Raw genomic sequence first — 142,190 nt, forward strand, 5'->3', positions numbered from 1 at the left:
CGGTCGGGCGTAGTGGCGTCGTTAAGGCGGCGGTAGTCACCACACGGTCGCCACCCACCACTCGGTTTAGGGACGATGTGTAGTGGCGAGGCCCACGGGCTATCCGAGCGGCGGACGATGCCCAGACGCTCCATGTTGGCAAACTCGGACTTAGCGACTGCTAGCTTCTCGGGATCAAGCCGTCGGGCCCTCGCGTGGATCGGGGGGCCCTTGGTCTCAATGTGGTGCTCGACCCCATGTTTAGTCGTGGCAGAGGAGAAAGTGGGCCGTGTCAAGGCAGGGAACTCACCAAGGAGGAGTTGGTACTTGGTGCCGTCCGATAGCGAACTGGAGAGACCACCATAAGTCGCCTCATTGCGGACGCAGGCGACCGTGGAAAAAGTCAGTGCATCCACCAGACGGCCCCTCTTAACATCCACCAGCAGCCCGTGGGCACAAAAAAAAATCAGCGCCGAGGAGAGGGAATGAGACATCCGCAGTGACAAAGTCCCATGTGAAGCGCTGACTCCCGAAACACAAGTCCACAGTCCTCATGCCATAAGAGCGGATAGGGGAGCCATTAGCGGACAGTAGGGGTGGCCCATGAGTCCCGCCAGCGGCGTCCTCCACAGTGGCCGTCAGGACGCTCCTCTGGGCGCCGGTGTCACAAAGGAATTTGCGCCCGGAAAGGTTGTCCTTGACGAACAGCAGCCGGCTCTTCGCGCCCACGCTCACGGCCGCTGCGAAGCGTGGGCTTTGGCGTTTCTCGACGCATCGTAGTTGCAAGGGGCGCGGCACCTCTTCGCTTTCGCACCGAAACGGGCATGGAAGTAGCACAAGCCTGTGCCAGCACGGCCGTCGGTGCCGAAGGGGCCCCTGCTGGATGCCACCCCCCGCCCGAAGGTGAGTAACTGCGCGTCGCGGCCAGCGTCTCAGGGGAGAAGCGCTGGGTTGCCAGGAAGAAACGGTCGGCCTCCTCGGCCAGGGCCCGGGGCTCAGTGATAGTACTGTTCGCGAGCGCCGTCTGAACATGCGGTGGCATTTGCCTGAGAAACAGTTCCATGAAAATGAAATTGGGCTCTTCCGTGCCCAGCAGGTTTAGCATCATTTCCATGAGTTCGGAAGGTTTGCTGTCCCCCAGTTCATTAATAGCCAACAGACGTCGGGCACGTTCCGGCCGTGAAAGTTCAAAAACCTTGAGAAGGTGAGCCTTGATCCCAGCATACTTATCTCGGGCCGGGGGAGAGGTGATGAAGTTCACTGCTCTGGCCGCCGTTGAGCTCCCGAGTGCTGAGACGACGTGGTAGTAACGCGTGGAATCATCTGAGATCCCGCGGAGGGCGAACTGAGCCTCCGTCTGCGCGAACCACGCTGCCGCGGACGTCTCCCAAAACTCCGGCAATTTGAGGATGGCGGTTGCCATGTTCGTTTCAGTCTCGAAAACGCCGGGACTGACGTCGGGGTCACCAGTGTAGCGCCGGAGAAAAGGAGTCGGAGGCGGAGTGTCGGACACAGAAACAGAACTTGCTTTATTGTTCGACATCACCAAACTACTCGCATAACGGCGGGAACTCTGTTAACCTTTGCTCCGGAAGCGCAACAACAAAAACAGTCCGTGCGGAACCCCGCACCCCAACTCGAGGTCCCGCGGGTGAATTATGTAAACACCACAGGCTAATTGTTAAATTTGAATGGATGGGAGGGGAAGTCGATGTGGGAGAAAGTCCTTTTGAGTCGGAAGGCCAGTGCACCTCCCTTCTTCATTATTGGAGGAGGGTTCAGCTCAACTTTTCTAGCCCGTAGGCAGGCCAATATTTTTAATATTTGTCTTCCACATTTTGTTTTAGGATGTAACATATTGGTGTGTGCGTGTGTGTTTGTGCAGATGAGCGTGCACGTGAATTTTGACAACTGCATATTGTGGGATGTTCCCATGTGAGAAAAGTGGCCAATATGTGGTGCTGAAATCATGCTTTATTAGAACAAAAAAAAAAAATAAACACTCAAGGAGAATGAAAGAAAACCTTCCTACCACAGCACATGGACTCGCTGTAGCAAAGAAATTAACACTGACTACAGACTACAGTACACACAAACACACTAATGAGCAATCCTCCAGGAGATAGCACTGCTTCTGCACAGCTGACACTCCCAGAAATTGTTTTTTGGTTTTGTTTTGTTTTTGGTTTTTTTTTCTGGCCAGGTGAATGTATGGAAAGTCCAAGGGACCGTCCGGTACCAGAAGCAGCGCTCCTACGTCAAATATGAGAGTGCAGGCCACTCACACTCTCAGGTGGTCATCAAATAAATTGGTGATACGACGCAGTCAGTCTGAACGCAAGACCTCGTCATGCTGCTTACGTGAGGGTGATGCAAGCAGCACTCAGGGTCTTGTGTTCGCGGTAAATCATCATCGCGACACATGTCCAAAACAACAAGGCTTGTTTTTGGTGTTGAGTAAACTTCAACAGGGAGACGCTCTACCTGCTGAGGCAATCTTAAACATCAACTTAGCGTTGAGGCACATAGTATTTCTTTCTACGTTTAGCAGGGTATTCGTTCCACAAGGAACTTTCTCCTGTTCATCAACATTTTGGTTTCCTTATTTCACTTCATATAATTGTCATAAATAACAATGCATGCATTCCCCATAACCGTTAAATCCGGCTATATACATTATGTACATGTCACTGCAAAAGTATAGCGGTTGGAGACTTGACGTTGGCAATCAATTGATGTCAACTTTGGTACAAAAAAACAATAGTTCCTATGTACAAGAAAATAAATCTGTCTATTCTTGTTGCTGATTCACTTAACATTAGATTAGCAATGTGGGAAATTGGGGGCGGGTGTTTCAGAGACGTCTACATCCAAGTTTGATCAATTTTCTTATTTTTTTTCTTTTTTTACATTGATTGGATGTGAACGTTGACAGTCGCAGAGGCTGAGCCAAGTTGGTTGGAAACTCGAAGTGTGTACACTCCACCATCATTCTCCTTCACCGCGGCAATCACCAGTGTGGAAATGTCAGCCGTATTATCTACGTGGTGACGGTTGTCCCCGTCAGGAAGCATCTGGTCTGAGTGCAGCCACTGCACGGATGGTGTGGGGTCTCCAGAGAAGGTCCCTGTCACCATCAGGGATGTTCCAACTGCGACTTTGATGTTTTCTGGAAGAGCTGTGACCTGAGGTGGCGCACCTACAAAGACCAGCCAGTTTAGCAACACTTATTTCCATCACCATAACTTCTTCCTGATCCATTACATTCCATTTTGGATATCCACCTCACCTGTTTTCATCACACTCACAAGGCTCCTCTGTGAGGAGGAGGAGAAGCTGGAGGAGGAGGAAGAAGCTTCCACATGTGATCGATCACACATTTGCGTAATTTGATTGCCGGTCTCGGACATGCTCTCAATGGAGCTGAAAGTGGCAGCCTGCCTAGACGATGCCTTCATATGAGCAGAAACGGCTGAGAAAGCTTCGGCTTTTTGTTCCACCCTCATCATTGTTCGTGTTTCTTCCTCAATACCGGCTGCAAGAATGCAAAGAACACACATACTTGGTTGGCCCTTTTGAAACTATTCCTTATCCAATATTGCCAAAGTATGAATCGCTTACTGAAGACATTGAGGGAGGACGTGGCGGAGCACTGGCCGAGCTGGTTTTTGGCCTTGATGGTGTATTTACCGCTGTCTGCCAGCTTTGCTTTACATATCTCCAGAGTATATACACTGTTGATCCAGTTCATTCTCACATTGGATGTGCCTGATAACTGCAAGAGAGAAAATATTCAGGTGAAGATGGTAACACAGGGAGTTAAAGCAGAGACAACTTCAAATACTCACAGTCAGGTTGTCTTTAAACCACTCCACGTCTGGGAAAGGCTCGCCTGCTATCTCACATGTGAATTTAACACTTTGTCCCTCTTCCACATTTAACGATCGGGGTTGCGACAAGAAGTGAGGTGGTGTTCCACATTTGAGCTGTTCCAAGTCCATCCAAACTTGTTCTCAGCAATGACTCTAAACTGATAGCTGGTTCCTCCAAAAAGATTGATAACAGTGTAGCGGCTGTCACGAGATTGAGCAACTCGCTCCCACCTCTCAGCTGTGGTGGGGCATTTTTCAATAATATAACTGATAACCTTGCTGCCGCCATCATTTGCTGGGGCAACCCAGTTAAGTGTGACAGAGTCTCGAGAGATATCACTGGCTTTAAGACCACGGGGAGGAGGGTTAGGGACATCTGCCACATCCAACTCAACTGTCTGCTGATCAATTCCAAATCTGTTTTTAGCACAGACGATGTGAAATCCAGCATCCTTCTTCTCCACGCCGTGAGGGAACACCAAAGAAGTGAATGAGCGTGTGACAATGACCTGGTAGTGGCCATTGCTATCTATGAGATCTTGCCCCTTCTGCCATGTGATGACAGGATCAGGTTTGCCACCAAAAGGTATCTTAATATTGACCATTTCTCCACGCAGGGCAGGAATTGCTTCTTTGTCCTTCAGATTCTTGGGAAGGTGGATCGTTGCAGGAACTGATAAAACAGAGAAAGGTCATTCTTAAAGGGACAATATTTTTATCCGTGAGTGTGTGTGTTACATATAGAGTGGTACCTCTACTAATGAAAGATTTGGGTTATGGAAAGCCTCCTCAGAATTTTTTTTTCTCTAGTTACAAAAGAAAATCAGGATACAAAAGGAAAAAAGTGCCACCATGGAATGTAAACATCCTGTACTGTATCTTGGTTTGAAAGCGGCGCGATAGAGTTGCTCTCCGATTGGCTACCGCCGGAACATCTTCCTGGGATCACATTGGCTAGGAAGGATGTCAATCTTTAGCCATAACACACATACTGTCTCTTTCTTTGTGTGGCGCAATAAAGGAGCTCCCCGCCATTGACTAACACACAACATCTTCCTGGCATCACAATACTCGATTGACTAGGAGTGACATCAATCCTTTTTTTTTTTTTGTCGGGATGTCAATCTTTACCCGTGATAAACTTCCCGTATGTTCATCACCGAAGCCATCGTCATACACTCGCACACACTCGTACTGCACAACTTCTTTGTAGATTTATTCATCATTTTTCACTATGGGACCCAGGAAATTGATGGCCAGTGCCAGTGAAAAGAAGACGAGAGTTGTATTGTCCATCAAAACCAAAAAAAAAAAACCATCGAGATATATGAAAAAGACATGCATGAACGTGGCTTCATGCTGGTGCTGCTCGACGGGATTTTGACAGGTTCGAAGGGGAGGTTGAACCTGAAGTTGAGGAAATTGTTTCGCTGGGAAAGGGTGAGGAGATCAAAGACTTGATTCAGGAGCACAACAACAATCTTTCGACGTTCAGGAGAAATCACAATCTTTTGACGGAGAAGCAAAAGGAGGAGGCTACAATTTTCAGCATAGAGGAGGAGGCAGCCACTATTCCATCAGCCAGAATAAAAGAAGTGTTGACTAAATTCCATGACATTTCAGAATTTATTCAAAAGAATCATCCTAAAAATGTGTTAACTAGCCAGGCTATCGCTCACTTCCATGAAGTTTGCCTTGCACATTTCTGCACAATTATTAAAAGCCGTCAAAGGCAAACATCCATGGATTGGTACTTTGCGATACATTGAAAGTCAATGTTGGTTTTGAATTCATAGTCTATGGGATATATAAAACTTGTGTACTCCTCCGTCTCCCACGATGCCTTTTTCCTCACCATGCACCGTTCTCTTCAGATCCTTGCTCAACGCCAAAGGTATTATGTATACTTTGAATGCTTTTTTTTTTTTTTTTTTTTTTTTTTTTTTTTTTAGGCAAATGAACATAATTTTGGATTGCTCTTACCATTATGTACACTTTGCTTATTTTTGGCAGCAGCGGGGTTGGGGGGCTTGGAGCAAATTAGGCTATTTACATGTAAAATGTGTTTCTACTTACGAAAGTTTCAAGTTACGAAACGATTTCCGGAACAGATTAATTTCATAAGCATATATATAAATTTTCTTAGCCGCCTATCTTCATGAGGGTCACGGGAGTTCTGGAGCCTATCCCAGCTGTCAACGGGCAGGAGGCGGGGTACACCCTGAACTGGTTGCCAGCCAATCGTAGGGCACATGGAGACAAACAGCCGCAGTAACAATCACACCAAGGGGAAATTTAGAGTGTCCAATTAATGTTCCTTTATTCTGGGGTGTGGGAAGAAATCGGAGTGCCCGGAGAAAACCCACGCACGCACGTGGAGAACTAGCAAACTCCACACAGGCATGTCCAGGATCGAACCCGGGACCTTCCAGCTGAGCCACCATGCCTATATATATATATATATATATATTATATATATATATATATATATATATATATATATATATTCTTACTTTCGACATCCAGAGAGATCGTGGCACAGATGGAACCTCCTTGATTGGTGGCCCTGATCTGGTACACAGTAGAGTCTTCCTCATCAACCTCAGCGATGACGAGTTGGTGGTAACCTCCCTTGAATTCTTGAATTTTGATCTTCTTTTCATCCGCATGGATCTCTTTTCCTCGTCTGAACCATTTAATCACTGGTTTGGGCTGACCTGTGATTTTACAGACAAGTGTAGCATTGCTCTTGTATTTGACACTCATGTTCCTCAGCTCCTCCTTAAAGGCTGGTGCTTGAACATCAACAGCTGTGGCAGGAACAATGGAAGAGCTTTCCTCACTGTAGTCGCAAAGGGTTGACATGTACAAGAACTAATAGCACGTTTACAAAGGCATATCTGACATCGACGACAAAAACATACCATAGATTTCAACTTTGAATGCGGCATCTACCCTGCCAAAGTGGTTGTGCAGTCGGATCCTGTATTTTCCTCCATGGATTCTGCGCTGGACATTTTTGATAATCAGGTGCGAATAATACTCGGTGGTCTCAATACTGATGTCCTCCGATGTCTCCAGGGTCTTTGCTTCTTGGAGCCACGTAATCTTTGGTACAGGACGGCCAATGTACGGAGCATGGATTCGCAGGGTTGTTCCCAGACCAGCATAGTAGGTGTTCTTCAATGGGTAGTCTGAATGGAAGGATGGCGCAGCTTCCAGTACGAGAATGCCTGTGGTTTCTGCTTCGCCAGCATCATTGGTAGCTTTACAGGTGTATGCTCCCTCATCCTCTTGTTGGTCAGTCATGATGGAAAGGGAGTGGTTACGGCCATCGGAGTTCATCTCGTATCTGCGGGACTCCACAATCTCCCTCCCTGCGTGGTACCACCTGATCTCAGGAACAGGTCTGCCAATAATCTGGCACTTCATTACAGCAGGCTGTCCCAGTTTTTCTGTTACCTCATCAATTTCTTTTCTAAGACTTGGTTTCGTTTCAACTGTAAATATATATCAAGCAGACAAATACAAAAAAAGATGTCAATCAAGTACACGTGTTTGTTTGTTTTTTTAACTAACTGTATAAATTATACTTTTACACCAACTATCAGTATACGCACCACCCAGTTTCGTCTTGATGCAAGTGGCAGTCCGACGAGGTCTGCTTATTCCGGTCTCATTTTCAGCAAATACTCTGAACTCATACTCGGTAGCTTCAGCCAGACCAACCATGGTGAACTCTAGTTCTTTTACCCTCTGTTTGTTGCATTTCTTCCAGCTGCTTTCAGTGGACTTCCTGTATTCCACCCAATAACCCTGGACTACTTTACCACCATCACACTCTGGTGCTTGCCAGGAAATGGTGATCAACTTATTAGTTACATTTGTTGTATCAATTTCACCTGGCTGGCTCGGCTTATCTGCAAGGTGCAAAGAAGCAAAACAAAATTATGTTTTTTTTCTCTGCAAAAAAAAAGAAAAAACAAGTGAGCAGGATGAAGGATTAGAATTCTTCATACATATTAGAAGTCTTTGAAAGTATGTGGAAGACTTGCGAATCATCAAATTTACACTTATGACTTCTGTCAAAGATAATGACGTACCGAATGGATCTTTACATATGACTGGGTCAGACACAGGTCCAGCCTCACTCTCGCCAACGTCATTGACAGCAACAATTCGGAAGTGATAGTTGGCATCTGCTGTGAGTCCAGACTGAGTAAACATGGTGGACATAATCTTGGTGGGGTGACGAGACCATTGCTCAGTGGACACCTCCTTGTACTCAATAAAGTAACCTGTGATGGTGGAACCCCCATCATCTTTTGGTCTGTACCAGCCCAGTGCCACAGAGTTTTTGGTGACATCCATGATCTCCGGTGGTGCACTGGAAGGCTCTGGTGGACCTGTTTTGCAAATCAGAGTTTCCAGGCTCATCAGAGGGTGAGGGAGTCGATTTTTGTTCACGATGTAAAAACAAGAATACTTACAAAGCGGAGTCTTGGGCAACAGCGGCTGCTCTGACTTCAGCGATGGACCGATACCAAACGAGTTCTCCGCGGTTACCTTAAAGTGATATTCGGTTCCTTCGTTTAGGCCCCTGACAACCAACTGATTATCAGTCACCTTGCTGTCCACAGTGTACCAAGCATTTCTGGTAACCTCTCTTCTTTCAACAATGTAACCGAGGATCTCTGTACCGCCGTTATCGGTGGGCACCTTCCAGGATACCTTAACGGAGTTGGCCTGGATTTCTTCAAATACTAAAGGTCCTTCTGGAGCACTTGGACGGCCGATGACATTAACCTTGATTTGGACCTTCTTCTTCCCGACTTTATTTTCAAGAAGGAGCTCATACACACCAGAGTCACTCCTCTCCGCTCCTTTGATTACCAGTTCACTGGTGTCTTCAGTGTGAGCAACCATGGCCTTAGTTGACACTGTCCCGCCGTCCTTGAACCATGAACAAGTAGGTTGAGGTTTACCCTTGATAGGGAGAGAGAGAGACGGACCACTCCGCCGTGACGGAAGACATATTCATCTCCCTCAATCAGGTTCTCAAATTTGAAAGTGGGTCGGCTGACCGAGTCACAAACCGGCACCCAGCCTGGTCTGTGGGCATCTCGTTGCTCCACCACATATCCACTTATGGGAGCGCCACCATCCCTTGGAGGAGAATCCCAGCTACATGTAACTGTGGTGGCATCAATCTCATCAAATCTTATTGGTCCTTTTGGTTCATCAGGTTTGGCTAAGAGAAGATAACATTGAACCGGTGTATTAATCATTCAAACTCTGCTTTTTTGCTCTATTTGAAATGGTTAAATGTCTTCCATATTTCATTGTAGTACTTGGGTTATAGTTAAAGGGTTAAGTTAAACCATCTCAACAAATGTATAACAGCAGGTTTACTTACAGAGAATGACAACCTTGATGACCTCGGTAGTGACACCAACAGTGTTCTTCATCTCCAGGGTGTAGTTGCCAGTGTCATCAATAGTTGTGTCAGACATAGTTAGTTTGGAAAACTTGCCAGTGCTCTGGATCTTGACACGATCTGTGATTTTTATCCTATTGTCACCAAAGAACCAGAAGCAGGACGGGGGAGGCCTGCCAATTATTGGCATATCAAGCTCCAGGGTCTTACCGGCCTCAACATTAACCGCTTTCTGGGGAATGTTGGTGAAATCCACTGCAGGCATCACTGGGAAAACACATTTGTTACTAAAAGTTAGTAAACTGTAGACTAACAAAAACTTTATCCTGCTCAACAAAGACTTAATGACTATGCTGGTCACGTCTTTGTTCTTGTACAGTCACAGGTGTAACAAGCTCCTTTGCTTCACTGGCACCTCGACTGTTGATGGCTTTGATTCTGAGCAAGTACTGTTCCTTCTCATTCAGCTTCTCAATAGTGTGCTCAAAGTCGGTTAGCTTGAGCGAGGCCACCTTCATCCATTTCTCAGTACCGAACTTGCAGGCCTCAACAACGTAACCGATCAGTCGACTTCCTCCATCGTGCTCAGGCTTCTCCCAGCTCAATGAAACGGTAGTCTTGGTGATGTCAACCACCTCCAGTTTACGCGGTGGGTGAGGCACCTCGCAAACCAGGATGACATCCGCTGTCTCGCAAGGCTCGCCGACCCCATAAATGTTTTCGGGTAGGACTCTGAAGTAGTACAGCATACCCTCCATCAGTCCATCAATCTTGAAGGATGTCTTGCTACACTTGGAAGTAACAGTTTTGTAGGCTCTCATGGAGGCCTCACGCCGCTCAACAATATAATTATTGACAGGAGCGCCACCGTCCACAGTTGGGCCTTCCCATGAGATGATAGCATATTCTTTGGTCAGTTCCTTGATCTTGATTGGTCCTGTTGGTCCCGGGGTGTCTAGAATTATAAACAGTTCACAATTTAGAGCTGGCATTAGTAAATAGTAAAAATCACGACATGTGTACTTAACAGGAACTTATAGCATGGTTGTCCACTTACCATAGACTTTGACCAGAAGAGAGACTTCTTGTTTCCCAGCAGAGTTCTCAGCCACAATCGTGTATTTTCCAGCATCATATCGGTGGACCTTATCAATGATGAGTGTGGTTGACTTATGGGTGACCTCTATGAAGCCTCGGTTGTTGAGGTTGACACCTGGCTTGCTCCAAGCAATTGTTGGAGCAGGACGGCCTGTGATATTTACGAAGAGGCGGAGGCAACCGCCAGCACGCAGGCAGATGGTCTTCTTCAGGTCATCGTGGAGCTCAAAGTCAGGAGTTTCTATTGGGCGAAGGTAAGGATGAGTGAAGTAGTGGGGTTACATCATATATGTAAACAGTGTCACACAAAACATTACTTGAAGTTGAATTATTGTGCAGATTTGGAAAACTATGGTTTGGTTCTTGCTTCGTAGAAGACAAAACAATAATATGATTAAGAAGGAATGAACAACATACCAATTCTCTCCACTGGCTCTGTCTCAGTACACCGCTCACTGAAGTCTCCGGTGCCATTGATGTTGATGCCAGCCACTCTGAAGCAATACTTTTTGCCTGAACAAAGTCCAGTCACCATGTGTTCGGAAGTACGCAATGTCTTCTCATGGGCCTTTGTCCACTCCTCTTTTCCAACTTCCTGCATTTCCAGTATGTAGCCCAGCACATCAGCACCTCCATCCTCCACAGGGCGAGACCAAGCTAAGCTAATGCTGTCAGCGTGGGTGTCAGTGATACGAGGTACAGAGGGAGGTGAGGGGGTGCCTAAAATGGGATGAGAATGCAAAGGTTAAACCAGCTATTTGTAGGTCATGATTGGTTGGATGGCGTGTCAGCATCTGATTTAATTCATCGAGAGACACTTGTTTGGTGGGGGACTTGGACCAAGCTGAACTTACATGTTGGTACTCTGCAGACAACATACAGAGAAACTTCACTGGGTTCACTCTCCCCAGCCTTGTTGATGGCAGTCACCCTGAACTGGTATATGCTGCCTTCAGCCAAACCAGACACCTTCAGCATTGTGTCGAGGTGTGCCCCGCTCCTGTTCACCTTCACCCACCGGGCACTCTTCTTCTCCCGCCTCTCAACCAGATAGTGGATCAACGGACTTCCGCCATCGCTCTCGGGCTTCAGCCATTCAATGGTTGCAAAGTCCTTTCCAGACACCAGGATCTCAGGTGCACCCGGTGGAGTTGGCACAGCTGTAAGAAGATGTTCTTAAGGTTTAAAACAACAACTACAGTCGTCTGGGGTTATAATAATGCCAATTATTAGGTGACAGGTCAATGGCATAATAGAATCTAGAATTACTGTCGTAGGTGGGGTAAAAGGCTCTGAGGTTACGATCCAACAAACCTGTAATGTACCTTTCGGAAACTTTTTAGTCATAACTTCCACTGTAAATGAACTCATAAATCTCTTCTAAAGGCATTTAACAATGATTTGGACAGGGCCACTCACTGAAAGTATTTCTGGCAACCATGGCCTCTGAGAGAAGGGGTATTCCAGCGCCATACTTGTTGACTCCCCTGACTCTGAACAAGTACTCTGTGTTCTTTAACAGACCGGTGATGTTGCAGATCAGGTCTTTGCACTCGGCATGCATGAAAACCCAGTTAAGTCTGTTGGTGTCTCTTCTCTCCACGAGGTAGTGAGATACCTCATCACCACCATCCTCTAGAGGAGGTTTCCAGCTCAGAGTGCATGATTCCTCAGTTATCCTGCTGATCTCGATGCTGCCTTCACAGACTCCTGGAGTGTCTAGAAATATTAGTCATTGTGTTGTTAGCAGTGTCCTAGTCAAACGATGATTTTGATTACCAGGAGGAATCATTTCCACTTACCAAGTACTTTGACATTGACCTCGGCAGTCTTGGTTCCACTCACATTCCGAACAGTGAGAATGTACTTTCCAGTATCATCTCGGTCACAGAACTTGATGATGGCCATTGCTCGGTTGGATGTATATTGCAGGTGGTACTTGTCACATAACTCCAGTTCCCTGTTGCCCTTAGACCAGGAAGCTTTGGGGTCAGGCCTGCCACCCACCGCAGCGTCGAGAACTAGATCTGACCCAGCTCTCACCATAACAACTTCAGATAAGAGCTTGCTGTCCAACTGAGCCTTTGGAGGTTCTGCCATAATATACAGATATACAGAACACATTTACACCAGTTGCATCTGCGTGGTCAACCAGAGGATTTGAGACGTGTCACATATTTTGGTCATTTTTATATCGCAAACAATTAGCTTACCGAAGTCAATTTTGCACTGCACGGAGCCCGTGGACTCAGACGGGGTGCTGAAGACCTGGTTTGCATTCTTGGCAATGACTCTGAACTCGTAGGGTTCGCCTTCTCCCAGGGCGGTAACAGTGTAGAAATTGTCCACAACATTCGTGTAGTTACATTTCAGCCAACGGCCCTCCCCAGTCAAAGTGTATGGTTTGCGTTCAATAATGTAACCCACGATTGGACTTCCACCGTCATTCAGTGGAGTCAACCATTTGAGCGACACGGTGGTCCTAACCCTCTTGAAAGGCTAAAGCCTGAGGAGCCCCAGGAGTGTCCATTACTTTCACAGTGAAAATGATGGCCTCGCTACCACTGCTGTTCTTTAGGTTGAAAATGTATTTTCCCGAATAATTTCTTGAGCAATTTTCAATATGCAGAGTACTAATGCCCTCTGCAGTTGTGACCTCTGACATCACACTTAGTTCTCCTTCTTCTCTCAGCCAAGTCGCAACTGGGACGGGCTTCCCCCTGAATTGGACACTTAGCTTCACTGAACCGCCAGCTTTGACTGCCACCTTCATTTGCTTGAAGGTGGCATCAATATCCACCTCTGGTGGTGTGAGTCTATCAATGGCCTGAGCCGGTTCTAGAGTTGCCATGTCTTCGCCTCTTCCGACTTGATTTATGGCTGCAACGCGGAATTTGTACTCAACCCCAGTATGTAGACCAGTCACCTTATACTCTGTTTCTGGCACCAGCTCAGTATTTACTCTGTTCCAGTCTGTTTCATCGTTCTTAACCATCTCAACGATGTAGCCCAGAATATCAGAACCCCCATCATCTGCAGGCTTGGTCCATTCTAGACTAATGGAGTCACCAGTGGAGTCTGACACACAGACCACAGATGGGGCACATGGGATACCCTTAGGCTCAACAGCTTTTATGGGCAGGGAGATATTGCTGGGAGCTCCAACACCAGCCTCATTCACAGCAATAACCCGGAACTCATACTCCATATCTTCTGAGAGATTAATAACCTTGTGAGCACATTCAGTGATGGGTTTCTTTGAAAGCACCTTGTAGAATCGGACAGTCTTTTTCTCTCGTTTTTCCAGAATATAGAAATGAATGGGGTTTCCGCCATCAAATGTTGGAGGAGTTCAGGCCAAAGTTATGCTTTCTCCTGTGATCTCAGTGGCATCTGGAGTGCCTGGAGAATTCGGGGTAGCTGTGGAGAAATGTAGAGACAATACTGAAATATCTTGTAAAATGAAAGATTTTAATCTCGTCACTTACTGTATTGCAGCTGTGCAATAATAGGGCAGGATTCTAATGGTCTTCCAACACCAAATCTGTTGACAGCTGAGACCCTGAACTGGTACTCATTGATCTTAATGAGTTTGGTTGCACTAAAAGTGCACTCTCGACAGTTTTCAGACACTAATGCCCAAGAGATCTTGGATGTTTCACGTTTCTCAATGATGTAATGTGTAATTTCTGAGCAGCCATCGTTCTCTGGCGGATTCCAGGACAGAGTACATCTGCCCTCTGAGATGTTGCTAAATGTGATGGGTCCTACTGGTTCTCCAGGAGTGTCTGCATCACAAAATACAGGAAACTCAGGTGTAATAAATCACTCGTACATATATACTCCAATAGACAAAGACAACTGCACACCTTGGACTTGAACCAAGAGATCCTCCTTTTTTACGCCAGATCCATTGGTCGCTTCAACGGTGTAGAGACCACGGTGACTGCGGTCAGCATCTCTGATGAAAAGGGTGCTGCATCCAGCAATAGTGATAATATCCAGCATCCTTTTGGTGATTTCTACACCATCTCGGTACCAGAGCACCTTAGGAACAGGCCGTCCTGTAATGGCCACTTTCACCTTGATGTTGTCACCCGCTTTAACAGTCAAACCCTCAAAATACTCTGGGCCAAATTCAATGTGAGGAGCAGCTGGTTTGGGCGACACGGCAATCAGTAAAGTTCAGGATAATTGATGATCATTACCTGTATTACTCTCACTGAATTATCTTCACTTACCATTCTCGCTCCTGACCACAATCAAACCAGATGAGTTGGACGGAGGGCTGACGACACCAATGGCATTTCGAGCAATCACCCTGAACTCATAGCGCTCGTTCATTGTCAAACCAGTCACAGTGTACTGGCAGTCATGAACATCATTCAAGTTGGCCTTGAACCAACGGCCTTGTCTCTGTCGTTTCTCAATATTGTAGCCAGTAATCTTGCTACCTCCATCACGTTTGGGTGCGTCCCATTTTAGCGTGATTGAGTCACTAGTCACGTCAGTGTAGTCGGGTTGGCCAGGAGGATCTGCAAAAAAGAAGTCGAGTTTTTCATTTGCCTTGCAATGGGGTTGGAGAGAATTTATTCATTGGGGAATAAATTGTGCTCCGTACTGTGAGCATTTGGACAGAGTCAAAACTCACCAACAGGACTGACAGCCATAGTGGGCTTACTCTCATCACTCATCCGGCTGCAGCCAGCATCATTCTGTGCATAGACTCTGAACGAGTACTCGAGGCCTTCAATGAGATCCGAGATCCTGTACTCAGTTTCTCTGATGAGCGCCATGTTCACCTTCTGCCACATAAAGCTGTTCTTTTCCCTCTTCTCCACATGGAATCCCTGGATGGGGGTACCACCGTCATAGATGGGCTTCTCCCACTGGATAGTCATGCCATCGTTAGTGATGTTGTACACAACAGGCTTGCCTGGCGGACCTGGGGGCCTGAACTGGTGCTTGGCAATTACCGTTTGTGAGACGAGGGGTTCACTGACACCATACCTGTTCTCAGCACACACTCTGAACTGATATTGGACACCCTTGATAAGGTTAGGCACTTTGAATTGAGTTCCTTCCACACTGGAACAAGCCATCTTCCAGTCAGGCTGAGAAGTGTCGCGCTTCTCTACACTGTAGCAGTTGATTTCTCCACCTCCGTCAACCTGGGGCTCATCCCAGGAGATCGTGACGCTTTCTGCTCTTACGTCATCAAGGCGGATGGGTCCAAGGGGCTTTGATGGGGGTCCGAGGGTAATGACGTGGATATGGAAAGACTTTCTGTTGATTTTGTTGTCAAGAGTGAGTGTGAATTTACCCTCATTCTCTTTCTTCACATTCTTTATCATGAGTGTGGCTTTGTTCTCTGTCTTCTTGAAGCGTATTTCATTGCTTTCCTTCAAGGGAAGGTTATCCTTCAGCCAAAAGACCGTTGGTTTGGGTTTACCTTTGTATGGCAGCTCAATGTGGACATTATGACCTAAGCGAACACAAATTCTTCCGTCTGGATAGTCTGCAAGGCTTGCTTCAGGCGTAATTACGTAGTCGATTACTTTGATTGGCCCTATCTTCACAAAATCCCCCTGGCCCTTCTCATTTCGAGCAGCTACTCTGAAGAACATATCAGAGTGCTCCTTTAGTTTTTTTACCTCAAATTCACAGTATCGGCTCGTTCCTCCCAGTGTCCATTCCTCATCTGAAGTTTTCTTTTCAATGATGTAGTCGGAGATGATACTTCCGCCATCATAATCAGGCTTTAGCCACTGCAGACTAACAGAAGACTTAGAGGAATCCTTCATCGAAACGTCTTTGACTGGTCCAGGGGTCTGTGTAGCCTTCACTGGTTCGAGTGTTTCGCATGGTTCACCAACACCATTCTCATTCTCTGCTAGAAGACGGAAGAAGTAGGATGTCTTTTCAGAGAGATCTTCAATTGTGTAGATTGTGTCAGTGCATTTGCTTGTTACTGTAGAGTACGATCTCTTTGAAGAGTCTCTCTTCTCAATAATGTAGTTGGTGATTTCAGCGCCACCATCGAGGAGTGGGCTCTCCCAGCAAAGAGTTACTTTCCCGCTGGTTACTTCTTTCAATGTCAGGTTCCTGCACTGAGATGGAGAGTCCTGGACCTTTACCGACAAGGTTAATGTCTTGGGCTCTCCCACACCGTTCTCAATCTTGACTGTATATTTTCCAGTGTCAAGCTTGGTTACTTCACGCATAATGAGGACTGTGGTTGTATCTGAATGGTGGAACTCAAAAGAGGGGTTGTTGTCAATGCATACATCTCCTTTGCTCCAGGAAGCACAGGGAGATGGTCGACCCTTCAGCGGAACAGAGAGCTCCACGTCCTTGCCGGCTTTCACAATATAATGAGTTCTTGTGGCCACATCGGAGTCAATCTGTGCTTCCTCTGTGAAAATTATGTTTTTGTAATTTATCAACAAAAGATGAAAACAACAAGTTGTGTTTCTAAAGTCCTCAAAGTCACTTACCTAGGATATCTTTAGCCTGTACGGGTTCAGTCATCTGCAAGGGTTCACCAAGGCCTACGCAGTTGACAGCAGAAACTCGAAAGAAGTAGTTCACGTCTGGCTTTAAGTCATGTACAGTGTACTCTGTCAACTTGACCTCTCCCTTTGAAGTAACCATTGCCCAATCTTCCTCTCCCTCGTTGAGTTTCTCCACCATGTAGCTGGTCACCTCACTGCCTCCATCCCATTCTGGCTTGGACCATCCCAATGTGATAGAGGTCTTTGTGGAATCCATCACCTTCAGCTTGCAAGGCTCATCTGGTGGATCTGTAAATGAAATTAATTTATAGGCACATGAGGTCCCTGGTTTACATTTTTTTTTTTTTGAAGGAGTGGCTTTTACCACTTACCAATTGGATCAGCAGCCTTATAGAAGTCAGATACATCTGAGAAGGGTCCTTCCCCGGCCTTGTTAATGGCACAGACACGATACTGGTAATCATTTCCTTCAGTTAGGTGGTAGACAGTCTGTTTGTTGTCAGGAATAGGATCCTTGCAAACTCGGATCCAGCGCAAACTCTTCTTGTCACGTCTCTCCAGGTAGTAGCCAGTAACTGTGCTACCCCCATCTATACCCGGACCTTCCCATTCTACCACCATAGTAGTCTTGGTGATGGTGTTCACCTCAGGAGTATGTGGCTGCCCCGGAGTTACTAATGGAAACGGACAAAGAATTTGATTTGTTTCTGATAGTTGTAGACAGAAGAACCCCCAAGAGTTAAATGCTTGATTATAAAACCTTACATCACAACGGACAGCTTACCAAAAGCATTCTTTGCAACAACAGCCTCTGACTCCAGTGGCACACCAATGCCATACTTGTTAACAGCCATCACGCGGAACACATATTCATTTCCTCGCACCAGTTTTCCGACAGAGATGTATGTCTGTTCATGGCTCTCTGAGATAGTGGACCAAACCACTCTGCTGGTTTCACGCCTCTCGACAATGTAGTGTGTCACCTGTGAACCTCCGAGGTCAGCCTCACTCACAGGTTCCCAGCGGAAGGTGATTCTGTCTGCTGTAATGAGGGTAAAATTTATGCTACCAGCTGGGGGTCCAGGTTTGTCTATGGTGGGATGGAAAGGACCACACATAAATAAAAAGAATTGAGGAATGACAGGAAATGTTTCAAATCTGGGATAATGAACAACGCTGTCAAAATACCAAGGATTTCAACTGCGATCGTGGCAGTTGCAGAGCCCAGGATATTCTTGATCTTGACCTGATACGAGCCAGTGTGCTTGCGGGTCGCATCCTTGATCACGACGGCCGACGAGTCGGTTGTGCTTTCCACGCACAAGGAAGAAGAAGCCACAAGCTCCTTTCCATTCTTCAGCCACTCTATGCTTGGCTGAGGTTTTGCGATGATTCTGACTCTGATTTTAACGGAAGTTCCGGCTTTGTACTGAACCACATCCAAATACTCTGGAGGGACGTCAAGGGCTGGAGCACCTGCACATTAAAATGTTGGATTTTTTTTTTTTTTAATGCATTGTGTTATTCTTAGTATCCCAAATAACATCAATAGATGCGAAAAATGAAAATGAGTACTAACCACATGCATCAATACAAGTTACTGGGCCGGCAATAAGAGAAGGGTTACTGACAGAGCCAAGAGCATTCTTTGCATACACCCTGAATTCATAAGATTCATTCTGGTTCAGGCCAGACACTGTGAAGTCCATCTCAGGGATATTTGAGAAATTAGCCTTCACCCATCTGCCACTGGCTGCTTCCCTTCTCTCCACACTGTAGCCAGTGATCTTACTGCCACCATCATATGGTGGCCTCTGCCAGGACAGGCTGACTGAGTTCTTTGTGACTTCAGTGACATGGACATTAGCGGGAGGCTCTGTAGTAGAGAAGGTTGCCGAATTAAATTGGAGTAAAAGAAAGTGCCGAGTATCTGAACGAGGTGTACTACTTACCACACGCGTCAATAGCCAGCACCTCTTCAGATATCTTGCTCATCTTTCCAATACCGGCAGCATTTTCAGCCGCCACCTTGAACTCGTAGATGAGACCCGGGCAGATGTTGGTGACCCGTAACTGGTTTCCTGGTACTGCCATTTTATTAATCTTTTGCCAGAGAATACTGCTCCTTTCCTTCATCTGCAGATGATATCCAATCACGGGATTCCCACCGTCGTTGACCGGTTCGTTCCAGCAGACTGTTAGGTTATCTCTACATACGAAACTAACCCAAGGTGTGGATGGAGGCCCAGGGAAGGCTGGAATTAAAATAACAGCATATGTGACTAAATGGTGCATATGGGGGGAAAAAGTTAGTTGTTCAATGTACAACTATAAATCCAAAATGACCTACTGAATGGAAGCTTGATCATGACTGGCTTGCTGTCAATGTGGTCACTGACACCATAGCGATTCTGAGCCTTAATTCTGAACTGATATTCCTCCCCCTTGGTCAGCTTTGTTGCCTTGAATTCACTTCTGGCAATGTTACTTGACATCTCTGTCCAAGTAGGTGTGCTAGTTTCCCGTCTCAGGACGAGATAATTGGTAACGGGACTTCCACCATCGTATTCTGGAGGGGCCCATTTCAGGTATGCTGTGGTCTCTCCAACCTCTCCTATCTCCACAGCGCCAACAGGGGGTCCAGGTTAATCTAGTACAATGACCTTCATGAAGATCTTGGTGGCACCACCAAGGTTCGAGGCAGTTACTTCATATTTTCCAGCATCACTTGTCATGCTTTCATTCAGGGTGAATGTTAAGCTGTCAGGAGTGACTTCAGTCAATAGTCTTTTGGATCCCTTGATGACGACATTGTTCTTAGACAAAGTCACGTTAGGCATTGGCTTCCCAGTCATTGGAATGTCAAAGGTAAGGTTGGCTCCAGCTCTTACATAAACAGTATTCTTGGGGTAATTTTTCAGATCAAACTCTGGAGCCTCTGTTGAAATTCAAACAAAATTGTAAACGCAATGTCAAGCAAACTTGAAGAAGAAAAAAAAACATTGAAAGCAAAAATATGCTCCTTTTACAGTATTTTTTCTAGTTGGGAATCTCTGGCAATAGGCTGACACGATACATACAAATACACAGGTAGCGATAGGTTTCAAAATATCAAATTTAACCCTAACCCTTACCCCCTATGTCTCCAGTCATTGGAGCCACTTTCGTATGCCAATAAACAATGTACAGAGAATACTTTTGTGACATAAAGACACCGAGAAAAACAGTAATTAAGCAATAAAAGGTTGCTAGTAATCTGGTAAGGACAGCAGTGTTTCTTTTGTTTTTTGTTTTTGGACAATGAGTCTTAGAGCAATAGTCGGTTGTAATGACCATTGTGTAAAGGGGGTCGAGACTTCAAGAAACGTATACAGGTCAAAGTGACCAGTAGTGTGATAATCACAATCCGCTTTAATGGCAAGGTATGCAACAACACACAAGGCATTTGTCTACGGAAGTTGGTGCCGCCATAGAACGACATCCATGTTGAGTATGAAGAAAAGAACAAATGAACAAACATCAGTGAAGGACAATAGGCAGTCAATTGACAAGGAACATTTTGTTTTCCTTAGAAGAACTCACAGTTGTGCAAGAAGCATTTAGAACTATTCGAGTGCTCTCAGGATTCTTGGCAAATTTTGTGCCACTAAAAGAGTCTCTTACCGATACAGTTATATCTCTCTTCTTTATGAATGGATATTCGCTCGCATCCCGCAACCTCGCATTCCCAACCATAATATCTACGATATGCCTTGGCGATTTAAAGTGTTTAGATCCTCTTACGGTTTTCACTCTTTATTGTATTGCAGCCATTTGCGAAAATCATTTATGCTCATTTATTTCCCTCAATAAGCAAACACGACACCCCATATTGAGAGAATTATTGAAATTTCTGCATATTTATTTAAAAAAAAAAACTTGAAATATCACACAGCAATAAGTATTCATTCGTTTGTTGTGACACCCATCTATTTCACTCGGGTGGTGTCCACGTCTTTTGATCATCCATGAGATGATTCTACACCTTTATTGGAGTCCAGGTGTGTTTGATTATACCTATTTTACTTATTCAGGAAAGCCACATACCTGTCCATATCAGACCTTACAGCTCACGATGCATGACAGATCAAAGGAGAATCATGAGGTCAAAGGAATTGCCTGAAGAGCTGAGGGAGAAAATTGAACAGATCTGGCCAAGGTTGCCAAAACAGTTCTGCTTGAGAGCATAGTGGTATCTGGAAACCTTAAATAGAACATGTTTGAGATGACCAGAATCCTTCCCAGAGCTCGTCGTCCGGCCAAACTGAGCAATCGGGGTGGGGTTTGGGTCAGAGAGGTGAAGAAGAACCCAAAGATCACTGTGGCTGAGCTCCAGAGAAGCGATCGGGATATGGGAGAAACTTTTAAAAAGTTAACCATCACTACAGCCCTCTACCAGTCAGGGCTTTAGGACAGAATGATCCTGACAGAAGCCTCTCCTCAGGGCAAGACAGATGAAAACCCACATGGAGCTTGCTGAAATACACCTGAAGTACTCCAAGGTGGTGAGAAATAAGATTATCTGGTTTGATGAGACAAAGATATCGAAGATGGAGAAAACCAGACACTGCTCATCACCTGTCCAAGACAGTTCCAACAGCGAAGCATGGGTGGCAGCATCATGCGAAGGAAAGATGAATACAGCCAAGTATAGGGATATCCCGAATGAAAACCTTCTCCACAGTACTCGGGACCTCAGATTGGGGCAAAGGGCCACTGACCCAAAGCGTAGCTAAAATAACGCAGGAGTGGCTTCAATACAACGTTAATAGAACAAATGTGTTTGGCAAATGGCTGCGATAAAAAAAAGTGTGAAGAATTGAAGGGATCTGAATACTTTCTGCACCCACTGTATATTTATAATAACGTGCATTGACAACTGCATCTTGAGCTACTGCAGATAACAAAATATATCAAAGATTTGCAGAAATGTAAAATAGATTACCTTGAAGTTCCTTGACGACAACTGGTACAATCATCTCTTTTGGTTCACTTAGTCCAGCATAGTTCTCAGCTCGCACTCTGAAGAAGTACTCTGTGCCTTCCCTCAGGCTTTTTATGGTATGGCTCATGGCCCTCACTGTGGCACACTTGACCCAATTTGTCTGTCCCTTCTCCAGAGCATCAACGAGGTAACCCTTCACTCTACTCCCACCGTCGTACTCGGGTCGGGTCCAGCAAATTGTAACGCTGTCTTTGGTGACATTTGCAACTCCCAGTTTCATGGGGACACTTGGCACCTCTATGAAACAAAAAGGGTACCGTTGAATGAGTTCGTTTTGCAAACTTGATGCAATGAAAAGGGATCGATTTGAAGTTTAGCTGTAATCTTGGTGCCAGCCTTAGCCTCTTGTGGTACGCCCACGCCATATTCGTTCTCTCCGATAACTCTGAAGTAGTAGATGGCTCCTTCAAGCAGGGCTTCTACTTTATACATCAATGCGTGGCAGTTACTTGTCACAGAAACCCAGGCCTTTTTACTGGCCTCGCGCTTTTCAACATGATGAGCCTTCACTGCATCTCCACCATCATTCTCCGGGGCTTCCCAAGTGAGGGTTGCTGACTCCCTGGTTACTGCTGAAACTTTGACATTGACTGGGAGTCCGGGAGAGTCGAGCACATTGACAACGATGGGTAATGTTGCTTTTCCTAGTGATGATTCAATACTGACACAGTATTCTCCAGAATCATTTCTCGTTGACTTTTCAACGGTCAGCGAAGTGCTGGAGTTTGTTGAATCAATTGTTCCTCTCGCCTTGAGATCGCTGCCTTCTTTGGCCCATTCCACTGAGGGAACAGGTTTTCCTTTGAATGAAACATTGAGGGTAAACGCTGTGCCGTTCTGAACCACAAGGACTCGGTGTCCACATTGAATGCTGCCTCGACAGTTCTTTCCACTGCCGCAGCTGCATCGGAATAGCGGCTGCGCTCACTGCTTCCAACTTTGTTTACCGCTTTGACGCAGAATTCATAGACCATATCAGGTTTTAGTCCAGTAATTGTGAACTCCAAGCTTTTGGTCAGTGCAATGGCCTGCACCCATCTCTGCAGTTCTTCATCCTCTAACCCTAACCCATCATCAACAGATGTCTTGACATGACAATGACTTCAATGTACTGTCAATCACAAAAATAGATTTATACATCAAAGTTGATACATTTCTTAATTTGCTTCTACTTCCTCTCAATTTCATGAATGTGAAATTACTCAGTGCTACGACATTAGAAAAGCGTTTTGTTTTCTTTTTTCATTCTCAAGAGGGTTAGTGTAAACAATCTTTTTTTACATTCATTATCAGGTACTGTTCAACTCCAAATTCAACAAGGTACAGTGATCTGATAGTGCCGGGATCATCTGTAAAAATTGTCTCGCAAACAATCTGTTGATAAGGATTTTCTGCTTCTTCTAACATCCATCCATCCCTCCAGCCATTTTTTTAGCCGCACGGGAGCGCTGGAGCTCATCCCTGCCACCATAAGGCAGGAGGCAAGGCACCCTCAAACCAGTTACCAGTCAACCATAGGGAAGATGGAGCTAGACAACAGCCGCACTCACAATCACACGTTGGGGTAATTTAGAGTGTACAATTAATGTTGCGTGTTTTGGGGATATGGGAGGAAACCGGAGTGCCCGGAGAAAACTCACGCAGGCACTGCGTCAACATGCAACTCCACACAGGCGGGGCTGGGATTTCAACCCAACTCCTCAGAACTGTGAGGGGAAACACTATACAAGTGCTCCACCCCCCCCCCCCCAAAAAAAAAAATGCCTGTTGCAATTCTCAAACCAGTCACCAGCCTCTACTTTTTGCATAACTTTTACTTTAATTTTGATGTGGTACTAGTAGTCATCTCTGCAGCCTTGAGAGTACTCTTGTAGCAAGGCGAGGTACATTTGCTTATTCATCAGAAGGTGGTTTGAAAGCTACTTTGGTGGTGCTCAAAATGATTTAGAGTGTTAAAGGTTTTTTTTTTTTTTGGACGTTGTGATTCGTTTTTTCTTGTTTTTTAAATTTGCTTTTGTGTTTAGTTATTCGCTGTCGTGTTTTTTTTTTTTTTTTTTTTGCCCTTGTGTTTCGGTATTTGCATTGTGTTTTGAACTTCAGGGCCACTGTGCTGATGATCTGTCATGAAAAAAAAGCACCATTTGGTTATTTTTTGATGTTTTTCAAAATCTTTTTTAAAAAGTATGCTGTTGGGCTAATGATGAAATGTTTAGTTTTGTTTTGTTTTGTTAGGTGAGGGGAGCTGAGCCTTCCCATTCTGGTGTCCAGGGCGAACGCCCCTTCCCCCAGGACGGGAAAGAAATGCGCGGTCCATTCTCCTGTGCCCATTTCCGTCGGTGTCCCTGCGGTGCTGGTCGCGGCGATGCCCGTGGTTTTGGTTCGCATGTGGCCCGTACCCCGTCTCGCGGTTAGGGTGCGTCATCACGGCTATTGAAACAAGTCTTTACAGTGTAAAACCTGGTGGGAGCTTGTTATTTTGTGAGAGACAATTTGTGTGTGGGTAGGGAAATAGACACTTACCTGAGGGAGAAAAAAGTTTGCCCCCCAGAAAAATGCCAACCGATGTGGGTTGCCAAAAAAGAAAGAGGCAAAGTACAGAAAAATAAGTGAAGTTATATGGTAAAAATTACTTTGGAGTAAAGTAATGAACCAGGAAAGGTACCGTAAAAATGATTGCAAAACAAATTAGTACAAACAAAGAGGGCCAACACTCCTTCTCTACTTAAAAAAAGGAAGAGAAGGGGGGGGGGTTGTTGTTTGTTTGGGGTCCTCACTTTTAGCACAAAGGGATTATAGCTCCGCAGGCCTCAAAAAAAAAAATGTTTTGAGGTTGCTTTGCTATAAAAAAAGTCCTTGGTGCCAAAAAAAAGGGGTTTTAAAGATGGTAAAAAGGTAGGAAAGGGTGCAAAAAACAAAATTGTGTTTTTTTTCAAAGCAGACTCACAAGAGAAAAAACTCTGTTTGCTAAAGGCCGCTTTGGGCCTAGGGGGATATTCCCCAGGTGTTTGAGGCCCCTGAGCAAAATGGAGTAGTAACACCTCTGAATAAATTCTCTTCAATCCAAATAATATATTAATAAAATATATACTTATCTGTGTGTGCTGATCGATTAACGTATCGACGAGTAGTTTTGTGTCTTCATCAGAATCTATAGCACACAATCCCCAGCGGCGGCAGCGTCTTGTGCGTGTGGATCCTCAGGCGTTCGGAGTTGAACTTCTGTTTTAACCCTATTTTGTGTTCTGGACTAGAGATGAAACATGAGCTTTCTGTTAAATCTGGTGCAACCGTCATTCGTTCATTCATTTACTTATCCTCAATAGTGTTGTTATGTTACGCAAAGTTTTTAAGTGAACAAACTGAACCGAATCAGTTTCTTAAATGATTCCTTCCATTGCCTGGCCGCCACCAGCCTGCGTGCGCCAGCGAGTTGCCTGGTGGTGGAAAACGGAACTGTTGAAGCGTTCTGTCCTTTCCGTCCATCCCTCCCTCCCTCTTCTACAGCTTATCCTAAGTCGGGTTGCGGGGGCAATAAGTTTAGCAGGGACTTCCTCCTCTAGCTCTTCCGAGGGGATCCCGAGGTGTTCCCAAGCAAGCTGAGGAAAATCGTCTCTCCGGCGTGTCCCGGAACGTCCCTGAGGTCTCCTCACTGTGGGACATGCCTTGAACACTTCACCGTGGAGGTGAGGTGGACCCAAAGTTGTTGTTTTTTTTTTTTTTTTTTTTTTTAATCGCCCCACTTTCCCCACTTTAAAATACAAGCATATCTTGTTTTGGTAAATGTGTTGAGTGAACGTGTGAGCCTCAGGAATTGATCATTAACGGAATGAGCAAGCACTTGTTTTATTTTATGAAAAAGAACTTCATGATTCTGTAAAAAAAAAAAAAAAAATGGAACGAATCCTTTTAAGGAACTGATTCGAGTCATTCGCTACACTCAAAAGAACTGCCGTGACCATCACTAATCCTCACAAGGGGTGTTAGCTTGCTGAAGCCTGTCTTGTGAAGAGAGGCGGTGTACAGCCTGTTGGAAATTTTATATTTCTAAATCATCACAAACTTAAGTTAGTAATCTGACTCCAATTTGTGACCTTACCCAACTGCCACTCATCCAACAATCGTTCTGCAATAGAAAGGTATCAGGAAGCCGGCATTTTCACACACACGAGTGGATTTATTCCTTCCACACGCACCTGGGTCTCATTACAACCCCGTTACGTCTCTGTTGCCACCAGCCGACGTCCTCTACATCCGAGTTTCCCAGAACAATGTCAAAGTACAATCTCCTGAGTCACTATTGGTTCTGTGTCTCCCGCGGGTATCCTTGGCGCTCTCTCATTGGTCTCCTTTGGTCCGCCGGATGTCGGCCCGACTCCTCCCCTGCAGAATCGCGTGCTGGCTCCTCCTGGTGGTGGTTTCCTGACAGTAGTTTTTCCAGCAACTGCCTCCGAGTCCTCCCGTCTCCGCATCCTCCTTGCAGTTCGCGCCGTCTGTTCTAAAACATTCCAATCTTGCACCACGTACCCTGTTTCGTTCCACCAGTCACACGCTCAGCACTTTACAGTCTCACACTTTCATACACAGGATGCAGCAACATCTAATGAACTACTTTAAGCTCAAACTCTTATATTCCTTTAAGCCTGAGCCGGTCGCGAGCCAGTCGCAGGCATCACTTCAAGTCTTTTGATATTAAGTCATGCAGATGCGCATTGCCTCAAAATATTTTGAAGTACTTGTACTGTATTCGTGAATGGAGTCTTTGTTGTGTTGTGTTGTCATCAGTTGGGTTTTTTTCTAAACCAAACCAAACCAAACCAAAAGATTGATCACTTCTGGGTCAAAGGTGGCGCACCTCCTCCTCGCTTTTGTCTACTCGCACCGCACACGGACTCCGAGCGGGCAGGCAGCGCTTCCTGATGGGGGCGTGCTTCGTGACGTCACAATCCCTGCTCATGACACAAATAAAAAAAAAAAGCTGCCGGCCTCAAGCGGAGAAGTGAAAAAGAGCCCGCTCGGCGGAGCATAAGTTTCCACGCGTGGAACATATTTTCTGCTGTCGTGCGGGTCCTTTGTCCACTTTGCCGTTTTCATTGACTTTTGTTTAAAAATAAGATTTACCAATAGTTTGACGTTTTTTTGTTCTGGACGAGAGGCTCAGCATCTTCTGCTCACTTTGGCAGCTTCAAAGACAGGTTGGTGGTCGACAAAGTCGTTTTGGCGGTTGTCGTGCGCACGTGACCTTTTTCAAAAGTGGAACGGATGCAAAAGTTATGAACAGGTCAAATCTACAAACTTTCACATGATATCCCTTCCCCCTTGCAGCACACCTGCGGTTTGGTTTACATCGTGTTTTGTATCTATTTATTTTTTGCTCCTTCTCGACATTGTGTTGTGTACAACATGTAGTGTGAATCGCGTGTTGTTGTGTACAGCGAGGTGTTTACATTATGTACACTGACACATCGCGTGTTGTGTGCATCGTGTTTTGTTGACAGTGTAACTCGTGGACATTATTTTATGTACATTTTTGAAAGACATTCTGTGTTGTGCACATTGTGTTTCGTTATGCACAGTGTGTGTCCTGTAAATCGTGTGTTGTGTACATTGCATGTTTTATGTTTTCATAGCCTTTGCATGAACTCGTAAAAGGTTTTGAGTAAATAGTTTTTCAAGGATTTTTTTTTTTTTTTTTGTATGATTTTTGAAGCTTTGATTGGAATCAAGTCATTTTCACGCCGCACTAGACTATTTTGACTGTGGAATTATACGATCACCGTGTAATCCGTCATTGGCGATTGTACAAACGAAGTCGCCGGATGTGTGACAAAGTTAACACGTGCCATCACATCTAAACGAGATCGCCGATTGTCTGATGACGTTCACGTGTGACCTCACCTCCACATGAGGTCTCTGAGGCTCTGGCAAAGGTCACGTGTGAGCTAGCTGATTGTTTGTAAATTATTTTTTTGGAATGATTGATGAATTGGACCAGAAACAGTTTAAAATGCGCTTCCCTTTAGTCAAAAGTAGGACAAGCGTATCACACAGAGTAATTGATAATAATAATTGTTCCATGAATGTTGCTGAAACCAAAGTATGCTTGTGAAAGTTTTTATTATTATTTATTAAGCGTAAACGGGCAGCTTGCGTGGGGGATGACAGAAATTGGACAGTGTTTACTGTTGAGAGAGAGGATTTGGACAATTTCAAGCTGGACGAGGTCCGAGCGATGAAACAATTGTCAAAATAGCTGTCGGTTAATATGATAAGCGTTTAGTTGTCCATTAAGTGATTGTTACACCTCGAGTCAAAATATGACAAATGCAATTGCAATACTTAACCATAACAAGAACAATGCTTCTACATTCATACTCGTCCACTCATATCAATAAATACAAATAAACATATTTTGCAATTACATTTTTGGTGTTTGTGAAGCGTTAGGCACCTTTTGATCAACCATTGTTACGACACAATCATTTTTCTTTTTGTTTCATGCAAACGTCGAAAAAACATTTGTTCCCTTCCCAATTCCATTCTTAAGTGATGATTTTGGGTTCTTTATTTATGATGCTTTACTTAATGTATGTGGATGGAGCCTTGTGAAGAAGTCATCCTTCCATCCCTTCGAAGATCATCGCAAAACTAAGAAGACGACAGCAGCAGCCTGCTTTTCCAGCCGGGGAAAAAAACGTGTGTGGGGGAGTTTCAGGACTGTCTGCACTTGCGCACGTGTGGATGTTGGGAAGTGGGGGAGGCGGGAGGGGAGGCTCAGCACATCCTCTTCCGCGTCGCTCTGGCATCTCGTTAAAAGACATTCCAGGCTAACTTCGTCAAGGCCGCCGCCACCGCTCAACAATTCCTTCTTCCCACCCCCGCAAAAGTGCCGTCAACCATAGAATCTCCCTTCTTCACAAACACGTTTGTCCACGTTCTTCTTTCTGGCACTCTTTGTTCTTGATTTGCTAACTTTTGGCTTCTGTGTCAAGAGCGCTCTCCACTTTTGAAGTTGACATTTTTTTTTCTTGCCACGGATGGCATCCGCGTTGTCAAGATGAAGCCAAACATGTTTTTTGCTTGTAATGAATGACAATGTTAACCTTTGAGAAACGGTGACGCCAGTTTGAGTCCTTGTTGAGAGACAGCAGATGACGGCTGTTTTTTTTTTTGATTCCACTTATTATGGTATGGGCAGTTGACCAATAATCCAATTCTAGTGGCTTGGGAGTCCTTGGTGAAGGGTTTTAGCCTTTTCTGGCTATTTGGGAGTGGGGAGTGGCTGCATCATCATTCGCCACTCCTGAATTACTGTATACGCATATTTGACATGTACACATTTGAGAGAACGACTGAAATGGTGTTTCCGGTATTACAACCATGTTGGACTAAATTGTGGAGTATCACATTAAACTTTTTTGTGTTTTTTTTTTTTTTTTTTTTTGGGGGGGGTGTTATGGCTAAAACAGAGCCACGTTTTAAGCTTGGTCTGCTGGTTTGAGTCTCCTGCCCCTCCTCCCTGCTACAGTACATAACAGCCGAATCAGAATCATCTCCATTTGCAAAGTATGTAAAAAAAAAAAAAAAAAAAAAAAAAACACAAATTTTGTCTCTCAGTATTTGGAGACGCTCTTGTGCAACAACAGTCAAAAGTCAATTGATAGAGTACAGTTTTGAAACATAAAGACACTGAGAAAAATAGTTGATTGAAAATTGTTCTTGTGCTTTTCTATATTTTTCAATATGTTAATCATATTGGGGTTACGGTTTTAAATATTGTCTGTGAAGAGTGTTGTTTACAGAAGGCTTTAATAATATGATGAACTACACTCTTGCTTCGTCAGTTTTCAGGACAAATTGTAACGGCTATTTGAAAACATTTGAAAATGATCTAAGCAATCGATGTGATTGGAAGATATGAAAAAAAATATTTCTTTCCCCCTCCCATGTTTTATAATGCATGGTTGGCAGTGGCTGACATGCTCTCGCATGTTTAAAAACCCAGAAATGTTCTTTTTTATGTTTTAAAGTTTATGTGCATTCTGGATTCTGATTGTCTGTCATATCTGCGATATTGCAAAGCCTCTGCACGACCATCGGCTGCTCACGAAAAAAGAGATCCGGAAAATCTACAGAATGCGCAAGAGTTCATTCGCATTTGTGTGCCGCGGCCTCTTACTTTGGCCCAAAACACATCTTCCTTTTGGATATTCTGCTGGCGTGGCCACTTTAAAACGCCTCGTTGTGGGCCGCGAGTGCGCGCACTGGGAGATGGGGTAGGTGATATATATATATATATATATATATATATATATATATATGTGTGTATTTATTTTTAATACTCTCTGACTTGAGAGCTGGCGTGTGGACCGTGCCTTCACACTGGCGGAAAAGCCCGTGAGATATATTCCACACACCGGATGCAGAAGAAAGATGCAAGGCAAATTAGCAGGTACTTTTCAGCTGGTAATGATATTAGCTGAGATAGTTCTCTAAAAATTCCAAAGTACATAGTCATTAGGGGATTCGCCATGCCTACGTTTGGAATTATTCACTCATTCCCCATTCCCCAATCGCCACAAATGAGTTTTATTCAGTGGACTATATACTCTAGTTGACTAAAAACCCCACTCCACTGCAAATCACAGTCTAAGGATTCAGGAATGAGTGAATGATTCCCAACGGTTAGCTCGTCTGGCGGAAACAGTGGAAATCAATGAGTCCCGTTACCTTTAGCCCTTTGGGATGTGCCCGGCGTGCGTGTGGCACAAGCGGCATCTGAACGTCCAAAGCTCAATGTGGCGACACCTTCGCAACAAGTGCAAATCTGTCGGCTCTTGCATGGGCGAACGTCGGAGTTGTGCCGCGCTGGCCCGTCCGCAAGTAAGGCGCTTTTCTTCTTCTTCTTCAAATACGATTTCAGTTTTATCTTCAATTCATACCATTGCAGGCTTGCTTTGTCATATGTATCCATTGTGAAGACAGACTAGAATTGAATAGCATAAACTTGATTGTCCCTCAGTGTGGAAGTTGCAATTGTTTACCAGCAAAGTGGACCGTTGCAGTAAATACAAAGAATTATTGTTAAATATAAATATTCAGTACATACAAAGCTGTGCGATTGGCTCCTAACCCGAATATTATGTTGCAGAAAGGCTATTACCCTCCAAACCTTTCCCATTGTTGCCACCCATTCGATCCTCACTAGTAGCCAGCTACAGCTTTCACCTGACAATCTCAAAAACATGATGAAAAACTTGTTCTTGGTGTGTGTGTGTGTGTGTTTTTTTATTATGAGGAAATAAAACATAGATGGCTTTTTTTGTCCTTAATGTGCAGACAAAAACACGTGACAGAGTATGATAGGAGTGACAGAGAAATTAAGAAATGACTGATAACGTTCCTGCTTGGAGTGTTCCTGGCGTTTTTTGTGTCACAACTCAGGTTGTAAACAGCGTTGGCTCCCCAGCGAACCTTCGTTTCAAAACAGCATTGTCATAGTAGAATGTTAGCTTGAATTTTGTGATGCAAACCTAAACCTAACAATTGTGACATTAATCAATAACCGATCAGTCATGTGGCTATCTTAACTAATAAAATTGGATCAATCCTCTAATTTCAGTTCGTCAACAGTAAATATTCTCTGATTTCTGCAATCCTCCATGAAAGCAGACTTTTGTGTGTGTGTGTGTGTGTGTGTTTCTTCAAATGAAGACATTTTCAAACTTTTGCTTTTACTTTGGAAGACAATCAATGTTTGTGCCAATTGCCAAGACAACACATAAAATCTACCAATAATCACACAGCAATCCAGTCCCTGAAAAGTGCAAATAAATATCAGCTGCTTCAGTCCTGACTGATGGCCTACAAAAAGATGCAATTGGCAAGGTTTGAGTCAAGCCACATCCCATGATAGATAACAGCAGAGAACTGTCCCAAGATTACTGTGAACTAATTGTTGCAAAACGTGATGTTATTCCAGGCGCGTAGCTAAGCTTCTGATTGTTCTAGTGAGCACGGTTTAGGTTTAATACTTAAGTGGAAAGCCAATCAGTCTACCATAAATCTGCCTCCATCAGGTGCGCTCAGAAAGATTTCTGACAGTGGAGTGCAAAGAAAAATCACAAGTGTTGTTCAAGAGCCAAGGACCACCTGTGGAGAGCTTCAGATCGACTAGTAATTTGCAGATCGTGTTGTCATTGGGAAACAGTAACTCGGGTTCTCTGCCGCCATGGGAAGACCCCATTGCAGGAAAAAAAAAAAAAAAGCCATCTCAAAGCTCGTTTAAAGTTTGCTGAACAACTTTTGGACAAGACGGTTAAATACTGTGAGAATACAGTCTGATCTGATGAGAGCAAAATTGAACTCTTTGTATGCCATAATGTACACCACATTTGGAGGAGAAATGGCACCGCACATCACCTGGAAACAGTTGGGAGGTGGGAACACGATGGTGTGGGGCTGCTTTTCGGCAAATTGGACTGCTAAACGTCACATTATTGAAGAAAGGATGAATGAGCAAATATACCGAGACATTGTAGACAAAAATCTGCTGCCGTCTTTGGAGATGATGAAAATGCAACATGGGTGGACATTTCAGCAGGATAATGATACAAACCATACTGCCAAGGAAACTCTCAATTGATTTCAAAGAAGGGGAAAAAAGCTGCTAGAATGGCCTAGCCATCTATTGAGAAATCCATAGAAAGATTCCTACAGAAGCTTCAAGGTTTTCATACTGAATGACTCAAAAATCACACCGGCGCAGCGCATGCGACTAATTTCTCCATTCGGGAGGTGTCTTGAAGCTGTAATTGTAAACAAAGGCTTTTGTACAAAGCATTGGCATGTTCGATATGCTTTCCCGTTGTCATTTCACATTACACAACTTCTTTTTTTTTTTCCTCCGTATTTGTTGTTCGTTTTTTTGTATGTATGGTTTACTTGGGTGGTTCCCAACATTCCCAACATTTTTTTAGTCCGTTAGCACCTTGGGAAATGAGTTGAAAGAGACAAATGTTGACGTGTTGAATGCTTTTTTTGTTTTTTTTTTTTTTTGCTTTTAGTTTTTGTATTTTGGAAACGGTGACTTTTTAAAAAGTCATTGACCCTTAAAACTAATTACTGGCTCAAGAGATGCATTCATTTGTTTCAACGCTCACTTGGCAAAGATTCATTTGTTTGTTTTATTTGGTGGCCGTAGTGTTGCTATGTAAAAGTAATTTGGAGGAGCCCAAACTACCGCTTGTGGACCCCCACTTCGATAAATTAAGAGAGCGACAAGACGGGTTGATCTTGAGTGAGAAGCTGAGAAAATTCCAAGTGATGGGCTCAGATCTCTTTTGCCCGAGTAGCGTACATTTCCTGAGGCCGGTTTGACCCGACCTGCCGGGCCGCTGACGACCGTGAGGTCATCGACCGCACGACTGTTTGACTTGAAGCGTACGTTCACTCTTTTGTCCAGTGGACAGAATTGCAGCACAGCAGCGGTCTGTGTAATTTGACTTCCAGGTCTCAACTCGCGGTGTCACCATACCAGAATTCTGACTTCGATACGATACCCGCATAAAGTACCCCGATGCCTTGAAACGGTTCCACTGCAAAAATTGAAAACAGCGGCTAAAGCAGTGGAATGAAAATTGGCAAAACAACTTTAAATACTTTTGTATTAATATATTTGGATATATTTTTGATTAATTCAAAACACCACAATTAAATAATATTAAAAATGTCAGAAGGGCATTAGTCCATTGCTATTATAATTTTTCTAAAAATTAGATCAATTTCTGCATTACCATATATATATATTAAGGGCAAACATTTATGTGTGTATAGACGACTGTACCGATTTGTACATGTATTCACTTGTGAAAAAAATGACAGCACCCTTATTTGTTGCATTTCCTTTTTTCCATTTGGTTTATTTACAATTTATTTTATTATTTATTTTTCATTTTATTTATATATATACATTATTTCAAAATTTCTAATTCCATTTCCATTATCATACCTGTTACCTCAAAAGACATTTTACTTGAATAATAGAAAACATAATTGCATTATCAAATATAATATGGGTTATCATGAAGAAAACCATGGAAAATGTCTAGAATGAATAAACTCTTATGAGCTATTTTTTTAATTGATCTCATTAGATTTGTCCAAACAAAGGCCCCTTCAGTGGCACCTGCCATTCAAAATGAACGAGAAACAATAAGGGTCTCACATAATTTTCAAAGACTGTATTAATGATGCCGATATTCATTATTTAAATGTTTCTGTTTATACATACCTTCTTTTCCTTTCGGCTTGTCCCGTTTGGGGTCGCCGCAGCGTGTTATCTTTTTCCCTGTAAATCTATCTCCTGCATCTTCCTCTCTAACACTCACTGCCCTCACGTCTTCCCTCACGACATCCCTTAAGCTTCTTTTCGGTCTTCCTCTCTGTCACTCTTTTGCCTGGCAGCTCCATCGTCGGACTCTCTCACCTCTGGACATGTCCAAACCATCAAAGTCTGCTCTCTCCAACCTTGTCTCCAAAACATCCAACTTTGTCTGTCTCTCTAATGAGCTCATTTCTAAACCTGGCCAACCTGCTGACTCCAAGCGAGAACGTCAACGTCTTCCTTTCTCCCACCTCCACTTCTGCTTCCTGTTCTCTCTTCAGTGCCACCGTCTCTAAGCCGTTCATCATGGGCTGTTGTTAGTTAGCGGCGATCCGCACATCATCTAAATATGGCTGGAAACGATAGGGTAATATCGCCCCGGTCACATCACTCTATTGTGAGACGATCTCTTCTTCGAAAAGAGCTTCCGTGTCAGAAGGGGTGTCGGAAAAATCCGAAAATCTCTGTTGTTCCTCTCCCATAGGAGGTGCCGCTCCGTGTTTTCAGTGGCGAATGTCCCAGTGTGCCATCTGCTGATGACGTTGCAGGCAATATGGCTCCCACTTCCATGTCGACTTGTGCAATTTTGCGCATGGATGATACACTCGCCGCTCATATTTATTTTTTTGAATAGACATTGATGTTATATGTATTTTTTTACACGATATTTTAGAATGTTTATAGGCATGTCGCTTGGGCTTGAAGTGGCGCATTAATTGATTTGGCTTCATGCTGCCAACATTTCTTTCTTTCGTCATCTCCCACTGCAGTCACAGTGAAGCCAAGCGCTACATACGCTTCGTCATATTTCCTCATCTTAGCTTTCGGGTATTATTTTGGCCCATTTTCTTCGTCTCTCACCGCCTTTCTTTTCATCCTTGTTGAAAAAAAATCACGTTGTCTCTCGCGGGTTTATTTACTCTACTTCAGATCGCCTGCTCGGTGCAACTATAAACCACATAGAGCCAACACTCCCTGCGCACACTCTGACAAGAAGGGCCCCACTGCCAACTACTGTAGCGGATGTGCAGTTACACTTTATTCCATTGCGGCCACACACACACATAAAAAAAACATGTTCCCCAGGGTCACGCGCGCTCCCCCTCGCAGAGTACCATTTGAGAAGCACTGCTTTAGATGACCAGATGCCCTTCCTGACGCAACCCTCAGCAATTATCTGGCCTTTGGACTGGCCTACACATTGCACTGGCTTGCGCCTCCATAGGGCTGCATTACACGACTACATTAACTAATACTGTGTATTTGAAGCTCTTGAGCTTTTTATTCAATTTTTTTTGTGTTCACTATTTTGGGCTGCATTTATTGCAACCAATATGTTGTGCAGCCCCTCAGTGCAGTGCTGTTTTTCATTGTTATCGCGAGTACCCGGGTTGGAGCGCTCAGAGTCGGCCTCCCGTGCGGCTCCCGCTCGCGCTAAATTGTCATGTGTTGTCGATGCTTCCGATCTCCGGCGGGCAACACTGACTCTGGTCTGCATCGAATGCGGAGTGTGCTTATCAGCGCAGGAGAATCATGCAAACGGGTCACATTTCAGTGAAATCCACCGTTTTAAAATCAAAAGTAATCATTCAGGTGAATCGTACAGATTAAATGAGAAACCGCCTCAAACATAACCCGTCACTATGGTCTAAATGCAGCTCGTAACTTTTATTTAGCAATTCTTGCTTATTTTTCAACTCTTTCGTACGCGAGACTACGACTTCGACTTCCGCATTGGCCGCTGTTTTTAATTTAGGCGCAAGTGACGTTTTAGTGTAGTTCACCAAGCAAACGACACAACAAGGTCAAGACCTGGCACAACGTCTTCTGTTGAATGTGGGGCACTGTGATGGCGTGGACAGATGCGTGGTCTGTTGCGGGGCTTCTGGGGTGTTACATGTAACAAACAAGGAATTTATGTAAACAAAAGCATGCATTAATTGGAGACTTTATATTGCCCATGGGCGGAATTGTGAGTGCCAATGGTTGGTTGTTTCCATGTGCCCTGCGATTGGCTGACAAACAGTTTAGGGTCTACCCCACCTCTGGCCTGCAAATGGTTGGGACGGGCTCCAGCACTCCCGCAACCTTAAAGTGGCTCGGCTAACAGACGGACGAAATATTCATTTTTGAAGCTGCTGAGCGAAACTGGACCGGTTTTCCATTTTAGTAATTTGGAGAACGTGCTGTGATGATTTCTTCTTATGTGTCAGGACTCATCTTCATCGGAGGATCCAGTAGACCATCATCATCCTCATCCCGTCCATCGCCAGTGTTCGATGGCGGACCGGCTGCGGTCGGCGTCGTCTCCCGGGCTGGGTAGTGAGCCTCTGGCGCTGGTGCAGCTTCAGGAAGTGGACTCCAGCGAGACCTCGGCGCTCCACAGCTCGCCGCTGCCCACGCCCGCTATCTACAGCCCGCCGGTGGGCCTCAACGGTGGCCACGTGGTGTGTGTCAGCTCGCCTTACGCCGACGGCGACCACGAGTACGGGCACGCCACCCTGGCCTTCTACGGCTCTTCGGCGCTGAGTTACGGTCAAGCGCCTGCCGAAAATGCGCCGTCAGCCTTCTGGTCCGAGCCGCCGCTTGCCGTGCGCCGCCCCCCGTGTTTCGCTCATGGCCACGCCGCCCCCCACTTGATGGAGTCCAAAGCCCCGGGTGCCAACAGGTGGGTCCAAACCATACCAATTACTACTTAACTATTTTTACGATTTGTTGAGTTTACATTGATGGTAATCTTAGCTGTCGTCAAACGTGTGAACCATGACTGGTCTCACGATTCGATTTGATTATCATTCAGTTCAATGTCATAATGTATGGCATTGATTTTCTATATCACGGTACCGTAGTTTGCTTTTCCTCACTCAACACAAGCAGTTGGCTAATACCTGCTTTTTTCATTTATGAAATTATGGGCACGACCGACCCTTTGTTTCAAGTGGCTTCCCAACCAGTGTTGAAAGGTACCATTTCTCTCTTTGGCCATGACTTCCCCACCACGCTGAAAGGTCATCAGGGGACTGCAGGAAATGATCATTTTTCATGTAACTGACTCACTGCTGTGAATGTTTATATTGCTAAAATGGAATCCAAGCTTTTTATCGCCATTTTTTTTCCAAGGGGTACATTTGGAAGAGGGTCTAGCCTAGCTTGTCTGTGGAATTAAAGGTCGCATGAAAAAGATGGGCATTTTTTTTTTATATATATATATATTTAATGTAATGGACGCATATAACACCAAGCAGGTTGTCAACTATAGTTGAGTTAAAAAGGAGTTTTTTTGAGGACTTGCCGAGCGTATCTCACAATCAAGACACCGGGTTGTGGTTCCTCTGGCCACCACAAGAGCATCCAGAAGCGACGCTGCAGTCGACCGACACGACATGCTCCACTCTTTGCGCAATGGCAAGCCACGTGTTGGAATGAGAGGAGGACGAGGATATTGACTCGCAGGAGCACCCAACTGAACTTTGCATCATCAATCCGTACATCTTCTAGTGGATCAGAAGATGGGAACAGCGACGACACGAGCATCCAAACAGCAGCCGTGCAATGGATATACAGAGAGGCCCCGATGGCCGTAGGAAAGGTATTGGGCACTGCAGCTGCTTTCAGCCTCTACCTCTGTTCCAATTTAAAATGAACGAGTAGTGGCCCGTCTGTGAGCTGCAAATGTAGCTATGATGCTGTGGATAGTATCCCGTGTCTTATCTGGCAAAAGCCTTAATTCTGCTGCAGCAGACAGCCACTTCTAACAAAGCAGTGGGTCGCTTCGAACTCCAATTCAAATGATCCACATTGGACATGGACAGCAGCGCTTTTTCTTCCCCTCTTTCTGTCTCTCAGTTGCTCTCTCTTGCGATCTTTCTCTGACAGCATACAGTAGCAGATTGCAGTGGGAAAAAGTCTCCAGTTCAATTGAAGTTTTGTGCCACTGTCTGAAGCAGATAAATAACTGGATGAGCCAAAAGTTTTCAACTAAACCATAAGAAAACTGAAACAATTGTTTTTGGCAAGAAAGAAAGGAGAATTGCTGTTAGTCTCTGGCCTTGTCTCTCTTTCTTTAAAAACTACAGACCAAGTCCGAAACCTTAATTCCGACCTGACTTTCAACAGTCGTATCAAATGAGTCACAAAAACTGCCTCTTACCATCTGGAAAAACATATCCAGAGTGAAGGCTTGTATGTGTCAAGCAGACCAGGATAGCTCAATCATGCTTTTATCTGCGGTAGACTTGACTACTGTCGTGGTCTTCTGACTGGACTCCCCAAAAAGAGTATTAATCAGCTGCAGCTCATGCCGAATGCTGCAGCTCACGTTCTGACCAGAACAAAGCGGTCAGAGCATAAAACTCTAATCCTAAAGTTCTCGTACTGGCTTCCAGTCATCTTTGGAATAGATTTTAAAGTTCCGCTACTGGTCTATAAATCACTAAGCGATTTATGTCCTGAATACATGAAAGAAATGCTTACAGAATACAAACCCGGTAGAGCTCTGAGATCGACTGACTCGGGTCAAATAGTGGAGCGCAGAGTCCAAAGCAAACATGGTGAAGCAGCATTTAGCTATTATGCTGCAAACAAATGGAAGAAGTTGCCAACCCAGGTGAGGTCAGCTCCAAGGATCAATGTTTTTAAATCCAGGTTGGATCCAGGTCATAAAAAAATGATCTATTTCTGTTGGTCACGACACTTTGCTCTGTCAATGCGTTTTATCAAAAAAGTGTGGGTGTGTTTGTCAAAACTATTTACAGTCATTTCCGTTATTGATCAGTTGGGGATGATTCCTTGGAGAGCCATTTTCGTTTTTTAAGTCGGGATGAAAATGGATTTGAAAAAAGACGCACAGTTAGCGTGAGGCAAGTGGATGATCCTGGCAGACGTTCTTATCGCTAGCGTATCAGCAAAGCATGTTGGGAGTCAGCTGTGGTGTCGCGGTTTTGATGTGTGAGATGATCGCCGCCTGGACGTCCATATGTCAAGCTGTCCTCTTTTGCAGCGGCGTCCTGGCTTGTTCCAAAATAATGGCCAAGAGATCCGAGGGCGGCGTGTGCTGCAGCGGCGCCAAGTCCGATACGCACTTCTGCGCCGTGTGCCACGACTACGCTTCGGGATATCACTACGGAGTTTGGTCCTGCGAGGGCTGCAAGGCTTTCTTCAAGAGGAGCATTCAAGGTGATAAGTGTTAGCGGACTCTTGGGAACACACGGCGGAACTGTGGCCGTGGGTGCCGTCCGGTCACGTGACTTGACTGTGGTCCTGTCAGTCATGTGGCCAATTGACCCCTCCGTACAGGGCACTTAACCACGCCTCCTGAAGTTACGTCACCCCGCGTGTGCCAAACTCAGACAAACAATTGGCAAAAATGGCGGCGCAGGAAGAAAAGACTAGAACGAAATTGTCCGATTTACCAGCTGATTACTCACTCGCATTCTTAGCGAATAGTGAAATATCGTTGAAAAGCAGACAGCAGGGCTTCAAGTTTTTCAGCGAGGGCTATTTCAATGGTATTTACATGCGTATCGACGGAGAAACCATCGATATTAGCGCGAGATCTTTCCGGAGTCAGAGGAAGACCGAGAAGCCACATAATATAATATATTATAACCCAAAGACGAATTCGTCATTGACAGTTTCCTATTTTCGTGTTACACGTCACACTTGTGTGCAGAATGTGTATGTGTATCTGGATAGCCGTTTGTGAACCGCCGTATGAAGGAAAAGAAGAAGGCGAGGCTTGATTTACGAGTTGTTTCTCTCGTTTTCTTTGTGTAACGTCACGTGCTCCCCTCAATAATTATTCTTGAATTGGTGCCGAACCTACATAAGTCCCGACCGAGTACGACAATCACTACTTTAGTGTCCTCAAACATCCTTACTTCAGTCTTGGTGTCTCTGTGCACGTCGAAGGCTTTTAGGACTCGCTCGTCCGGTTTAGCTTAGCTCGGTAGCCGCGAACAAAGGGACACGTTTGTGCAGTCAGATCATCGCAAAATATCGCTCAACACAGATCAAGTGTGTCAATCGTTCACACGTAGCTGTGTTATGCAAGCGAAGAACTGCTAATTCATTTGTACGAGACATGTATTGAAAATCAAATATAGGGCATACCTTGGTGCAAACATATCTGTTCCGGTTGATTTTAGATGGATTCAGTTGATCATACGATCTTCCACAAAGTTTGATCCATCGAAGGCATTTTTCGTACTGGGTCTTCGGTTTTGTAAAGGGTACGAATCGAACGCCACCAACTAGCCCTTCAGGATACCTGTCGTCACTATTACAAAGTCCGTGACTACACCTCCTAACCATATCTATTGTTAAAGAACCCAAATACGCGATAAAACGCTAACAAAAGCTATACTGGACCATGCAACGTTGTCTGAGGGAAGGGGCGTGGTTTATGCAGATCTCTGGCCTCTGATTGGTCAGCGACGCGGATGACGCCATTTATACGGAGGGGTCAATTGAAGCTCATGCTTGCTTGCTTGTTTGGCTTACGCTTGGCGTACACGACTTGGCAAGTCAATGCATTTTATTTTTTTCGGGGGGGGGGGGGGGATCTTTCAATTCTGTGATAATTTTTCGCAAATTATTCAATGAATCCGATCAAACAATGTTTTTTTTTTTTTTTTTTATTCCATCCTATCTAAAGAGGACATTGTTTCAAACTGACAGCGCAGGCAATGTATAAAGTAGAAGAAACGAAAGATGATTCAGTTCCCGGTTTGGACCGTAACATCCATCAAAAAGTCAAAAGGGTTAGTTTTAGTGTTAGTTTTGCCAAAAAAGAAGATTGTTTGCATGTCTTAATTTGGAAGGGAAAAAAAAAAAAAACATTGATAATGAGTCTGCTTTCTTGGAGGACACCAGAAATTGGAGAAGTTTGTTTTGAGAGACTGCCATCCGAGGACGTTCAACAAGGTTTTGAAGCAATTTGTCCATTTCGAAAATGGTTGTTGATTAATTTGGTAACACTAAGCGAAGAACAAATTTATTGTGGCTATTTATTGCGCTGACCGCAGCACGGCCGAACTGGCCAAAAATGCATTCCGACCGCAGAGTGGCCGAATGTTTCGTTGCGCTTTCCGAGCTCCAAGTCTCCAAATGTGCGGGTATGCGTTGTGATCGAGCAAGAATGTGCCACTAGATTTAAGACTTGCTTCAACTGGGTTAATGAGCCGTCTCCACGCAGATTGCTTGATGGTTGGCCACGCTAACTTGCGAAGTGCAAGCTTAGCTTTGAGACTTGGTCATGTGACTTATTCCCACTTCTGCCCCTTCCCATTCATAGGACACAACGATTACATCTGTCCTGCCACCAACCAGTGCACCATCGACAAGAACCGCCGCAAAAGTTGCCAGGCCTGCCGCCTGCGCAAATGCTATGAAGTTGGCATGATGAAGTTTGGTACGTCTTGCATCCCCCGAATGTTAACTTCAAATCGTGGGTTAACCTAACCGTCAACGTCGATGGCGTTCAATCCATCTTATGTCGTCGTCTTGTTCTTCCTTTTTGTTTTCTTCATTCTGTGATGATGATTCAGGCGTGAGGCGCGAGCGCTGCAGCTACCGCGGCGTCCGCCAACACCGCCGGGGGACGCCGCAGCCCCGGGTTCTGGCGCGGGCGGGTGTGGGGCCGGCGGCCCGGGCCGGGCGCCACGTGCACCCGGAGGCCCCGCTCGCCCCCCAGATGAGCCCCGAGGAGTTCATCGCACGAATCGTGGAGGCGGAACCGCCTGACATCTACCTGATGGAGGAGCTGAAGAAGCCGTTCACCGAGGCCAGCATGATGACGTCGCTCACCAACCTGGCCGACAAGGAGCTGGTCCTCATGATCAGCTGGGCCAAGAAGATACCAGGTAATGACGACGCGACGGGGCGTCTCGCCCTCGCCGGTCACCGTACGCAGCTCGTCTCGTTACCGCCGCCAGGGAAATAGCGTTTGTTGACACTCAGACAGGGAGTGAGATGAGCGTGTTTGGCTTTGTAAAGATGTCGTCGTCGTCTTTGACGAAAAAGTGCACAATATTTGTTTCGTATGTACTGTGAAAGACGGCGACTTTCTCCGAGACACTGATCGGCTCGGCAAATTGTGACATCGAAGCCGACCGGCAAAAAAAAATTGGCCGATCAAATCTGGGTAAAGACTACTCGGAGGATATTTCGGCGCATTGGAGCGAGTCTGGACTTGGAAGACATCCTTGCATGATTGAACATTGCAATTGGGCTTTACGTTACCAGAATTTTTAGGACTGAACACCAATCAGCGAATTTCAAAAAATCAAATCACAGATCACAAGTCACAAGATGGAGCAATGTGTCTGTTTACATGACTTCATTGATTGCGTGTACTTGTGTACTCTATACTCAATTATTTTTGCAGACATATTTTCTCGTATTTAAGACCAAAGACTTCAAGGCACTCACGGGCCGGCTGGCCACTGACCTACGTTTTTAGGTGAAATCAACATTACATGACGGTGTGGTAGAAAAACATAACATAACACAAATAACTTACTGTATTGAAATGATTGCACTTCACGTACTGTCATAAATACAGCTAATGGCAACTTTCTCCCAGCCCTGCTATCTGAACTGCACGTCCAGAGTGTGTGCATCTGTTGGGCTTTTGTTTGCTTTCTGTTTGGTTTGCTTTTTCTGTGCTGCTTTGCAGCACGTTCCCTGTGTATATTTCATCCGATTGGATCTTTGAAAGCATTAAGATGATTTTCTTTCCTGATGAATTTGTCAATTTCAACCCCGCAAACTGCGCTTCATTGGAGTCTTGCACACATGCGTCGTGAAGCAACGTTCTGCGTAAGTGGACGCAAATTCCCCAAACTTTTTGGCGTCTCTGATCAGTTTTGTGCATCTCAAATGAGATTCCTGCTTTTCTGTTTGTCATATTTGTATTTTTATTTTGGCGTTTGGGTGTATGCGTAAGAGTCTTTTTTCCGGGTCTGTGTGTTGAGGTTTTGTGGAGCTGAGTCTGTGCGACCAGATCCAGTTGCTGAAGTGCTGCTGGCTGGAGATCCTCATGTTGGGTCTCATGTGGCGATCGGTCGACCATCCTGGGAAGCTCATCTTCTCACCTGACTTCAAAGTCAACAGGTCTGATGGCTACCAGTCCACCCTTTGTCCACATGTGCCCTGTTCGCAAAAGTTAAGCTTGGGAGTGTTTTCAGGGGCTGTTTTTTCATGTTGTCCTAAATTCTGTGATTGTTGTCTGACGTAATTTGGTTTGTCATTCACTCAAGGCTACACACACACACACACACACACGAACGAAGGTACGTACGTACGTGCGGTTGTGTTGCGCTAATAAACGTCAGCTCAGACCTTGAAGGCATAAAGATAGCAAACGGACATTCATGACGCTTCCTCCTTTTGTACACTGAAGAAAATAAGTATTTGAACACCCTGGTATATTCCAAGATCTACCACTTGGAAATCATGCAGGGGTCTGAAATTTTCATCATAGGTGCATGTCCACAGTAAGAAATATCATTTAAAAAAGAAAAATCCAGAAATCACAATGTATGATTTTTTTTTTTAACGATTTATTTGTGTGATACGGCTGCAAATAAGTATTGAAACATCTGAGAAAACCAATGTTCATATTTGGTACAGTAGCCTTTCTTTGCAATTACATAGGTCAAACGTTTGAAACACGGACTTTCAGCTCCCTCCAAAGATTTTCTATTGGGTTTGGGTCTGGAGACTGGCTCGGCCACGCCAGAACCTTGACGTGCTTCTTCAAGGGTTATCAACTCCTATCTCAAGGCTGTATTTATATGTATTATCCTCCTACCTGACGCAAAATAATCGGGTGACCCGCCGCTGGTCTTCTTGTGTGTGCTTTCCAGGGAGGAGGGCGAGTGTGTGGAGGGCATCACGGAGATCTTTGACATGTTGCTGGCGGCAACGTCCCGATTCAGAGAACTCAAACTTCAACGTGAAGAATATGTCTGCCTGAAGGCCATGATCCTCCTCAACTCAAGTCAGAATGCAATGCTTTCCAATCTTTCATTGTCAAGATTTCAAAATGGAGTTTTAACACTTGTTAGAATTCTGCTTTCGTGTTTAAATTCCAATTTCGAGCCAGGCCATCTTTTCTTGTTGGTTTGTTTTCGCGGTAAGATTTGGATGCATCGCTGAGGGTTTGGGTTGGCGTCGAAATTGAATTGAATTCAATCGACTGGACTAGATTAGGGCCTTCACCTTATGTTCGGGTTTTAGTTCAGAGATAAGGTTACATGGCCTGGTGGGGATCACGGTTGGTTTGTTAGGCATTTGATTGTGGCAGTTTTTGACTTCAAATTGTGATTGAGATTCATTTGTTGCATTTTAGACATTTGCACGAATTCTCCTCAGACAGCAGAAGAATTTGCCAGCAGGAAGAAACTTTTGCGTCTTTTGGACCTTGTGATAGACGCTCTGGTCTGGTCCATTTCTAAGTCGGGCCTGAGTAGCAAGCAGCAGACGCTGCGCCTCGGACACCTCACCATGCTCCTGTCTCACATCCGACATGTCAGGTTTGCTGTGCTTATTTTTATGCTCCCAATGCGCACCGAGCCTTTGCGCCAGGCGTTATTTGGACGTGACGAATGTTGTTGCTGTGGGGAAGAACACCCGTACGCTTCACATTAACATTCCTCGGCATAGGGGGCTGACCCGGCCCGGCCACAAGTAGCGGAAATTCACAAATAATATATTTCATGTATTTATTATTCATTGAAAATTGCCCCACTCCTAAATAAATAGATAAATATAGAAGCAAGCTGGGGACTGGGGGAAAAAAAAAAAATTGTAACCAAAATGTCGTTAATTATTTGGGGGTGCGGTGTTATGGTCTACGTTTTGGTTGGGTAAGTTTTTGGTTCATGTTTTCCACGTCTCGTGTGCTCATTTTGTTAGCTGTGTCCACCCGTTGGCATTTATCCTCGACCTTGTGTCGACCCATCAGCTCCCTTCTAACCCTAACCTCGTCCCTCTTTTGAGCTCAGTTCTAATCCTCTCCAACCTGCTCACCCCCCGAGAGAACCGTAACATCTTCATTTGTTCTGCTTCCTGTTGTCTGTTCAGGGCCACTGTCTCTCATCCGCCATCATTTCCCCCCCCCCCTCACCACCGTTTTAAGACAATCAAGACAAACAGCCGCACTCACAATCACACCGACGGGTGTCCAATTAATGTTGCAAGTTTTGGGAATGTGGGAGGAAACCGGAGTGCCCGGAGAAAACCCACGCAGGCACAGGGAGAACATGCAAACTCCACACAGGCGGGGCCGGGATCGAACCCGGGACCTTGGAACTGTGCGGCCAACGCGTTCCGGCTGACCCACAGTTCCGCCCTAAAGATAATAAATAAAGAAATGACAGAACAAATTTGTTGTTCACCGGTGTTATTCTCGCATGAAGAGATAACTGATAAAACTGGAAAATGTCATTTACAAAATCCATTTTTCTCGCCCAAATGTATGTGTAAACGTGGTTTCAACCGGACAAAAGCGACCGTTTTCTTTCGGAGATGCGAGGATTCTTCCCGGCAGCGACGACATGCAACCGGCTTCACGTATTCTGCATCTTGAAAGTTGCTGACTGTGTTTGTCATCTCCATAGCAACAAGGGCATGGACCATCTGTCCAACATGAAGCGGAAGAACGTGGTCTTGGTCTATGACCTCCTCCTGGAGATGTTGGAAGCCAACACGTCGGGCGGCTCGCAGATGTCCGGCGTCACGGCGTCGGACGCGTACGGCCGACGCTTGGTCTGCCGCACGACTGAATTGCCCTCCGCCGGACACGCCAGGCACCCCAAGATGGCGCTCGCTCACGTGAGCGACGGGTGAGGCCCGCCAAATCCTTTTGTCATCGTCGTTTTTTTAACAAAGTGTTCCAGCTCAGGCTGGGCAATGTGGCCTTGACATACATTTTTTCACCAAAATCTCATGTCCAATTGTGGCCAAGTTTTTGTCTTCCTTTTTCCTTGACGCGATTTGACTTATTTCCAAACAAGCGGGCACATACATAATGGAAACAAAAGAATTTGATTTGGGTCAAAGTTGTGTGTGAATGTGGAAAGGTCAACTTAAATGCTGTGGAATAAATAAAGTGGAGCAGTGTGGTGCGAAATGTTAGGCTCGGAACGGTTGCAATCGGTCAGGAAATGTCGATGGAAAGAAAATTGTATTTATATTGTATGATGCTGTCTTTTTTGGTGTTGGGCGGGAAGTCTGGGCTTCCCTGCCGCCGTGACCCGACCTCAGAGAAGGGGAAGAAAATGGATGTACCCCTATCAAGTTGTTTTTTTTAAGCTAATACACATGGTGGAACTCATTTCTGTACGATTGGTTTCCAGCTTGTTCCCCGCAGAGACGTGGTCATTGGATTTGGGTGACCCCGCCCCTCGCAACTTTGGCCTTTTCGACGATGTCGCCGTGGAAACTAATTTGCACGGCAGACTGAACTGAAAAAAGGGCTCGGCGTGTCCCCCTATCAAAAAGTTGTCGAGTCGTCATTCAAATGAAAGCTTGCTCTTTATGTTCTTGAGGTTTCCCGCCCAAAGTTGAAAGTTTGCGACGTCCTGGAACCGTTTGGATGATTATTTTTCCAAATCATCCATCTCCTCCGTTGACGTTTCCATATCATAAATGAAGCCGCCACTGTGGTTGTCATGACAAGGGCCACACTGTGTCACGTTCTCTGAAACGTTACTATTCTTCGTAGCATCCCGTGGTGAGTCGGCGGAGCTGTCCTGTGTCGTGGGGAAAGGAAGGTGGCCGCTTTCACTGTCTGTCTCCACCTCAAAACTCAAAACTTCATGGCAAACCTGGTGCTGACTTGCATGACACATTTTACTTGCTCTTTCAAGCAACAGCCGGAACAAACTTTGCACTTCATTTGTAACGGCTAAATTCAAATTACTGACCCATTGGAACACAAAAGGCCAATTTTGGCCTTCATGTTATCTGAGAATTTTGCAGTTTTGAACTTTTAATCGGCGTCTTTGCTTGTGGAACTTGTTGAAAGTGGGTCACTTTGTATAGTTGTCATCGCTTTTCCTACCGCTCGTAGTCTGTGCATGCTAAGTCCTGTTCTTTGCAATACTTAAGCGCACCCCACTGATGATGCCTTTATTGAAAGTGTTTTCGTACATTTGTTCCAGAAATCAAAGTGTAGCCAAATAAACAGTGCACACTTGACTTGTGTATTGTCACAAATTCTTTCCTTGGCTATGTTAAATTCAACATTCTATGAAGGATTATGTTCATATTGTTACACAAACTGCACACACAATTACTGTTGAAAATCTTGCGCTGTTTTTTGATTTTACCTGCAGAGGGCGCTGAGTGAGGCTTGTCAAAAATCAACAGATGAGTAAATTGGATAAGTGAGTCCAATATTGTATTCATAACTTTTTTTTTTTTAATACACTGAAAAGGTCGAGAATAATTTTGCATTTAGGGACGCGTTTGATTCATTGGCGATTGCTGCATTTGAGTTGCTAATCTGAAATTGAAAATGACGATTACGCAAAAGGGTAGCCTAGTTCAACCAAATTGCAAATTCACGCAAATTGAGTGATCGACGTTATGGGGAAAATCAATCGAGATGCCGGACTACATTTACTCAGGACCATTTGAAGAGGATTTCAGTTTGCACTTTTTGTCACTGGTAGCTTCAAGCTAGCAGACGAGTTTCCTAGCTCGCTTGTGCATCTTAAAACTAAATCTATCATTTCATGCAACAAACACAAAGCAATACAATCTATCGGACATATTTTCTCTTTTTTTTGTTGTTGTCACTTGTTTAGCTCACACTGTCCATTAGTGTCCTCGTTCTGACAAACACGAAAACTGCAAATAAATTTTTTTTCACTCAATATTGACCAATAGAAGCAAAAACGACAAATCTATGGAAAATATTCCACTGTGTTTTTGTCCATTTTGCAGATGGACTCAAAAGCCGATGCTAAACGCGTTGCACCACAGTCGACTGTTTTCAAAAATTGAAGTACATTATTTGATTCAACGTTCATCCAAACGGGGGAAAAAAAAACCTTTAAAATCTTTTATAGAGGTGTCGTAAAACTGAAGTTGATTTGGAAAAATGTATCTGAAGAACTGTTGTGTTTTTTTTTTTTAAATAAATGTCAAAATGTTAAGAAACTAAACCAAAAATGTAAGATTTGAGAAAAAGATGTGAATAGCTATTTTTTTCACATTACAGTACATAATTGTGTTCTGTCATAAATGTCTTATACTTGGGTTTAAAATACTTGTGTAAAAGTCGCAATGTTCTGAGGATAACGTTAGAATGAGAATAAATTTTATGACATGAAATAAAGTTGGAATACAACGAGACTAAAGTCTGAATACTATTATGACAATTGTACTATAATGTTGCAGGAAACGTTCTTTGAGCGGAAAAGTCGCAATCTGGACTGAAAAAAATCTCCTGGGGAAAAAGCAGCTTTGAGCTGGGAAAAAAAAAAAAAAAAAAATCTGGGGAAAAAAAAGTGGTTGCATTGTTATGTAAATAACGTCGTAATAGTTTGATAAGCAGAGGATTTCCATTGCATGGGAAGACGATAAATTGTATATAATGTACAAAATTCACTGACAATTTGAAGTCCACAAACTTTTTCAATGACAAAAAAAACAAAACAAAACGTCCTTTTGATAAACTCAACCGATTTGTGTCACGTATGTCACAAAAATTCAACTGTCTTCACTTCTGGCTTTGAAACAAGCACACATGCGCACACATAGGGTGGGTGGGGGTGCTGTCACGTGGGCGGGGGTCCGTTGGTGTAGCGCAGCATGGGGTAGAAGGTGCGCGCAAAGTTGTTGGTGAGCGAGCAGCTGTCGGATTGCTCGTGCGCCGGCGCCGCCACCAAGCAGGCCAACGCCAGCAGCAGTGCCAACAGCACGTGCAGTGGGAACGCATCCCGCAGCAGGCGGTACAGCAGAGGCCGGCGGCGGGCGGGGGCGACGTCCGCACCCCTGCATGCAAATGAAGAGGAACATGCAAAAGTTAGACTGGAACGCATTGCCGACTTTGGCCAGACGACGAGCTGAGTCCCAAAACTTTGGTATGCATCGTGAAAACCTCAATTTGAATTAGGAGCTGTGGTGCTTTGATGTGACTTTTCCAATGCATGGGACAAGCCGAAAGAAGAAGAAGAAGAAGAAGAGGTTATTTGCACACTCTGATTGCGAACTCGTAAGGTGGACTTTACCAAATCCTGAGTGATTGTCCAAGACAGCTCTGTTGCTACTCCTGGTTGAATTTGATTCAAAAACTAAACAGAAAAATAACAGACCACTAGCTTAATGCTAATGCTAATACAAGATGGCGCCTCTGGCAAGTTCTCCCTGCTGCTGAATACATTTGTGTGTTTTTCGGTAGTCTCGGGATGACCGGTGCAATATGCTTTTATATCAATGAGAAATGGTACACTGATGTTACACAGATAAGCACACACTGCAGCCCACTTTTGGAGTCATTGTTCTTGAACTGTAAAGAGTTTTACTCGCCACGTAAATATGCCTCTTTCATTCTCGCGTTTACATTCTGCCTCAAGCTAGCACAAACGCAGCACTGCTAACGCAGCAGGTAAACGAGACTTGGGAAAAAAAACACCCAGATTCACAGCTCATTATCCTCGGCGATTTTAACACAGCTTAACTCCAGACCACTGTTATACTTTCATTAAAAACGCATACCGCGCAATTCTCCACGCACACCTAGACTCGGATCACTGCTGACTCTACGTAACACGTACATAAAGGGAGGCACTTAAGAGTGGGAAGCGTTTGGTAAAATCAGTTAAAAAGTGGACCGCCGAGGCAAAACTATAACTTCAAAGCTGCTTCGACTGCAAAATCCGGCGCGCAGCCTAGTTGAGTTCCTGTGTATGTCAGTTGCTGTGAGGATGTGTAAGAACAAAAACCTCACGCATTTTCAACTACAACAAGCCGTGGTTTAGAGTCAGACTTAATTGCAAAGAGGGTCTGTGCAGCTAAACTGGAATAAACTCTTTGCGCAAATGACGCCAAATCAGTCGAGCGTGGATGACAATCGCTCACTCATTACAAGCCACGTTCTCCCCCTATGGAAAACAAGAACGGGGTAGCCGAAAAGCCTAGCCGAACCTAAATAGCTTTGACTGCAGATTTGAAACAGACACTTCCACGTCACGGAGCCACGAAGCCGCACCACCCTCCACTCTGCCGTTGGGCATCCACCAAAGGGACGTGAGGCAGATCTTCAAACATCAACAGATCAACAAAGTGCCCCGCGGGCCCAGACCTTGTGTCCTCATCTGCCTCAAAGTCTACGCAAGCCAACTTGCTCTCGTCTTCACAGAGATCTTCAACAGGTCTCTAGAACTTTGTGAAGGGTTCGGGTTAGCCTACCCTAACCCATATTGATTCTCTCCAAAGAACAACTCACATTACTGCTGTACTGCTGAGCTTAGAGAGGCATCAGAAGTTCAAGAAAGGACACACCCTGCAGAAATGATGATGTGATGCGCCGTTGAATCCAGTCCACAACAATATATTGCAACTGGGCTCATCGTTGGACTCACACCTCAGTGAACAGTATCTTTGACCTTTACTGCCCCCGATGGCCAAGGAAAGCACATCAGAAAGAGCAGCAGAACTGATGGTGAAAAATGTCACAAAAACTGTTGTATTCTATGTATAATTGTCATCTCTGTCTGTTAGTTTTCCGCCATTGAAAAGCATTTTAACAATGTATCTTTTTGTTGTTGTCATGGTTTCAATTCAGATCATATCTACAGTCCGGAGTGTCATTCAAACACTGACAAAATCCATATGAGAACCTCTGCGCTCGTGATGTCTTCCAAATGGGCAACCTTCCAACAGTCTCCATGTGGCATTTATTGTCGTTTCCCAAATGCAGATGCAGAAAGAAGGGACTCGTACCTTCTTTGCATGTCTGCCTGTGGGTCATTGACTGGCTCCTCCTCTTCCACCTGACACAAGTACAAAATGTTGCAATCGCGTCTGTTAGTATCCAGCAGAGGCTGCCGTCAAGTTCAACATTCTGAGACATACTTTGTGGTGCTCGAGGCTGTTTAGGTCTTGGTTCAGGCCGCTGAGGCATTCGTGAATGTGCCTTAGTAGCAATTTCATCTTGTTGCTGACCACGTGAACTTTCTCCTTGGCCTCCACCCAATCCCCGTGGTCCCGGCCCGGCTCCAGGAGGAGCTGCGTGCCGACGGCGTGAAGCGACGCCACAGCCTCCCGGCGTCCCCGCAGCTCCTCTTGCAACTGCTGAGGGGGCGACGCCGAGCGCACTTGAAGGAACACGCTGTACGAGGCGAGATCCCCAGGTGGCGCGCCGCGCCGGTTTCTTACCTGCAGTTTACTCTGTTGCTCCAGCAGGGCGGCGTAAGAGGCTGAAGGGCGACGCTCGCTTATCTCGCTGAGTTTTTGCGCGACTTGAGCGAGCCACAAAAGCAACGAATGCAGTGACTCGTGGAACTCCTGCCAAGTCAAATCGTATCAATTGCAAACTAAAAACCAAACATGCGAGTCATTATTTTCTCCACCTGACACTGCATAAGTGCAGCGCGAAGGCCCGCCTCCCAGCGTTCCAAAGCGCCGCAGGCTCGCATCCAGCCGTGGTTAGCCGAGCCGAGCCCCGCTTTTAGCCGATTGAGTTGCTCGCTGTCGTCGTGGCGACCGGCGAGCAGGAAGTGACCAATGGCCAGGTTGACCGAGATCATCAGGCGCTTGTGCGCACAGAAAGCGTGCTGCATCTCCTGGAAGAAATTTTTTTTTTTCAAAAATTCGAAAAATCGGCACACGAGTGGAGAATGCGTTTCCTTGTTACGATCAGAATCAGCTTTATTCCAGGCTGTGTCAACTTCTTAACGTGTAAGCTAACTCAGATTTAACAAAAAGAATGAACCGAAACCACTGGGCAGAGGCGAAATTTCAAGAAGGGGAATCTTAAAGAGTAGAAGATGGGGACTACCTTGAGCGTCCTGACGTTGTCTTCAAAGTCTGCGACGCCGGTGGAGGGCGGGATCATCTGCAGCGCCTCCAGCTCGGGCAGTTTCCTGTTCAGCCAGGAAGTGACGTCCCTGAGTCTGGCGCTGAGCTGGTGCCATTGCTGCGGGTTCTGACGGATGTCATTCTCCTGCTGGACCCACTGGGCCTGCGCTACCTCCCAGCGCTGGATCACGCCTACACCGGCCACCGTGAAGATTAGTACCAAGAATCCATTTCATGACTCACTTTTCTATTTCTATTCTATTCAGCGGACCTGGACACTTTGGGGAAAAAAAGAGTCGACTTCGTCGTGGAGACGGAGTGACTGATCACGCAAAACGTTAGATCCACGTTCTTATATGGATTTTAAAGGTGACTCGATTCATAGAAAACTCCCGAATCACAGTATTCGGTTTTTGTACCGAGTCACCAGTGAAGCTCAAAATACCTTTGGAACACAACTCGGCTGACTTCCTCTCACAAGCTTTGCTTCTGCATTTGAACCTAACCTGTACCTTTTTGGGCATGGCGGGAGGTGGGGGTCGCTTGCCACTTGCAGTACCTTTCGTGGCCCACCGCATAATGGATAAAGAGGGATTCCCAACAACGCTCGGGTCTTACCTGTTGCCGTACGTTTCGGCGCAGCGCCACCGGTCAGACCAGGTTGACTAGCTGGAGGGAGATTTTCCACTTTCTGCTCATCGTCGAGGAGCAACTTGACTCGCTTGACGTCATCGATGCTTCCGCTGCACTCGGACATCAGCTTCACCTGATCACATGACCGCTGGTCAACAATGGCAAAAGTCGTCTTCTCGGATGCGACGCTTCCTTACGTAGCCCTGCTGGTGGAATGAAGCGCTGCGGACACGCTGGCTAAGCGCCGTTCTCGGCGGGGAGGCGGGATGATGCCAGCTTGGCGTGTCGTTTGTAGACTTCGCTGTGGAAAAATCACTGAACAGATTTCTTTCTGAACATGTCCAGGTACCAAAAATAGTTACCAGGCTGAGTGTGTAAAGTAAGGGCCCCCTCAACCTAAGAACTGCTTGGGCCAGCTGAAATCAAGCATTTTGTAGAACTAGCTGGCAAAGAGATTTTCATAGCTCTATGGAGAGAATTTGGCTCACTTTTGCTTGCAAAATTCTTTCAATTCAGCAAAAATGGAGGTGAATGGCCTGTTGAAGGTCATGCCGGTCATGGATTGGATGGAAGGTCATGGATTCAAGTCTGGGGTTTTAAGCTCGGCCACTCCAAAACATTCATTTACTTTTTTTCAAAGCCGTTCAGAAGTTGACTCAGTGGTGCGTTTTTGTTTGTTCTCGTGTGCTTCAGTCCGTGTAATATTCTACCCAAAAGTCTTTTTTTGTTTTCTTTTGCAAAAGTAAGACGAGCTTTTCTGTTGTTCATGATCATCAGTAGTTTTGGCCTTGGAACGCGTTCTTCTTGCCCTCCTTGTTGTGTCATACAGCCTAACCCCAACTGCGGCAAGGAAGGCGTGCATGCACTTCTCTGCAAGTTGTCCTGAGTTCCTTTGTGGCCTCCTGGATGAGTCATTCCTGTTCTCTTGGGGTCATCTTTGCAGGCCAGCCACTCTCTCGGAAGGTTCACTACTGTTCTATCATTCCTCCGTTTGAGGTGAATGGCTCTCCCTATGGTTCATTTGAATCCTAAAGCTTGATAAATGGCTTTTGTAAGGATTTCAAGACAGACAGATGCCAGTCACCTTATTTCTCAACAGTTCTTTTTTGACATCTTTTTTTCCTTCAACTCGATTTTATCCATCAGATTCTGTTGTCTGATTTCTTGATGTGGAGCTAATCAGGCTTGGCTGTGATCAGTGAAAATTAACCCAAAAATGTGGTTAGCCACGATTAATCCATGATTTTAAAAAAGGGGGAAATCCTTCTGCGGCAGCATGGTGACACAGCTGTAGAGCATTGGCCTCACAGTTCTGAAGACCACGGTACAAATCAAACAACACCACCCCACCCCCCTCCCCCTCCGCCTGTGTGGCTTTTCTCTGGCCACTGCGGTTTTCCTTGGAGATCCCCCAAAATTTTTTTGCATTGATTGGAGACTCTAAATTACCCCTATTTACGATTGCGTGTGCGACTGTTGTCTGTCACCGTGCGACCTACGATTGGCTGGGAACCAGTTGAGGGTGTACCCCGCCTCCAGCCCAATGACAGCCGGGATTGGCTCCAGCACTCCCATGCCCCTCGTGAGGATAAGCGGGTCAGAAAATGGATGGATCGAATTGCATTTGCACACAGGCCCAGGTAACTTAGAATCATTTCCCCCCCTATAAATGAAATCGCTGTTTAAGAACAGCATTTTAAATTCACCGAGGTTCTATTTGTCTGATATTTGTGTGGAAATATGCAAAAATGTAAGCATACATGAGAAGGGGGCAATAACCCTTCATGGCAACACAGTGTTTGTGCTTGTTTCGCACCCCCCACCGACGTTACCTGACAGGGTGCGGACGAACGCGATGTCCTCGGCGTTGTCTGCATCTTGGCGGGACGAGGACCCTCCCAAGTCGACAGTGTGGTCCCACTCCAGCGGGATGGAGTCCACGCTGATAGGCGTCTCTCTTCCGGAATGTTCCAAAGTCTGGAGTTCAGCCGCGTCCTTCTTGAACGAGTCCCTCCATGAATACACCGCGCCGCTCGCTTGGGCAGGGTTCCTCCAGTCACATGTCTCCTCCTCCAGAACCTCAACCTACAGGAAGCGGCACGTTAGAATTGGATCTATTGGACGAGTTCTCCAAATTGTCTGTGAAATGGTCTGGGTTACTGACTGGGCGGCGGGAAAGCAGGCGATGGTGGAAACGTGCGACGCGGCCGAAGACTTCCTGGCAATACGAATGCAGTTCCTCCAGCTCTTCCTCGATGAGTGCCGCGTCCACAGGAGCGCTCTTCTTAATCAGGTTCTCGCCAAAAACGATGAGGGCGTCGATCCTGTTGGCGTTGAACGTGATCTCGAGCTGGAAGGCCTACGCCACAAACGAGAATGAGATTAGCTTTAGCTTTTAGCTTAGCTGGTTGCGACAGTCCAGGTGGGAGCCGGCGGACCCACAGTACCTTCAGCTGCCTCATTTTGTCCTCCCTGTCGCTTTCACAGAAGTGCTCCACGTCGGTGAGCTGCAGGTCCATCTCCGTCAGACACATTAGGATACCCTCGCGAGTGCTCTCCAAATCTTCTCTCTGCGATGTGAAATGCTGAACACACCAAAACGTTCATGTCAGCATCTGCAAGATTTTTCACTGTTGTGTCTCAGTCATCGTGGCCGTTGTTCCCGCTTTGAGGAAAATGGAGATGTGACGCAGAGCCTTTTGCTTCTTCAGTTCTAAAGTCCACCTGTGTTCTTCTCTGCCTTTTCGGTCAAATCGATTACTGCGTTGCCGTTGTCTGTTCAGTTTGTCCTGAAAGAGGCCCGTGGAGGCATAGTTTCCCCAAAAATCCCAAAGAGCGACAGTAACTGATATTTTGAATCAAACACCACTTTAAATACTTTGTTTTGTGTGCACCAAGTGGGGACTCCCTTCTTGCGTCACTCCTACACCGGAATTTGGTTTGTGCTTGAAAACATGACCCCTGTCAGCGGATCTTGCGCCATCTGAAGGTGAATCTCTCCCGGGAGCTTCAATTGCTGGTGTTGCTTCCAAACGAGTGGGGCGGCCAGAACCTTTCAGAATGGTCGCTAAGAAACCTACATTATCACTCCTCAGCGTGCCAGCGTGACGTCACGGCCGATCCGGTTTTGTGCTCCACAAACATGGCAACCGACTGTACAAGCTCTAAAATGCCTTTTAAAATGTGCATGAAAATTTTCAAATGAACTCTTCAGAAAAGACCTTCACAATATTGCGTGAACCGCCAAATCCATCAAATCAGATATTAGACTCTTCTTTCATTAGAAAATAACTTTTCCCGTTTCTTAGGAATCAGCAGTAGAAATTCGGCCGGTTTCAACCAAATCACATATTTTGGAACGTACAAAGTGAGGAAACGAGCTTTTTGCGAAATACCGTATTTTTGCAGAATGATTTTTTTTTTTTCGAACATCCAAATAGTGCTTTTCAAATATACAACAAGCAGCTACAACAAGGGAAAAAGTGCTTTAGATGGCAAAAAAAAAAAAAAATCCCAAAACATTCACAGTCAACTGTAATTTTTACACTTGACAGAAGCTATTTACAAATTATTAGCACAATATTTAGAGTTATGTTCCTTTGCTTCAATGCCTGAAGAATGGAGGAAAAGTGTGCTAGTTCCCATTTTTAAGAACAAAGGGAGCTGTGGCAACTATAGAGGAATAAAGTTGATGAGCCACACAATGAAGTTATGGGAAAGAGTAGTAGAGGGCAGACTTGGGTCGTAAGTCAGTATCTGCGAGCAACAGGATGGTTTCGTGCCTAGAAAGAGTACCACAGATGCATTATTTGCCTTGAGGATGCTCGTGGAAAAAGTACAGAGAAGCTCAGAAGGAGCTACATTGTGTCTTTGGAGACCCAGAGAAAGCCCACGACAGAGTACCAAGAAAGGAACTTTGGGCCTGCATGTGCAAATCTGCTGTGGCGGAGAAATATGCTACAATAGTACAAGACATGAATGAGGCCAGCAGAACAGCCCTGAGGTGTAAGAGAAGAATTGAAAGTGGAGGTGGGACTGCATCAGGGATCAGCCCTGAGCCCCTTCCTGTTCGCTGTGGTAATGGATAGGCTGACCGATGAGGTTAGACCGGAATCCCCTTGGACCGTGATGTTCGCAGATGATATTGTGATCTGCAGTAAAAGCAGGGAGCAGGCGGAGGAACAATTAGAAAGATGGAGGCGTGCACTGGAAAGGAGAGGAATGAAGATTAGCCGAAGTAAAACAGAATATAAGTGCGTGAATGAGAGGGGTCGAGGGGGAGGAGTGAAGCTACAGGGAGAGGAGACAGCGAGGGTGGACCACTTCAAATACTTGGGGTCAACAATCCAGAGCAATGGTGACTGTGGTAAGGAAGTGAAGAAAGGGGTCCAAGCGGGGGTTGGAACAGCTGGTGGAAGGTGTCTGGTGTGTTATGTGACAGAAAAGTCTCCGCTAGGATGAAAGGAAAAGTTTATGAAGCAGTGGCGAGGCCGGCCATGATTTACGGATTAGAGACGGTGGACAGGAAGCAGAACCGGAGGTGACAGAAATGAAGATGCTGAGGTTCTCGCTCGGATAGGATTAGAAATGAGCTCCTTAGAGGGACGGCCAAAGCTGGATGTTTTGGGGACAAGATTCGAGAGAGCAGACTTCGATGGTTCGGACGAGTCCAAAGGCGAGAAAGCGAGTATATCGGTAGAAGGGTGCTGAGGATGGAGCTGCCAGGCAAACAAGCGAGAGGAAGACCAAAGTAAGGTTGCTGGATGTTGTGAGGGAAGACATGAGGACAGTGGGCAGTGTTGGAGAGCAGGATGCACGAGATAGGCTTGGATGGAAAAAGATGACGCGCTGTGGCGACCCCTAATGGGACAAGCCCAAAGGAAAAGAAGAACAAGATTTACAGTTATGTTCCTTTCTTATTCTGATTGCAAAATAATGTATTTCCAGTTAATCAATGTATCAATTTGACTTGGGACTTGTTGAGAGGACTTCTTTCTTGTGGGTATCATAGGTGATCGCGTGCGCTTTCCCATCTGTGATTTTTCCATGCAGATCTCATCCAAAGGAGACCCATCACTTCCATCTACTGCTCACAGTTCATCACTTATGTACTTTTCCAGTTTAATAATGTAGGAGTGCTGGCTTAGATGAGAGACGTCATTGGCACTCGACGCTTTGATTGCCGTTAAACGGCAGTCCCGCACAATCACTGAGTTACTGACAAAAAATATCAACTGTTCACTGCTGAAAAAAAAAACGGAGAATATCTTGAAGGGGTTAAAGATCATCGATCAAAATGGAGCTTCAGTGCAACCCTGGCAAGTCATTAACAAAACCATCAAAAGCAGCTTCTGTGTTTGCAATATCCTGATCAGCGACCGATTGTATCGCATCCTGCTGGGATTAGCGAGAGGTGAGGCCACTGGGATGAGTTTAGCAAACACTTATCTGGATCCATCATGTGGAAACTTTCTTTTGTCTGCCTAATCGCTTCATCCCTCAATGCTGAGCTTGGCTAAATGTCACAGTGTTAAGTGCGCCGCCGGACGGACGACGGATGCAACTTTTTTCTCGGATGGCGGACGTTTGGCGCTTCGACAGGTCAAAAAAAAAAAAAAAAAGTCTTCTCGGGTTACAAGTGACCGACACGAATAGGGACATGGAGGCGAACGCGCCATCTGCTCACATGAAGCTGTTTATTACTTTTGCGCCCCTCCACTAAAACAAAAAAAACAAAGAAAATAAAATGGAGTGTTTAGCAGATCAATCAAAAAAAAAGTGCCTTCAGTGCAGGGGTGGACACCTGACTTTTGTCACACTCTCCCTCAGAGGGGCCGAAGCATGTCAATGTATGATCGCCTCCAATGATTTCAAATACTCGAGAAATGGACAGATTACCATTTTAAAATCAGAAACCAGTAAACACCGGTTGATCTATTACGCTTTACTACTTGACTTTAAAAGTATCATTGGCCACAAAACCTGCTTAATCATATTAAAAGAGAAGACAATTGACATTTTGGGCACTTTAGCAAGAAACATTTAGTCCATGCACTGGATTTGCTTTTATGGATCACACAGTTGAGACGAGACGGCCGGCGGGCCGGCTCTGGCTCCGGGCCTCAAGTTTGATCGAGCTGTTTTTTATTGGTTCTCCAGTTTAGCATACCGACTCGAGGCGGGGACTGACATTGAGCCTTTCGGGACTCCGTGAGTAAAGTTGTGGTCAGTGTCTGGACTGGCCCCGGATATAAAAGGATCGATGTTTTAGTCATTTTCTTAATCCGATCATTCGCCAGCCACACCCTTCAATAACCACAAAAACACCTGACCAATTAATAAGAGAAAATCACACCTAATATACAGAACTGAACAAAGAAGTCTTTGGCTTCAATGTCCTCACTAACCAAGAAGAGTCTTGTTGGCTAAATGATTATTTCTGTGGATGACTGACGAGCTCCACAGACCCCACACAGACACGCGTCACAAAATTCGGACACCGAGGATGCCACTGCCTCGCGTCGACATCTGGATACTTTCCGCGGATCCGGTGCCAATGTTTCCCGTGAAACTCCTCACCTTGAGTCGTCGTAGCACGGCGGCCACGCGTCTCAGGAGGCCGTCCCATCGCCGGTTGCCCTCATCGACCCTCAGGTGGAGCTCGCCGGCGGCGTCTGTCCGGTTCTCGCGGGCCAGCTGGCGGTACTGCTCGTTGACCAGCTCCAACTGGGTCAAACGCTCGTGCACTTGCCGCTGGAAGGCCTGACAGAAAAAAACGGTGGCCGGGACGTCAGGAGGGGTGTTGGGGTTGCACGCGTGATTTGTCAGCACCTCCCCCCGCCCCCTTTGTGATCAAGGTCAGCGTAGGCCCGAATGGCGGCTATTTTCTGAAAGATCATCCCCGGCGATTATCCTGAGGTGTGAGGTGAACTTGGCCGCCATTTTCAAAAAAATAACCATGGAATGAGACTCTAAACGCCTCTAAAATCCTCCAGAACAGGAATTGGAGGTTGATGGCGGAAGTACACGGCCTATTCTACTGCTCTGCTGAGGAATAATGTCGTTTGCATTATTGAAGGTTATGTAAAGTTTTCAAAGCAACTTTTGCTTATTTTAAACTTTTTTTTTTTTTTTTTTTTTTTAATGCTGAATTGGAATCTGGAATCAGTTACGAAGGAAACATTTTTAGTTTTCGATTATCAGCAAAAATTCATCACACATTGCTGAATTTGCCGGAACAACCCGAGCACACAGCGGTAAATCCCAAGAAGGGTCGTGACGTAACAATGAGACACAAACATGGCTGCCGTTCCACACCGATGTGAGAGCGATGATGAATTTTCCAATGATTCGAGCGATGAACATGATTCTGAAGGGTCCCATGAAGACTGAAGAATATATGCTCGATCAAGGCCTTTAAAAGTTATCAATTTGAGCCGGTTAGACAGAACAGCCGTTCAAATGCAGACGAGGGAGCTGGCAATGAAGGTGCCGAGCCAGCAGTCAGACCCAGGGAGGAGGACATGCTTCGTCTTGGAAACACTGGCTGGGAAGCATTTGTGAAGTTCTTTGATGTATTTAGGCATAAAAATGGCTGCGCTATTCTGAAAATGAATGGTGCCACTGCAGTTGCGCATCTGTAGTTCACCACATACTACTGGAGCAGTAACAGCACTTTTGACTGTCAGGTGTAGGGACTTTCTTCAGATGTGAAGAATCGTTGTGTGTAATAGGCTCAGGTTGTTAGAACGGAACTCAAATGGGTCCCGCCCAGCAAAACAATTCTAGTCCCCGACAAACAAAACAATTTTACACTTTTCTGCAATCAGAGAAGGTCTGGTCCATAAACAGTGGTCAGAAGTTCACCTCAAATTTCTTGAGCTCCTCCTTGGCAGTGGCGTAGAGGACGTCGGCAGAGTCTGGATTGGCCGCCGTCAGCTCGGCCGCCTCGAGCCAGTCCTCGAAGCAAGCCAAGTCGTCCACGAACTTGCACCACAGACGCCACGTCTGCTCGATCCTGAAATCATCTCAAATGCTAAACGAGCTTCCACTCTGGCTACCGACTCTTCGGTGACTCGTGCAGACCACCGCGCTCTGGTCTGAGCCATGTCGGGTCTCATCCTAACATCGTTTTTCGGGATGGGGTAGGAGGGCCGTGTTGAGTGTTCCAAAATAGGGCTTCATGATCATTTCCAAGGGTTAGGTCCTAACGCAAATCAAGCACGATCCACGTTTTAAAATATTTGCCATATGAAAAGGAAAAGGTTCCCGAGCCCTGCTCTACTGGTTGCCAGCCAATCACAGGGCACGTGGAGACAGACAACAGTTGCACTCACAATTATTACACCTAGGTCGGCAATTTAGAGTCTCCAATGAATGCAGGTTTTGGGGATATGGGAGGAAAGCGGAGTACCCGTAGAAAAGACACCACGCAGGCACAGCGGGGAGAGCATGCAAAGTTCACACAGGTAGAACCCGGATTTGAACACCGGTCCTCAGAACTGTGAGGGAAACATTCTAACCGTGCTACCTGTTAAAAAATGGTTGATCACAAATCGTTTATAGCGAACCCCCCAAGCTCAGGCTAGTAGGCCCCCCCCATCCCAGGAACTGGAACTGACCTCATTTTCCGCTCAAGGGCCGTGGCGCAGATGTTCCGCCAGCGTTGGTCCAGACTGCTCGCAGCCTGCAGGATGGTGTCACGTTCCGACTCGCCGCAGCAAGCATCCGCGTCGCGCAGCAGGATGTCACACGACCTCGCCACTGATGCTACCGTCGTCGCGTGGTCGTCGATGTCACGCTGCACCTCCTGGAGGTCAAAGGGCGCATTAGCGTCCTTAACGTGTCCCACAGATGAGGACCTGATGCTGCTCTAGTCACTATTTTGTGTCTTAAAATCTCTAAATATACATATATATATATATATATATATATATATATATATGCCGCCACAGTGGAGAAATACAATGAAAATAATAATGATGACAACTTTTCATGCCCGTGTGAATTTATGTGGTATATTGCCACACATTTTTTAGCAATAAAATTGAAAATACAGATGTGCAAGAGAATGTCAACAGTGTGCCCTTACCCATTCGCAGTGCTGAATTCTCACGGATTTTGCTCTCAAAACATTTTTTTTCCTTTCCACAATGTACTATATTTTCATGACCAAAAGGTGCACTTAAAAGGCTTACATCTTATAATGCAATGCGCCAAGTTCTAAAATCTGTAAATCTTGTGCGACGACTCCAATGAAGTACAACTGAACAAACTGGTGACATTGTCAGCATGCATGCTAGCATCTGTTTTAGCGCGCACTTAAGCGACCTTATGGCGGTGAGCAACAATTGCACTTTTAATTTTACAAGCACTATAATAAACTTACAGCCCCCCCCCCCCCCCCCCCACACACACACACACTGCCAGTCTAGGAAAGTCATTAGTCAACTCAAGGTGCCACATTGAAAATAAAATGATCAAACCACAGCAAACGGAATAGCATGCTTGGAGCGACTCCCAGCATGCTTTGAGGCACTAAGGATGTAAATAGTGCATGTTGTGTGTTCATTATTTCTTCTGTCATTGTTTTATTATTTGCTAGTTATGCTATTCCCGCGAATAATGGAGGGAACAATGAATATGGACCAAAAATGGATAAACAACGAAATGTAAAGTGCATCTCAACTTAACTATTTTATACCAACGGTACCTGAAACGCCCTCACTGGCTAGGGCATCAACCAATTTGCTGAACGTATACCGAGTCGGATGGCAAATCGGGTCAAAGGACGTTGGGGACCGAGTCAGAATCGGCAGTGGAAACAATGAGCGAGCCACAGTTGACGTGCGACCGACCTGCTGGCCCTCCAGCTTGTTGTGAATGTCGTCGGCGTGGCACACGTGGTAGATGAGCGGCTGGGCCAGTTGGGCGTCCACACGCGCCAACCACCTGCGCAGCTCCTTCATGTTGTTGTCCAGCTGCTGCACCGTCACCAGAGTCTCCTTCAGCTTCCGCACCCTCCCGGGCACAAGCACATAAAGGCATCAGATTGCGCTTTCCTTACATTTCACGGGACTAAATGGTAGGCGCTAATGCTCGGTCGGTCGGCAGAGGCAAACTTACGGCCGGCGGGCCGCCAGTGGGCGAGTCACCAAAGAGAAATTGAGCAAATTCGGCGGGTGCGAGGGTTTGCGAGAGGCCTAACCCGCATTTGGGGCCATTTTTCCACAAGTTCTTGTGGCGAAACTTAAAAGTGAAGCACTGTGACCTTTTGCGTTCATTGCAAGTTGCACTCATGCCAAGGACGCGAAAAGCCCCCGTGGCAGGGGTGGTGGTGGGGGCGTGGGGAACTCGGGGCGTAGACTTCCAACATTTCGGCGCATCAAATAACAGAAGCTGCCATCAGCAGCCTTTAATTGCTTTGCTTTTTGGGAGTGAGAAAATGCAAAATGCAAATCCTTTAACTGCGCAAAAACTAAGGAAGTATTGAAAATGTAAAATGTATTGATTCATCTACCTACAATCCGTCGCTATTGTTGTAAGCATGACTGGAAGCCCCCCCCCCACCGTATTGAAACGTGTGCTGACTTTCACACAGAGCCCACCCAAGCGCCTCCAACACGCAATTACACGTGACGTACGCGAGTCGCGCGACGTGACGGGAACGCACCACCACTGCAGTTTTCGTTCGTGATGTGGCCGCGCTCCGGCGAAGACGGAAAAGGCGGCCCCCGGTTCCGGGGCACTCATACCTGGCCTCGATGTGGTGGAACAGGTGCTGCCATCGCTCGTTGATGTCGTAGAGGGCGTCGTTGACGTCGCTCTCTTTGGTCTTGTTGCTGGCGTTGATGATCTGTTCTCCCAGCTGCTTCAGGTGACTTTTGTTCTCGCTGAACAGGTTCATCTCCTCCATGCAGTCCTGAGTGGCGGGGAGACCGTTAGCATCGCGGAGGCCAACTTGTTAGCTTAGCACACATGGTTTCACAGTCTGCAGTCAGCTTTACAGATGACGGGATGTTGCGAACCTGAAGTATGTACTTGGCAAGTTAATTAGCTTCATCAAGGTAAGCAATTTATGGAATTGGTTTGATCAGAACAAAGTTTTATAAAAAGAATATTCCAGTCTTGTCAAGGTAAAAAGTGACAATAAGTGACTTCAGGTGAAAGTGCTCCATATTGAAGTGCTCAGCAAATGAATGGGGCGCAGAGCAAAACCCAGGGGGGACGCCACGAGAGTGGCCCATTGAACATTTAAACATCCAAACATCCCTGAATGCCACACCACAGAATTTGTACCTTCTTTAGCTTCTCTACCATCTCCTCGATGTTGAGGTGGGCCTCGTGGGCCATCTTGTTCTCCATGTGGGCGAGCCAGTCGCACAGTTCCGCATTTTTCTCCTTGAACATCATCCACGCGTTCAGTCGGTCGGCGATCTCCTGCTTGCGAAGGGACACCTGAACGCACCGCACACAACTAAGCGTCAATCCCATCCATTGGGTTTGTCGCCCTCCCCAGGGGTCGGGAACCCTTTCAAAACAGAGTGCTCATTCTCGGTACTAATTAATCCAAAGTCATACCAGTTTGATATACACCTATTAAATTTCCTCAAATTAGTCTGAATTTTCATTGATGATGTTCAGGGTTGAAGAACAACGAGATGGGAAGCAGATCAAGATCCGTACTTAACACTTTTGATTGTGTAGGAAATGGTGTCACATTTACATCAGCACTTACAATTTGTCGAGGGAACAAACGTATGGGAAGCACGACGTCAGCATTTTTCTATATTTGATTTCAGTGGCGTGTTGCCAACTGAGAACAATTCTGTTTCTCTGGTCCTGGCATTGCTTGCTGTAGCGAGCGTGTTTTGTAATTCGACACGGCAACTCCGAGTGAGTCTTGCCGCTTTCCATTTTAATGACGTTTAACGACTTGGCAACCGCTGTACACACGCGAGTGGACACAGATCATTTTGCGATGTTATAATTTCAATCCCCACCTGTCCCTCATGCGAGCGGAGTACTGCCCTGACTTACCCAGCAATGTGTGTCATTACAACGTTGATAAATGTGTTGGAAACGAAAGACGCACACGGTTCAAAGATAATCTATGATTTGACAGGAATTTTCTTCATTTTTGTCAAAAGCCTCTGATATGTTAGGATAGCAACATCTGCACCCTTTTTCGCTGTGAATTCAGAGCAAAAGTGTTCATTTGGACCGCTTATCATATCAGCGACAGCCGTGCCTCCGTCTTGCGGCTCACAGTTCAAATGCTTCAGTTTTGCAATCATGTCTGTTCAAAATGCGAGGCCACATGTCCACTCAGTGCCCTTCAGTGGCACCAGCGTGTCTTTGCCATTTTTATTGCATGAACTCTTCAATTCCTCTCAAAAGGGTTTGTGTGTGTGTGTGTGTGTGTGTGTGTGTGTGTGTGTGTGTGTGGTGTGTGTGTGTGTGTGTGTGTTTAATTCTTCCCCTTTTTGGGCCATCAGATTTCTGTGTATAAAAACATGTCACCATATTCCGATGATAGCACCTCCAAGCACCTGGTTTATTTGGTTTTGTTCCATGCTTTAGGGTTAGTTGTTTGTTTGTTTGTTACTTTGGTCGGTTTGCTTTTTTTCCCCCCAATGGACCTTGTTTGCCGTTTTTTAGGAATGAAATATCATTTTGTTTAGACTCTCGCCTTGCCTCTTTGTGTCTCTGGATTTGGGTCCTCCACATTTTGCCTTGCCTTCCGCACGTCCTGAAACCCGAACCGTGACACCGGATGCTCTTTACGATCCACACACGACCAGAATCACCACACAATCAAAGCTGGTGAACGATGGGGCAGTAAGCTGCGTTGTCACCATTACAGCAAGCAACGCATCCTGTATGTTGGCCCATCAGAGCAGCAATCCCGTCCGTAGCTATCGATACCAAATTTCCCAACGACGCCGTTTTCGCTGAGAAATATTGAATATGGGGCAGCAAGATGACACCCCACAGTTCTACGAGCTCAGCCCATGTTCCCACGGGGATGCGAGGACACAGAGACCAGGACAGTCGCTGTGGCATTCTGAAGTGAAGGTGATGACCAGCCAGAACTGGTGTGGTGGGGCTAAACTAATTAGTCGCCACACCAAACGGACCCCGCAGCCCACGGGGCCTCTCGGCCACTCAAAAGGGACTTTGTTTGGGCCGCCCATACGGGAACAGTGAATGGACTCAGAGGGACATCTGCAGACGATGGAGCGCCGCACCAGGCTCGCGTCTTCCTCCATATGTCTAATATTGTGAACACTAGAATGAACACCCCTGGTGACACTATTGCTGCAAACTTGAATGTCTGATTTTCAATCTGTGTTAATTGTGCCAATAAAGAAAATAAATCAACGTGTGTTGTTGCAAACCATGAGATAATCGCGACCATCTACAGTCATCTGACATTGCATGCGTGAACATTTGTCACAAGAGTTAGAGATGAGCATGGGACCGGTCAATGTTAAGAGAACAGCAGTATGAAAAAAAAAATGAAGGAGCTTTTTAGGCAAGCAGTCTAAAGCATTAGTAGTATGACTATTATTTATTGACGATTAATTGATTTCAATAGCAAAGCTCATTATTGCCCCCGCCTACTCTCCGTAGTGCCACCATCTGTCCGCCACCCGTCTCACTTCCCCCCCACATGTAAAAGTATAACGTTGTCTGGCAGATGCCCAGAAGCACTAAAGCCATTAAAGTCTTAAGACGGCCAACTGGCCTGCAAATCAACCTGAAGCCACGTTCAAAGTGTTTTCCTTGCCTGTGTTGCCCTTCCGTCGGGCAAAAAGTCACAAACTAAGTTGAGCTGACAAACGGCAGAAGAATGCCACCAAATTCTGTGGACGTCAAGGCGCTTCAGAAGAAATGTTCTCAGCCATGGACAACAAAGTGGACTCCAGCTATGGATGGGAAATCTCCAAAAGCAATTTCCAGCCCAGCTTTTTTCCTTGTCAATACTGTCCCACACTCTTAGCAACATCCTCCTGGAGAAAAACAATTGAAACTCTCAAATGTCTAGAGAGAGAACCAGAATAGAAGGACGCAGGGTCATTCTGAATGAATGCGCCAATGAGACTACACCGAGCATCTGAGAACATGAAGAAGCGTTTCCTCGTCAGCGGTATTCCCCTCGACCTCTCCGGCTGCACTTCGACACACACTCAACTCAAACTGATAAATACAACAATTTCACAGTGGCTGCAGCTATACACAGAACATCTCTAGGAAACCATGTTGATGAAATCATTTCCCCCCCCCCTCCAAAAAAAAAAAAAAAAAAAAAAGGCGCCACAGCTCTTTTCAAGTTGCCACAGTTTCATTCCTTCTTGTCGCAAAGGTTGTTTAAAGCCAAGAGTAGAAGCCAGACTTCTTCGGGCAGTTTGACGGTGGCGGGGACGCTGAAAATGAAATCTCACAATCACAGCGTAGACGACCTCACTCATGACTCCTACATAGACGAGCGAGAGCCAATAATGCGTCTGTTTGGCTGCAGCACAAACGCAGAAAGAAAGAATTGTTCAATTCTCCAAGCAGCGACTCTTGTTTTTCTCGTCTGCCCTCAGCTCCAGCTCAAAGACGCTCGCTCAACAAAAAGAACCACGGGCCGATCCCGATAATGCTGTCGCGCCGTCAAGGCACCAAAACAACAAGCGCCAATATTCCCCTTCAACTAATGTTACGGCCAACAATGAAGTAAACAGTCCGCAAAGGGTCCACAGGAGGTAGAATAAACACCAAACGACAAATGAGGGTGGAAAAGCGCAAACCATAAAAGAAAAAGTAGCAGCGCTCTTGAAACACGCCGCAAACACAAAGCCCCATCTTTGAACAGTTTTTGGGGTTTTTGGAGAATGGCCGGTAACCAGTTCACAGCGTATAGCCCGCCTCCTGCCCGTTGACAGCTGGGTTAGGCTCCAGCACTCCCTGAAACCCTTTTGAGGATAAGCGGCTAAGAAAATGAATGAATGGATCTTTGTTTGTCGATCCAATCTGTCCACACCTCTCAGGTCACTGTACAAGTATGGTAATCTTCAAGTGTAAAGTCTTGAAATGACATCAGGGATCTTGGGCTAGACGTGGGACAGCAAAGCAAATAATGTCATTTGATGGAGGGGGGGGGGGGGGATTAGAAAGGAGGGGCCACTGGACGCGTTTTGTGTCGCACTGACCTTGATGCACAGCTCCTCCCAGTGGCAGTCAAGATGTCGGACACCCTCGTGGAGAAGCAGGACGTCGTCGGGCATCACGTACTGACTAAGGTCCATCTTCACGGCGCTGAGTTGGCTCAGGCCGTGGACCCAGTCTCGCAGGGCGTCCTCCGGACCGTCCTCCGGGTACTCCTCCTCCTCCTCCTCCTCCTCCTGCATGCCATCACACACAGTTAGGACATCTGCTGTCTGCTGCTACTCTGACACCGCCCGAGCACCAGGGCAGACTTTCTTTTCCTCTGGGGTCATCATGTCCCGCCCCGGAGGGGATTACGGGCGGCAGGCGGAAGGAGGGGAGGCGCACGGGGGGCAAAGTTACAAGTTCAATTTAGCTTTTACTCTCCCATCATCACAAATGTGGCTGAAGGGTCAATGGACAGGGCAAGATTCCCAAGGAACACACTCAGTAATTATCCTTTTTGATTTTCACAGAAATGGCTGTTGGAAAACTAGCACATGAAGTGGTTACTTCCAACTATGGCAAGGATTTGCAACACTTCCAAGTTTGCGAATTTTGACAATCCCCAATTAACACTGTAGATGTCAATATGTTCTTTCTGAATAATCCCCCACATGGAAAAAGGTGCCATGCACACTTGCCTTTTCAAATCGATACCGATGTCCATAATTTCAACGGAACCTTGTAGAACTTTAATTCATTAAGATGTCTGAAAATGTCAGTATAAACCTCAAACTGGTACTCAAACGCCTGTCTCTATGAATTCTGACAGTGCAAATGAGAATCATGAGGTCACAGGAACCGCTTGAAGAGCTCAGAGACAGAATTTTGGCAAGGCACCGATCTGGCCACGGTCTGCCACGCAAATGGAAACCTCGTGGCGTTTGACCCTTCGCACCGAGAAAGCCTCCCAATTCCAGTTTGAGGATCCGTCACCGAAACAAAGTTTTTCAGACGTGTGCCTGTCGCCTTACTTGGCTCATGTTTGGCATATTTGGGATATTTTACGTGACAGTTGTAACTGAACAGAATCAATGCATGGATTAAAAAAAAAAAAAAAAAACAAGATAAAAATTGAGATCAGCTTTCTACTTCAAAGGCTCCTTAGGGCTCCCGTGGGTTTGTGTACTTTCAGCTTGTGTAGCAATTAGCTGGGAAACCAAATGAAGAAAGTTTCTGATTTGAGTCTTTCAAAGTCTCCAATGAGGTAAACGAGCATCCGATTGCAACAGAAAAAGCCGACAGGCCGACGTTTGCCATTCCTTCTCACACCTGGTCGCCGGGCGTGCGGCACTCTGGCATCGACTGGTTGAGCCGAGTCTTCACGTCCTTCAGCTGCACCATTTTGTCCTTCAGTCCGGCCTCGCAGCGCTCCCACTTCTACAAACGAGCGGGAAACCACGCTCGATCATTTTCGAGCAATCAAGAAAATCGCAAAAACACAGATTGGATTTGTTGGCCCGGAACTACTCAACAAAATGGACGGCATCATCACGCCGCAACCAAAGCGACTGCAGTCAAATCCATTGATTCATTTCCCTTGAAAAACGAAACCAAACGAAGCCCCTACGCAGTGCCCACCCTTAAAACGGGGTGAAAAGTGTGCACCCCCTTCGAATGGGACACCCAGTGACTAAAGTAATAAGTCAACTTTTGACTTCTGGGAGTCACTCAAACAAAAGCTCCAGCCTCCGAAGGATTTTGGATCAACCAACTAAAATTGGACATTTACAGTATCACACTTCTCCTTCAATAGAAATGAGCACAATGCTGCACAGAGTAAAAACAACAAATTGTACATGCTTAAGTGCTCTAAGGTGGCGCTATCTTCCGTGATTCGCTTGGATTTCTTGCGAGAAGGAAAAGTTGCAACTTTATAGCAATGTCCACCTTCTACGGGAGCAAAGTTGTGTTTCTCCGAGGGAACAAGTCTTCCAATTTGACAAAAATAATAAGGTCAACACTTGAGGAGAAAAGAGCTAGTGAAAAAAGTGTGCGGAGAGGCCAGAGTGGCTCCAGAAGAAAATCCAAATTCAACATGTATCTCAAGGCAGACCAATGTTTCCAATGTAGAAAAACAAGGGCAAGACTCTTTTGCTCAACTAAGGTCCGGGTTGACTTTTGGCCCGTGTGCCGGCACTACCTCCACAACTCCCCGAGTGAGGTCCAGGCGGTGGCTCAGCGCACCGCGGAGGCGGTCCCAGTCGTCCTGCAGCCCTGCCAGTTCGGCCCGGATGGCGTCCTGCGTGTCCTGCTCGGTGGCCGCCGAGAAGAGCTGGCGGCCCAGTTCCAGCGTGTGGATGAAGCTGCTCTGATGGCGCCGGAAGAGCAATTGCGTGTGCTGAACAAGGACAAGATGAAAGAGCCGCGTCATCAAGGGCGCTCAAACCTGAGATATGACTGTGAGGTGAGTCAAAGGTATGAAGCATTTGCAGATCAAGTCAAAGTCCAAAAAAGAACCCTGGTCAAAATGCAAGTACTGAAGCCGATACCCTACTTAACACAACGGGATGTTTTTCAATCTGAAAAGATTCGCTTTTCTCTTTTTCAAATCTGTGACAGATTTCACACATGAAAGATGAAGAAAACAGTTTTGATGGTTCTGGGTGGGTTTTTCTCTGACGATCTCATGACAGGACAAAACAAAAATCAAATGTCGTGTGATTTTCATTGCCATTCTTTCTCTGAGGGCGACAATGGACAAAAACAAACTGAGGAAAAACATAAAACAAAAATAGTTCCCCGTTAATTATTTATTTTGTCTCGAAGGTGCCTCAGTACAGATGTGAAATGGGAACTGGTGTGGTCCCGGCACTCCAGAGTCCCAGATGTCTTCCTACGTCAAATCAGCTTTCTCCAGCTTTTTGCGAGTGACAAGTGGTCTCGGACCTGCTCCGTGTGGAAGTTTTTCTTTTGGGATTTGCCGTGAGAGAATACAATTTGGATTGAAAACTCACCTCCAGCTGTCGCAGAGATCGGCGTAAGGTCAGCAGGCCGCTGGGCCCGGGTCCCGGCAGGAGGTTCTGCGCGTGGGCCAGGAAGCGCTGGAGTTTGCGGAGGCCCCGGCGGTACCGGTGCCACCGCTGGACCAGGCCCTCCACCAGGGAGCAGCGCCGCTCAGCTCGCTGGGCGGCGCCGCACCACCGCTCACGCAGCTGCGTCAGCTTCAGGATGAAGTCGCTCCTGCCGGGAAGACGCTTGAACATTTCGTCTCGGAATAGCGACAGCGTCATCGTTCTGTCAAGAGCTGGGCTTTGTTTAGCTCTTGGTTTGACTTTGGAAATGATTAAGTTTAAGTTTCCCCAAGGCGATTTTTACATCAGCAGGCTTTTGACATCTGTCTTGTTCTTGTTGTCTGCTCCTTAGAGGCCGTATTTTGCCAAAATTCGACTGGAGCATATTCCCGCTATCTTCGTGGCCCGGTCCCAAATATGTTGAACTTTTTGGGAAAGTATTGTATTGATGATATTGGTTAAGCTGAAAGTGTAAAATGAATTGGGCTATGTAAATGTTTGTTTTGTGTACTGAAGCTTGAAGCTGTGTGGTGTGCTTGTATACTTTGTAAATGAGCGATGTTTGTCGAGAGCATGTCATGGTAAAGTAGTCCAAAGGTGCATATTTTGAGTACCGTTCTATTCCTTTGTGAAATGAAGTATCCCTTTTCCCCAAGATAAACCACGCACTCTGGCTTGGGTCCACCCGTCTCCATAACACCAACGTAACTGATGAAGGTATTGTATGTGTCACGTTTGTCACCTGTCATCCACGTCTCCTCTCTGCAGCAGGTGGAGTGCGTCGGAGATGACGGAATGTAGGATATGGTCGCCCGTGGACATCTCCGCCTGGAAGCGCTGAGACCCCAACGCCCCAAAATGAGCCAGACCTTTTTTGCAAGGACACGGGATGGAGGTGCGGCGCGAGGCCGGCTCGAGGTCGACGCGGCGCCGTCACCTTGTGAACACGCAGCTGCTGCCTGAGTCCGGCGTACGATCCCGACACGTCCACGGCAACACGCTCCTCCATCCTCTGCAAGAACGACATCCAGCTCTCGCATTTTTGCTCGAAGCTCTGATGGCGCAACACCTTCGTTTGCAGCTCACTGGTATCACGTAAAAAACAACAAAAAGATATCAAAATTGACATGATTGCAAACTCAATGAGGCCTGCCAAGCTTTCTCTGATGAATGGAATTTAACCGCTCCCAACACATATTGTAATATTCCGTATATCAAGTGAGATTTTCAACAAGAGGGATTTGCCCAGCGTTGGGAGCGTCCAACTACCGTAACTGTCATGAGGACGGATCCCGGTAGATGGCCACATTGCACGACTTTGGAGAAGAAAAGAAAGATGAATCTTGTCAATTAGGAGGGAGAGAAGTTCTAACGTTTAGGCACCTGGCACTCCAACAGAATATCAACAGATGTGAATATGAATCATATAGGACTGGGATAATAATTTGAAAGATAAAAAATGCTGATGCTCAACTTCCGCGATACTGTGAGTCAACAGTGTCCAAACCCTCTTCGGTGTACATCTGTTAACATTTTTTTTTTTCCTCAGTCTGGTTTTGGTAGTTTTTTGTTTGATGAGTCACAGAAGGAAAACTTATTCGCATCGAACCAGAAAGTGGTGTTTCTTGCAAAAGGAACCTGTGTTCTATTGTAGCTGACTAAATGGCAAAATATTTGCTTTGGCTTGGGAAAGACCAGAGTCTCGCCTTTCTTTTCACCAGTCTGGTGCCTCTATTGACAGAACGCAATAACCTTCGAGTCGTGAAAGATCGCAAATGATCTCAAATGACTGCGTGTCAGTAAATTCGTGTTTCGACTGGACGCTGTGGCAAATACTGGTCTGCACCTTCAAGGTGCCCCGCAAGTAGAGCTTGCCAACGTCCTCCACGTCGTCTCAGACCTTTGTCCTCCATCAATTTCACCAACCCCCGTTCTGCCCATCTGTCCTTGGAGGCGTGGGGAGGGGGGCAGTTTTCAGCCACTCTTCCCACTCCCCAATACAGAGTTGTGAAACTCTTCAATCATCATATTCTGCACTGTCCACTCAAACATTTCTGACATTGACTGCAACGGAATTGAGTTGAGGTATTATGTTGTACTATTTGAACGACAGGCCCCATAGCTCAGTGGCTCGAGCGTTGCTTTGGTAAAGCAGGGGTCGTGAGTTCTTATCTCACTGGGGCCTCTAGTCCCCAAGAGTGGTTGCGTCAGGACGGGCATCCGGCGTCAAAACTGTGCCAAAGAAATATGAGCGTTCATCTGAGATGTTACGTTGCGGCGCCCCCTAACTGGACAAGCCGAAAGAAAATTACTTTCTATTTCAATTATGTGAGCATCCACCTATCCATTTTCTGAGCCACATATCTTCACGAGGGTCGTGGGAGTGCTGGAGCCAATCCGAGCGGGGGGCACCATGAACTGGCTGCCAGCCAATCGCAGGGCGCAGACAACAGTTGCACTCACACTCGCACCTCGGGGCAATTTAGAGTCTCCGATCAAGGTAAAAAATTTGGGACGTGGAAGGAAACCCGAGTGCCCAGAGAAAAGCCACGCAGGCATGGGGAGAACATCCAAAATTCCGCACAGGCGCAGGCGGGAGTGGAACTCAGAAGTGTGAAGCCAACGCTCTACATCTGCGCCACCGTTTCACCTCAATTATTTGAACAATGTTTAAAATGAAATGTTGACATTGCGTAACCTGCAGGCTTCCTGGGCTCGAGCGGAGGCGTCGCTCCATCGTCGGTTCAAGCGCCACAGGCGTCGCGCCGTGCCGTCGTTCAGCGACAGGTTGCGACTCAGCTCGTTGAGGACGTCCAGATCTGCAGCCATAGCGCACGGGTCCAGCAGGACGCGCTGATGACACATCGCGATGACAATAAGAACACATAAGGTAGATCTAAAATTCAAATGCCACGAAAATGAGTACCAGACAACAAATTTCCAAATACTTCCACCATAAATGGGACTTATAATCTGCACAACTCAATTGAATGCTTTCAATAAACTGACACAGTAGATATAAAAAAGTCAACACACCCCTATTTAAAGGCTACAAAAATGAGACCAAAACAACACATTTCAAAAGGCTTCCACCATAAATGGGACCTCCAACCTGTACAACTCATGTGAATGTCTTCAATAAAATGACGCAATGTGGTTGCACAAGTGTGCAAGACCTGTTATACTAATTCGGGTGTGCCCGTTTTCAGAATCGACCAATAGCATTCAACTCAAACTGCTACCATTGAACGTGTTTATGGTTAACCTCAAATAAAGATCAGCCGTTCTCGTCGGCTCTTGACGTGGTTGCCTTTCGAAGTTTCACACTCACGTTGACTGGTTTTCAGAACTGATCAGAATTCCATCTACATTATCTGAGAGCCCAGGTCCAGGTGGGGAAAATCAGCCCCCAGTTTCAAGCCTTCTTGAATTCAGATTTTTTTTCCGTTTCTCACCTTGCTGCAATCTATTTAAGGTCAAAGGGCAAACACCATCAAAAACACATCGTATCATCTATCGACGACGCCACCACCACCACCAGCACCCCCACATTAGGAGACAATTTGCTGAGGATGGCTGAGAATTTTTTGGGGGCCAACATAAAAAGACAAAGCAACATCTTGATTCGTGTCGAAGCCGCTTTGCCAATGAGCGCACAACCACAAGGAAAACGCCAGCGCAAGACAACCAAGCGCATGGCAGCTATGAGGGTTAGGTTATGGTTAAGATCCTCGGCTTGCCACCATTGGGTTCCTAGGCTCAAGACCCTGACTTGACCATCTTCAGGACTCATGGTTGTGGTGTTCTTTGAACAAGACACTGATACCCTAAACTGCTCCCCGGTGCTTCAGCTGCCCCCTGCTCCAGTGTGTTCTGCTAACAAGTGTGTTCATGTTCTCTGTGTAAACTGCAGAGAACGAATTTCCTGTTGTTCGTGACAAAGATGATTCCCGGCGAAGCAAACACCAGCAGACGACGAGTACGACAACACGTACACACAGCAATTCTGGCGCACAACGACGATGGAAAATGGTGGTGGACATTGAACGTAGACAACGCTGGCACCCTCACCTGTTCGACAACATTCTGCTGGACGGCGTGCTGCGCCGTGCGCTCCCACTGCTCCAGGTGCTCCATCCAGCTCTCCAGTGCGGCCTCGAGAGTGTTGAGGAGGCTGCTGACCTCCAGCAGTGTCTGCAGCCCCTCCTGATAGCACACAAACACGCAAAGATACAAGAACAATCTCATCAGGGTGACATATGTTCACGCTAATTTGTGGGTCAGTGTGCCAGGGTGGCGGCTTGACCAACACACACACACACACACACACACACACACACGCTTAATTGGGTAAATCTTAAGCCTACACACTGTGCTTAAGATGTTTGACTTTGGACTTCAGGAGTAAGAAAAATACTCCAACAGAGGTTTGGGTTAATGTTTGTTGATTCATGAGTGTTTGTCCACGACACACCTGCAGCTCGTCTCGTTTTGCAGTCACCGTGCATCCGAGTCGCAGGGCGGCACGAGACAGCAACCTGATCTCTGATTGGACCAGAGCAGCCGCCCAGGGTTCCAGCTGGCCGGTCAGGTCCCTGGAGTCTTCCCGCAACCCCTGCAGGTTACACTGCAAGGAGTCTGCTCTCTCCTGCAAAGTCTGAACAAGGGAAAAAAAAACATGAAGTATTTACACAACTTCTTGTAAAAAAAAAAAAAAAAAAGTCATCTGTGTTTTTGTTTTGACTTGAAATTTCTCCAAGTCCTGGTTGACGTCCAGATGTTGACATGCTGCGTCGTCCCCAGTGAGGACAGACGTGGCCACGTTCCTCTTCAGCTCCTTCACACGCTCCCACAGGACGGCTACACTTTGGGCATGAAGCTCCCATGCGGTCTGGAGAACGAGGCTCTTCTGGAGGTGCTGTTCCAAACAGGAATGGAGGCCAGACCAGCTGGACAATGGAAGAGCACATTTAAAAAAAAACAACAACAATTGAATGAGTGGTTCTGCATGTGTTTGCGTGCATGTCACCTGTGAGTTTGTTTGTCGATGCGCTGAGCGAGCATGTTTGCTGCATCTGGGTGTACTCGGGCCTTGAGAGCCACAAAGGTCTGATGGAGACTGTCCCACTCGGACTCTGATGCCTTCATGTCTTCATGAAGACTCTGTTTGGAAGCAAGAACACCCGTCAATCATCTCAAGCATGACGTGCCCCCCCCCCCCCCAAAGTGCCATCTCCTGGTCCGGCTCGCCATGTTTACCTGCAGCTGACATTGGAGATCTTTGTGGGCTCGCAAGGAGAGGCTATGACCACAGACAAGTTCCAACATCTGAGATGTCCTCACTCGTCTTTCCATCATGTCATCTACTTTGCCGTCCAAGCAAAGCCACAGCTGCCTCGTCGCCATAAGGTGACTCCTGACCGCCTGGTTCTGGTTATGACCACAGTCACAACAAAGTATTAGCATCATGTAATTGACAATATGTGACCTTCTAGACATGTATGGATCCAGAACTCCTTCAGGAAGTCACTTACAAAGCTATAAATCATTCTTCAAGTTAATTTGAGATCTACAATTCAGTCTTGCAGACATCTTTGGATTCAGAACACCTTTTTTTTAATGACTTATGGATCAAGAATTGTTTTTTGAAACGGTCTCCGTGCTGTCAATGTGTTCTAGGATGAAATACAGACCCATGTTGACTGTATCACCCATGGAGCCATTATCTCAGTAGGCAAACTGCGGTGGGTCTAGTAGATGACCTGTGACGCTCTTGAGGTGGTCCAGCACAAGGAGTTCAAAGAACTTGATGACCACAAACATCAAGGTGACGGGCCTGTAGTCATTCAGACCCCAGATTGCAGGTTTCTTGAGGACCAGAATGAGGATTGAGCGTTTGAAGCAGGATGGTACTTCACACAGTTCCAAGGATCTGCTAATGATCTTTGTGAAGACTGGAGCAAGTTGGTGCGCACAGGCTTTGAGACGGGATGGGGGCATGTGTAAAACGACTTTGGTGGTACACACACTGCTTCACAGAAACTGACATGAGATGATTTTTCACAGACAGTCCAGTATGTACAATCAAAACAGCTTTGAAGTTCTATTTTCGCCAGTTTTTCACTGACTTTACTGAAGGCTCACTGTATGTAGGCATTAAGTGGATTCAGCAGTGATCAGAGGAACACAGAGCTGGGAAGGGGGTAGGGGGCTTGGTCCAGTATGCTTTATTTATCATGGTATAGCAGTGGTCTCAAATGTTAGGACAGTTGATGCGCTGCTTATAGTTAGGGAGTTACTGTAGTGGTTGAGTTTAGCTTTGTCTCCTCAATTAATAAAGGGTGAGCCCGGGGTTTTTTCCTCACTTTCCTTGACTTGCTTGGCCTGCAGTGGTGTTAGCGCATTACCCATTACAATTCGAAGGACCTGCCTGTGTGGTTTTTGCATGATCTCCTCGTGCCAGCGGGGGGTTTCTCTGGGCACTCCGATTTTCTCCCACATCCCAAGAACATGCATTCATCGGAGACTTTAAATTTCCTTTAGGTTGTGAGTGCAAATTGTTGTTTGTTTCTATGTGCCCTGCGATTGGCTGCCAACCAGATCAGGATGTTCGGCCAGCATTAGCAGAGCTGCGTTCATGTTAGCTTTGTCTTCTCTTGCGGCGTTTCACTTGAATCCCAACCCGATTGCCCCAATTGCACTGCCATGCTTCGAAGAATGTAATCACTGCCACGGTGAGTAACATGCGGGGAAAAACTCGGGAAATTTGCAAAGGTTGTTGAAAAAATGTTCGGGATGGACTCCCTGCTGATGAGCAAGTCTTCCCTTGTGTACGTGAGTCCAGACACGAACGAAAAACACAAAAATATAGACTAGGGAGCACCACATCCTGACATCCACACGGATAGGCACCGTCTCGGCATTTGGCATCATCGTGCCACTAATGGTGCGATGATGGCAGGATGAATCTCCCAAGGTAGCATTGACCTAACATTTCTCACCTGTTGAGCTAGCGCAATGCACGCCGTGCTGGACCGGTCAATGTGACACGTGAAGGCTCCATCTCCTCCTCGCCGACTACACTGGTCTGCTAGTTCCTGGAGAGCGACCTGTCTCATTTGTATTTGCTCATCAAGATCCTAATGGACATTAAAAACATTTCATCAAAATATTTGAACCAACTTTTAAAAGACATGAAGGGACGCTAGAAAGATGCAGGGGACTGGGACCTGGTTGAGGTCCCGCTGAAGCTCAGCCAGGCTGCGGGGTTCCCGGGCCGAGTCTAGACTCCGTTTGTGATCCACCATCCAGGCGTCAATGCGTTCAAGACCAACTTCCTGCTCCGTCCTGACCCTCAAGTCTTCCTCCAGCTCACCAATCTGGCATCAAATTGTCAACAGCACAGAAGATCAAGGACACATCCTGATAACATCTCAGTGGCATACTTTTTTACGACAATTGAAGAATTTTCCAGTGTTGACATTAATGAGAAATGTGATTGCCAAGTCCTGAATTTGACACTCAACCGCAAGTTTCAGTAGCTCTAGTTCACTGTTGAACTTTTCTATTCTCTTCTTCAAATATATATATTTTGGACTTCTGTGCTTTCCTTCTGTTTTCTGGACATGGATGCACAGTTGGTGTCGGGTCAGACTTTGTTTACGGTCAGGATCAGCTGCAAGCACTCTGTGGTAAAACAACGACAGCTCTCGGAGCGTTACTCGAAAGTCCCCATTTACTCGCCATTCCGCGAAAGATGACAAAGGGGGTGTCGTGCCAGAACGAAGCGTTGCATTTCCGCGACTGCCGTGGAGAAAGCATCATAGACAACATAATAGATTAATGACGTGATGTGAAAGGATCTCTCCACAAAATAAAGACATTGAGGAGTGTCTCATTTCTCCTCAATGAGATCTCTTGTGGGAGGACCTATCGTGTAAAGGGAGGAGCTGGCACAGAGGACTGAAGACATTGCAAATAAAGAAACGAGATTCAGCCAATAGTGCCGAGTGGAACCTAGTCCAGCCTAGTTGATCGTTTCATTGACTGAGAACGCAACATGATCGAGAAACCGTGTGGAGTGGTGGTTTTTATGTTGATTAGCATCATTGTTTCGTCACAATTGGGCAAAATTCAGATTGGTTCACTCACTCATTAGAATCCAAATCATCAAATTTGCAACCTATGTCAAAAACACAAACAGAATTTGTCTCCGGGACAACATTTTCTATTTTATGCTGTACTATTTGAAAAAGTCACATTTCTAAAGATTGAATGTGAGACTTGGTGGGTGAGCACCCTGTACAGACAACACATCCAAAAGTCACCTTGTCATCCTTTTTCACCTTCAAACAAAAAGGGCTCTTTTCTACCTGAACATCCAGAGCGGTTTGCATCATGAGCCAGCGCCGCTTGAGGCTTCCCTGGTCCTCCGCCAGCTGGTTGGCTTCGTACCGCCCCCTCGGGCCCTTTGCGCTACTGCACGTCTCCCAAGGCTGGCTAGCGTGGTCGAGGGTGGGCTGTTGCGCCAACATCTCTGCACGACACTCCTAAGAGAAGCGCGGTCGCACGGTGAGATGAAGTTCCACGTCTGGAAAACATCCTCATCTGGCTGAGGAAGTGTTACCATCATGTAGGATTAAGCAATACTTTGAGGCACAGGCAGTTGGGCTAAACTAGGTCTATCGAACAAGGTTTTGTGTCATCATTTTGGTTTTCAAAGTCCGATTTGTTAAAAAACAAACCCCCACCCCCAAAATTCCCAGTCACAAGCTCATAAAGTGTTGCATCTGTGGGCTTACACTTAAGTAGCACCCCTAAGCCTGAGTGAATTTGACTTGCAAAGCTACTCCCCCGAATTTATACAGTAGTTGGTGTCACTTTTGTCAACAACGTGGCTCCAAGTCAATGAATCAACCGTGCGGCCTCCAAATTCCTCCAGTCAAGGTCAGGGAATGTTGATAAATTAATGACTGGTTGTCAGTCACTATCGGGGCACATACAGACAAATGAAGAACTGCTCGCCAATCACTGTCAGGGTCCATATCTACAAACACAATTTGCTGAACAACTTTCTGCCAATATGCTGTCATGAAGAAACATGGTTCGATCATTGTGTCTACCTTGTAGTATTTAAGGAGCAGCCAGAGGTCGGCGGCAGTACACGAGTTTCGGTCCACGCAGCATCTTTCTTCTCCTAGTCGAGACTCTGAGTCTGCCAGCCAGCCCTGCAGCTCCTGCAGCGCCTCCTGCTGGCTCAATGTCTCCATCCACCACTGCCCAGGAAGACCCAAACAAAAAATTAAAGTGACCTTTGTGTTAATCTGAGGAGTGACTCCTGCTCACCTTGTGCAGGGCGTTTTGGACCACTGGAATTTCAGTCAGCAGAGATGACCAATCACTCTCCAAGCGTCCAAGATGTTCACTCATACAATCAAGATCCTGGTCCAGGGTCTCACACAGGGACCACCTCTCCTCAGGATCTCCTCTTACGTCTTGGTCAACTCCCCTTAGCGCACCCAACTGGGAGGCGGTGATGATGACGGCTTCTTTGAGTCTGGTTTGGTCCTCGAGATCCTTGATCAGGGCCTGCTCATTCATCAGATCAGCATAATTGTTCAGTTTTTCAGCTGCTCAGCCATCTGTAAAAATGTAATTTCTCCAACATTTTGAAGAAGTTTCCCTTCAAATACAAAAATACTTTTTTCATACATCCATTTTCTTCTGTTCATCCCGGGATGGCTTGGTAAAACTGGAAGCCCAGACTTCCTTCTCCCCAGCCACTTCATCCAGCTGTTTTGTGGGCCCTTAGACACTCCCAGGTTTGCTGGGAGATATGATGTCTCCAGCGTTTCCTGGGTCTTTCGCTTTCCGGTGGTGAATGTTTTAGTATTATATTCTGTAGACTATTGCACGACTCATCACGTTGAAGTGCTCCCTTTGCATGATTGTCATTGCACTGGTCTACAACGGGAACTGCGAACGTGTAAGGGCACTCTGTATGAGCCTAGTGTAATGTGGGGCATTGACGCACTCTTAACTGTTGTAAATGAAGAAGACTGCATCTTGCACATCTGTAACTGAATGTCTCTAGTTCGTTGTTCTTGTTAGTTTGCTTGTTCTCTGTTCGAAATGTCACACCAGGGCAGCACCGACAACCAGAGACAAATTCCTTCTGCGTTACACACTTGGCCAATAAAGCTGATTTTGATTCTGATGTGCCCGTAATACCAAACTAGGGAGCTGTCCTGAACCAACTGCTTAAGATTAGAAAAATATTTGTGTGTGCCAGTCCTAGGGGAGACCCAGACACCCTGAGGAGGAAGCAAAATTCTCCCGCTCGTATCCGTGATCTCATTCATTCTGTCATGACCCACAGCTTATGACCATCGGTGAGGGTAGGAACGTAGCTCAAAGTCTTAAGTCTTGAGAGCTTCGGCTTTTGGGTCATCTTTTTTTTTTTTTTTTTTAACCAATACAGATCTTAAAACACATCACTGCTAGCGCTGCACCGATCCGCCTTATCAATCTCCCAATCCAAATTTCCCACATGACTTGTCAACAAGGCCCAAACATACTTCAACTCCTCCACTTGGGGAAGGGTCTCATTCATGACCCAAAAGTCAAAAGTCTTAACTTTGAAACGTATAGATTGGCTTCCCCCAACTTATGAGTTTGGTGGATGTGGTCACATGAGAAGCACCCCTCTACTGCTTCTCAAACTAGGACAATTCAATAGAGGAGGAGGTCTAGGCCTTCACTTATTGTCATCTTACAACAACATCCCGCCATCTCTTCGCCATCGATTCTCTCCTTCCAAAGTAGGACAATTTTGCTCCTGAGTAGATTCGTAACCAGTTGCTCTGGGAAAATGCTGAATGCGGTTCCACTTTTATCACCCCTATCACCGATATACTCACTCTCTCGTCTCTGAACATGTCCAAACCATCTAAGTCTGCTCTCTCTAACCTTGTCTCCAAAACATCATTGAGCATAATCACGGCAAATGATGCATCTGTGGTACTCTTTCTAGGCATGAAACCATACAGTTGCTCGCAGATACTTTCTTCTGTCCTGAGTCTAGCCTCCACTACTCTTTCCCATAACTTCATTGTGTGGCTCATCATCTTTATTCCTCTACAGTTTCCACAGTTCTGAACATCGCCTTTGTTCTTAAAAATGGGGACGAGCACACTTTTCGCCATTCTTCTGGCATCTTCTATCCTGCAAGTATTCTATTGAATAAGTTGATTTAAAAAAAAAAACAACAACAACTCCGCAGCCACCTCGCCAAATTGCTTCCATACCTCCAATGGTATGTCATCAGAATCAACTGTCTTTCCATTTTTGGTTCTCTTCAGTGCCTTTCTAACTTTAGTCATTGCCACTTCCTGGTCATTCACGCTTATCTCTTCAACTCTACCTTCTCTTCCGTTCTTTTCATTCATGAACTTCTCTTTCTGTCTACTTAGCACACAACTGGCACCGGTCAGCATATTTCCATCGTTATCCTTAATCACCCTTACCTGCTGCACATCCTTCCCATTTCTATCCCTCTGTCTGGCCAACCGGTAGAGATCCTTTTCTCCCTCTTTCGTACCCAACCTGGTGTACATGTCAGCATATGCCTCTTGTTTAGCCTTTTACACCTTTACTTGCCCCTTGCTCTCTTGGACGCACAATACAATCAACCTTTCTCCTAATCATCATGTCAACTAACTCCTGAGTTTTTCTCTGTCATAGTACCAACATTCAAAGTCAATTGTTCTGCTCAAAGCAGCTAAACACTGTCCCCTCATTCACCTACTGATGACGAAAACAAGTGGGAGGTTCAGTATCTTGCACAAGGACACTTGGGCATGGTCCCAGCCACTGTGGATTGAACAAGGACAATTTTTGGGTTGGGACACAACCACTCGACCACCTGAGACGTGCTGGCCCCAATTCATTCACTAGTCTGGCAGCGACCACAACCTTACGGCAATGCCACTAGGAATAAACAGAAGATTTCTTGCCTTTGTTCAACTTTTGCGGTTCTTAAACATGAACTTTGGTCAGTCATGAAACAACCAGACAAAACGGAGGCAGCGATTGACCATGGTTGGCCCTAATGACCTGTTCAGGACTCACCACAAAACGACGGTATTCCTCCCGTCTCTGCTTCACACCTGCAGCGTCCCCAGTGGCCGAGAGGGCCAGAAGACTCCACCTGTCAATCAGCTCTCTGGCCATGCTCATCCACTTTGCGAGCGCGGCGGAGTCGCGTGTGAAACTGGAGACAAAATGGTAACACTTAGTAAATGAACATAAAACTAAACTTTTCATTGAAGTAAAAATCCCAACATTTGGCAATGGAAAATCAGGGTGAAAACTGTTTGGTTGAAAGAAAAGATGCAAACACTTTGGACAATTGCAAGTCAGGGTTAGGCTTATGAGCAACTTGAGAAATCATCCAGCTCAGCATGTGACGACAATCCTGACTGCGATGTTTGTTCCCGTGTTTTGTCACCTCTGGCTGAGTTTTCTCTTCCTCTCCATGTCTCCATTCTGCAGCTTGAACGTTTTGCTGAGTTGTGTCCAGCGAGCCTCCAAATCCCCACAGGCCACGCCCACTCGGATGCAGCCGGCCCGCTGCAGCCAAAGCCCGGCCTCCAGCATTCGACCCAGCTGGGCTTCATTCTCATCCAGCGTCCAAGACGGGTCCTACAATCACCAGCCATTTCTTCACGGGCGCGTCGGCAGATAACATTCCTATTGAAGGTTTACATGACGAAAGTTCACTTCCCAACTCTTTGCAAAAGTCAACTGCCACCCCGGTGGATCCAATTGAAATTCTGCTCAGAATGATCAGTTTGTTAGTTCTCATGGTGTTGATATGGCCCATTTTCAATCAGTTTGGGCTTCTAAAACAACTTGAATCGGAATAGAATGCTCCGCGTTAACTGCCTCTGTCTCCCCGCTTATTGTGTTCATTATTTGCAGGCAATGTAAATTTTCTCAGTTTTGACCAAGTGACATCTGCAAGGAATTCCAAAGCGAGGCCCAGGGGCTGCCCAGCGCGCATCATAAGTCCTAATGTCGCTCCTTCTTGGTGGTGATCTGCAACACCGCCATCTACGAGCGTCTCCTTACAGTGGCTACAAAACTGAATATCTTTGTTTGTGACAAACGGGCCTGAGCGGCGGGAAATATTTGGATTCCAGGTAACCAACCAAGTGTCAATGGCAACGAAGGATTTACAACTCGCCTGTTGCTGACTGACGACGCAATGAGGAAACGACGCAAAGAGATGTCCCCGGGAAGCTCACCTGGGATGCTGGCGCACAGCCACACCCGCCGGCAAGTGACATCTCCGCGCTTGTCAGCAGCGACTGGCAGCGGCCGGCATCTTCTTCCCACTCGCGCCACCTCTGCCACCACAGGAAGTGGGCACCAGGTTACGTGGGTGACACAAAACAAATGCTGACGTCGTCCTTCGAGGGTGCTGGTTATGAAGTGAAACCTCGAGCATTTGTTCCATGCGGACACCCGTGTGGAGCGCCTGTGTCTGCAAGGAGAGCGTCTCCTCCCGCAGAGCCCGCATGGTGACCTCCCATCCGCGGAGGCTGCTCTCCGGAACTCTGCGGCTCAGGAATTCCAGGACGTGCAGATGTCGGCGCAGGAAGCGAAAGAACTTCTGCAGACACATGTTTATCAAGCTTTCACTTTGTTGTGCTGAGGGTGGGCTGCAGCTAAATGCTAACTGCTAAACACCCTGAAAATGACGTGAACGACGGTGAATATACGCTGACATGATTTCAAAATGGAAAAAGCAAAAAGTCCTTTTAATTCATGATGACAATTTCTGATTTGAAACTCCATCCTTACACTCCACACGCTATAATTCATCCGTCAAGTTGAATCAAAAGCCTGTAATGTCATTATACAAGGGTGCATGCACGTCATTTGCCGCTCCGTACACTGCGTTCCACAATTGTGTCCAAGTAATAGTGGCAAGTCAACAGGAAGGCTTTGAGTTGGCCGGACCCCCGCTGCCTGCTGCCCTCTTTTTCTAAAGGTGCTCACCAAAACCATCGAAAATGAACGCAACGTGTTCGCCACCACTGTGAAGAAAAAGCCTGAAGTGTAAATTCACCATGTGAGCGGCCAATTCCTGGCTCAGGACAGTCGCGGTGGTGCAGAGCTGCGGCGTCCGTCCCAAACGTTCCCGGCCGACGCCGGCCAGACCGGTCAGGCTGCGGGCCAAACGCTCGCAGTGCGTTGCCGCTTCCTCGTCACTCCCCGGATCCTCGTCGTCGTCCTCCCACTGTGCAGAAAAGCGCTTCATTTTCATCACAACGACAATGATCACAGAAGAATCATTCTATCAGCATGTGTTTTGTGAGGCGTGTCATCGGGGGCACCGCTTGGGTCTCACCTGCTCGGCTGACTCTTGGAGGCATCCGACACGAGCGCGAGGCCCTTCGAGGTCGTCGCAGACTCCATCAGCGCCGGACGATTTGATCACCTTGATGGGGATGAAAAGACAAACTTCGAGGAGCGTGCTGAAGTCGGTGGGCGAAGGGAGGCGAGCGACGGGGGGGATGTTTTCTGGAGTCCAGTGCGATCGGCAAACTCTTCTTCTTTTTCGTTCTTCTTCTTCTTCTTCTGCTCACCTGAGAATCCACCGGCTGCTTCCAGCCATCCTCCAGTTCCAGCAGCCCGCAGCGAAGGCTCGACCACGCCGCTAACGTCATTGTGTCCTCAACGGGAGACCTCCTGCATGGAAAAAAAGCATTTGCACTTAATTTGACACAGGTTGTGCAAACTATGTCATGTCATGTCATGTCATTATCCAAGCCACTTATCCTCACAAGGGTAGCGGGAAAGCTGGAGCCCATCCAAGCTACCTTCAGGCGAAAGGCAGACTACATATGGTTAGGGGCCCGGGTTCGATCCCGGCCCCGCCTGTGTGGATTTTGCATGTTCTCCCCGTGCCTGGGTGGGTTTTCTCCGGGCACTCCGTTTTTCCTCCCACATCACAAAAACACGCAACATTAAATGGACACTCGTCCATCAATTGCCCGTCGGTGTGATTGTGAGTGTGGCTGTTTGTCTTGATGTGCCCTGTGATCGGCCGCCTCCCGTGCCCGATAACAGCTGGGAAAGGCTCCAGCACGACCTGCGACCATTGTGAGGATAAGCGGCTAAGAAAATGGAGGGATATGCAGACTGTAGTTACGGAGGGACAACACTGAGTGGCAGCACCGATCAGAGACCGAGGAGGGGAAAAGGGGAAGCGGAAACCCACGTAGCTCATAAGTAAGACACTGTTGATGAGCAGCGGGTGTGCTTTGGCGTGGTCTTTTTTTTCAGTTACTCCTTCATAAAAATGTATCTGTATGCGCAGCTCCAATAGGATCTGCTACACTTGCATGGACGCTTTTGGAATGTGGGAGGAAACCAGAGTGCCTGGACAAAAGCCAAATGCTCGGGGATTTGAACCCGCAACCCGGTAACTCAACTCTGAGGCAGATGTTCGAAGGACTCGTCAGCATGCCCACTCGTTATAGTCGTGGTGAAAAATAAAACGCGTCTTCAACAACAAAAAGGTGATATGCGGTGGCATATAATGTAATGTTGGAAAATCCAACGCAGCTATCGCGACATCCCACAGACTAGAAAAACGTCGTACATGCCACCGATGCAAAAGTGTGAAGCGTTACCGTGGCGATGCCGGCGGCCGGCGAGCTCCTGGGCCGATGGCCGCCGTCGAGTCTCGCCGCTCGCTCGGCTGTTGCTGCAACTCCTGAACAGACAAAACTCCGTTGACGACTTCTACCTTCCAAAATCTCAAAGTCAGCTTGGCTCGACTCAAGGTCTCTGGGTTCTCAGAGGGGAAACGTTGGGGTGAATTAATTCCACCTCCACCGTTACCACCAACGCCAATGAACTACGATGTTGAGGAGCTTCATTGAGATGAAAGTAGTGCGTTGGCATCGAGACGTAATTGCAACCCTTTATTAGGGGGTGCCATTGAATCACAGATTGGCCCCTAACACTGAGCTGAATTGAACGTCATGCATTTCAGATCGCAAGCAACGTGTGTGGCGCCCCCTGTAGGCGGCACATTTGCTGCACCTCTTGTCCCGTCTCGTGTTGGATCTGGAGAAGGTTCTGGAAGCGGATCAGCTGAGAATCGACAAGCTCCAGTTTGGTCCAAAGTAACTCGGCCCCCGCCGCCTCCGCCTCCTCTCGGGTGAGGCTCAGTCCCTCCTCGGAAGGGCCCAGACTGCCGTCCCTCTCCGCTGCCTCTACGGCGCGCCCGCGACCGAGCGGCGCATCCTGATCTAGGGCGGTCACAGGGCCCGACTCGGGGACAAAGGACACGTTCCTCTCCAACTCCGACGATGTCTCCTGAAGCGACAAAAGCATAAAACAATCCTCGTCCCATTGCAACGAGGTTTTGACAGCAAGATGGTCAACACCATAAATCTATCGCTGCGCTTGTACTCGATCGGGTGTCCGGGGAGCCAGCGCTTATTTGTTTTCCCACAGTGCATCAGTCACTCCGCCAAATGAATGTTTGATGGCAGAGCCGCTCGCGTGGACTCCGCAAAGCACGCGCTGTCCCTCGCTCTTTGGTCATTTCCAACAAATGAAGTGAGACGCACATCCTCAGGTTTCTGCCACAGTTTGCATTTGCACATTAAGACTTGAATTTTTAACTTTGAACAAAAAAAAAAGAGACCATCCAAGAAGAAGTTTTTCCTTGAAACTCGTTGACGGAAAGCTGCAGCTGCCTCTACAATTTTCTAAATTGTACGTCTAGATGTTGTTGCAGCACTGCTCGTTTTCAATCGATAGCGCCACACAGACTCGCGGTTGGGGCAACTTTTTAGCTCAGGAGTCACGAGCAGATGCTTACATATGAAAAATAAACAACAAAAAGGCATTGTAGTGTTGATACTTGGCTTTTCAATATGATGGGAATGATTTGGATTTTTATCTCGTTTTATTTTTGCCAGTGCATCAAAGTCTGGTGCTGGTTTTGTTGTGGCAGTTCTCAATACAGCAGCTGCCAACTTGTCAGAAAATCACTTGTCCACTACAAAAAACAAAAACAAGAAAGCTTTATCTTAACTGTACGCCAGACAAGTTAGATCAAGGTTAGGTTTAACCCTAACAATCATACCTAGGGCAATTTAGAGTCTCCAGTGAATACTTGTTTTGGAGACGTGAGAGGAAACCGGAGTGCCCGGAGAAAGGCCATGCAGGTATTGGTGGGTATTACAGCACGGCCTGGTGGAACCATTTGGCATTTCAGACGAGGTCCAATTTACGTAGTCGTGATTTTAGTATGATTTGGGCAATTTTTGGCGAGCCATATTGCAATGGTCAACAGGCCAGATGTGGCCCGCGGGCTGTAGTTTGCCCACCCCTGACAGAGTTGCTACCGAGCATTAGCAACAAGGTAGTGGCGCCTTCTCTTCAAACAATTTCCGTCCGTCCGTCCGTCCGTCCGTCCGTCTTCATTGACTTGCCGTGCTGCGGGCGACAGACGGGCGACCTGTCATCTTTTCCGGTAAACTTGTCGGGGAGAGGAGACTGGTCGCCATTCAATTGCTCGATACCTAATAAGCATCCAAACTTTCGTCTGGATACAGTTCTATTCCCCTCGGCGGCACGTCGTCATCATAGATTAGATTGGCGTACCTAAAAAGGTGACCAGTCCATGATTGGCATCGACGACAAGGACAAACACGTTTACCTTTTGTGGATTGAAGCAGTGTGAAATGTTGCCCTCTTGTGGAAGAGGAGGGGACTTATGGCTCTTTTTTTCTTCGTCTTCTTTCTTTCTTTTAATGAAAAATAAACACGTGCAGTATGTTCTGTTTAGGGTAGTAAAACTACAACTTGATAATGTCACGGTCCTATTTCTCAGTAAAGCCTCCGTCCATCCAATTTCAACAGCACTCATCCCGGTTTGGAGCCCATCCCAGCTCCGGCGGTCGCCAGTCAGCTGCTGGGCGCCTACGGACACGGACAACCATTCGGAGCCACTTTCACAGCGTCACCGAGCGGGAGTCGGAGCCCTGCCAGCGCACGGTGGAGCCCTGCACCGTCAGTGACCGCCAGTAAAACACCAAATTGACAAGGTCGTCGTCACATTTCTCATTGTGTTATCAAGGCAAAGGAGAATCAAAGCAAATCCGTGAGTCTTATTATTTTTGTTATTTGTCCCGTGATGAGCAAAGACACAAAGACAGCGAGAGACTCAGAAGTGGATCAATGTTGGCTGTTTATTGGCACTTCTGCTTGTGTGCAAATTGGAAAGACAAAGAAAAAGAGGGAAAGGAGGAGGACACGTGATCCATGCAGACCTCGTAAGACTCATGCTACCAGGTCAAAAGACAACTTTCACACTGTCAATGTAGAGCTTTTATTCCAATCAACCAATGAGCTTCAATGATTTCACGTCAAGCAACGTTCATCATAAGATCGCCTGCCGGCAGCGGTGAGTTCAATGAGTCAACGTGTCAAAAGTGCATTTTCATGGCCTCAAAGCCTCCATTTTATTGTGTGAAGACTTTTCATCAACAGACTTAGTGTGTGGAACTGCAAAAAGCATATTAGCGTATTAGCAAACAGGATAATAAATCACATGGTGTTTGTCTATTAGTAACTTTGACCAAAACATCAATCAGGTCCATGCAGGACTCTTGCTAGTTTACGTGTTGAAAGAAAACAAAAAACATCAACTAAATCATTTTGGATTAGCTCATGATGTTGCCATGGAAACATACGGAGGTGGACACGGCTGACACGATCAGGTCACCGAGACCCAATTCCACAACATCAACCGCTCAACACGTGCCTGCTTATTTCTCAAGGACTTCTGAGGTTGCTTACTTGTAAAAAGAGTCCAACAACATCTTCTGGGGTGCGTTGCAAAGAATCTTTTCTTGAACCCGATCCAAGGATGCCGCTGCCGTCTTGATGTTCTTTTTTTTTTTTTTTGTCCTCACGTCCGTAACGCATCTGCGCTACTAAAACCTCACCGCTAACTTTGGTCTACGGTACGGTTACCATGCCTCTTGAGCCTCTGCAGAACGTTGGGGCTGAAGGAATCCCTCGAATAACAGTACATGAATCTGGCTTCACTCAAGTCAGGTTGGCAACGACAAGACCGGCAGCGTTACTACAACTAGCAGAGCAAACATCTCTGCTGGGAACCGGCCTCAGCTTTGGAGACGGTGGAGGTGTTTACCATGCGATCGGCGACGTTCTGACATCTGACTGAGTCCGGGGTGGAGGATATAGCCTCGGAAGAGCTCTCATCGGGACCGCCGGACTCCTAAACGAACAAACGCTGAGGTGAGTGGACACCGACACGAAAGCAAGCCATTCCATTCGTTCCGCGCAGGTTGGAGCACTGATTCCCGACCAATCTCAGTGAATTGAAACCTGGTCTTGGTTTGGGGTCATTGACCTCCAAAAAGGACAATATGATCATCGCATCAACTAATGCGAACCCCCAGGGGAGAAAGCGACTTTCTGAGCCGGTTGGATAACTGCATGAAAACATATTTATGTGGACAGAAACCCTGTCATTGTTTTGGTCGCCTTCACAATTCCGAGGAATGGACCGCACGTCCTGGAAATGTTTGTCTTGGGAGCTGAGAAAAGTCTGCCAGTCAAAAAGAGCAGATCTGTGTCTTATTTGAGTCCATGACAGTCTGCGGAAGACAAACGATGACCTGAAATGTCCAGTATCCAGACATAACAATCAATTCATTTTTTTTCCAATAAAATAGGTCACGGTGATGTGCTTCTGTTGGCTGCCGTGTTTTTGTTGGAGTGGTGCGGCAGAGCCTTCGGCGGACACCGGAACCGAGCGATCCTCATTAATCAGGTTCTTAAGCGCCGCAGAGACGGACGGGAGCTCGCTGCCCAAATATTGTCTACTTTTTACCTACCTTGTACGTTTGTACACTAAGTTGAGCTAAGTTTTACCTCGTTACTTGTTTTACTTGCCCTTGCATGAGTACTTTCAGGTTTTCATATTTCTAGTCTTCATTTGTTCAAACGTGTAGTGTCCTACATTCTAACTCGTCACTGTGTTTGTGTCTTTTTGTTGCGCGTATGGGACGGATTTTTTTCGTTCCTGTTGTTTATTTGCATTTTCTTGTTATTTTCCACTCGCAAGTCCTTTGTTGTTCATGTTTTGATTCGGCTCCTCCCTTTTCACCGTGGGTTCTTTTGCCGTGTCAACCTTTTGCTGACGTACGTTCATGTTGGTGTTGTTTTTCCCTTCTCGCGTTGTCGTACTTCCTTCTTTACATGAAGGGTTTGCTCGGTCAACTTTGCGTTTTCGGGTAGGGCACCCAGCTTGAAACTTCGTGCAAACGTTTGGCCTAAAGCAACAACAAAACACACAGCGCTATTTGTTTCATGACGGTGGGGCGCACACATGCAGAGTGGCTCTTCCTTCCTTGGTACACAACGATGATTTATTTATTTTCTGTCCCGATAGGGGTCATCTTTTTCCATCCAAGCCCATCTTGTGCATCCTGCTCTCTAACACTGCCCACTGTCCTCATGTCCTCCCTCACCACATCCGCCAACCTTTTCTTTGGTCTTCCTCTCTCTCTCGCCCTTTTGCCCGACAGCTCCCTCCTATCCTCAGCACCCTTCTAGCAATATATTCGCTCTCTCTTGCCTCTGAACATGTCCAAACCATCCAAGTCTGCTGTCTCTCTCTCTCTCTCTCTCCTTGTCTCCAAAACATCCAACTTCGGCTGTGCCTCTCATGAGCTCATTTAATAATCCTATCCAACGTGTTCGTACCAAGCCAGAACCTCAACGTCTTCATTTCTGCTCCCTCCAGTTCTGCTTCCTGTTGTTTCTTCAGAGCCACCGTCTGTAATCCGTCTAATCCACTCTTTTATACATTTTGCCCTTCAGCCTGCCGGAGACTCTCCTTCCTGTCACATAGAACACCAGACACCTTCCAGCAACTGTTCCACCCCCGCTTGGACCCGTTTCTTCACTTCCTTTGCACACTCTCCATTGCTCTGTGTTGTTGAGCCCAAGTATTTGAAGTCGTCCACCTTCGCAATCCCTTCTCCCTGGAGCTTCACTCTTCCCCTCCTCGGCCGGCCCCTCTCATTCACGCGCATACTTTCGGTTTTACTTCGGCTGAATAAGAATAAGAACCAAGTGTTCAACTAAAAAGGACCAGTCGAGATCATCATCATTTCAATATTTTTGAGGTTTGAGTTTGGTGGTGCACCATGAGATTTTTCCAGTACAACGGCTCCTGGACTTACGAGTGCCCCCAACATTGTTTTTCCAGTTAGGAGATCTCGCTGGTCGATTTTTACCTTTGTGTTGCCAGCCAAAATTGGAGTACGGTCGTCGACTAAATCGTCAAGAAAGCAAACAGCATCCACATTGTGGTTCAGTCACGAGTAAACACATGAACATAGTTATAAACATACAGTATTTAGAGTACCTGTAGACTTTGAGTGTTTGAAGCTCGGGTCCTTTCTGCGACCCTATCTCTGCCGACTTCCTGGTGCAAACAATGAAAAAGAAGAAATAAACTCATGTTGGAAGACAAAAAACCGACTTGCTCACGAACTGCAGAAATTCTCACCAATGAAGCAAGCGACAAGTAGACAAGATATTGTGAAGGATTGATTCTAAGAACTTTTTGAAATGATGTGGCAGGAGGGTGTGTGTTAGCAACTTTAAAAAAAAAAAAAAAAATCCTTTTTGTGACAAATCTTTTCTGCGAGGAGAATTCTCGTAAATTAGTGCTCTTATCATTTGGAGGGCCTTAAATGTGCAGTTGGACACATATCACGCTGTATCATTTCTTAAAGAAGCCCCGGAAAGGTTCAGAGCAACTCACAAACGTCGTTTTGGGGAGGATTGTGTTCATTCCATTTTTAAGCTTTCTTTATTTGCATTTGTTGGAACAGATCTCAGTCGTCCTGGTCATTTGGCATTCCAAAAAACGGCCCGTTTCATCATCCAACACATTTGTCCTAGATAGCGTCAGTGTTTTTTCGTGGTCTCGGTGGCCCAGAATTTGCGGCCATTAGTCCACAAACGTCAGTTAGTTTGTCGATTTTCGCAAAACAGTCTCACGCATTTAATGTATTTCTTCAGACTTTGCAAAAAAAAAAAAAAAATGTGCCATAGCTAGTTCAATGAAAAAAGAAATGAAACAAACGGTAACATACAATTAAATAACCATCCATCCATCCATCCATCCATTTTCTGAGCCGCTTATCCTCACAAGGGTCGCGGGGAGTGCTGGAGCCTATCCCAGCTGCCAACGGGCAGGAGGCAGGGTACACCCTGAACTGGTTGCCAGCCAAGCGCAGGGCACATCGAGACAAACAGTCGCAGCCACAATCAATTTAGAGTGTCCAATTAATGTTGCATGTTTTTGGGCCGTGTGAGGAAAGCAGCGTGCCCCGAAAAAAAGCCACACAGGCAAGGGGAGAACATGCAAACTCCACATGGGCAGAGCCGGGATTCAAACCCCACTCCTCACAAATGTCAGGCCAACACTCCAACCAGATCATCCACTGTCCAGCCTTAAATAAACAAACAAAGAAATAATATACGTTAATAAAAGAACAACAATTATGACAAGGAATTCCAGCCCAACATATTGAAGAAAGGGTCCGAGCCAAGTCGGTCGCGCAGAGCGGAAAAGCAGCCGAGATGATTTATGAAAACCGAGCGGGGTCAAAGGTAAGCACGAGTGGGACAGAGACTGAAGAAGTAGTAGTAGTGGCCTTCTATGGCTGACTTTGTTACCTCTGGAGAAGCACCTTGGAAAGTATCCCAGAGCCACCACAAAACACCTCCTGCACCTGCCTTGAGTTCCTGCACCTGCCCTCCCACTTCCTGACAGGCCTCCTCAGCTGCGAGCGCCTCACCACCGCCAACGCCGCCATCGCCGTCACCCCCGCGCTGCAGAAAGGAGAACAAGGCCCCCTAAAGCCCAAAGTGACGGCGGGCTAAGCACCGACCTGCCTCATTTTGTTTTTTGCCTAAAACCACAGAACCAGGAACGCTTAAGGGAAGTTCACATGAAGTTGATTTGAAGTCGTTAGTAGTTGCCGGCATGTGGATTGACAACGATTCCCCCTCCCACAAAAAATGAACGGTGCTGCACTGAAGTGCTGTGAATACCCCAACAGTGCAGAAATGCCAAAGATATGTTATGTTGAGCGCAGATGTCCAACATCTTGTTTGAATTATCAACCCAACTACGTCTTTCCCGAAGTTTTATCTTCTGCTAAATATAGTCAGAATGTCGATCTGGCTTAAGATCGCGCGTGCCGAGGAGCCATCCTAAAACCAAAGTGGTTATTATTTCATGGAATGTGAAGGGCTTTCAGCGGCCACTCAAAGTCCGGGAGAATGAAACTCCGGTGAGAATGCTTGTTCATTAAATGCATATCACATTTTTACTATCTCCATCAGTCATTTTGTCCTTGGAATCTGGGTGTCAGTCTCATGGTCCTTACCGGGGTACTGTCATCTCTTCCCGAGTATTTCTGCTCAGGTGTCGCACTTTCCGCCGTCATTGGCGAGGCTCCAGAACATTGTTGCAAATCGTCCTCGGTGTGGGCAATCCTGATGCGGCCCGGCTCGGGATCACTCTCCTAAAAGGGGACATCGTCAAGGACTCTTTTGTTTGGACCTCTGACGAGAATCACGAGTCACCTCAGACTCTTCTGAGCTGGGATTTTCTAGTCCTGCCTGAGCTTTCCCTCGAACCCGTTGAGTATGTTGAGTCTGAGCCGGAAGCTGCTGGATGAACAGAGTTGGAACCTTCTACAATGAGAGCAGAAGGCACATTTGCTGTGGCCCACTGGCCGACCTAGCAACTGATCAGATGACTGATGGGCTCACCTTCTCCAGTTCCACCAGCAAAGTTTGTAGCTGATCGATGACACTAAAGACAGTCAAGGTATCCTCTGCCTTCTCTGGAAGATGAAGGTTCAGTTTGGATTTCTGGATGTCAGCTATGCTGCTCCTCAGGGATAAGATCCTCTGCTCTACCATCTGTGAGCGGTCAAAGAGCTTTGAATAGCTGAGGACCGATTTGTATTTCATGGAGGAGAGAAGAGACACTTTACCTTCAGATGTTTCTCCTTGGGGCTGGGCAACGTCTCTGGAGAATAGAAGATGGTCTTCATCTCAGCAATGCTATTCTCCATCTTTCTGACCTCAGTCTCCATCATGTCCACCTCCTTTGAGCCAGAAGACCACACAAGCAGACATCAGCAACGGAAAGAAGCAGAGACGAAAGACATGAATGTTATCAGTCCAGGACTCACGGCAGCAGCTCGCTCAAGTCGAGACAACGGTGCCGCAAAGCTATCCTGAACGGCTGCCACTTGGAGGTCGGCTTCCAACAATTGTTCCCGAAGAGTCGAGACCTCAACTACTTGAGACATTTGATCCAGGACTGAAGAGAAACCCTGCAAGGCGGTTCGGATCTGCTCCGAGTCATTCAACGCCGTCTGAGATGTCACACAACAGCGATAGAGACCAATTCAGTATGACCCGGCTCGACTTCTGAGCGGGAAAACCCGAAGCATTCTGCGACTGCGCCACGGGTAAATTAAATCCCGACGCGGCCGAGTTACTGGGAAAACGGGGGAAATGCTTTGAATGCTGATTTTTCGCCTTCTTCTCTACCCTCTTAGGTTGAATGTGTGAAATGTTGTGCTCCAAAAAGTTGTTGGGTGTGTTGAAGCGGTCGAGAGGGAGATGGAACGCCAGCCGTCATTTACATTGAAGTCGAGTAAGTCGATTAAAAATGAGACTAAGTGGAAGTCTGACATGGTGAATGTGACGAATGACGGACAGTGTCATGAGCAGCATCGTTGTGAAGTTTGTTTGGCTTTATTTTGTTTGGTGGTATGTTGTTTTTCTGTGTCTCTTGTTCATGTCTTGAATGTCTCTGATTGGGTTTTTGTTTTTGTCCCTCTTCTCGTTCAGCCTGTTTCTCGAGTCCACCAATCAACTCTTTCCAGCCTGTCATGTCTTGTTCAGGTGTGCGTCGTTGTCTCGTCGATTTGTTTGGGTTAAATTTCCTGGTTTCTCTCAGTCTGTGTCAGCTCATTATTGCTTTCATGTCAGAGAGGATCGGTAATCATGTTTGCCGCGTCGTATTGGGTGGTGTTCCTTTGTTAAATGATATCGTGACATTTGGCCTTTTTTATGGACAGTATTTTTTTCAACTAAATTATTCATGTACAGTGCTCATTTATGCAATGCCCTGCAATTGGCTGGCGCCCAGATCAGGGTGTTCATCACCTGTCGCCGATTGTGTGAGTGAGGTTAGGGTTAGCAATACAGAAAATGGAAGGCTAGATGAACAACTATTTGAATTGCCTTTTTTTTCTGGAGTAAATCTTTGGAGTGCATCCTGCTCTCCTACCTCTCCTCACTGCACTTGGGTCCTCCACGTTTGCCTCCAGCACACAAACCATCCTATTTGACATCCACTGTATTTTATTCTCCTTTATCCTGCTGGATGAATTTTAATATGGGGGAGGATTTTTTTTTTTTTTTTTTTAAACAAGAAAAGAAAGAGAAAGTGCTTTATCAATGGTGGTACAACCACAGACAAGTCTCAAATGGTTTGCAATAAGGTGAGGGGCATCCACTCGTGTTCTTCAACCCCAAGTATCCCTCTGCTTATTGCTTACAAACATGAAGTGATCTGTTATTGCAGTCATTCCCGACGTGGGTGCCATGGCACACTCAAAAACTGTTTGAGCTCACCAATGGCACCAATTATTTTTTTTAAATTCTGAATACATCATGGTTCATCTATCTTTGCTAGTTACAGATAATGAAGGCAGAACAATAAACTGTTGATCCGTTAGAGGTCCGAAGGTAAAATAAACACGTGCATGTTGCCATCCGTGGACCAGAATAAGAGCATTGTGTGAGAACATCGCGTGCCTTTGCTCACTAAAATATGGGAAACGCTGTACCAGGGCATTATCTTCAAACCTAAAGAGAACGTGGACGAAAGTTTTGGGGCAAGGATGTTAATTTGGTTGAAGCTTTGTGTTTCTGCTGACCTGCAGAGCTCCAACGTGATCACTCAGACATTTAGCCCTGGTGTAAGTGCGGGGAGTGGCCAGCCACGACTGGGAGTCGGACATCCAACTTTTGGAGCTGTTGATCATTTCCTGATGCTCCTCAAGCCAAGTTTGCGTCTGACCACATGCACAAGAGAAGAGTTGGCATCAAGCTAGATCACAAATCCAATTACAGCATGGGGTAACGTCCATAATCTTTTCTTTAGGAAGTTGAGTTGAAGCTCCCGTAATGTTCTTGTAAGGAGCTTCCCTATTTAATCACAACAAATAAGTGCTCATCAAGCTGAGAACATGACGAAAATATTTTTCCACCTTGCTAAGGAGTGTTGTCTTCTGCTCTGCCCTTTTGGCAAGTTGTACATGGAACTGCTGCACCTCCACCAGACTTTCTGTGAGGGACAGCACCTCCTGTGGACTCTCCAAGCTCTGCACGTCAGATTCCAGCGCCGCAACGCATGTGTGCCACTTGTCCAGCTCATCCCACACCATCTGCACACAGACCCAACAGCACTTGAGTTAGAATTAGAGTCAGAACACTACAGGTTCAAATGCCTTTGCATTTCTAGGTTCTGAAGGGGTTGTGGTCCTACAAAGATCGGTGAGGAGGAAGATAATATGTCCATCGGATGATGGTCTCAAGCCAGAGGTTCACGAGCTCCGCGATTGCCTCACCCACCTTTTGTGCGAGCTTTGCTTCTTCCACGCTCCAACTTCTGTCTTCCAGCATCTCCTGCACTGACCTCAGGCCAGCTTCCGTCTCAAGTATCTTCGCTCCGATTCTGTGCACGGGTCCACTCTTCTCAATCGCATCTTCAACCTGAACAGACAAATTGGACAAAAAAAAAGGCATCACCAGGTACAGGAGCAGGAAGAGTTATGGATATAAGGACTTCTTCTCCTACCCAATGTGTTAACATACCGTCAAGGTCATTTGTTTGACAAGATGGATGGAAGCAACTGGACCGTTGTTAGTTCTTAAGACATTTAACATTGAATTCAAAAGGCATCTACTGTTCTACATTTGAGCTGTGCAGTCCTTCTATTTATATACCTCTTTATATACCTAAGCTGTAGAACTGAAGAAATCTTTTCAATTAAAGATGAAACATCGTCAATGACTTACGACTCAACTTTTGTAGATTAACATTACGTGGATGACTGAGAATCTGCACAAGCCTATATATTTGTTTACCTTAGCCTCGACTTGTTCCAGAGTCTTTTGGACCTCCTGAAGTCTGCCATCGATCTCGACAGGCACCATGTCGGATTCAAAGTACTTTGACGTCATTCTCTCCTTGATGCGATGGACCAGAGCTTTCTGGATGCATAATTGGCTGTGGATCTCCTGAAACCACCCAAGGGAGAACATGGCTCACACCACAAGTCACTCTTTGACTGTTCACATCAAATTTTCATGCATCCAAGCATCATACAGCATGACATGGGAGTTTTTGTCATGGAGCCGGGCACTGTTCATACCTTCAGTTCTGCTGTCCTGCTGCTCGGATCCATCTCTGACAAAAGACTGTCAGCAGCCGTCAGCCAAACCCAAACCACCTGCAGCTCTTCTTGCACTTTTTCTCTCTCTTCCAGTTCCAGCTTGATCCACTCCAAACCTTCTTGGCTCCTTTGCTTAATACTAAGGGGGGAAAAAATGAAACAAAAACATCTAAAACAAATCTTTGTCCAAGTTTCCCCAAGTCAACGTGTGAGTTGCTGTGCCTGATCACTATGATCAGAATCAGAATCATTTTTAATGGCCAAGTACGTAACAACACACAAGGAAGGTTTCCGTCAGTCGGCACTGGCCTACATTTACATCAAACATTGGAATTTTTATTCCATTACATGGCAATGATTCCTGACAACCTACTCTTCATTTTGTAGTATTTTTGTCCATCCATCCATTTTCAGAGCCTCTTATCCCCACAAGGTTCGTGGGAGTGCTGGAGCCTATCCCAGCTGTCAATGGGCAGGAGGCGGGGCACACCCTCAAGTGGTTGCCAGCCTATCGCAGGGCTCACGGAGACAGACAACAATCGGACAACCAATCCCAGCTAGGGGAAATTTAGAGTCTCCAATTAGTGCATGTTTTTGGGACGTGGGAGGAAACCAGAGTGCCTGGAGAAAAACCACGGAGGCACGGGGAGAACATGCAAACTCCACACAGGCAGGGCCCAGATTTGAACCCTGGTCCTCGGAATTGTGAGGCCAATGCTCTACAGCTCCTCCTCCGTGCCACCCGATATACTGTACATAACACCAACACACATATTCTCGGAAGACACATAATTTCATCAACTTTGGTTCGGTTCTGTTTGCATGTCTCCCTCTTTAATGGGTTGAAAATAATCTAATCTGTTGTAGGTCTTCAGGATCAGTAGTGCAGTGCATGTAACGTCACAATTTTAGCAATCACACGGTTTTCTCGAGAGCATTTTTCCATCGTCTGATTGGTTGGTTGGCGCAAGCCAAGTTAGGCATTTTAAAGACATACCAGACAACTGATCATTTCCCCCGATCTGGGTCTCCATGGAAGATCTCAGGCCGTGGGGTCAAAATGATCACAATAAAGGTGCATTCAAAACCCAAGAATGAATGACATGCAAAAAGCTGAGACCAAAGTAACAAGGGCTCGTGACACACTACACCACCAGGGACTCAAATCCTGCACCGCCCGACGTGCCCCCAGCTTAAGCCAGTTCCTGCCCAGCGCCGTCTCAAATTTGCAAGAGAGCATTTGGATTGGGAGAATTTCATAAGGGCAGGTGAAACCAAAATATAACATGTGTGTAAAAAGTCAACTTGCTGTGCTTGGAGGAGAAAGAAGGCTGAGTTGCATCCAAAAGAACAGCATACCAACTGTGTAGCGTGGTGGTGGAAACATCATGCCGAGGGGATGCTTTTCTGCAAAAGGACCAGGACGACCGACCCATCGGGTAATATATCGAGAAATATTATAAACGTGGCCGTGTCTTTCAGCACGACAATGATCCTAAACACACCACCTGAGCAATAAAGGAGTGGCTTTGGAAGTAAGAAGCATTTTAAGGTCCCGGAGTGGTTTCTAGATCTCATGCCCATAGAAAATCTTTGTTGGGAGTTGAAAGTCCGTGTTCCTCAGCGAAAGCCGCAAAACATCATTGCACTCGAGGACACCTGCATGGAGAACTGAGCCAAAATACCAGCCCGGGCAAATACATCCGCAGAGGACACCATCTCCATAGTTCTGTATGCTGTGTTAAGCCATTTGGAACAATCACAGAGCTACACTGGGATGCTATTTGTGGATTACAGCTCAGCCTTTAAAACAATCATACCGGACATTCTGATATCTAAATCAGACATCCTGGGTCTCCCACATGGTCCTGGATCAAAGCTTTTTGTACCAGGGCAGCACCGACTGCCGGAGAGAAATGCCTTGTGTTGTTATACACGTGGCCAATAAAGATGATTCTGATTCATTCATTCAATTAGTGGGTGACTTGCTTTCTGTCCCACCTTATTAGCACATTTAATCATGAGAGTATCTGGTGGGTAGGAGGTCTGTCCATTCATCCAACCATTTTCTGCCCTAACCCTAACCCTTGGCCTCAACACTGAATGAGAGTTTTTCACAGCTGACTTTAGGTAAGAGGGAGTATCCACCCTGGACAGGCTGACAGCCAATTGCAGGGCACATCTAGATCAGAATCAGAATCAGTTGAACACGCATTCACACCTGGGGACTACTTAGGGTCTTCAGTTTACCAAATATGCATGTTTTTGGATGTCCAAGGAAGTTGGAGTACCCTGGGAAAACCCACACAAGCACAGTGAGAACAACTCCACACAGGAAGGCCAGAGTCCAGATTAAAACTCAGAAATGAACAGAGCTTGAAGGAAGACTTTCTGTCTCGACTTGTGCTGCCGTGGATGTTTTCATTATTTGTTTGTTTTGCCTTGGGTAAATATTCATTGTGAAGTCCACCAGATGATGAAGGTAGAACAGTTGTGTGCTTTTAATGTTGCTTTTTTTTTTTTTTTACACTGTAGTTTGGATGGCTTCTGTAATTGTAAAATGTGATATTGGTAGTATTAAGAGGCGGCAACACCTACGTGTCATAGACGGTTTGCATCGCTTGCAGCTGCTGACAGAGTGGAGTCGGGGGTGCTTGTTCCATGTTGGCAGGGACACCCAGGAGCCTGGCAACACGTAATTCCAGGGCAGAAAGGGCGCGATGCTCGCAGTCCAGTCTATCCTGGTATTGTTCCCAGCAATGATGTAGGTCAAGAAGTTCCTTGGTAGAGGCCATCAATGGGGCAGGATCGGGGAGCTCCTCCTCCACCTGCTGCAGCGAAGCGGAGGCTTTCTCCACCTAAGAAACCAAAGCAAACAGCTGAAAACAGCCAGTCAATTGCCGCATTACCGCTGTGTAATCTACGTAGATTTGACCATCACATATTCACATCATTCAGCAAGTTTTGTCAAAAAATAAACCCTGTAGACACATTCCCAGATAATGAGAGTTTGCACCAGTGCACTGAGCAGAAGTAGCTATCAAGTACAGTGTCGCCCCTGTGAAGACGTACACTGCGGGTAATGTCACTCCAGTCTACAATCTTCTGTTTGAGTCTTGCAGTCAAGTGTTGTGAGCAAAGGCGTAGGTTTGTCACGCATCTCCAGGCTACAGCCATGGAGTTCTCCCGGTGTCCCCGGCACCTTTGCTCTGGACACCACTCTACCATCTCCTCGAGATGCTTCTGTACAGAGTCCAGATCCTCTTGCAGAACCTGCACCAGAGCCAAAAGAGTAGTACAAGTCAGGTACATGTACTTTGTTGCACTTTGTAGCAGGTGGTCTGATGCGTACTTTCAGTTTTTCCAGGTGCTCACTGCAGTCGGCTAGCGAGTTGACCGTCTGAGAAACAGACCGCTCCAGGTTAGCCTCAGCTTTCCGAATACTTAGACTCATTTCTTCATGGAGTTTTGTGTATTTTCTGTAGTTTTCCGCACAGCTGTGAAACATTCATTATGGGTTAGAATAGAGAGGCTCCGCTATATATTCTGGGATTAGGCTCGTATGAGTATGCAGAACCTGCTGAGATTCTCCAATTGAAGATAACCCTTTGCTTTAAGTGTAGACATCCTCACCAAGAGCTGGCTCAGAATAGTCTGTTGGAGTCGCTCTAACTCCACAGGGGACAGGAAAGGATGCAGGGCAACTTGGCTTAACTGGTCTACGTAGGGCTGGAAATGATCCTCTAGTGTAGCCAAGATACCCTGCGTCTCCTCCAACTTTTCACAGCAGACTCCAGTTACGGCAGGAATGGGCAACAGAGAGACCTCAAAGTCCCTCAAGAATTGCAGTGCTTGTTTAATAGTATGGGTGTAGTTTCTCAGTGATGTCCTTGCATCGGAAATATTGTCCTACAACAGAAATAGTCAGCATCAGCATCTTGTGTCGAAACTCATAGCTAAACATAAAGACAAACTGGATTGTTAATTATTGATTGAGGACAGACTGGCGAGGTTGTAGATTCTAAAAAGGAACTTGGGAACGACTTGCTTCCTGGTGACTAAAAAAAAAAAAAAAAAAAGACACAAAACTGTCACTATAATTGGCTTTCTGGAGTCGAGTAGTACTCAACATCCTTTGGATGAGCAGCCAAATTTCCTTACGTAATCACTAGCAAACCTCACTTGCGTGCTCGCAATCCTGGAAGAAGAAGAAGAAGAAGGAAAAAAAAAGCATAGCCCCACTTGCCATTTGTGAGTCACATTCACGTCGAAAGAAATTCTTCAAATCATCAAGATCTGACGATCTGATTCCTTCCGTCTTCCCTTTATGACGCTCCAGAACCTCCAGTGCTCTCATTCGTGACTCAACCATCGTTTTCAAAAACAGGATCCTCTTGTATTCCTTATCAATGCATGTTTCATTTGGCATCATCAGTGGAAGGTTCTGAAGCTCTTGGTGAGCATCACGGAGGAAGGCTCGCATGGCTTTCCTCTCGGAGTCGAGATCGAGTTCTTTAACCAGCGACCACTCGACAACGCTGAGATCGCTGAGGGTTTTCAGTTCCAGGTTTTTAACGTGGTCCTCATTTTGTTGAAGTCTCTGGCGCTCTGAGAATAGCTGGGAAGAATTTAGGTCAGTCGAGATCATATGGAGCTTTGATTCAACCTCCTGGCATCGTCTTTTGATCAGAGGGAAGCGAAAAAGAAGCTCCTGGTAGATTTTGTATTTCTCCTCCACCTGGGTGTCTTCCTTGGTTTGACTGAGCTGCTTCTCGACAGCTTGTGAAAGGTCTTCCACACTCTGCCTTGTACTGAGGTAGTCCTCATGGTCTCTGGCCTTCATTTGAAGGGCAGTCAGTTTGTTATTAATGTCGCCAGTGATTGAGTACAGTTCCCTTGTCTTCTCTTCGTGAATCCAGAATTGGAGAAGGTCAATCTTGGAGATGTGCTCCAAAAGCATGTGTTTGAAAGATTCGAAAACTTGCAGCGATTCCGTTGTGACAGGGAACCTCAATTTGTTCAGGTCTTCTCGCATCTGCCTCAGGCTTTTTTCAACAGTGGTAAGATCCCTCTTATGTGATTCCATAGCTCGGACATCTTCATCAAGCTCGTGTTTGTTTACCCTTTCATGGGTAATAATGTTGTTGATGTCTTCCTGGAGGTTGACAAGCTTGCTATAAAGCTTGCAACTCTCTGTGACGCTAAGCTCAGAAGCAATGTCTTTCGTCTTCATAAAAAGAGCTTCACAGGCAGCAGACTGCTTTTGTGCCTCAACAAGGGTCTCCTGAATCTCAATACCACTGCCATCAACCTCAGCGGGACTCGTAAATTGCATTTTGATTCGCTTCAATGTCTTTCTTTGCAGACGAGTCTTGACCCAGGAGTCAAGATCTGCAATTTGTTCCGACAGCTTTTCTCTGACCTGCAGACCCGATTCTATGTCCGTCAAGGCCACGGACAGCTTCTCTCCGACTGACTTTGAACACTCTTCAAGATATTCCAACAGGGAATGCATCACAGGCATTTCCTCAGTCTGGTCCAGCTGTGGCAGAAGTTCCGTAGCTGCCTTCACCTGTGACTTGAGTTGCCTCTGTTTGACGGTGACTTCAGAGTGCAGCTTTTTAAGTGCCCTGAGCTGTTGGTGAACCTCCTCAGGCAGAAGGCACACCCTGCTGCACCTGCACTCAATTTCACTCCCAAGCGCCTTAGTCCACGAGACGCCATCCCTCCCCAGTGTCAGAACCTTTTTAATGATGGGATTACTGGTTTGGGGGATATGGGAGGACATCCATTCCTCTGTCAGAGAAAATTGGTCTTTGACATTTCGAAGAGCTTTCTTTATTTCTACTGTTTCTTTTGGCCATAAGCTCAGGGGTAGCGCCTCTGACGTCTCTTTCAAATGGAGATATTTAACGTGGGCAGCTTTTACCTCGGCGTGTGCCCATATCAACTGCTTTGCTTTCTTGCAATCCCACAAAGATTCTTCAGGGTGTTCGGCTTCAACTTCTTCACTGACTGATTTTAAGTGTCCCCGCAGATGGGATAACTCCAGTAAAAGCTTGCTGCAGATATGTGACTGAACGTCTCTATGATGCGCTGCTTTCTCCACAGCTCTCTCCAGTTCTCTCCATTCATGATGTTGAGTCTGAAGCAGACTCTTCGCAGCTCCTTGATGAGCGCGGCTAAGTCGAGGTTGCAGCTTTATGTGGATGCCAAGCAACTCCCCAAGGAGCGTCCGTTTCTCCTCGAGAGTTCTTTTCATGAAGTTCAGGTGGTTGCCCTCCTCCTGGCTGCTCTCTGCCGGGGAGCTACAAGGAAAACAGTTTAGTCCACTACTTTCACCTACTTTCACAGTACAACATATACAGTGGTACCATAAATTATGGGTTTATCAAGGTCACGGTCAATTTTTTTTTTTCCAATTTGGTTTGTGTGACAAAATATGAGTTATGAGCGAGCCGCTTTGAGTGAGGTGAACAAAAAAAAAAAAAAAATGGAGCAATTAAGTCAAATGTCTTGCCCAGGGAAGAGCCATAGTGACTGGTGCACTTTGAGCCATTGATTGAAGAGTGCAAAACACTCAGACATCTTTTCCTTTCAGCTTGTCCCGTTAGGGGTCGCCATCTTTTTCCATCTAAGGCTATCTCGTGCATCTTCCTCTCTAACAGCCACTGCCCTCGTGTCTTCCCTCACAACAACCCTCCATCAACTTTTTCTTTGGCCTGGCAGTTCCGTCCTCAGCATCCTCTGGCAATATACGCACTACCTCGCCTCTGGACATGTCCAAACCATGGAAGTCTGCTCTCTCGAACCTTGTCTCCAAAACATCCACCTTTTGCTGCCCCTCTAAAGAGCTCATTTCTTCGTGATCAACTTCTCAAATTATTCTTTCCATCTATTTGGCACATTACTGGCACCAGTCAACACATTTCCACCTCTGTCCTGAATCTCCCTGACCTGCTGCACATCCTTCCCATCTCTATCCCTCTGTGTGGCCAACCTATAGAGATCCTTTGCTCCTTCCGACGTGTCCAACCCTGTGTACATATCATCATACGCCTTTTGTTTAGCCTTCGCCACCTCTCAACGTATTCCTTTCACCTCTCCTCAGTTCTCTCAGTGTGCCACTTCTTCTTAGCTAATCTCCTTCCTCGTATGACTTCCTCTATTTTGGGGTTCCGCCACCAAGTGTCCTTCTCCCCTTTCCTACCAGAAGACACACCAAGTACTCTCCTGCCTGTCCCTCTGATCACCTTGACTGGAGTAGCCAAAACACTCAGACATCCAAATATAAAATGAGAATATTTGCAAGGAGCTGCTGTAGGCCACAAATCCCAGCTAACAGCTCGCATACAAATTAAGCAAATCAAATCATGACAGCGCGTAAGTCATGGTACCACAGTATGTGGAAAAGATCATATGCAGAAGGAAAGTACTTGATGGACTTACAGTCTCAAAACATCCAATTGAGCTTTCAGTCTTTCCAATGTGGTCTGAGCTTTGTGAGTCTGGTGACAGAATTCCTGCACAACCTGAAGCTGGTCTACTTTGTTTTGGACGACTAAGTTTGCCTCTTGAGCAGCAGCGCTCCACTTGTCCTCCATGTACTTCAGCGCTTCGGACTTGTCAAATTCCGCTTCCTTCTGCTGGCACAGGAGAGCTCCCCGGTCCTGGGCCACGGCACGACATTTCTGTACTCAGTAGACAAAAGAGGGGGTCAAGTGTAATGATTAGGAGCATTATGATTTCTATTGCCGTTTACGACAGATGTAACTTGAAGTCTCACCTCAGCCTCCTTCACCTGCTGGCTCATGGCTGCCAGCGGAAGCTCAGCTGGCTGATTCTTACAACTCAGGAGATTTGAAAGCAGCCTACACAGGAGACCATCCAGGTCACCGGCGGGGGAGCTCATCAGCACTGCTAAACAATCCTCACATGACTCCTATAATTAGAAATTAGTTGATGATCCGGTGAAGGAAAACTGCATTTGGTCAGACAAAATCCCACGTACTGTACCTCTTTGAGAAGTTCCGTGTCTGCGATTGCCCGGGTATCAGAGAAGATGTCTGTCAATCGAGATCTTTTGGAGGCATCTAATTCAGACTGCTCAACACTTGCTTCGTTTTTCTTGAAGGTGGTAGTTGTGGGGCCCGTGTGGGGAACATCTTGTGGTACCTTTCCACTTTCAGATTCCTCCTTGGTCCCATTGCTTTTCTTCTGCTCTGTTTGGGCCTGAGATGTCATATCGAGATGAGGATGTGAGAGAATTTCAGTGAGGCACTCGGGCACTTCGTGTGGCACTCTCATTGAAGACTCATTGGGCTCAATATCACATGTCTTTAATGTTTTGATTTCAATCTGAACACTTGATTCCTGCTGTGGTTCCTTCCTGTGCATCAGAGTCATTTGAATTTCTTCCGGTTCCAGAAAACTTGCAGCACCTATGTGCCAATCAGAAGATGATTGTTGAACTTGATGAATGTCTTCCTTTGGTTTTTCCAGCGTGGTTTGGATGAGCTGTGGTGGCTTGTTATCCGGGTTTGGCTGAACTTCATTTTTCTTGGTTCCGGAAGGCTGATCTGGATTAAAAGCAACAGAAAAAGGTTTGCCCACATCGCTCTGAGCGCCAATTTTGTGTCTCTCAGTGCTCATTTCTTGCTTTTCAACTTGTGACTTAACCGTTATCGGTTTATCTCCATCTTTTTTTCCCGTTTCCTGTGTGTGTTTTTGCTCCTCTTGACTCGCTCTTATCTCTACTTGTAGAAGGCACACATCAGGCCCCACGTGAATTGTCATGGGAGTATCTTGAAAATCATCTATAGACTCGGAGGCTTCATGCTCCTCAGTTTTCCTCAATCCTTCCGGGTTGAGTTTCAAAGCTCCCACAAGAGCTTCAGTTTGCCATGTGTTTTCCATGGCCTTCTCACATAATACAATTTCCATCAATTCTGTCGCATTTGGTTGAGGTGCTTCTAAAACCGTCGAAGATGGCCCTTGGACCATATTTTGCCGCTCAGTTCTGCTCGTAGCAGGAAGTTTTTCATCTCGGACTTGATTCTGTACATTCAGTTCTAAAGTATTCACATCTGCGCTCCCTGGGATTAAATCTAAAACCATAGATGTATTTTCTAGGTCTGTGTTGGCATCCTCAACTTTGTGATCTTTGGCCGTTTCACATCTTTCCCTTGTGGTTTCTAGCATTTCCAACTCCATAACAGTTGGTATTGATACCATGGTTTGTTCAGCCAAGCTCATTTCTGTCACGGTCTGAGATCTGGATGTCTGATCTTCTGTGAGAACAGAAAGTTTAGTGACATCACTTTCCATCACATTTTCAAGCATTTCAGAGGTGCTTTCTTCAACAGCTACTGAGATTGTCTCATCCTCCTTGGCCTCTTTCAATTTTAGGATATTAGGTACCTCACTGCTGATGGTTTTCTTGGGTTCTGCAGAAGCCTTCATAATCTTTGACTTTCTTTTGGGGGGTGATGGGTTTCTCTCCCCTAGAACAGTAGCATCCGGTGCAGTTTTTACACTCTGTTGAGCTGTTGACTTTACTCTACTTCCAGGGCCAAAACCTTCACAGATGGCAATATTTGGCTCAGTGGGATTTTGGGGTTTTCTCCCTTTCTGAGTTTCTGGTAACATTGTCACACTCTCTGAGGTTGCTGTCACTACTTCATCTTCTTCTACTGTGGTTTCAGCAAATCCCACACTGGAACTCAGTCTCTCAGATTCTTTTGTCTTCTGTGTCCCCATTTGAGGAATTCCTAGAGAGGCTGTTGAGCTCTTTGACTTTCTTTTCGGTGGCTGTGGATTTCTCGGTTCTTCAGTTTGGTCCCTAGAATATGAGGACATTTGCTTGAACACTGTGGCTTCTTCAAAAGGAGGTTTTGACTTTGACTTTCTTTGGGGTGGTGAAATCTTTTCTTCTGTCGAAACAACAACTTGAGGCCTTCCTGCGACAATATGTGGAGCTGAGGATTTTGTCCCACTTTTCAAGTCTTGCGGCTCTATCTGTGAGCGTAAGTCATCAGCTCTACAAAGAGGAGATTCGATAAATCCTGTTATGAATCCAGCTCCGGCAGAAGCATCCACACTTCCAGAGTCCTTTCCTGGTTCTTGGAGGATTGAAAATTTGCAAACATGTTCATGTTCTTTATCATCTAGATGTTTCTCCTTGATGGGTTCTTCTTTTGTCACTCCAGCCTTCTCTTTTTTAGGCATTTGTGGAGTGAGTGATTTTCTTGTGGGTGGTGAGATCTTTCCTTCCTCCAAAATAACTTCAGGGATTCTTGTGACAATTTGGTGAGCTGAAGATGTTTTGACACTTTCCAACTCTGGCGGATCTTTCTGTGATTGTAAGTCAACGTCTCTAAGAACAGATTCAATAAGTCCTGTGACAAATTCTGCAACCACAGAAGCTTCCACGTTTCCAGAGTCTCTTCCAGCTTCTTCACAAACTCTATATTCAGTCTCATCCTTTTTTTTTACCTCGACGGATTTCAGATTAGATTCTTCTTTTGGCACCATCGGCTCTTCTATTTTAGGCAGTTGGGGGGAATACTGTACACCCTTTAACTCACTTGTGGGTGGTAAAATGTTTGCTTCTTCCACAACTTCAGGAATTTCTGGGGCAACTTGTGAAACTGAGGATGTCGTTCTGCTCTCCAATTCTAGCTGATCTTTCCGGGCAAGTAATTCGACATCTCTAATCGCAGATTCATTTATTCCTGTGACAAATTCAGCAATGGCAGATAATTCCACACTTCCAGAAGCTTTCTGTGCTTCTTCACAAAGATTAAGTTCTTTGTCATCATGATTTTTTCTCGCAAAGTGGTCCGGATCAGCTTCTTTTATAATCAGAATTGTCTCCGCTTTTTTGGATTGTTGTGCAGAAAACGTTACACTCTTGGACTTTTCCGTTTGTGGTGAAATCATTCCTTCCTCCATAATAACACCTTCAGGCATTTCTGTGACAACTTGTGAAGTGGGAAATGTTTGTCTCCTTTCCATTTCTAGCAGAGATTTCTTTGACAGTAACTCAACATTTCTTGTGGCCGATTCAATAACTCCTGCAACAAATTGAGCAACTTCTGCGCTTTCAGAGTCTTCGAAGTGAGATTCGTTCTTTTTCACGGTCGGCTCGTCATTATGAGCCAGCCTCAAATCAGGAGCAATGGTTAAATCTGAAGGAACTGTCGGTTTACTTTTCATGGGAACAAGGTCTGCATCATCTGCAAAATATGTATTTCGGTCATTGGAATTCAAAGCTGTTTGTTGTTGAATGTCTTCCTCTCCCTGTGGAGTCTCTGCAAATGTTGGCTTTCCACTGTTTGAGATCAGATGAGATTGTTCACTAACTTCCTCTTGGCCCTCACTGAATGCTTCATATTTGACTTCAGTAGTTTCCACGCAAACAGTTTCATTTGTCGACATAAGAAGTGTGGATGCTTCCTGGGTTTTTGACGTCCTCATTTTGGGGAGAACTTGGGTTTCTTTTAAAAGAGTGGCTTCCGTTAGCTCATCGGATCTGGATGTAAGTGAGAAGTCATCCGGATTCGATGTAGACGTCTCGGTCGAAGAAATATTTTGCCGTATTTGAAGTTGAGACTTTTTCTGAAGGGAATCTTTGCTTTTCCGTGGCGGTGCGACTAAAGACGTCCTCAACTCCCCAATCTGAATATCAACATCAATGGACTGACCGTCGTTTTTTTCTTCATTCCTTCCAGTAAGTTCCTAAAATATATAAAAGATTCATTACATCAGCATGACTACTTATTATGTCGATCAAATATTTTTTACAGACTATTACCTTTAAGATTTGGCATAGAGACCTCTGAAGTGTCCCTGCTTCACTGAGAGTCTCGACAGCTTCTTTTGAAAGTTGATCAAACACATCCTGGTTCAGGCAGTCACTCAGAAATTGCTGACGATGAAGGATTTCCTGAAGACGAGCCTGCAGCTTCTCACCCTCGTCAATTTTCTCCTAGCACACAACAGATATGGGGGAAGAGGCCCCGTAGGTCAGTGGTTAGAGCACTGGTTTGGTAAACCAGGGGTCGTGGGTTCGTATCCCACTGGGGCCTCGCCTCCACTCCCTGAGAAGGGTTGCGTCAGGAAGGGCATCATCTGTGGTTGCAGAATTTGTCACAGGACTTATTGAAGGGCATAAAAATTGTGCCAAACATATATATGCGTTCATCTCAGATGATACGCTGTGGCAACCCCGAAAGGGACAAGCCGAAAGAAACACACACAACAGATATGGGGGAAAGAAATGAGTAGGACGCCCAAAAGCACATTAAACAGCTGCAGCTTGTTCAGAATGCTGAAGCTCAGGTTGTGACCAGGACAAAGCGGTCGGAGCATATAACTCGAATTCCAAAGTCTTTACACTGGCGTCCAGTCAGTTTTAAAATAGATTTGAAAGTTCTCCGACTGGTCACGAAAGGGCTTAGGTCCTGAATACGTGAAAGAAATACTAACGGAATCCAAAACGCAGCAGGGTTCTGAGACTGACTGGAGTGCAGAGTACAAAACAAACATGGCAAAGCAGCATTTAGCTCTTATGCTGAAGGAAAATGTAAGACGACGCCAACAGAGGTGATGTCAGCCCCAAGTGGGAGTGTTTCCAAATCCAGATTAAAAACTCGTCTTCTTTTTCTCATCTGTTTTAGAGTACTTGCCCTTTTGAGTGATACTTCTTGCACTAAAAGCTGTTCTAGCTTTACTTTTTCAAATGTTTTTCATTGATGTATTTCAATTCTTTCAATCACGTGAAGCGCAATGAGTTACCTTGTCTATGAAATGCTCTATACAAATAAATTTGCTTTGCTTTGCTCTGCTTTTCAAAAAGGTTATTCGCGTGAGTTTGAAACGTGTCGATAAATGGGAATGTCATAAAAAGATAGATTGAATGGTCCAAACCTGCAGAGATGTAATTGAATTGGAAGACTCGCTGCGATTCCAGTCCTGCAATCCTTGCAATGAACGGCTGAGACAGCGAGCGGCGTTTGTCGAACAGTTTTGTTGATGCTCCGTCAGCCTGGACTCCAGACTGAAGGAACCGGCAAAACAAAATCATTAGTGGAAGGAAAATAGAAAAACTTCTGTTGTGAAGTACCTTATTTAACAGCTGATTTGATTTATATTTGGTATTTAATTTGCCCATCCGTGTTGGCAACCAATAAGAATTTGTAATTATTTATATACCACAATCAATTCGGTGCATCCGTGGGGGGTTTTTTTTTTTGTTGGTTTTTTTTTTTTGAAACAAGACAGACGTGGCTTCCCATTATTTTTGAAAAGGAAAGCAGAAATTTGTTCAGCTGTGATCCTGTCAAGGCGCTAAGGTACAGTACCTGCTCGTCAGAGAAACACAGTCTCGATATACATTGTGATCATTTTTATTTGACCAGCTGGAAGCATTTTTTTTTTTTACGAGTTGACCTCCGGTCTTGTTTTTTGATGGTGCGAAAAGTGTTTTTTTATGAATGGGTTCGTATTAAGGAATCATTCATAGTCTTAGTTTTGCAATAGTGTATCATATATAACACTAACTGCCCCGAGAGAATGTGACAACAAACTGGAGGCAGAAAATTGGTGGCATGTTGACCTTAGCTGTTTAAATTTGTAATTGCAAGAGGGAAGAAGCTGTTGGAATGCTGACTAGTTTTGCCTCACATTGTTCGGTAGCTCCTCCGAAGGAAGGAGCTGGAAGAGCTGGTGGCCGGGATGTAGAGGGGCCTGCTGTTGTCCTATTTCGGGTGGCGTGCAAGTCCTCCAGGGTTTTTAGGCTGGTGCCAACAATCTATGCAGCAGCTATGATTGTCCGTTGCAATTGGAGTTGTCCTGATTTGTGGCAGCAACAACCGAGACTGTGCCGCAGGTACACAGTACCGATTCGAAGACCACTGCATAGAGCAGGCCCTGCTTCATCAGAAGTCGCAGGAAGTACATCCTTTGCTGGACCTTTTGGAGAGTGGAGTTGATGTTTGTCTCCCACTTCAGGTCCTGTGAGACTGTAATTTCCAGGAACTTGAAGGCCTCGACGGTTGACACGAGACAGATGGACAGCGCGAGGGGCATCTGTGGTGAAGGTTGCCTCCTGAAGTCCACAAAGATCTCGCCAGTATTTAGTACGGTGAGCTCCAGATTATGTTAGTCACACCGAAGCTCCGGCCTCTCAACTTCTCTGATGGTAAGCGAGTCATCTCTGGTGTATTTGAGTCCAGAGAGGACCGAAAAACACAAAAACGTACATACTAGGGAGCCACGTCCTAAGGCCACCATGCGAGTAGGGGCCATATTAAATTATTATTTTATTTTTTAATTGTTTTAGCTCATTTTTATCACAGCACTGCAGATCTGAGAGGAATCCTATTTCAGGTATGTTGTATTGAATGTGGCAGCACAATGGTGCAGCTGTAAAACCTTGGCCTCCCTGTTCTGAGGTCCAGGGTTGAATCCTTGTGTGGAGTTTGCGTGTTCTCCCTGTGCCTGCGTAGGTTTTCTCTGGGCACTTCGCTTTCCTCCCACATCCCAAAAACATGCAACTTTAATTAGACCCTCTAAATTGTGATTGTGAGTGCGACTGTTGCCTGTCTCCATGTGCCCTGCGATTGGCTGGCAACCAGTTCAGTGTGTACCAAGCCTCCTAACTTGCTGGGACAGGCTCCAGCACTCCTGCGACCCTCGTGAGGATGAGCAGCTAAGAAAATGGATGGATGGATGGATGGATGGATGGATGGATGGATGGATGGATGGAGGGATAACATCTCGCAAAGTGAACTTACTTGAACTTGAATTTGGTTGTGGTTATTGAATGTAATGTGTAGCACTTGCTATCAATGGTACCTTTCATGTTGAACGCATAGTAGAGTGTTAATTTGTTATCTGTGGTACCTTTCCTGTTGCTGGCGCAGAGAGTCCACTGTGGTGCTTATTTCTGTTGGCAGCTCATTATCAGCAGCAACTTCCTGGTTGAGCTCATCAACTTTGACACGGAGTTCCTCGAGCAACTTTTCACAATTCTGTCAGGAGAGATTGTGTGTGTGTATGGCAGTGATTTCATGTGGGTTCTATGTTAGTGTCAAGAGGTCAGCACAGAGGCTGTGGAATTTGAAGTGAAACCCAACCTGCAAGCTGTTCCAGTGCTCTCGCAGCTGATGGATGTTACTCTGTGGTTGGGTGTATCCAAGTGCCTGGTCGAGAGAACTCAGCTCCCACTGCATAGTGGTCGCTCTCCCCTTCAGCTCCTTAGACTTCTGGGCCACCTGGCGGTCCAGCTCCTGCAGACGGGTCTCGCAGGCCATCAGGCGGTCCCTCACGTCCTGTTCAGAAATGCCACAGAGCCCGCAAAGGTGGCTGACCTCCAGTGTCAGAGCGTCACGACCTCCTGGGGTGCAGAGGCCGACCAGATCATCTTTGGCAGTGTCCAGTTCCTTCATCTCTCTCTGCTCCCGATATACGGTCTGGAGTAAGGCCTGAGAAGAAGACCCCAGCACAAACTGAATGATGACATGCACCAAAAACATGTTCCACGCTTGTTATGTGCGGTGACCTTCAGTGTGTTGATGGCACTGCGAAGTCCAGGTCTGTCATCTGAAGGATCTTTCAAGCCTTTCACCTGCTCTCTCAACCAATCCTGTGCCGCTTCATGCTGTTCCACCAGCTGCGTGAATTGCCTTTCCGCCACGATTCCGCGTTGCAGGCTCGTCACCACCTCCTGAAATACATGCGCGCCAGACACACCGCAATTCTAGCTAATTCAAGCTATGCTCAATATTTTACTTTGGAAACAAGAGCAAGGTTGACAAAGGATGTGATGAAAAGTTATGTTGTGCATAGACTCACAGTTAACTCTCGGAGCAAAACTTGGATAGAGTCCTCCATTCCACGGGTCGAATCAGCCCAGTCAGGATCCCGGGTGGTCTCATACAGCTTTGCAGCCTGACATGCAATATATATATATATATATATATATATATATATATATATAAACATTTTTATTTTTGTATGTATTTATCTGTACGGGGTGTCCCCAAAAAGTTACACACACTTTAAATAATGGTATTAGTAAATTCTTTTCCATGTTAAAAATGATTCTAATTATAATAGACATCAAGTTAAAAATATTTAAAGTGTGTATACACACACCCTTTACACAGGAGTATTATGACAGCAGGAAAAACAGAACAGGGGAGGAATTTAATGTGTTGTTCTTCCCCTTGCTGTCAGAACAGCTTCCACTTTTCTGGAAAGATTTTGTACAGTCGAGAATAGTTTATAAGAAGAACATTTCAAAATGACTTTTATGAAATGCAGTTACTTGTGTCTGTAGATTGGAGAGCAGGGAGCCCATGGCCAAGCCTCTGTCCAGTAGGATTTGGGCTTGTTCAGCCGCCTGTCTCCGCTCTCCCAGGCCAGGCCAGGGGAAGATGCGAGGTAAATCGTGCAACTGCATCTGGAGTTCCGCCACAAGAGCCTCAGCCTGCCCTCGTTGGTCCCGACAGGACATCAGGCAGTCCTGCACGCTCTGCAGTTGTCTGGTGGACACCAAGGGGAAAACTTCATGACTCATTCTTGCTGGTAAGCATGAGTGTGCTATTGTTAGGTTCCTGGTCAAAATTCTGCAGTCCAGTTAAACTGCCTTTGACTGAAAAACGTCTTCCATGATGGCATCCCGGTATGAATCGGAAGACTTGTGATCTTACGAATAAATATTCGTTTCCCCTGGCTTTGCTCCATTCTGGGTGGCCGCAGCGCATGAATTTTCCCTTTCATGTTAAGCCTCCCTCCTGCATCCTCCTCTCAAACAGCAACTGTCCTCGTGTCTTCCCTCACGATATCCAGCAAGCTTCTCTGTGGTCTTCCTCTCGCTCCAACCTCATCATCATTCTACCAATAGACTCCCCTCTCTCCTCTGGATGTGTCCAAATCATCCAGATCGACTCTCTCTGACATTGTCTCCAAAACATCTTACCTTGGCTGTCTCTCGATGAACCCGAATACTTTCCAGCCCAGTCGCTTCGAGAGAGAACGTCCACATCTTCATTTGCTCTGCTTGCTGTTGCTTCTTCGTGCCACAGTCTCTAACCTTTAGATTATGGCTGGCCTCACCACGTTCTTCCAAAGTTTGCGCTTCACTCTCGCAGGGTGAAGGGCAAAGTCACGTCGACACAAAGTCGCATAACATACCAGAAACCTTCTTCAGGGGTTCCAACCAGCTTGGAGCCATTTCTTCTCACCATTGTTCTGGACTGATGATCCCAGGTATTTGAAGTCATCACATCCTTGCTATCTTTTCTTCCTGTAGTCGGACATTTCCCCTCCAAACCCTCTCATTCACGCACATATATTTGGTCTTCCTATGGCTAATCTTCATTCCTCCCTTTTCCAGTGCATGCCTCCACCTTTCTAAATGTTGCCCCGCCCCACCTCTTCCCTGCATCATTACCTTGAAAATAAATAATGAAAAGAATCTTTGTGTACCTGCTTCTGCTCTCTGCTGCCTGCAACACAGTCCTCCACAGTTCTTCCACTTTTCGGACTTTCGTCTGCACCTCCAGGCTGCTGCGCTCCTCCAAGTCCTTGTGTGCGCACAGACTCTTTGTTCGCATCTGCAGATCCCTAACTCGACTCTCTCCACTGCATTTGGCGCTTAAGATCATCTGAAGGCAAAAGCAAAGAAGAACTGTGTGAATATGCAGCGTTTTCAGTTCCATGACAATTGTTTACTAGGGAAGTACATGGGAGTAAAACTCAAACTCTGACATGTGTCTTGCTCAGTCTGTCCTCTATCTGGGTCTGGCTGCCTCCAGGGTCCATCCCGATGTTCTCAAGCTGCGTCTGTAGCTCCTCCAGCCACATTTCAGTGCTAGCTGCTTGACCGAAGAAGGCTTGTAGCTCCCTAGAAAGTGAGTAAGCAACCTCAGCTTTGTTAAGGGAGTTCTCTGCCTCATACAAGAGAGACCTCCACAGCTCCTCCAAAACTTTGACTGCTTGTCCAGACTCCCTCAGTGTGGAAACATTCACGTCATCACGGTCACAGAGACTCTGATTTTGTTTCTGCAACTCGACCAGCTTACAATCTCCCTCTGGTTTGGAGCTCAGGATGGCCTGATACAAACAGCACAGATCCGTCCAGATAACATCTGACTCAGTCATTAATTTTCTGTCATTGTAGTTATATATATTCAATTTAAGATTGAACATGACCTACTCACCTGTGCAGTTTTAATGGTCTCTTCAGAATCTTTGTAACCATGGAGGGAAATCAGATGTTGCCGCTTGTCTTCCAGCCAAGCATGGACCTGTTCTCTGGCTTCTTCATGCTCCTTTAGCTGACACTCCAGAGCCATTTGCTTTTCCGCTGCATCTAGTGTTGCTTTAGCACCCTGATGGATTCTCGTCCAAAGATCCTCGGCATCCTGTACCATCTTCAGAAGCTCCAATTTCTGCGGCTGCTCGAGCTCTTGAAGACATAAACCCTGGAAGCGTCTCCTTAGCTCTTGGAGTTTACAGTCTCCATCGGACTTGGCACTCACAATGGTCTGACGAGTGATGATGAGGAGGAATTAGCAACGTGGAATACGAATGAATGAATGAATGAATGGCATTTATTGTCAACATACGAAACTGTACAATGAAATTGGAGCATGAGCACAGACTACCACAGTGTAAACTGTACAGGGTGAAAGATCAGTTCACAAATGGCCACGTTCACGCCATATTATTTCTTTGCAATAAAGACGATTTTAACAGATTTTTATACTGTGGAGAATTAAATTTTTACTTCCCACCTGTAAAAGGTAAATGTAACTTATTTCTGGGCCGGGAATGGATGAGTTGTACTTGCATTAATTTTCAATGAAATACATTGCTTCTGTTTGTGTACCAAGTCTCGCAAAAAAAAAAAGAGTTCAGGGAGCCATATTCCATAGTTGTATAGACCAAACAGCTTGGTTTTTGAAAAGCCAGGTAGCAAACAAAGGAATAATTTGGGTATTGCAGCGTGATATGCCTCTCCTGAGCTGTCACCTTATCGTGGTGGAGGGGTTTCTGTGTCCCACTGATCCTTGCATGAACGTGGGTCACTGGGGCCCCCCTCTGGAGCCAGGCGGGTGGGGCTTGAAGGCGAGGCCCTGGTGGCCGGGCCTGCACCCATGGGACAAAAAGGGTAATGTGAGTCCCCCTTCCCATGAGCTCACCATCTGTGGGAGGGGCCACACGGGTCAGGTGCACTGTGAGCAGGGCGGTGGCTGAAGGTGGGGACCTTGACATTCTAGGTCCCGGCTACAGGAACTGGCTCTAGGGACATGGAATGTCAGCTCTTTGGCAGGGACGGAACCCAAACTGATATGTGAAGTTGAGAATTTCTGCCTAGATATAGTCGGGCTCACCTCCAAACACAGCTTGGTCTCCGGTACCAGTCCTCTTTAGTGGGCTTGGGCTCTTTTTTTACTCTCACGTTGGCCATGGTGAGAGGCGTTGAGCAGCTGTGATTATACTTACTGCTGCCAACCCGGGTCAGCACCTGTATGTTGGGCTTCACCCCAGTGGATGAGAGAGTAGCCTCTCTCTACAGTTCTATCGGGAGAAGGGTCCTGATTGTGGTTTGTTCCTACGCACCAAAGAGCAGTTCAGAGTACCCACTCTTTTTGCAGTCCTTGGAGCATTCACCAGGACACCCTAGGTTGCCATTTGATGATTAACTTTTGGTTAGGGACTTTGTTGGCCTGTCATTAGATTTACGACCCCATGTGTTGGAGACTTGGATGAAGAGAGAGGCGGAGCTGTCAACCAATCACCGCCTGTTGTTGAGTTGGTTCCCATTTTGGGAGAAGATCCCGGTCCGACCGTATTGTGAGGGTCTGCTGGGAACGTTGGCCAGAATCCCCTGTCAGAGGGAGTTTCAACTACCACCGGAACTTCACCAAAATCTCGGGGGAGGTAGGAGACATTGAGTCAGAGTGGACCATGTTCCGCACTTCTATTGTCGAGGGAGACGACTAGAGCTGTGGCCCGAAGGTAGTCAGTGCCTGTTGTGGCAGCAATCCCCAAACCCGTTGATGGACACCAGCAGTGAGGGATGCCGTCAAGCTGAAGAAGGAGTCCTATCAGGCCTTTTTGGCCAGTGAGACTCCTGAGCCAGCTGATGGTTACAGGCTGGCCAACTGGAACGTAGTTTTGGTGGTCACTGAGGCAAAAACACGGGCATGGGAGGAGTTTGCGAGAAGCTTCGAGGAAATTCTGGTCCATCATCCGGCGTCTCAGGAGGGGGAAGCAGTATACCGTCAACACTCCATAGTGAAGATGGGGCGCTGCTGACCAGATGAGTTGCTCGGGCATCTGTTGAGGATGCTCCCTGGATGCCTCCCTGGTGAGGTTATTCTGGGCATGTCCCACCGGGAGGAGACCTCAGGGATGCCTCAGGACACGCTGAAAGGACTATGTCTCTCGGCATGCTTGGGAACACCAAGTGATGCCCTCGCAAGAGTTGAAGGAAGTGGCTGTGGAGAGCAAAGTCTTGGCTTCCACGTTAATGTTACTGCCTTTGTGACCTGACCTTGGACAAGCGGAATAGACTGAATGAATGGATGGATGGATGGATGGATGGATGGATGGATGGATGGATGGATGGATGGATGGATGGATGGATGGATGGATGGATGATATAATGATTGTCTTGACAAAATAAACCACTATCTCAGAGGCTTAAAAACCCTTCACCTGTGTAGTGCATAGGCGATCCTCTGCTGTGGTTCGATTGCTTAGTGAATCCAGCTGGTGTTGAAGGTTTGAGAGCCAGTGGCTGGTTTCATGCTGGATGATTTGGAATTCTCTCAGCTAAAAAACATAAAAACATAATACACTCGGGTACAGAAAGACCGCATCTATTATCACAACAGGTAAATGTTTCTGCAGTTACAAAATTGCACAAGTCAGTGTTAGAGTTGTGTCACCTCCGAGTCTATGGCCTCCATCTCCTGGTTCATCTGAGCTCCTGCATCCGCTTGCAGCTTTCTGGCAACCCCAAGCACCTTTCTCCACTGCTCCTCTGCATCTTGGACGGCCCGCTGGACTTTACATTTTTTGTCCTCGTCTACATCGTCACGGTCAAACAGCGTCTGGCCCCGCCTCCTCAGGTTGTTCACCTGACAGTCGCCATCAGATTTGGACTGCAGTACCTGCTGGAAACCAAGTGGAGACCAGGGTGGGAATCCTTGGCTTATGGAAAGTGTTTCTATATTTTAAAGGCATTCATCCATTTTGGATAGCACTAAAATTATCTTCATTTGGGTCTCAAGTGAACTGGAGCCTATGCCAGCTGACTTTGGCCAAAAGTCAAGGGTGTACCCTTCACTAGTTTTCGGGCAATCACACAACATTCCCACTCACATTCACACCTACAGACAACTTCTTCTTCTTCTTCAACTTCTGAACTAGAAAATGATCTCGATCTGTGGGTAAATCATCTCCCCCTTGTTGTTCCATACCTCGTCCATCAAAGCTAAGGTTTTGGATGGATGGATGGATGGATGGATGAATTGTTTGCTTAGTATTTTTTCCATATCCCACAGAATTTGATCTTGAGCAATTTGATGTATCCATCGTAACAACAAGGTTGTGAGGTGCATTAGCTTTGTTCTAAAATTAAGAATGGATGTTCCGACATCACATCCTTCATGAATTCTTTGTTGAAACCTCCTCACGGGTTAGCAAACATTCTGTATGTAGCTGTTCATATTGAAAGATGTCAACAAACCTGTGCCATGCGGAGTCTGTCTTTAGGTGGCAAGTGGTTGCCAACAGACTGCAGCTCCCGTTGTCGCTCTCGCACCCAAGACTGCGTGTTCTTACTTTGAGCCTCAAAATCTTCAGATAGACTTCGGACTTGAGCCTCTTTGCAGGTCTGCAGGACAGACTTCCACTGCTGCTCCGTGTCTTCGACCAACAGTGCCAACTCGGGCTTCCTGCTGTCATCCAAGGTTTCCTGCAGATGTTCCGCTTTCCTCTTTAGGTCTAGAACTTTAGATTCACCCTCGTCTTGGCAAGAGAAAACAGCCTACAGGTGAAGAAGATTATGTCAACAACGAGAACATAATGCGTCACACAAAAATGTAGCTCTGTCCTTAAGTCTGTGTGCTGAATTGTCTGACTCTTGCTATTTCTACTTTGCCTTTGAGTGTGAGTCGTACAGTCCTGTTCTATATTGTCCTGTCATTCCCTGACGGGGTTTAGCACTTGTGCTCCTGAAAATACTTGAATGTAAAGTGTAACAGACACGCTACCTAACCAGATAGCACCCACGACACCCAAGCTCTGATTGTTCCACCTACCTGCCCCCTGACCTTGTGAGCGGTCGAAAGGAGCCCTGGGCCACTTATCAAAGTGGAAAAAGTGGTTTCTCGCTAAATCAATTGGTAGACAGTCTGAAGTATCTCATCAACTCGAGACAAGAAAGCCGTTTACTTCACTGGAAGCTAAATTAATTAGCAGCTCGTAAGAAGCATCTCATTGACAAAGTAGAGACACTGGAAACCTGGTTTCTCACCCCGATGGTAGAAAAAGAAATTTCTTCTGAATGAATTGTGCTTTGGCAGCACAGTGGCGCAGCTGTAAAGCGTTGGCCTCAGACTTCTAAAGACCAGCCTTTAGTACTGTGTGGAGATGGCATGCTCTCCCCTTGCTTTGGTTTCTCTGGGCACTCCGGTTTCCTCCCACATCCCAAAAACATGAATTCATTGGCCACAAAATTGCCCCTACCTAGGTTTTATTACGAGCGCGACTGTTGTCTGTACCCTGCCTCCATAGGCTCCAGCACGGCCGCGACCCTTGTGAGGATAAGCAGCTAAGAAAATGGATGGATGGATGGATGGATGAATGGATTATGTTTTGTCCAAAACCAATTTCCGCTACAAATGTGTCATTGTACTCTAGATGGGTTTCCTTTTGTTTATCTTTCTTCCAGCTCGTGTCCTGCCTTTTCTCGGCTTCTCTTCATGTATTCTTTTGTTATTTTCTCAGTCTAATTCTTTTAGTTCCTTCTTTTCTGCCACCGTAAAACGGTTCTAACATCAAAGGGATAAAGAAGGTCCATTCTGTTGGACTTAAACATACAAAGAAACAAAAAAGCCTTAGAGTAGAGCAGTGCTTCTCAGATAGTGGGTAACGGAAAATAATTGAGAAGCACCGGAGTAGAGTTACTGCATGTATATCAGAGTGATTTTTTTTTATTCTGTGCACCGCGTGTACTTTTTCTGCTTGCTTCAGTATGAATTCTTTCTCCGTCGTTTTTATTGACGGTCTGCGTGTTACCAAATGTTGTGGTCGTGGAAATAGCAACATTTTGAGGATGACTTTTTTTTTTTTTTGCCCTAACTGTGGCACATTTGCGGTGGTAGCGTAATAATGTGCTTTGTCCCCGTTCAGTAAATCAAGCGTTCAATAAACACACACACAGACGGACGTACTGTACGTGTAATGTATGCGCACGTGACACGTTTGGAGGGACGCGCCTGTGTAACCTGCAATCTTTCCTGGAGCGGCATTCGACTTCCCAGCGAGAGCAGCCTGCTTCTCTGCTCTCTGATCCAGGACCGAGCGGTGTCGACGTCGCTTCGGAGAGCGGCGGCCTCCCTCTCGGCGCAAGCTTGGCTTTTCGCCTCCTCTGCGGCCTTCGTGGCTCCGCTCCACTTTTCCTCTGCGCCTCTCATCGCGTCCTGGATCTCCTGGCGAAGGCCCTCGTCCAGGTCCAGGTTGTCGCAAAGATTCTGTCCCCGCTCCTTTAGCTGCTGCAGCTTGGACTGCATGTCAGGTTTGCTAAGCAGAGCATCCTGAAATCGGCAGCAACGTACGTGACAACGTGTCATGACGACTTGCGAGTGCCGTAATGTACAACGTACAAATACACGTCCGGTACAAATTGAAATGCCCTGTAATTGTTTTCAGGTGTAAAAAGGGAATAGAGGATGCGTGCAACAACAACAAAAATCTCACCTGGAGTGATTCATAAGAGTCAAGGTTCTGAGTCAAATTGTTGATCCAAGACTGCAAATTTTCACTCTGGGCTTTGAGAACGTCCACTTCCTGGCAAAAGCGTGCTGGCATCTCTGCCTTCTCGAGAGCATCCTCAGCTGCTTGCAGGACTGCACTCCACTCGTCCTCCAGGTTTTGGACCGACTGCTGGACTTCCCGTTTCCTCCTCTGCTCCAGCTGGTCCCGTTCACAAAGACTCCGGCTCTGAAGTCGAAGGCCGTTCATCTTGGAGTCTCCCTCTTGTTTTGAGCTCAGGACCGCCTGATGGCCACGAGGAGAACATTGAGAAAATGTGAAGGAACTTCTGACTGTTTGCAGGGTTCAAAGAATATTCTGCTTAAGTGGAAAAGAAGGGTTTGTTCAACATAAGGAATTCTGACCTGTGCTTTGAGGCTCATCTCTTTGTATGACAGGTCTTCACAGGCTGAGGTGCAGGAAGACAGAAGGTCCTTAAACCAGGTCCTGATGTGCTCAGCCTGGGTTGTAAAGTGTTCCAGCTGTCCGTCCAAGACTTCCCGTTCTTCCACCTGCGTCTCCACCCTGGCCTCCAGATTTCGGTAGCGCTGTATGACATTGTCACCGTCCTTGAGGATTCTGTCGGCTCTGACACCCTGCTGGCGCACTGAAGCCAGCAGCGACGTGAGGATGTCCACTCTTTGACTGACGCATGGAAGGACAACAAATACTGTATGACAAATATGACGACTGATGCGGGATTCAGTCACGTGATTCTGCTAGAAATGCCTTGAGACACACTTGAAAAGGATAGGATAGCATTTGTCTTTGTCTTTGTGTGCCTGTGGAGTCAAAGTTAATCCCACTCGCTTGATTTTTCTCACTTGAAACACTTTGAAATTATTGAAAGATCACAGGTGACTTCGGAGACGACAGGAAAATGACAACATGACGTAGCAGGAACAAAGTGTCCAATCAGATCGCTCCAGTGCTCACAACCCCTTTTTTTTTCAGAGAGGTAATTGTTGTCTTTTGTGGTCACCTCTCGTGCTGTAGCTCGAGGAGGAGATGTTTGGCAACGCCGGGCGCTGCACTGACTCTCTCTTTGTCCTGTAGCCACTCGTGCAAACTGTCATGTTGGCTGTGCAAACTGCAGAATCGACAAAGTTTGCGTTCATCACTTCCTCTTTGGATGGCTCAGTGGGATTCTTGAGCAAGACCAGAAGAATTACCTGCTCAAGTCGCAGTGGAGGGACTCCATTTGCTCCTTCCTGTTCAGACAGTGAGACTTGAAGGTGCGCACCTCCTCATGCTGGTCCTTCAGCCAATCCCTGAGTTCGGACAACTTCTCAGTATCAATCTGCTCGTGGCCTTGCTCCAGATGATCTCTCAGCTGCTCCAGACGGTGCTCTGCATCGCTGGCCTTCAGGAAGCCCTGACAGAGATGTGGAAAACTGTAATGATGTTTTGCTTCCCTTACTGAATGGTAACGCAAATGTTTTGAAGTGGGTCTCGCTCACAGTGAGTCTTTGCAAAGATGTTTCTACGTCCGCGCTGCTCTCTGGGTTCTCGAAACACTCATTAACCGCCAGCTGGAGGTTCTGGAACCAGTCTTCAAAAGACTGCCTCTCACCTGGAGAAAATAACAACGGGATATTTTTCTTTTTTTTCTTTTTTCAAGCCAAACCAGCCAACAATTACCTCAAGCGACCCTAATCGATAAAAGGAATTCAATTGCATCCAGAGCTAAAATTTCATCTGGCTCCACTAGAGAAAGATTAGGCAACTAACATTTGCTGATGAGAGAAATGGACATACCTTGGATGACCTTGAGAAGCCCTTTGTCCTTCTCCTCTCTCTTGAGGTGGATCATATCTTCAATGTAAGCGATGGCGTCTGTGAGTCGACCACAATCCACCGCGAGTTCCTCCAGCAACTGTGGACTGGCAACTTTGGAGACCAGAGCAATCTCGCTCAGCGCTAACTTAGCCTTCTCCTCCTGGGCCTCCAGGTCATCACAAATAACCTGCGACAAAAAAAAAAAAAAAAAACACACAAAATACAAAACGAGTGGAAAATTAGTTGTAAATGTTCCCACTGGATTTTATTAGTTGAATTTGGTTGACCTTAAACCTGATGGAGCAGAAGCTACTTTACGCCAACTATGTGTCTGAGCCCTGTACCTTTAACTGGGTTTCCGCCATGGGTTCTGAAGCTTGGACTTTACTGACAGAGCATTGAATGGTCTCAACAGCTGACAGGCACCCCGCAATCTTTTCGGCAAGATGTTTCTTCAAAACCATCAGCTCCTCAAAGACATCGGTAGAGTCAGCAAACAGCTCCTTCACCTGCTCCATCCTCTTCCTCAGCTGTGTTTCCATCACCTGGAGGCCAGACAAGGGATGTCGTTCCTCTAACAAACATCCTCCAGGATGGAGAGCAACATTTTCAATGTGCCTGAGCTCACTTGCAGCTCCAGTGGAGCCTCCTGAGTCTGAAGCATTTCCTGGATCTCCTCAGACTTCTTGCGGAAATGTTCGATGTTTTCCTCGTAGACCTGGATCTCATCCTGCGTAGTGAAATCATTTACACACTATATTTTCATCGATTCTATTACACACGCACACACACAATTCCACTGAAGTCGGGACGTTGCGTTCAGGATGAATACAAACAGAAGCCACTGATTTGGAAATCGTACATCTTTGACGAATCATGACTGTCTTTGTTGTCAAAGACAGGATTTTTAAAGCTCAAAACCATATTTTTGGTGTTTTGTTTTTAGCAAGTAATCGTTACCATGACTTTTAAATTTATGGCTGCAACACATTCCTGACTGAGAAAGTTGAGGAACGCTCATCAAACACCTGTTTGGAAACTCCCACAGGTGAACATTGGGAACAGATGGGGGGGCCATGATAGGGAAAGAGTTTCCTTGAATTCACGAGCAAAGATGGAGCGAGGTTCCCATTTTTGTCGACAAGTGTGTGGAAAAAAACCAGAGAAACAGTTGAAGTTCAATGTTCCTCAATGTACAATTGGAAGGATCTTGGGGATTTCACCAACTGCGCTCCGTAATATCGTCACAAGGTTCACAGAATCTGGGGGAATCACTCACTGCACGTAAGCGGCGTGGCCGGAAACCAACACTGAGTGGCCGTGACCTTCGATCCCTCAAGCGGAACTGCATCAAAAACCGCCATCAATGTGTAAAGAATACGAGCCCATGGGCTTAGGAACACTTCAGAAAACAAATGTCAGCAAATACAGTTTTTGCGCTACATCCGTAAGTGCAATTTCAAACGCAACTATCCAAAGCAAAAGCCATTTATCAACAACACAGAGAAACACCGCCGGATTTTCTGGACCCGGGCTTGTCTAAAATAGACGTTCTGTGATCTGACGAGTCCACGCGTGAAATTGTTTTGGGAAATTGTGGACGTTGTGTCCTCCGGGCCAAAGAGGAACGAAACCATCCGGACTGTGACAGTATGCACGCAAAGTTCAAAGGCCAGCATCTGTGACTATACGGGGCTGTGTTAGTGCCAATGGCAGCGATAACCTTCACCTTTAGGCTCCTTTCATGCGGAATACTCCATACACGTTCTGGAGAAACATATGCTGCCATGTCCAAGCGACATCTTTTTCATGGACGCCACTGCTGAGTTCAGCACGACAAATACTTAACCACATGTGTCTTTGTAGTAGAAGAGTGCAGCTTCTAGAGTGGCCTGCCTGCAGTCCAGACCGGTCTCCCACCGAATATTTTTAAGAGTAAAATACGACATTGGAGACCCTGGACTCTTGAGCAACTGAAGCTGAAGCGGGCAAGAATGGGAAAGGATTCCACCTACAAACCTTCAAAAAAAGTGTTGTCCTCAGTTCCCAAACGTTTATTGTTAAAAGTAAAGGTGATGTAATATCATGGTAAGCAGGAACCTGTCCCAGCTTTTTTTTGGGAACGTACATAAAATTCCAAGTTAATAATTATTTGCTGAAAACCAAAAATATATTCAAACACATTTGTGCATGTGATTGAACGTCACCTTCATGGCCAAGACTTGCTGGTGGGTGTGGAAGGGGTGGCTCTCTGCGAACAGTGCCAGTTTGGAGGCCGCCCAGTCATCAATCTCTGGCCCCAATATTAACTGTTTGTCCCAGAGCTCCAAGCCCCCCTGGAGGTTGTCCATGTGTGTGTCTATCTTCTCTGTCATCTAGATGGAGACCCCCCAAAAATAAATAAATACATAAATCACCATTTAACATGTTAACACTCAAGTGAATAGAAAGTGGATTTTGCAAGTTGGAGCACTTACATCCAGCCAGGAGTCCATCAGTGCGTTAGCTTCAGCTTCAAACGGTGGCTCCCTGCAGTCTGGAAACTTCTTCAGGTGGGACTGCAGCTGCCTGCAAATTCCCCTCATTTCATCCATCTGCTCACTGATGCCACTCATCTCCACCTTAATGGCCTGGACCTAGTAGAATTAAGCAAAGCGGAGGCCCCGCTTGGACTCGTGCACAACACAGGGGCACTCATTCATCCATCACGGTCAGAGAAGTGAAACACTCTGGCTCACCTTAGTTATAACCTTGTGAAGGTTGTCTTTGCCCATGTAGGAGGCCTGCTCACCGATGGTCTGCTCGGCTCTCTGCACTGTGCTATTCAGATAACTGCGACAGCTCTGGAACCTCTTCAGAAGTTCAATCAGGGTGCTGCACTGCTGCTTCCTGTGAAAACCAAGACTTGAGGTGACAGAGACAAGTGACAAGACCACCAGGCCAGGAACAGGAGCCGAACATACTTGTCTGTCAAAGATGTTAGAGTCTGGTTGTACTCTGTCTCCACCTCCTCGAGGAGGTTTTTACCTTCTCCTTGACACTCGCGATGTTCCCTGAGACTTTGGATCTCTGAGCTCTGAGTCTGAAGCTGGTTCTCCAAATCAGTCAGGGCCCGAAACCTAAAGCGAAATGTGACAATTGAAATGACACATTTTTAGCATTGTTGTGCTTATAAAGACACTCGAGACACACCTGCGTTGCACAGCTGGCATGGTTGCTTCTGTCAAGCTTTGAGATTCGATGGTGTCCTGGAGCTTTCTCAGCTCACCAAACAGGGTCCTCTTCCTCAAGCTCAAAGTTTTGTTTTGGGTTTCCCTCTTGAGGCTTTGCTGTTGGCCCACCAGTCCACTGTCAGCCTCTTCCAGTTTGTTCAGCAGAACATTGACCGTGTCCAGGCAGGAAGCAGGAGAACCATTCCTTGTTACCGTTAGCCGGGCCCCCTGCAACAGAAGATCCAACTCCGGCGCCTTGTGTTTCAGACTTTCCACACTTTGCCTAATCAGAGCCAGTTTGGCACGACAGTCTTGCAGAACCACAGCGTCACTGCAAGGGGCACCTTGCACTCCGGCGATGTCCTCCTCTACGGTGCGAAGGGACATGAGGAAGCGGTCCAAAGCGCGAGCGGCTGCCTCACTTTTGCAAACTTGCTGGCGGAGCTGATCCAGGCTGCCTCTGTGGGCTTCCACCTCTCGGGAGAGAGGGAGGCAGTCTCTGGGATCTAGGTTGCTAGATTCTGGCTCCAGACGGACCAGCTGATCCAGTTCATTCTGGATGTGTTCACCCAGTTCCTAAGGGAGGAAACGTTTGCGTGTTAAAATCTGTTATGGAATAAAAGAATGTATCACATCACGATGTTGGACATGGGACCTTGATGTCCTTCAGGATGTTGGTGTTGGCCAGTGTAAAGGCCGAGATGTCTTTGGGTTGTCTCAGGTAACGGTCCAGGCGGTCGGTGAAATCCACCATGTGGTTCTCGGTGGAGTCGATCTGCCTGAGGGCGGCGCCCAATGAGCTACCTCTCCTCTGAAGGTTGGACTGTTGGACCTGCCACTGGTCTTGAAGATCTGATTTCTCCTGACCGAGACCAGCTTTTCCACTCAACTGGGAGCACTGATTTATAAAGTCAGACCACAAGCACTCTGTGTCCTGCCTCAGGAACTGCGAGAGAAGAAATGTAGCTTCTGACAACTGGCTTAATAGAACTTGCAAATCACACATGCTAACGTGGTACCTGGATTTCCTGTAGTCGTGTGTGAAGACCCTTTAGAGTCACAGAGTCTGAGGGAACATCTCTGATGCTTTGTTCATTTTTTGACAGCTGGGCCTGCAGTAACTTTTTGGAATTTTCATACCTGAAAACCAAAATGAAATGTTTCGATGGGAAACACAATTTTAAGCATCGTAATTGCATTTAGCAAAATGTACTTCTCGAGAGCGTCCTTTTTGTTGACGTCTTCAACAGATGAGTGAGTCTTAACCTCCTCTTGTTCTGAATTTGCTGTCTTGAGTTTCCTTTGTGAAACCTACAAACAATATGCATGAATGAGTGCTGTTCAAGAAAAGGGGAAAAAAAAATTGTGTGATACCTCAGATGGTATTTGAGGTTTGCCACATAGTGAAGTTTCTTTGGGTACAGTCTGTTCCACATCGAAGCCGAAAGGAATCCTTTAAAGCATAAAATGTCTCGTTTTAAAAGTCCACAATGGAGATCAAATGTGGCTCCAACTTTCTGAGGACTGAGTGGCCAAGTCCATGTCAGGGTCACCTTGAATCGGGCGGCGGTGCTTCTTCCTCTCCACTGAATTGGCGCTGGATGGCAGCCAAACTACACTCACACTCTTTCAGCTGAGTGTGGGCCAGTCGGTGAGCGTCCTCCGGACTCAGCATCTCACACAGCTCTTGTAAGACCTCCACTTGATGGCCTGCTTGGGAAACTTGGCCCTCGGATGGTAGGTAAGCCTGGTAATCATTGACAGAGACGTAAACCCCTTTGATATAGATACAAGTGTTTTTGACAAAGCAATGAATTAAAATAAGTTCAAGTGTTAGAGGATTTCAAATCAAACTGTAAAACTCTACCTCCCACTGAGACCTAACAGACTCTGTAAACATCTCCATGTCTCTGAGCTGTGAAGGTGTACAGAAGGCTTCCATGCCTTTGGCTGCTCTCAGGAATTCCTCCAGTAACTCTGGATCCAGGGTCCTCAGTCGCTACAGGGGAGTAAAAGTCTTTGGTCAACGGACTTAAAATCAGGTGAAAGGCATAGGGGGTCTGGTACAAATAAACCCCACTACCAAAAACAGCCATCCCATAAAAATGAGAAATGTTCCCACTTACATTTGTCAGGGATGTTTGCTCAGCTGGTAGACATTTATCACTAATGGCCTCCAGAATGTGTCCCTGCAGGCAGTGCTTGGCCTCCTCAAAGCCGTTCCGAGCCAAAGCCCGTGCCTTGGCATAGGCCTCAGAATACGTTTGGGGAGGAACCTGGGCCAGGGCTTGATGTGGCGTACAGAGGTCTGGAGTCCCGGCCTGGAATTGAACCGGCACACAGACAGGAGACTTGAGAATGGCTTGGGGGTGTTTTTCACTGAATTGTGGAGGAGATTGACTTTGAGGTCTTAATCGCGGCAGCTTTACCTGGAGGTTGGGCTGTGTTGATGATTGAGACTCAAATTCAGCCCGTGGTTGTAAACACAAAGGTGACAGTGTTGCAGGTTTGACTGGTTGCTGATTATTGAGTTGAGGCAACTGGGGTTTGGTTGTCGGGTTTGACAGCGACATGGCACTGTCTTGGGTTTGTGGTTGAACTTTGGCCTGAGGTGTTAACTGGAGTGCAGGTTTAGACTGGGGAAGGAGCAGAGTCTTGGGTTGAGGGAACAGCTGGACTTTGGGCTGAGCATTTACCTGTTCAGACATGTACCGTGGTAATGTCAAAGACCCGGCTTGGTTTGGTGACTGAAATGTTGGTTGAGAAGCTCCCTGGAGTTCAAGTTTATTTTGTGGTAGGGATTGAGTCTTCATTTGTGTGGAAGCCTTAATGGTGAGTTGCTGTGCAACCTGTAGTTCAGGTTTATATTGCTGCAGTGACTGAGTCTGTGATTGGGTTGATGACAACATCTTGGCTGGTGGTGGTGGTGGTCGAGGTATATGTTGTGGCAGTGAAGAAGCCTGGGGTTGGTTTAGCGCCTCAACTAGTGGTCTAAATTGTGGCCGATGTGGCTGAAAATGTGGCTGCGCATTTACTTGTGTCTGAATGTCAGCTGGGGACTGTAATCCTTGGTAAGGTTGAAGTTGAGACTGAGTCAGATACTGAAGATTGGGTCGGTTTAATTCTTGGGACGTCTGAGCGAGGACGTTAGGCCGTGGTCGGTGTTGAGTTTGGAGCCGATGGTCAACAGGTGGAGATTGTTGAGCCTGAAGGTAAGGGTGGGTGTCCAGTTGGTGTAGTACCGGCATCCACATGTGTTGCTGAGCATGGCCTTGTTGTGTCTGCATCAGAGCCACATCACGGGCTTGTATCTGGGGCTCCTGTTGACTGTGGGGCATTGTGTGAGCCTGGACCTGGGTGTCGGAGTGGAGCTGCATCTGAGGCTGCTTATAAGATTTTGCCATTTTAGAATGCTCAGACTGGCCCATTTGAGGTGTTTGTGGGTGATTACCCCGAGCCCTTTGTGGTATTTGTGAAACCTGGGACTGTGAAGCTTGAGATATTGGCTGAGGGAACGCTGGGGGAATGTGATATCTTTGCTGGAGCATATCTTTATTTTGTGGCTCCTGTGCAAGAGCCCACTGCGGTGAAGAGGGCTGAGGCTGGGAGTAGTTCTCAGGGTGACGCTTGGGTTGTAGTGAAGCCTGATTTTGCGTGGACATTGAGGATGAGCTTCTTACTTGGGTCCGTACATGCAGTTGACCTGGAGCAGGATGCCCGGGATCCTGGACAGCTGGCTGAGATTGCGCGTAATCTCGAGTCACGGGATGTTGTTGCTCTGGAGTCAAATATTGTGTGGGACTTGGCTGAAGTTTTGGTTGGGCAAAGGTTTGAGACGTTGGCCGATCATGAGCTTGGCTTGATGATGCGTGCTGAGTAGTCATTGAATCCTCTGTCCTTAGTTGAGCTGCTTTTTGAATTTCAGTTTTGGTGTGTGATTGGGTCACTGAGTAAGTGTCTTTTCGAGACTGAAACTTTGACAGAGGATTGTTTTGAACGTTTGCTATGGGCTCAGCTTCGGCTTGAGACTCAACCATTGGCTGAGTATACTTCTGAGGTTGTGTCTGTACGTGGGACTGCATTTGAGCTTGCATCATGGACCAAGGAGTGATTTGGTATTGAGTCATTGGGTGGGAAAGGATCTGAGTCTGGCTTTGTTGATGAAGATGAGTTTGATGTTGAAGGATTTTCTCTGCCTGGTCTTCAGACTGGAGCCTTGGCTGGGCAGTGGCTTCAACCTTCACCAACGTTTCAGGTTTGATTTGGGATTGGGCCGATGGCTGCGCAGCCGGTGCCTTTGACGTGGAATTGGTTTGAACGTAAACCAGTTGGGAAGGAATGATTTTGGGCTGAGGGTGAAGCACTGTTTGTGCTTTTTGTTCAGGCATACTTAGCTGAGAAAAGCTTTGCATTTGGGATGCTATCTGTTGACAGGTGTAACCCTGATCCTGTGCTGGTGATTTAGGGGGGGACAGCCTGGCGGGTGCCCAGGACTTTGGATGAGTTACAAGCTGAGTGTGAGATGGCACCGGTGGCCGAATTGTGCCCTGCTTGGGAGATAAAGGTCTGACTTGAGCCCAAGTGGGCCCCTGAGCTACAACTTGGCTATGTGCAGAAGACTGGAGCTGAAACTGTGACTGTCCCAAAATGTGGAATGGTGGCTGACTTTGCTCAAGAGACAGATTCATTGCATCAGTCTCACTGAGCTGTTCACGATGCTGTGCTGCTACAAATGGTTGCTCTTTTCCCTTTTGCTTCTGCTGATTTGTAACTTGCGGCGTTTGTTCTTTCTCTTGTGTTGCCTGCTTATCAGACTCGTCTTGGAATTTGAGCTGTTCGCTGCGGGTTTCTGTAGGGCGAGGAACTTCCTGAGTAAGTCTCATTGCATCCTTATCTGTCTGTGCCTGGACTGGTTCTTTTCCAGAATTCTTGTTTGGACATTGAATGTCCGGTTGTGCCATTTTATGGAGCCAGGGGCGGTTCTTCAAGGCCTGGGCCTTTTTGTATGGAAGTTCTTGCGGGTTGAGAGATTTCTTTCCTGATAAAATCAGCTCATGTGTCTCACATTCACGTTGGAGTTTATTTTCAAGCTCTACACGCGTGAAGCCGTACTGCCCCCCTTTGTAACCCTTCACGTCTGTCATTTGATGTGTTCCCTCTGTATGTATTTCTTTCTGTGCCATCTTTGGCTCTCCTTCTTCTTTTGCCTCTATTTGAGGCTGATGACACGTCCCTTGCCTTCCTCCGCTTGGCAATTGGGGTGTCAATGCGTCCTCCGCAGCTCGCTGTTGTTCAGACGTTCCCGTCCATGTCCGAGTCTGGCTTTCTGCTCGTGTCATCTCCTGTGCAAAACTCTTCTTTTCGTCTCCGTATTCCTGAATCACGATCTTTGGCGCAAATGTTTCTTGAGACGGATGGAATTCTGTTGGGGATAATGAAAATTCCTGGGTTGGCAGCATGGTGTCGGACTGCCTTTGATGACAAGGTTTGCTTTTGGCTTGGAGAAAGACTTTGGATGGGGGACCTCCTGTTGAGCTACTGCTTATGTCTCTTCTGGACCCTAAACTGCTCAGCAAACCGACTGCCTCCTGTAATTGCACAAATGGGTAAACTTTCAAATAATGAACGACAAAATGTGACGGAATGAGTCCTTAGGTCTTGCAAATGTGTGTCTTTTATTACAAGAAGCACATAACAATAATCCATCCATCCATTTTCTTCACCGCTTATCCTCACGAGGGTCACGGGGAATAATCATAATAATAGGCAGCAGGGTGGTGCCAAAGCGTTGGCCTCACAATTCTGAGGACCCGGGTACAGAACCGGCCCCACCTGTGTGGAGTTTGCATCTTCTCCCCGTGCCTGCGTGGGTTTTCTCCGGGCACTCCAGTTTCCTCCCACCTCCCGACGACATGCAACGTTAATCGGACACTCTAAATCGCCCCCTGGGTGTGATTATGAATGCGATTGTTGTCTGTCTCCATGTCCCGTGTGATCGCCTGGCAACCAGTTCGGAGTCTACCCTGCCTTGTCCCTGATGAGACCTGGGATAGGCTTCAGCACTCCTGCAACCCTGCAAGCGGCTAAGAAAATGAACGGATGGATGGGTAGATAGAGGGATGGATGGATTTAATGTGTGCGTAACATCTCCCAAAGTGAACTTGAATTTGGTTGTGGTTGTTGAGTGGAAAGCGTACTTCTTCAATCTTGCTATCAATGGTACCGTTCATATTGAATGTATAGTAGAGTGTGTAATTTGGTACCTGTACACGCTTGTGAGGATAAGCGGCAAAGAAACGGGCGGATGAATGATGATGACAATAAAAAAAAAAAACAACAACAACAAAAATTACGACTGGCCTGTGACTTTGACAAGGCTGCTCGCACTCGATGCTGCATGGTGGCCGTCTGTAGGTACTGAATGAGCGAGTTCTTCTGATTTGTCATAATCAACACCTGAAGATCTTGTTCCTCTGTTACCACCTGACCCTCCAGCTGAAGCCCGCGAGAGATCAGGACCTTCAGGAGCAGACGACGTGCAATTATTCTCAAGGCGGTGCCGCGGATGTCCTGTCACAGGACGCGGGACTCGGCAGATCATCTCACCGAAGCTCTGGGATCCTGGCCTCGCTGCTCCTGCTGGTTTGTGGCCCTCAGTTGTTGGTACATCTCCCCGGCCTCGGTCTCCCAGTGCAGAAGCTCGGCCAAGCGACTGTCAAGACCTGAAACACTGTGTTGTATCTCTACACATACCTGCTCTGCCTCACTCAGGTCCTTCTTGACCTGGTCAAAACAGTCACAGTCACACGCATGTCTTTTAGGTTGCTGCGCAATACTTATCATTTCTGATATTAGTATCAGGTAAGGTGCTGTGTTGTCTTGAATGCAGGATCATACATCAGACATGGCCGTCTCCAGTTTCTGTAACTGATCCGAGGGAAATTCTGGAGAAGAACCATGAGCCTCCAGCTCCGCTTCCTTTATCTTCCTCAGAACTAACTGAAGGGGAAAAGGCACACATATAAAAGCAACTTTTACAGAGTAAAGTGAGCCCAAGAACACTTCAATCCAACGGTTCTCTGCTTTTGGTGGGGGAGAGGGATGGGTCCCTCTCTGCCATGTAATTAATGCCCCACCAAAAGGTTTAGGATTACCTGTAAATGCAGTGGCAAAGCACTACGAAGCTCCTCAACTCACTTCAACATACTGTAACTCCTTGGCAACAACGTGCCACATGATGGGAGCAAAGCAAAGCAATACTGAGGTGTAGTTCTTCCAGTTGAAAAGCAGAAACAAATGAGCAAACAAAATTCTGGGACACGTGCCAGTGGGCTGTAAGTTTTATTGCAGCGCGACACTTCGGTTGCCCCTGCAAAGGCCACTGGAAATACCCGGTCATCGTCTTGTAAAGGTCTCCCAATCAGAGCCTGGAGTTAAACCACACCCTTACAACTATGAACCGAGCGCTGCCCCGATCCATATTTGCTGTTTTCTGCTGTCTTATCCATGAATCAACTGTCCACTTTGCCGAATCGCTGAATTGCTGAAGCCGAGCTTGCCCACCGGAAGTTACTTTGTGAGTTCTGTCTTCTGATGCAGAAGTGACTTTGTTTAAGTCTACTGTACGCCGTCTCAATCAGACACAACCTCGATTTTGAAGTGATCAATACAGTACTGTATATCCCTTGATTTTAGCACGTGGGAACAACATGTATCTTATCACCACAGCTATTTAAAGACAATATTTTTAGGACGTCTGATGAACTGTTCCAAGTGTTCCAAATAACTGGCAGAAACTTCATTCAATACAATCAGTTAAAAGTAGCAGTTAAAAAGAAAAAAAAAAAAAAGACTTACAGCGGCTAGGAAAAGTGTTCTGAAATTTCCACTCTGTTACATTGCAGCCATTTTTTTTTACAATCATTTAAATTCATTCCCCCCTCCGTACCGCACCCCATTAAATGTACATACAGCTCCCTACGTAGGAATCATTGTGAATCTAATCATCATACATCTGCTTCCAAAGAAGAAACGCTTTGCTCCGCTCGAGATAACATTGCAGCCGCTGAGCAGGAAATCGCCCAAGAACGAGAACATGTAATCATCAGAAGCGTTCGAACCAGGAGCGCCTCTTGTCCGGTCAACAAATGATGACCACACGTGTACGAAGCAATCTTCCACACACACGAAAAAACGAGTACACTTTGTTGGCAACCAAAGTACGTTTCCCTCGCCCGTCTCCTTTTTTTGCAACATCCATGTAGTGTATCTAATGGGCATTTTTGAAACGAAATACACGGAGGTGCTGAGGAGAGGATAATCAGCGAGTGCGGCGGGGAATTGGACGAGGCGCTTCCTCTCCTCTCTCCTCGCGAGCTGCCAAACCCGAACTGCTGTCGTTGCTTCCTTTTTTTGTCCCGTTTAATGAATGTCTAATTGGTAAACCCGACACCGTATATTGACAGAAACAAATTCATTCTTCAAATTTTGGCTCATTTATGAAAAAGGGCACGCCGGTTTCCTCCAACATACCCAAAACGTGCGTTCATTGGGGGCGCCCGTCGGCGCGATTACGAGTGCGAACGGTTGTTTGTTCCTTTGTGCCCTGCGTTCGGCTGGCGACCGGCACGGGCCGGACCCCGCCTTAGGCCTGAGGATGGCCGGGATCGGCTCCAGCGCTGCCATGAAGTGCAACGGAAGATGAATGAAAGTTGTAAAACTAGGACATGATATTACCTAAAGGGAGAGGTATAGAGCAAATAAACACATGGCCTCTGAAATTACTTTCATGTTGAAACACAAAGGAAAGATGCTTGTACGAAGCACGACTTCAAATACACTGCGTATAGTAAAATGTACTGCAGTACACTACCTTCATCTAAATGAAGCTCTTCAACTTGTTTCCACATGGTTCCTTGGCAACAAGATGCCACGAAATTGCCAAAGTGATAGATAGTCCATTCCAGTTTATTCATCCCCTAGGCCTTCACCCCCCCCCCCCCCAAAAAAAAAAAACAAAACTCGTAGGGCTTTGCAAGCCCACACGAAAAGAATGAAAAATAAACCAAGATTTTTTTCAATAAATAATGGAGAATTGATTCCCTGAAAATTTCATGATAGAATAATTTGCAAAGGTCAACGCGTGAAAAATGTGGGGGTTGACTGAATAGGATTCCATAAGCTATCCGTCAAATTGATGTTATGCATTCCAGCGCATGACCTTATCATACCTGTATTCTTTTGCCGTAGGTGCGTAAAGGACCTGTCGTTGCCTCGACGGGCTCTTGGAGAAGAAGCTTGGCCTCCTTGATCAAAGCCTGAAGTCTTCGGGGTCTGGTCTGGATGTCAGAGTTGGATTCGGCTGTGGAGTCCTAGAAAACACCCAAACGGTCTCTTGACTCATGAGAAGCTAGAATCGGCTTTTCCAAAATGTAGGTAGAGTAACTGCTGAAAAATATTGCTTCCATAAGAGCCATCGTGATTGCGATGGGACTCGAGACAATCGCAGTTAAACCCTCGTGACATTTTTATTCAACAAGCAATAAAAACCCACCGAGGCGTTTCTTTGGACAAACTCTTCCCAGTCCCCGTTGAGCTTGAGCAGCTCCTCTCGGATGCTCCTGCTGGTCTGGGGGTCCGTCGACTCCATCAAGAAGTTGGCCACCTGGTTCAGGTGACTTTGCCGGGAACCCCACTCGGCCAGGCTCTCGGACGTCGCCTCGATTCAAACACAGACGAAGAGCGTGTCGTTTCAATTCCTTGCATTCAAGTCTCGCAGCACATCCCAAAATAGGTAGTCCAGTGTTCCTCACACTAGATGTCCGTGTCGCCGCTTTATTGCGGATTTCAAAGCGATCCTTTTGCGTGTTTTTACCGTACAAAAGCAAGTCAGAATTTACAGTATTACGGATTGCTCCCACGTTACACAGAGAATCGAACGCGCCCATGAGCTCTGTTTGGATGTGTTGCTGCATCAATGTGTGTTAAAGGTATGAGATATATATATATAGATATATATAAAACACAGTGAACATTTTTGATCATTTCTGTTACCCTCTTTATAGTGTTTTACATTACATTACATTGGCATGAAACATTCAAAGGTCCAACTTACATTATATGGTTGAATTTTTGTGTTGAAATAATGTTTGGGATTTTTTTTCAGTGAGTGAATGCTGAGGAATACATGAGGAAGGTGTCTTGAAAAAGTTGAAATCTGTTCAGGATATGACAATCTAAAGCTAACTGAACAGGCTAATACCTTGGCTCGGCAGTTGTAGCCTCTTCCGGCTGAGGTATGCGCCAGCCAAGCCTGCATGGAGCTCAAACCGTCGCTGTAGGAGTCCCATGCGGTCAGAACGCATCCCAGGGTATTCTTAGCCGAGTTGACCTCCGCCAAGATGGCCACAGTGTCCTCCTCCAGCTGTTTCACTCGCTGACAAACGTGCTGGTACTCTGCAGCTGAGACCCGGGAAAACATGGGACAACATTGAGGAGCTATCAAGGAGATCTTGAGTATCGGGAAAGTATACTGTATGTCTTACCAAGAGCAGACTTGCTTGAGTACTTCGCAGAAACTTGCTTTAATTTATGGAGAGCTGCTTCCAGCATAGGAGCAAGCTCCTGTTTAGCGACCAGCTCCTGTGCACAAAAAGTTAGAAGTAACAACATTTCATCCATCGTTGGAAAAAAACAATGGAAGATTTTGTGTTCCTTAACACCAACATAATTGATAAGTAGCAGCAAGTCTCATACTGAGGACTGTGTGCAATGTTTCTCCTCTGTGAGCGTTCACCTCATCATAGTGGAGGGGCGTGTGCGTCCCAGTGAAACTAGGGCCTTAGTTGTCTCGGGCTTTATGCCCCTATGACACCCAGGTCCTAGGTCAGGACAAGACAAAGCAGGGCTTGAAGACCCCTTATGATGAAGACAAAAAATAGACTTAGTTTTCCCCTTGCCTGGAGTCAGACCTGGACGTGGGGCTCGAAAGCGAGTGCCTGGCGATTGGGCACAGCGTAACGTGGGTCCCCCCCCCCCCCCTTCTCTTGGGCTCACCACCTCTGGAAGAGGCCAATGGGATCAGCTCGGTGATGAGCCTCGAGGGGGTCCGGTTTGGTGACAAATGTATTGCATCTCTGCTTTTTGCAGACAATGTGGTTCTGTTGTCTTCAACAAGTCACGATCTCCAGTTCTCATTGGAGGGGTTCGCAGGCGAATGTGAAGCGGTTGGGATGAAAATCAACACTTGCAAATCTAAGACCGAGGTCCTCAGTCAAAATAGGTTGGTGTGCCCCCTCTGCATCAGGAAGGAGATCCTGCCGCAAGTGGAGGACTTCTTGGGGGAAGCGCTGGGTGGAGATCTTGTTCACAAGTGAGGGAAAGATGAAACAGGAGATCGACAGCCTGATTGGTGACGCATCTACAATGATGCAGACTTTGTATCGAGCCATTGTGGAGAAGGCGGCAAAGCTCTAAATCTGCCAGCCGATCCACGTTCCTCCCCTCACCTACGGTCGCGAGCTGTGCCTTGTGACCGAAAGATCAAGATCCTGGATACAAGCAGTCGAAATGATTTTATTCCCTTAGAGAGAGAAGGATGAAAGGCTTGGTCATCTGAGAAGGGCTCAGAGGAGAGCTTCCTCCCCTCCACATTGAGAGCAACTGGGGTATCTGATTAGTATGTCTCCCGGGCATCTCTCTGGTCAGGTATTTCGCGCACCTTCCTCCTACTGGGAGGAGACCCCGGGGTGTCCCAGGACATGCTCTAGAGACTGTGTCTCCCGGAAGAGCTGAATGAGGTGGCCGTGGAGAGGGAAGTCTGGGATTCCCTGCTAAAGCTACTGGCCCAACGAGTGGAAGAAAATGGATGGATGAGTGGGATGTTCTGTTCCCCACTTACCGTATGTTCCAGGAGACAGTTTGCTTTCATTTAATGTAAACTTGAATTTAAAAAAAAAAAAAGGAAGACAACCTACATGCCAGTCGTGCAGCAGAAGCCTGACTGCCTCTGGAGAAAGATATGGGCTCTTCCACAAGTTCACTTTGCTCCTGAGCTTGCCCAGCAAATCCCAAACTGTGTGACAGTGCTCGCGGTACTCAAGCTTGATGCTGTGGTACTTGGCGCTCACTCTCACGCTGGTGAACCTGCCCGGGGAAAACTTGGCTGAATGACATCAAAAGCAAATTTAAAATGAGTGCTTTGTTCCCACAATGCACCTGAACAAATGTCAGAAGTGACATTTGTTCAGGGCGGCACAGCGTAAGACTTTTTAGCATATCAGCCACACACTTTTAAGGTCCAGGATTCAATTCTCACGCTGCATGCATGGAGTTTGCAGGTTTGCCCATAACTGTGTGCGTTTTCTACAGGTACTCTGATGTCCTCCCGCATCCCTAAAACATGCGTGATGGGTTGATTGAAGAAAAAAAATTGCCCGTCGGTGTGAATGTGAGCGTGAACGGTTGTTTGTTCAGATGTACCCTGCGATTGGCTGGGAACCGGTTTCGCCAGTACCCCGCCTCTTGTCCAAAATATGGCCGGGATAAGCTCTAGCACGCCCGTGACCCAAGTGAAGATAAGCGGTACAGAAAAAGGATGGACGGATGAGGTGACCTCTATTCAGAAATAATCAAGATGGTCAAGTTTCTGCACCTTCTCTTCAGATCCTCCATCTTTTCAGCAGGAACCAACATGTTTCCATCTTGGTCCTGGTTTTGGAAGGCCTGGAAGATCTTCACCTGCCGGGGCATCTCCTCTAGGCACACCTGGACCAACACACAGTCGCTCAATCACATCTTTGTCCCGACAACTTTTTTTCTGGCCATACTGTCACAAATGGAATTCTCTAATCCCCAAAGTTTCAAAGTACAGTATGTCTCTCGCGTTGGGCTCATTGTCCATGCTAAGTATCTTTGTTTCGCTCATGTTCCGAGTTGCTTTGTTTTTGCTGTCAGGGGGCTCTCACCTAGAGGGGCTCCACTGAGGTGGGCGAGGTGACCAAGGAGGCTTGCATCTGGGAGCAATTGGTATTCAGCTCCCAGTCTTTAGCACTCCCCACACACCAGAAAGACGCCAAATTGTTCCACCATTTGGAACCATTTTCGCTTTTGCATTCTGTATGTTATATTACTCGGTGTAGGATTTACGTTGGGTTTTAGTTTGTACCTGTTCCCATGAGTTTTGACATTTTCACGGGGAAACGCTTGTCTCCTAGTTCCCCCTCAGCCTAAGCAACCTTTTCTTCTCTTCGCATTTGTTTGCGTTTCATCTTGGACCTTAGTTTTCAGTTAATTTTTTCCTGACACCTGGTAGCACTTTTAGGTGCCCAATTTCTGCTCTTCGTGTATTCAACAGTTGCATTTCTAACTTTAGTTTTCTGGTTATAAGAGTGCACAATTACTTCTATGGTCTGTTATTGCTTTAGGGTCCAAACTGTCACAGACCGTCAAGAAAAATGTTCTCAAACTGTAGAGTGGAGTTAGGGATAGGGTCATGGCTACAAAAGCGTACCACCGCTGGATAAGACATGCTACTCCTAAAGTGTTCCCATCTCTAACAATCAAATCTTCACCTTGAGTTGAACTTGTTTCTCCTTGGCTTGATCCGCAGCCCAGCAATGGTCCTGCAGGTCACCATCCTCCTCGGCCAGAACTCCTTCTGTTCTTTGCAACCAGCGTGCCACTGAGTCCAGAGGCGCTGGCAGGCTCACATCCAACTCCACCTTGTACTCATGTAGCTGCGGCAGAAGCGACAACGGTTGAGGGTCAGGCTCTAAATGCCAACACAGGCCTTGACCTAGGTTTTACAACCCAATGTAGGACTACTAGAATATCTGAAATATTCTCTTCATCTGGTAAGAGTTTCTCTTGGCTTCACGGCACACAGTAAATCAATGTGGACGTCAGATTGTTTGTCCAGTCGGATTTTTTGCATTGTCAGTCTTAATCTCCCCAGATCTCTCACTCAAACTCGAGTGCTGAACCAAGTAACATAAACTGGGTTGTGCTGTCCTGCTGCGACCGGTCAAAATCCGCAAATAATTGATGCCCCCTAAAAAGGGTTGTAATTGCCGATAGGTCCCGCAAGATGTTGGGAAAGCACCAAAAGTTATTCAGCGTTTTTCCATCCTCCGACTGGCACAGCAAATCTGAAGTGATCTGCACGCAGAAATGCGTTTAGAAATCGGTATCTCTGACGAGTACGATGGGTTTCATATTCAATTGAAATGTTTTTGTCACGTGAAGAGATAATGATTGTTGCTTCTAAAGTTCTCTAGATGATGCTTTATATAACTGTGAC

General features: G+C 46.4%; 5 protein-coding genes across 7 annotated transcripts; 1 reads left to right on the forward strand and 4 right to left on the reverse strand.

Moving 5' to 3' along the window:
* Positions 1 to 1,942: 1,942 nt before the first annotated feature.
* On the reverse strand, positions 1,943 to 13,237 carry LOC133500307 (titin-like). Its single transcript, XM_061818847.1, is given in 19 exon segments — positions 1,943 to 3,178; positions 3,269 to 3,514; positions 3,601 to 3,754; positions 3,828 to 4,524; positions 6,365 to 6,706; positions 6,776 to 7,351; positions 7,472 to 7,771; positions 7,955 to 8,257; positions 8,342 to 8,855; positions 8,858 to 9,102; positions 9,268 to 9,555; positions 9,650 to 10,243; positions 10,346 to 10,627; positions 10,804 to 11,106; positions 11,241 to 11,546; positions 11,806 to 12,105; positions 12,189 to 12,479; positions 12,600 to 12,885; positions 13,154 to 13,237. Coding segments are annotated over 16 exon segments (5,622 nt in total). The 3' UTR covers positions 1,943 to 3,178; positions 3,269 to 3,514; positions 3,601 to 3,754; positions 3,828 to 3,916.
* LOC133501392 (titin-like) lies at positions 12,738 to 22,999 on the reverse strand. Its single transcript, XM_061821131.1, has 13 exons — positions 21,886 to 22,999; positions 19,252 to 19,839; positions 18,854 to 19,156; positions 18,481 to 18,777; positions 18,090 to 18,377; positions 17,686 to 17,991; positions 17,273 to 17,575; positions 16,884 to 17,189; positions 15,038 to 16,801; positions 14,628 to 14,921; positions 14,256 to 14,540; positions 13,875 to 14,174; positions 12,738 to 13,806 (listed from the first exon to the last, which is right to left on the reverse strand). Exons 2-13 carry the CDS (start codon positions 19,394 to 19,396, stop codon positions 13,739 to 13,741), a joined length of 4,659 nt encoding a protein of 1,552 aa, XP_061677115.1. The 5' UTR covers positions 19,397 to 19,839; positions 21,886 to 22,999; the 3' UTR covers positions 12,738 to 13,738.
* Positions 23,000 to 26,921: 3,922 nt separating this feature from the next.
* esr2b (estrogen receptor 2b) lies at positions 26,922 to 47,533 on the forward strand. The gene is made up of 10 exons (XM_061821306.1): positions 26,922 to 27,137; positions 36,541 to 36,995; positions 39,327 to 39,502; positions 41,622 to 41,738; positions 41,875 to 42,189; positions 43,303 to 43,441; positions 44,197 to 44,330; positions 44,682 to 44,865; positions 45,952 to 46,176; positions 47,058 to 47,533. Exons 2-10 carry the CDS (start codon positions 36,607 to 36,609, stop codon positions 47,068 to 47,070), a joined length of 1,692 nt encoding a protein of 563 aa, XP_061677290.1. The 5' UTR covers positions 26,922 to 27,137; positions 36,541 to 36,606; the 3' UTR covers positions 47,071 to 47,533.
* A 147-nt stretch (positions 47,534 to 47,680) lies between these two features.
* Positions 47,681 to 87,940, reverse strand: LOC133501491 (nesprin-2-like). The gene is made up of 44 exons (XM_061821305.1): positions 87,675 to 87,940; positions 87,328 to 87,603; positions 86,913 to 86,995; positions 85,863 to 85,965; positions 85,625 to 85,714; positions 85,343 to 85,513; positions 84,710 to 84,883; positions 84,516 to 84,617; positions 83,717 to 83,910; positions 83,338 to 83,479; positions 80,554 to 80,796; positions 80,331 to 80,483; positions 79,581 to 79,757; positions 78,438 to 78,587; positions 78,210 to 78,347; positions 76,468 to 76,638; positions 76,238 to 76,371; positions 75,953 to 76,157; positions 75,683 to 75,865; positions 75,280 to 75,414; positions 73,907 to 74,061; positions 72,146 to 72,293; positions 71,951 to 72,045; positions 71,152 to 71,377; positions 70,338 to 70,535; positions 69,467 to 69,574; positions 68,197 to 68,388; positions 64,295 to 64,453; positions 63,751 to 63,917; positions 62,854 to 63,016; positions 61,618 to 61,805; positions 60,863 to 61,013; positions 59,576 to 59,758; positions 55,444 to 55,581; positions 55,161 to 55,355; positions 54,829 to 55,081; positions 53,194 to 53,297; positions 52,982 to 53,129; positions 52,344 to 52,555; positions 51,916 to 52,128; positions 51,722 to 51,850; positions 51,419 to 51,637; positions 51,287 to 51,336; positions 47,681 to 49,336 (listed from the first exon to the last, which is right to left on the reverse strand). The coding sequence occupies exons 1-44, from the start codon at positions 87,747 to 87,749 to the stop codon at positions 49,120 to 49,122; spliced, it is 7,110 nt and encodes a 2,369-aa protein (XP_061677289.1). The 5' UTR covers positions 87,750 to 87,940; the 3' UTR covers positions 47,681 to 49,119.
* Positions 87,941 to 90,386: 2,446 nt separating this feature from the next.
* On the reverse strand, positions 90,387 to 109,531 carry LOC133501490 (nesprin-2-like). 3 transcript variants are annotated; one of them, XM_061821302.1, is made up of 21 exons: positions 106,857 to 109,531; positions 106,627 to 106,782; positions 106,290 to 106,531; positions 103,087 to 105,148; positions 102,418 to 102,749; positions 102,193 to 102,337; positions 101,913 to 102,113; positions 101,439 to 101,698; positions 98,820 to 98,979; positions 98,533 to 98,685; positions 98,017 to 98,157; positions 97,653 to 97,829; positions 97,320 to 97,457; positions 95,559 to 95,744; positions 95,358 to 95,471; positions 95,131 to 95,283; positions 94,942 to 95,052; positions 94,743 to 94,880; positions 94,027 to 94,182; positions 92,705 to 92,764; positions 90,387 to 90,544 (listed from the first exon to the last, which is right to left on the reverse strand). In XM_061821302.1, the coding sequence occupies exons 1-21, from the start codon at positions 109,371 to 109,373 to the stop codon at positions 90,395 to 90,397; spliced, it is 7,752 nt and encodes a 2,583-aa protein (XP_061677286.1). In that variant the 5' UTR covers positions 109,374 to 109,531; the 3' UTR covers positions 90,387 to 90,394. The 3 variants fall into 3 exon arrangements, with proteins under 3 accessions (XP_061677286.1, XP_061677287.1, XP_061677288.1); XM_061821303.1 differs by lacking the exon at positions 94,027 to 94,182 and adding an exon at positions 94,242 to 94,262; XM_061821304.1 differs by lacking the exon at positions 94,027 to 94,182.
* Between the last annotated feature and the right edge of the window lie 32,659 nt (positions 109,532 to 142,190).

Source organism: Syngnathoides biaculeatus, chromosome 5 (genome assembly GCF_019802595.1).
Source record: "Syngnathoides biaculeatus isolate LvHL_M chromosome 5, ASM1980259v1, whole genome shotgun sequence".
Lineage (NCBI taxonomy): Eukaryota > Metazoa > Chordata > Actinopteri > Syngnathiformes > Syngnathidae > Syngnathoides > Syngnathoides biaculeatus.

Coding starts and splice junctions, on each gene's coding strand:
- LOC133501392 (XM_061821131.1), bottom strand. CDS start 19,396: ATGTCAAGTAACATTGCCAGAAGTGAATTCAAGGCAACAAAGCTGACC. Junction 16,802..16,883: donor ACAGGCTAAAGATATCCTAG/GTAAGTGACTTT, acceptor TAATTTTCACAG/AGGAAGCACAGATTGACTCC. Junction 13,807..13,874: donor TATTGCACAGCTGCAATACA/GTAAGTGACGAG, acceptor ATTTCTCCACAG/CTACCCCGAATTCTCCAGGC.
- esr2b (XM_061821306.1), top strand. CDS start 36,607: ATGGCGGACCGGCTGCGGTCGGCGTCGTCTCCCGGGCTGGGTAGTGAG. Junction 41,739..41,874: donor AGTTGGCATGATGAAGTTTG/GTACGTCTTGCA, acceptor ATGATGATTCAG/GCGTGAGGCGCGAGCGCTGC. Junction 43,442..44,196: donor CCTGACTTCAAAGTCAACAG/GTCTGATGGCTA, acceptor TGTGCTTTCCAG/GGAGGAGGGCGAGTGTGTGG.
- LOC133501491 (XM_061821305.1), bottom strand. CDS start 87,749: ATGCACTGTGGGAAAACAAATAAGCGCTGGCTCCCCGGACACCCGATC. Junction 75,415..75,682: donor CAAAACGAGACGAGCTGCAG/GTGTGTCGTGGA, acceptor GTGTGCTATCAG/GAGGGGCTGCAGACACTGCT. Junction 53,130..53,193: donor CATTCCACCAGCAGGGCTAC/GTAAGGAAGCGT, acceptor TCATGTGATCAG/GTGAAGCTGATGTCCGAGTG.
- LOC133501490 (XM_061821302.1), bottom strand. CDS start 109,373: ATGGTGCCAAAAGAAGAATCTAATCTGAAATCCGTCGAGGTAAAAAAA. Junction 98,686..98,819: donor GCAGGACAGCAGAACTGAAG/GTATGAACAGTG, acceptor GGGTGGTTTCAG/GAGATCCACAGCCAATTATG. Junction 95,745..97,319: donor ATCACGTTGGAGCTCTGCAG/GTCAGCAGAAAC, acceptor GTGACATCTCAG/ACGGCGTTGAATGACTCGGA.